Source organism: Parasteatoda tepidariorum, chromosome 3 (assembly GCF_982258835.1).
Source record: "Parasteatoda tepidariorum strain Cologne lab strain chromosome 3, Ptep-v5.0, whole genome shotgun sequence".
Lineage (NCBI taxonomy): Eukaryota > Metazoa > Arthropoda > Arachnida > Araneae > Theridiidae > Parasteatoda > Parasteatoda tepidariorum.
Genome location: NC_141757.1, coordinates 76,516,988 through 76,647,882, shown reverse-complemented (window position 1 = coordinate 76,647,882; position 130,895 = coordinate 76,516,988). Strand labels below are relative to the sequence as shown.

The 130,895-nt window shown below is 28.7% G+C and overlaps 3 protein-coding genes across 4 annotated transcripts; 2 read left to right on the top strand and 1 right to left on the bottom strand.

Moving 5' to 3' along the window:
- Positions 1-9,467: 9,467 nt before the first annotated feature.
- LOC107449424 (MAGUK p55 subfamily member 7) lies at positions 9,468-61,784 on the top strand. Of its 2 annotated transcripts, XM_087159624.1 has the most exons (15): positions 9,468-9,622; positions 27,059-27,165; positions 31,862-31,980; positions 33,906-33,974; positions 34,524-34,601; positions 36,551-36,682; positions 37,460-37,541; positions 37,615-37,700; positions 40,696-40,952; positions 42,674-42,741; positions 43,784-43,870; positions 47,306-47,386; positions 48,305-48,507; positions 50,938-51,072; positions 52,453-61,784. In XM_087159624.1, exons 2-15 carry the CDS (start codon positions 27,123-27,125, stop codon positions 52,633-52,635), a joined length of 1,623 nt encoding a protein of 540 aa, XP_087015750.1. In that variant the 5' UTR covers positions 9,468-9,622; positions 27,059-27,122; the 3' UTR covers positions 52,636-61,784. The 2 variants fall into 2 exon arrangements, with proteins under 2 accessions (XP_087015750.1, XP_087015751.1); XM_087159625.1 differs by lacking the exons at positions 9,468-9,622; positions 27,059-27,165 and adding an exon at positions 29,957-30,172.
- A 4,187-nt stretch (positions 61,785-65,971) lies between these two features.
- Positions 65,972-77,036, top strand: Rbm13 (RNA-binding motif protein 13). Its single transcript, XM_087159622.1, has 8 exons — positions 65,972-66,107; positions 68,634-68,680; positions 68,760-68,869; positions 69,661-69,877; positions 72,905-73,034; positions 73,156-73,266; positions 75,296-75,376; positions 76,836-77,036. The coding sequence occupies exons 1-8, from the start codon at positions 66,093-66,095 to the stop codon at positions 76,974-76,976; spliced, it is 852 nt and encodes a 283-aa protein (XP_087015748.1). The 5' UTR covers positions 65,972-66,092; the 3' UTR covers positions 76,977-77,036.
- Positions 77,037-77,928: 892 nt separating this feature from the next.
- Positions 77,929-124,574, bottom strand: LOC107449426 (uncharacterized). Its single transcript, XM_087159621.1, has 26 exons — positions 123,987-124,574; positions 117,474-117,769; positions 116,476-116,602; positions 115,572-115,786; positions 111,530-111,700; positions 106,756-107,112; positions 105,628-105,782; positions 103,401-103,818; positions 101,139-101,319; positions 99,753-99,922; positions 97,271-97,382; positions 97,108-97,169; positions 95,512-95,619; positions 93,268-93,406; positions 91,875-92,060; positions 91,449-91,543; positions 90,077-90,250; positions 88,012-88,185; positions 87,323-87,529; positions 86,133-86,264; positions 84,279-84,569; positions 82,430-82,712; positions 80,713-80,882; positions 79,626-79,734; positions 78,210-78,375; positions 77,929-78,136 (listed from the first exon to the last, which is right to left on the bottom strand). Exons 1-26 carry the CDS (start codon positions 124,019-124,021, stop codon positions 77,960-77,962), a joined length of 4,710 nt encoding a protein of 1,569 aa, XP_087015747.1. The 5' UTR covers positions 124,022-124,574; the 3' UTR covers positions 77,929-77,959.
- Positions 124,575-130,895: the final 6,321 nt, after the last annotated feature.

The following is a 130,895-nucleotide window of genomic DNA, read 5'->3' as shown; positions in this document are numbered from 1 at the left end:
AATTTTTAAAAAGTTTAATAACTTTTAAAATATTTAAATTATTTGTGCGTTCTAAAACCCAGATTGTCGTGTATTTAGCCGTTCGAGGCTATGTTTACGAACTATCACGCCTACGCAATCGAATTGGGACTTTCCCTCAAAAAGTTTCAGTTTGCATTCCTCATCTGTTAGCGTTGCGTTAAGACGCATCTTTTGTATTCTAAATTCTAAATGTTGTAATTAATTAATAAATAGTGCTTGTTAGATATAAGAGTGTTATTTCCTAAAACCCCACGCTATGGGACAGCACACTGGCGACGAGTTGGTGAATTTTATTTTCCAATAATACAAAAAATCATCGCTTGAAAAAGTTACGTTTCAAAGTGAAACTAATTTGGATTAAGGTTTCAAGTACCTGAAGATAGGTAATATTTTTGCTCTTGAAGACTGCTCCAGGTAGGACAATTTATTTCTTTTTCCAAATGGAGGACCTCATCTCTCAATTAGTTGAACAAAATAAATTGTTAATGTCGGCGCTTCAGCCGAAAGACGAAACCAGAAACAAAAGTAACGTTACTGGTGTGAATTTCGAGAAATTCGATGATTCCCAAGAAACATTTGAATCTTTTTTGGAGCGGTTTGAGGCTTTTTTGGACATACAAAATGTTCCAAATGAAAAACGAGCAAAAACATTAATTTCCAGCTTATCAGCAAAATTGTATAATTTGTTAAAAAATTTGTTGGCTCCCAACAATCCAGCTGAAGCTGATTTTGAAACCTTAAAAAACACTCTTAAAGATCATCTTCACCCAAAACCATTAATTATTCCTAGCAGACATATTTTCCTTAATCGTAAACAACACGAGGGAGAAAGTATTAATGCTTATTTAGCAGAACTTCGTTCATTGGCAATGCCATGCAATTATAAACAAGAACTGCTGAACACTATGCTGCGGGACGTTTTTGTGAGCGGTCTCCGTGATCGTGCCACATTAGACAGACTTTTTGAAGAAGATGATATAGATCTCGAGCGCACTGTAAAAATTGCTTTGGCCATGGAAAAGGCTAGCAAGAGCACCCAAGAAATAATTGGGAAAGCAACAGAAATTAAAGAATTTAAGGCTAACAGGAAAAAAGAACCGAAACAATTCTGGTCTAACAAAACGAAAGAAAAAAATAACTTTGCATGTTATCGGTGTAAGGGATCTAATCATTCCTCAAGGGAATGTAAATACAAATCTGCAACATGCGGCTACTGCCATAAAGTTGGACATCTAACAAAAGCGTGTTTTTCTGCCGCTAGAGCAAAACAATATAAACATGTTAACCAGAAACAAATTGACACTGAACCCGGATGTTCATGTGAAAATACTATATCCGTACCGTTGCACGCATTAAATGACAAAACATTTAGCGAGGAATTACCTAAAAGACCACCAATAATGATTAAAGTAAATATAGAAAATTCTCCAGTTCAAATGGAGGTCGACACTGGAGGAACAGTATCGGTTATGAGCATTAATAGGTTTCGAAAAATCTCTAATAAAAAGATAAAACCTACTAAACTGATTTTCAAAACCTACAAGGGAGATGAGGTTGTACCGCTTGGATATGTTTCTGTTAAAGTTGATTATAATAATATATCATATAACTTAAATTTATATCTAGTTAAAGAGAATTTAGATACTATTTTTGGTAGAGAATGGCTTTATGAAATTCCATTAAATTGGAATACCATTAAAACAATTAATACTGTAAATACTAAAGTTAATTTCGATTTGTCTAAACTTTTAAAAGACTTTAAACATCTCTTTACTGATGAATTAGGGGAAATTAAAAATTATGAATGTAAACTTGAGTTAAGGGAAGATACCAAACCCATTTTTTGCCGACCCCGGCAAGTTCCCTTTGCGCTAAAACAGAGAGTCAATCAGGAAATCGAAAGACTCGAAAGAGAAGGATTAATCGAAAAAATAAACATATCCGATTGGGCCACGCCCATAGTTCCGATTGTCAAACACAACGGATCGATTAGGCTATGTGCTGATTACTCAGTAACGATAAACAAACACTTAAAGGTACAAAAACACCCTCTTCCTCGAACTGAAGATATTTTTGCCTCACTTAGTGATGGCAGGGTATTTTCCAAAGTTGATTTTAGCCAAGCTTATTTGCAAATGAAGGTTGAAAAGGAAAGTCAGAAACTCCTAACCATTAATACAGAAAAAGGTCTTTATACTCCAAAAAGATTAATGTACGGAATTAATGCGGCTCCGGCCATTTGGCAAAAATACATCGAAAGTGTATTCCATGGTCTTGAAGGAGTTGAAGTATTTTTTGATGACGCACGCATAGCAGCTCCCGATAACGAAACTCATTATTTCAGATTACGAAAATTTTTTGAAAGATGTCAAGAACATGGTCTGAAAATCAATAAGGATAAAAGTAAATTCTTTCAAAGTGAAATTGAGTTTTTAGGATATAGGATAAGTTCTAAAGGACTTTCAAAAACATCGGAGAAAATAGCTGCAATTAAAAATGCTAAGGCACCACGGAATGTTCAAGACGTTCAGTCATTTATGGGTCTCGTGAATTTTTATTCAAGGTTTTCTAAGGACTTAGCAACTTTGGCCTATCCTTTATACAACTTAACCAAGAAAACCGTTACTTGGAAATGGGATCGCACTTGTCAGGAAGCTTTCGAAAATGTGAAAAACGAAATTTGCTCTGACAAAATACTAACTCATTATGACCCAAATCTTCCTATCTTGCTATCTTCTGATGCTTCACCTGTAGGATTGGGAGCAGTACTTTCCCATAAATTCCCAGATGGTTCAGAACGACCCATAGCATTTGCCTCCAGAACTCTATCTCCAACGGAGCAACGTTACTCTCAAATTGACAAAGAAGCTTTGGCAATCGTTTGGAGTGTTAAAAAGTTTTACCTCTACTTAAAGGGAAATAGATTCACTTTGATTACTGACCACAAGCCCCTGGTTTCCATCTTTTCATGTAAAAAGGGTCTCCCAGTCCTTTCTGCGACAAGACTTTTGCATTATGCTCTTGTTCTGCAAGCTTATAATTTTGATATCGTTTATCGCAATACAAAGGACCACGGCAATGCTGACTGCTTATCACGTCTACCATTGAAATCTGAAGAACTGGAATTAAAAGATGATATTGCAGTATACCAAATTTCCCAAATTGAAACCTTACCCGTTACTGCCAAAGATTTAGCAAAAGCCACGCAGTTCGATGAACACTTAGGAAAACTTTTAAAAATATTACAATATGGAGGTCAATTAGAGGGGAAGGAAAAATATACCTTACAGGATGGGTGTATTATGTATGGGCAACGAGTGTGTATTCCAGACTGCTACAAAGCAAAAATACTAGACGAGTTGCATCATGGGCATCTTGGTGTAGTAAAAATGAAAGCAATTGCCAGATCTTACGTGTATTGGCAAGACATTGACCAAGACATAGTGAATTCTGCGAAAAACTGTTTGGACTGTGCTAGGTTCAAAACGGACCCAGCAAAAGCAAAAGTTCATCATTGGGAATATCCCAGTGCACCATGGGAAAGAGTGCACATTGATTTCGCAGGACCTATATTTGAGCGGATGTTTCTACTTATTGTTGACGCACATTCAAAATGGCTTGAAGTTTACCCCATGAAGACAGCCAACTCATTCAAGACAACTGAATGTCTCCGAGATTGCTTTTCACGATTTGGACTACCTGTAGTGTTAGTTTCCGACAACGGCACACAGTTTACTTCACAAGAGTTCCAAACATTTATACGAAGCAATGGAATTAAGCATAAGACATGCGCCCCTTTCAAGCCATCCAGCAATGGACAAGCAGAGCGCTACGTGCATACATTAAAACAATCTCTCCGTGCCATGCAGAACTTTGCAGGAAATATCCAGCAAAAGGTTAGCACCTTCCTCATGCAATATCGCAAGGCTCCTAATATGACAACTATGATTAGTCCGGCTATGCTTTTCCTTAAGAGAGACATCAGGACTAGAATAGATCTTGTTCTCCCTGACTTGGTCGGAAGAGTCAATGAGAAGATCAGAAAAAGCACGTATGATTTTCAAGATCGTATTTTTCACGAAGGAGATAAGGTGGCTATTCGAGACTATCGTTCACCCAACGCAAGGTGGAAATTTGGAACTGTTATGAGCAAAGATGGAGCTCTTCACTACACGGTTAATGTACAAGGTACATTGTATAGACGCCACGTAGACCAAATGCGATCAACAGGAGACCAGATCTTGGATAAGACTATTCACGTTCCACGAGTTAGTTTCAGCAGTGAGACCTCACACATCGGCACTACTGATAATTCTCCTGAATCCACTGATCCTGGCGGAGATATCCAAAACCACTCTGGATCCGGCAAATCAACACCAGAAACTCGCCAACCATCTCCAACTAAGAAACCGAGTTCAGCTCTTTTGCCGAGAAGTACGCCATCTTCAACTTCTCAACAAACTCCATTTCAGCCGAGGCGATCACAAAGGATTAGACGGCCCCCTAAGAGACTTGACCTTTAAATCTCCATTTTAAAGGGGGAGGAGATGTCGTGTATTTAGCCGTTCGAGGCTATGTTTACGAACTATCACGCCTACGCAATCGAATTGGGACTTTCCCTCAAAAAGTTTCAGTTTGCATTCCTCATCTGTTAGCGTTGCGTTAAGACGCATCTTTTGTATTCTAAATTCTAAATGTTGTAATTAATTAATAAATAGTGCTTGTTAGATATAAGAGTGTTATTTCCTAAAACCCCACGCTATGGGACAGCACACAGATAAATCTTCAAGGCATATCGAGTGGCCTTAAATAATTTATACCAAAGTAAAGGAAAAGTACCACAAAAATTGCTGCACACACCAAGGCATAGAAAATAATATAAAAAAATTACGCGATTTTCAGGTTTACCTTTTTAATTTAATTTAATAGCTAGTATTAACTACTACTGCAACTGTTAAAAATGGGAAGATGAAAGAGGATATTGTTTTTATTTTATACATAAAAAAAGGCTTTCAATTTTATTTCTAAGTTAATGAATTGGAAGAATTTTTATTCCTTTTTAATTCTAAAAATATTGTTATCCAGATACAAAGAAGCAGATAGACAGATCTTTCAGGTAGAAAGTAGATGTATCGTAATATTGATAAATAGACATATGAATTTGCATAAGGAAGAGCTCGCTTCGCACACAAACACTCACGATTGCCTTTGCGATCACATTTATTCTTTTATGATTAACAGACTCTTCCATCAGAATTAAAAATTATTGAATGAAAAGTCTCCAAAGTTTTTTTATTCTATTAATGCAGATTAATCTCCTGGTTCTCTTAAGACAAATTATTTTTGTTAGAAAATTTCAGTTCCTATAATATTAAGTTTTGAAAGTAAAGCAGAGAGTTTTCGAAAAAATTTTCAAAAACTTGTTAACAGTTTTATAGTTTCCTAGGAACGCTTGGACAACTTCATTATCTGATTACAATAATTATATTAAAATTGATGTCGAATTTTAATTTCAAAGAAAAATTTCGAGTACTGATATGGTTCAAATTTTGTACTATAAACAGTATCATACTGAAACTTGTTAATTATAACTTTAATTTCAGAAACAATTTAAAAACTTCCTTCTTAACTTTGTGCCTATTTATTTGTGACAACAAGCACTTCCCTGAACTTCAATACCGAAGGAAATAATAATAATAATAAATTCTATATTTTTAATACTAAAATTGGAATATTTTTAACCCAAGCAAAGCAATTTTGTAACTATGAGAAATATCGTATTAAACGATTTTTTAAATTAAGAATAAAACAGTGTTCCACAAATTTCTAAAAACGTAAATTGTTTTGGTTAATTCGAAACGAATACATATACAATAACACACTGCGTAGCCAGCAAATCAATGGTACCCCTGGTTCGCAACCGTTTAGCTACGTTAAGATTTACATTAAAAAAATAATAACAAAAGATAAAGCATACTTTCATTTTTCAAAATCTTTTCTTGATTTCTTATAGAATAAGGTGTTTAATAATCCATTTTATTTTTATTAAAATGAAATCGCTGTAGTGTTTCCACATTGCCCAATTTGTCGAAATTATTTACCCTGATACATTGTTATTTTTAACTCAATAAGTTTGTTATCACACATAATTCTGGTGATCAACATCTAGCACCGACCGCCTGTTCAACTTTTTGATCCATTACATTTGAAGTTTGTTCTGCGATAGGGGTTTTTTTCATGGCGCAAAATAAAAACCATAGCTCTGAATTTTAAAAAAAAGAAAATTCTTTGTATTTTTTTAAAGATAAGAAAAACCGTACCTAAAATAGCTGTTGTTTGCTGTTGTTTTTTGTTGCAAGTCATTTAAAATAAATGTCATTATTTTATCATGACAACTGATTTAATAACATTTTGTGAAAGAAAATTTTTAATATCAGTGTAATAGTGCTTTGATGCTTCCAAAATATCAATCCGATTTTTATTTATTTTCGTTTAAATAATACAAAATACTGAATAGCTTAAAATTTATAAAATTAGTTTTTAAACATAAAAGTTGATTTTTTCACAACAACTTTAAGCAGACGCATCTTTCTTCGCACTTTTCCTCTGATCAAGTCATTATCGACGCAAAGACTGGTCACAAAGAAATAAAAAAGGAATGGCGCAAAAGTCCTGAACATATGAAGAAGAAGCAGGTATAAAACCTTAAAACACCAACATTCTGCAAGTTTCATAAAAGCTTTTTTTTTTTTTTTTTTTGTCTTGAAATTTAAACAGACACAAAGACACAACTTTCGTCGCTCTTCTCCTCTGATCAAAGTCGCGCGTTATCGAGGCCAAGAAAGGTCGCAAAAAAAGAGAGAGAAAAAAGCATGGAGCAAGTTTCCTGAGCATGTGAAAAAGAAGCAGACATAAAACCCTGAAATCGCAACATTCTGCAAGTTTTAAAGATCGACGGTCTTTTTGAAACTTGTTTCTCAGAAATGACGGAAGTTATATTTTTTCTCATTTTAACAAATTCTTTTCGCCTTTAAGACTAAAGAATATACGTGTTGAAACTTTTCCCTGATGAAAATATTCCCGCCTAGAATTCCGAATAATACTTACCAACACACAGTTTCAGATCCCCTACTTAAGACAAAATAGCCACCTCATTTCACATTATGGAGATAAGTTTTTAACTTTTTAAAATTGTCTCTCTCTAACCCTAACCTATGACTTCAGACTCCTTTGTTCTTACAGAAGGAGTATCAGATATCCACAGACATATTCTTTATAATTATTTCTTATTATAAATTGCATCAAGCAAAGAATTTCTATAGCTTTAAATAAAGATGCAATTTTTTTAAAAAAAAAAAAAATAGTTACTCTGTTTTGAGACTTATTTTTTGACACTCTTCTCATTAAAACGCCTTTTATTGCATACAAATTTTTCTTAGTTACATAACTTAGACACTATTTAAAAAAAAAATTAATATGAAAGCTCTTAACTTAGTTTGATTTTCCTAATTGTTTTAACTAGCCCTATTGTTTGCTTGACGTAATTGTTTTTATCCTAATCAATTTTACTTTAGTTTGTCATTTTCTAAATAAATTTGACATAAATTAAATGTTAAATAACTAACTATACAGCTTGAGAAAGCTTGAAAATAAATTCTTTCTCCTTTATAGTTAAGTACAGAAGGTATTCTCAATAAGACAGTCCTGCTGTTAATTAAAGTTTGAGGTCTTCATTTGATGCAAATTCAATGTTGAGATTTCGGACGGAAGAAACATAAAGAAGAAAAAACTGGACGAAATGGAAGAGTTTAATATTGACCAATACAATTGTTTAGCGATAACGACAAACCAAGAGCTTAAATTTAAAACAAATAAAATAGATAAAAAATTTTAAAAAAATAGGTAGTAATTTTAAATGATATAAAAATTTTACATTGTTTTTTTTTTTTTTTAATATTCACATATTTTTATTATTTATTATAAGAGTTTTGGTATTATTCAGTATTTTCATGTTATTATTTCATATTATTCATAGAATTTTCATATTATTTAAATAATATGAAAATTATCATACAGAATTTTAAATCCGCATATCCTATTACACTAATTATTTTGAATTATGTCCATTATTTTTCTAAATAGATATGTACACATACATGTCAATTAAAATGTATGCACTTGTTTGTAGATAAATGGGTGCTTATATTATTTTGAGTTAAATATATATTGTGCTTAAATACTTAGTTAATTATTCAAGAAATTATTTAAAAAAATTGTCACTTTGTTAACATTTTTTAAATGGATTAAATTTTCATTGCAATATTTTAAAGCTAAGGAATTTTTAAGTAATTTTCGATAATAATTTGATTTTTAATCAATTTTTATTTAAATTAAATTTCTTACTCTTTTTTTTTTAATTTATTTACTTAACAATAAATAAACTAGTTTTTTTCTTTAAATCTATGATAAAGAGAATCCTATCAAAACGTGAAAAAAAAATAACATTTATGTATAAAAATTTGCAAGATTGTTTTTTAAACTAATTACTCTATAACTAAAAATGCAATTAAAGATGTTCAAGATTGCTTTTCTTGATTTTCAGCTAAATATTAAAATATTTTTAAAGTTTTTTCTACTTAATAAAAATATTTTGAAATTATGTAAAATTAATCACTGATTTGAAAAGGAAAGTTATAGTTTTTTTTATGAAATTTAGTTATCTAAGGGGAATGTAATAATTATTACATTCCCCAAACTTTTTTAAATACTTACACTGTCATAGAAAAGACAAGAGCAGATATCTATAATTGAAAGTTTAGTAATTTAGTTAAAAAATTCTTAAATTTATTTCATAATTTGTAATTTCCCTTCCAATTCCTTTTTTCAAGAGGATTATAATATAGAAGATTATATTATAAGTTTAATTATACATAAAAGTAAAACTAATAAATATAAAAATTGTCCAATTGTAATTGATCTTATTTTACTACATATTTATCTAATATTTTCAGTCACGACATTTTAGAGGCTTTAACAAGCAATAATAGTAACTGCTTAAAAATTACTGTTCACATTGAAGACAAAGCAACTTACTTACCTACGTCTTAGCTAAGGTTCATATAATATGATTCAGGGGCTAATTCAGGGACTTACATTTAGCAACTTACTTACGTATCATTTTAACATCTATGCTTTACAAAACAGGAGAGAAATATTTATACAAATCAAAGATTTATAACAATTAAAACTAACATGCTTAAAAAGCATATAACGCAGAGAGCACTACCGCTCACTCAAATCCAGCACAAAATTCAACTGCAGCCTGCCAGAGCAAGTTTGTAGGGTTACTGCAATAAATCGTATAGAGGCTGCAAAAGCAGTCCTTATACAGTAGCTAACATTCCTAAGCAAAACTGTAATAGTTTTCGATGCAATTTAAAATATTAATCGTCATCGAATTTAGTGGGCGGGGCGTGCATGCGTAATGCATTAAATGATAGAAACAAAAGTTTTCTGCTCCGCTCTATATTGTTATTATTTATTGCTATATTTTGCCTTAACAAATGAATGGATTACATACATAATATAAATAATCATTAAGGTTAGTCATTTATTTCATTTTGATTGATTGTCTTTTTATTTTGATTTATGTTTCAAAATGTATGAAAGACGAGCTTTAGATCCGATCTTTCACATTTTTGAACTTGGTATAGGCTGTAAAATTTGTTTATCTTGTTGACTTTATTATGAATGATTGTATTTTTTTCACTTAACTTATTCTCCAATTTAACATTTTTTGCAATACAATAAACACAGTTTGTTATGCTTAGATGATGTTTAAAAAATTAAATTCAAAGACGATAGATAATATTTAAAGCTAGTTTGTTTAAACAATTATATGATTAAAGATCGATTAACACTTTTATCATCTAAAGAATTCATGAAGTAAATTGTTCAATTTTCTTTTTAAATTCTTGCCCTCGAGTTTTGCAGCTTTTGGTCGCAACTATAAACTGAGACCTTTGAAGCAATTATGTCTTAAGTAAAACTTTGAACAGATTTTATTGCTGATGCATCTTAGTAATGTATGATGCAAAGTATAAAATAATTCTAATGCTCTGTCAATGAATTGATATGTTGAGAAAGTTGAAATATGTTTGTCAGTAAAAGTTGAATGTCTTGAAGGGAAATTTCAGCCTATACCAAATTAAAGGCTAAGTTTTAGTTGCTCTAATGTATTTGCACATGAGAGACGGAAAAAAAATCACATAGGAGTAACTACCCAAAGCATATGAAATAGAAAAAATTTTATGAATGAAATAGAAAAATTTTTATTTTTTCTCTGTTGATAGTGAAGTTATGGGGATATTTCTGTACCATGATCTGTTGTACCAATTAGATTTTGAACTTGCAAATTTTTCTAAAAAAAGACATGTAGATGTTTATCCGGGGGTAGCTATGAGTTATACCTTTCGAGTTGGTTCCTTTCTGTGATGAGATGTACTTTCTGAAATCATCCTAAATTTTTTTTTTCTTTTGTTTCTTAAAATCAGAGATCAAGGGAGATAGTCAGTGTATCTGCATGAAAGCTGACTCTGAGTAAAAAGATTATTTTTCCTAAGCACGGACTATATTTACTTTGTAATAACTCTGAACTGATTTTTCACATTATTGATTTGTTAAAATTTAGTAAACTTCGAAATGCAATATTAATCCAATGCAAATGAATCCAATCGAAATGCAATCCAATGATAATTTTTGTGAAAAGTAGACTTAAACCATTCATCTTCATCTTCAATTGTCTTAAATTAATCTTTTTTGCTTTTCCATTGAATATTTACAAACATCAGAAAAAGTGAGGTGCAAAATATATTTTTTATCTTGTATGCATGGTGTAAAATTCTATTCAGGATACATTCCTTAATGAAAGAGGAATTTCAAAATAATAATATATTATCCTACAATAAAAATTACTCTTTATATATATATTATGAAGTTGGCAAAAATATCAGATTTTTTTTTTAAAAAAAACTTAAATTGTAGCTGTTATAGCCTAATAAACACACTTAAAAGCTGCAGACAAAAATTAGAGTTAATATATGTAATGCAACCCAACACATCTTTATTCAAAAAGTGTGTGGTGGTGTTGACTGCTGATGAGTTATGCTTTTTATTATTTTTATTGTATTTATTATATCCAATTCTATTGTATATATATATATATATATATTTAAATAAACAATCATGGATAACATTTTTAAAAAAATTTCGTTAACTATATCATGTTATTTTTGTGAAATATTTGATTATATTATCATGTAATAAAATAATAGCATCAGTTAGATATAGTTACAAATATGCCGCTTTAATATCAATGGCTATCCATTTTCTAGCTATTTTTATTAAATATTAGCCATTCATAACTGGTGTTTTGCTTTAATTAAAAATATTGCACAGAAATAATATATTGTAATATTCATAATTTTTTTTAACCTTGTTTTAACTGAGTATCATTCACATATTAAGTGCTACTGGCTAACATATGATTCTGTTTTAAATTTGTTAGTTTAAGAACCAACTAGTCTATTAGATGTCAAATTCAGTTGCTTGAGTAGGCTTAGATAAAAGGAAAAAGTTGTATTAACATAATTTTTTAAGATTTAACTCACTACAAGTGTAATTACTATTGTTGAGAACAAAGTATAGTCTATTTGCATAAACATACATGGGCCATTCTCCACTGTAAACACTCTAAACCTCAATTTTTATCTTTTTTGTACATATTTTTTATTTATTCAATAATAAAGTACATAGGTTAAATCATAAAAAATGAGATAAAATAATAGTTTTATCTAAAAATTTTATTATGGAATCAATTCTTGAAATTTAGCATTGAACTTTTTAAATTTTCTTGTTACAATCAACATATTAACATTTATTTCCTTAGCTGAAAAAATATTATAGCATTTATATTTTCTTCTTTTTTTAAATATATCTATATAATGCTCGTATTTAAAAATGAAATAAAAATTAAATTATTGCATTAAAATTATGCATAAAAGAACAATTTATTTTAGCGAAAATTGGATGTCCCGTGCATAACACAAAAACATGATAATTTTTATTTTTCTTATTTATTTTTAGGGCAAAACAGAATCTGCTTCAAATTTACTTTCTTCCTCTTAGTACCAACTTATATTACAAAGGAAGTTCCTCTAAGTTCAATATTAGATAAAATATTAGCACTTGTTTTTATGTCCCGTGCATAACATAGATTTTTCTAAAAATCAGGAAAATCAAAAACTCCACGAGCATTTACAACTGTAGGTGGTTGAATAACTTTAACAACTTCTCTCATGTTGTAAAACACTTTATCTTCCCGTTTTGGCCATTTCCAATATTTTCCAGACTTCATCATGGCAGAAACTTCAATGTCATTTCCTAGCACTTGCGTAACTTCTCCAGCATATAAACTATTATCATATCTCACAACTACCCAATTTCCTGCAATAATTCTTGTGGTGTTAATTGGTGTGGTATTAAAATTTTCTTTTATTGGTGTTAGTGCATTTTTATAAAATTTTAAACCAGAAGAAGGTGAATAAGTAATTCCGTGCATTTTAGAAATTCCTGGTATTACTCTTGCGTTGGCCCACATATCATTATTTCTGTTTATGTCTTTATCCAAAAACAGCATAACTGTAGTTGATGGCATAGCTTTTTTTACAACGTTTGCAAAATCTTCTGCAGACTGCACAATTGGAGCTGTAGATTTTTTTGACCTAACAGCGTTTCGTACCAAACATTTTGCTTTACCACCAATTCCATCCACCACACCTTTGCCATGAGAAGTTGCAAAATATTTCCAGTGGAAAGTCTTATAGAATTTATTGCTAAGGTCTTGCAGCAGCAAGGTCATGAACCTATTTTTAAACTCTGATGAAGGTCCATCTGTCCAGATTACCTCTTCAAGAAATTTATTTTCTTCATCATTTGGTTTGATTTCTTCATAAATTTTCTCAATGAAAGCCTTGACAGTATTTTTTTCTTTCTCGGTAGTGTCTGAACATATTAGGTAAGTATTGCATTTTTCGCGTACGAATACTGCAGCTGTAAATAAAGTTACACTTTTTCGACTCCAAAGTGCACTCTGTATTTCATCTTGATAAGAACAACTGTAGTTCATTGCAAAATCCAGTTGCAAAACTCTTTTTTCTTGTGAACTTTTATCATTTTGGAATTCTTGGAATTTAATTCTTTTTGTGTTAATATGAGCACTTATTGACGAAAAATTGTCGCGTGTACATTCCAAAACTTCTCCAATGCATGTCTGTTTCACTTGGCAATATAATTTTGCTTCTTCATTTTTTTCCCATTTTTTCCAACACACGTTCTGAGAAAGATCTTCATTACATTTCAATTTTTGCCCTATGCAGCAATTTTCACAAAATCCTTGCCAACATGTAGAGTTTATCAAATCATCACAAAGTGTTTCTTGCCAAAATAATTTTGAATTGTAAGAAACTTTTAGTGCTTTAAGCTGAAGAAAGAAGTTTTCACATACCATGCATTTGCACTGATCTTCTGGTGTTTGACGCAGCAGAAAAACATTTTCCGGTCTTAACTTGCAAAATGTGGAAAAGCTGATGGAACAATTTGGGTATTCATCCTTAAAAACGGAATAAGCTTCTTTCAGATAAGTCACCAAATAATATTTTCTTAATTTAATTTTCTCACCATTCTTCCAAACTGTAACTTCATCTTTCATCCCTGGTGCTGTAAAAACAATATCTGGACGGAAAAAAAATTCTTGTACTAAATTATGTGACTCTTCATCACTGATGGTATTTTTCTGAGTAGCATGTATGTTTAAGCCCAAGTTTGTTGCAATTGCAGAAACTACTGCTTTTTTTTTGGTTGGAGATTCTGGTAAAGATTTTAATGATTTTCTCATTGCTTTTCCAAAAGCTTGAGGAGTCTTGTAGGTATTTTCAATTAGGCTGCTTGATGGTGTATTGTTCCTTAACTCTGTTTTCTTTCTTTGGCGATACAGTTGTTTTCTTTTTGTTTCCTTACTTTTATATTTTTCATATTCAATTGTATTATTCTGTCTTTGTTTCTTTTCATTTGCGCGTTTTGCCCTCATGCGTATTCTATTTTTTTCTTTTAGTTCTTCACCATGCTTCTGCCTAAAAAGTTTAGCTCTATCTTTTCCTGTTAATTTTGCTGGAACAGGGGCCATCTGTAGTTCTAAAAATATATATATTTAAAATAAACATGATTTTAGTTCATAATTTTTTACATCATTAAGGAAAAGAAATCAAATAGTATTAAAAACTTCTAAATTCAAATTTTTTAGAATTCTGAATTCAAATTTTTTTTCAAAGAATTTAATTTATTATAATAAATAAATTTTAATTTACAAAGCATTTAATAGAATATAAAGTCAACTTTACATTCTTAAAAAATATAAAGCCAGATTTATTTAAAAAATACAGAATTCAAATATTCTAGCTTCTAAACAATCAAATGTTCTTTAATAAAAATGTTCTAAAATTAGGCTTAACAAATTTAATGTAAATATGCATATAAACTTAAACTTTATACATATAAACTTTATTGCAAATAAACTTAAAATAGAAATAAACAGTAAAAAATATTAACTTACTTTTGCTTGGAATAAAAGAAAAATAATGCTCAATTATCCTTTATAATGATTTATAAAGCTTCTAATCCAGATCACAAAACTATAAATAAGTGTTGCCACTTTCCTGTGAATGAATTAGTGTTGCCACTTCAAAATATACATAATTAAATCAAGTGTATACTTTCGGGTGTAGTGAATTACAGACATGTCCCGTGCATAACATTAGGCATGTCCCGTGCATAACACAGATAAAATAAATTTATAATCTTATCAAATAATGTATTTGGAAAACATGTAGCATAATTGAATAGAAGTAATATTTATTAGTTAAGAAAAAAATATAATGACAATACACAAGTTCTAAATTCACAGAGTTTATGAATAATAAAAGTCAAGATAGAAATTTATCTTTTTTCTGAGTCCCGTGCATAACGACTATATTAAATGTCTTTTCAAGTATTTAAACTTTAATTTTTGATTTCTTTTCAATACAATATTTAAGAAACAGTCTTGTTTTGATTTGAATTGTAAAAAAAAAATTAATAACTTCATTATTTTATTATTTTTATATACTTCACGGGTCTGCAAATGTCCCGTGCATAACAGGAGAATGGCCCACATAAGAAACAACATGTAATCTCTATTAATATATAAAATAATGACTAAAGCATTTTGTGAAAAAAAAGACTATTTATTCAATTATATTAATATCTTGAATTATCATGACATGAAAGTTTTCGTCATCTAGAATTAAAGTTACATACTCAATGAACAAAATGTCCTGTTCATGAGTTAATTTCCATTGGGATATCAGGTATATTGTCTGAGTCTATTTGAATACATATTTGAGAATTTTTAACCATACTAATTATATTGTCCTTTGGGTTAGTCTACATTTTCAAAATTTCCACAACATTGACCATGGAGAAGTATTTCATGAAGTACATTAAGCACAATGTCCTGTCAATGTGCTAGGACTTTTTTGATGTCAAAATTAGGAAATTCTCCACAATATTGTCTGCTGAGAAAATATTTATCCAGCACAGTAAACACAATGTCCTGTCAATATGCTAGGATATTTTTTAATGTCAAAATCAGGAAAGTCTCCACAATATTGTCCGTAGAGAAAGTATCTATGCAGCACATTAAACACAATGTCCTGTCAATGTGCTGAGCATTTTTTAAATGTCAAAATCAGGAAAATCTCCACAATATTGTCCGTAGAGAAAATATTTATCCAGCACAGTAAACACAATGTCCTGTCAATGTGCTAGGATATTTTTTTATGTCAAAATCATGAAAATCTCCACAATATTGTCCATAGAGAAAATTTTTCTGCAGCACATTAAACACATTGTCCTGTCAATGTGCAAGTTTTTTTACTTGTATCAAAACCAGTTAATTGTCAAAATCGGGAAAGGATCGAAATCGCGTGAGTGTCGAAAACGGACAAGAGTCAAAATCGAAATTTTTGGGGAAACTTTTCGACGTTTCTAGAAGAAGGAACTTTTGTTCGGTTTCTCTCTTTCACATTTTTGGAAATCTCTCATCCATTTGTAATGCGCCGTTGAAATTCCCATAAAATTAAAATCATGTTTTACAGGCCTATTCTTCTTGATGTCAAGTACTGCCTGTCCTATAATAACATAGTCCCGGATCTTTAAAGGGAACTTTTCGAATGTAACATTCCTTATAGTTTCCTTATTCACTTGTTCATTATCAGCAGCTTTCTCTTTGTCGGCCGCACTTTGCTTATCAACTTCCTCAACATATTTAGCAGTTTCCTCATCCACTGCTGTTTCTTTATCCGATTTCTCATCGAGAGTCTCTGCAGCTCTGTTGTCTACAACAGTTTTCTGCTCAGCAAGAACTTCCTTCCAGTCTCTTAACTGGAACTTATTAGCAATTTCCTCAACCACTGCTGTTTTATTCAATTTCTTATCCAGAGCCTCTGCAGCTCTGTTTTTTTCTACCATTTTCTGCTCAACAAGAACTTCGTTCCAATCTCTTAACTGAAACTTATTATCAATTTCAGCATTTTTTTTATCTGCAATGTTCTTCTCTACCACTTCCTCAACATATTTAACAGTTCCTTCATCCACTGCAGTTTCCTCATCCAATTGCGCATTCAGAGCCTCTGCAGCTCTGTTTTCCTCAATCGTTTTCTGTTCAGAAAGAACTTCATTCCAGTCCTTCAACTTGAACTTATTATTATCCTTCTTTCCCTTGGAACTAAATAAAAATACAATCTAATTTTTTTACTCTTACCTGTAACTAAAATATATAAATCAAACTGAAAAGATAATTTGAAATATATTTCCAATCTTTTTGTATATTATAAAGCTAATATTCTTAATTTAATTTGTAACTGTTACCTTTAAGGTAAAAAATTTATTGATGCTGTAAATGCTTTTCAACTGAATGGATGATTTGTATTTAGATTTTTAATGTTTTTGTACATTATGAAAGTAATTTTCTAAATATCTCTATAATTTTATGATAATATTCTGTTCTTGAAGTCTTAAATTCAATGCATCATGACTATTAATAGAAAAAAATATCTTTAGAAGAAAAATCATTAGAAAAGTCTAGTTAAAGTTAACACACTGCAATTCTTACTGGGTGAAAAAATTCTGGTACAATTACCGTTCTGTATGGTAATCTCATTTCTGGTAAAAAAAACAACATATTTCTGATAAATAAAACTTAAATATACGGTATTTAAACCATTCATTTGGTATTCTTTCCGTTCATATGGTAATGGTTAACCAGAATTTCTGGATTTCAAAATTATATTTCTAAATTACCACACATTTAGTGAAAAATACAAAAAAATTAATTTAACTAATTAAATTAAATTACTGAAAATTAAATTTAACTAATTTTTTTATGTCATGCTCTAACGTAGCATGATTAAAGTACCAAATTTTAATTTTTTTTTTCCAAAAATTATCTAACCCTATTTATTGTTATTTTTACCAAAATCATCACCAAAGCACTTAGGTAAAAAGTTACTGAGTTTTTGTTGTTCCCATAGAGCCAGAAAACTGATAAATTTTACCACATTTTGATACTTTATACTCCCTACATTTTTTCCTGTGTGGGGATCATCTAATATACCACATTGTTGATAATTTTCTTGACGTAAAGGCATAACTTTCACAATAATATAACTGAATTTATTTATTATCAAATTGTTTTGTTAGTTTTGAGTGGGAAAGCTTATTTATACTTTGCTTCAATTTTTTTTCCTTGTTGAATTAGTCCTTGTTTCATGAATAAATAAAATCTAATCTTTAAGGAAGTTTTTCTATACAATTTTTGCAAAAAAAAATTAAGCTAACAAAATTAAAAAGATCAAGTTTATTGTCAGAAAATATGTGTTTGACTTTTAGTTTTAAAAAAAAAAAAACAAGCAAACAAAAACATTTGAAACAAAATTATAAGTTAAACAGAATCAATCTAAGTTATCTTTTTTAGTCTAATAATAAGTAAAAAAGATTTTAAAAAAAATAATAAAAGAATTATTGTGCTTAAAATGAAAAAAAAAGAAGACACATTACGTTAATAATGAATGTGTAATATGAAAGAAACTGCAGATAGATTTAGTTTTTGTCAATTAAACTGAGTTTCTGTTCATAAATTGAATTTTAAGGCTAGAATAAAGGATTGCACAATTTATTTAGTCTTCTCTGAATCACTTATAATCATAATTGCTTTTAATATTTTTTAATTATTAATATTTTTGAAACATTTTATCAATAGTCATGTATAATAAGCGTTTTTATCAGTTTTTAGTAAAAATATTCTTATGTCCGTCATTATATGAGTTTCTCAAAAAATCAAGCAAAAAGTTATATTGTATTTTATTTGATGACGTTTAACTTTATAAATTTGCATTCAGCAAATATTTTAATACATGCACTTGTAAGGAGTTTTTTTTTTTCCCCTCTAAGAAACGTTTTGCGGTTTTAATGGAATTCTGCAGTGTGCTTAGAATTTTATGAATTCTACAACTTTATCAAACGAAACAAAATGCTTTAAGAAAGAAACATTATTAAGGTAGTTTTTCAATTTTTCTTTTTTAATAATCAAAATAATTTTAAAACAATTCGATATCAGGGTTTATAGGTTAAATTGAATTTGGTTAAAGTTTGTTATTATTGCATCAATATCTAAATAAGGTCACTATCTAAAGTAACTTATGTTCATGGTCAAGGTTGATTTTTATAAAAATATATGCTTATAAAGTATAAGTAGTTTATAGCAATTTACTTTAATAAATCTAAACGGTAAATGTAACAAATTTGGCGACAGCAATGTACATAAAAAATAACTATTACTTAGAGTAATTAAACTTTTTTTTTAAATTTAAGTTAAAATTTTAAACAACCATACATCAATTTTCTCTACTTAAAATTATCAAATGCTCATTACTTACAGCTTTTTTCGAATATATCTCAAAAGTTTAGACATTTTATTTCAGAATAAATTCTTAACTCAAGAAACTCTACCAATTTTCTCAAGAGTTTAACAAGAAATGGTATTCTTTAATTGTTGAAATGAGATTTTGTGCTAACGTGCATTGTTAACTTGGAAACAATGGTATTAATATTGTTCTAATACCGAAATATGATTCAAACAAATTATTATAGGACATAGTTAATTTCTTTTCGTTTGTTTGTTTAAAAGTAAATATGAATTGGGTTTTTATGTATATTGTTGATATTAGTTTTATTAATGTGAAAAACATGCAATATTATATAATATTTTATATTGTTGTCATTATTCAAAAAAAGAAAAATTCACATTTACATCACATAAAATATGCATTTCTTGGAAAGATGATTACTTTTCGTCTATTAAAATATCAATAATGGTATTACTTGAAATTATGTTACATGAACATGGACGCCGGCACACAGCTCTGCACCTACGCCCGCAGAGGGGGGAAATTATGTTACATGTACCAGCACGTATCTTTTAGCGCTATATATAAAATTCATTTTTTTAACACAAAATTAGAATAGTTATTTTATTCTGATAAGACATTACACACTTAAAAAAAAGCATGGTTAAAACTACCACAATATGATAACATTTACCATATTTCTAGCTCTTTAGGAATAATAAAAACCCTGGCAATTTTTACAAAAGCCGTATTTATTTATTTTTTATAACCGTCGTTAAACAGCCAACCCAATTTTATGGGTTTACGAGTACTAATGTTCAACTCCGTAGCCTTGTAATTTTGAACCCAATCCAGAAGACAAGGGAACTCCTGGATCGAGTATTGTGAGAAATTTGCCTTCGTGGTGGACTTCGGAGAGGAAGACCACTAGAACCTCCCACCCACGTCAGGCTAACCCACGGTTAGTCTGACGGCAAGGGCAGGGGGCTGAAAACTAGGCTGAGGGGACTCTAACCCATGATCCGTCTACCACTGAGGATATTTCACGTCAGCACTGTGGTTGGCGCAAGCCGGATGCGGAATTCGAACCCGGTTCGCCTCATTGGAAGGCGAACGCTCTATCCCCTGAGCCCTAGCGGCCGTACCAAAGCTGTTTCGGTAAAATGAAAAAATAATGGTTTTGTAACATATGATGAAATTGGTAAATGAGGTAAAATTTAGCAATTCTATCAGGACACTATGCCATACATGGCATAAAAACAATTTCTTCAGTTAAATTTACTTTTCAGTTTCATATTTCTTGCTAAATGTGTGGTTATAAGAACTATAATTTCGAAAACCAGAATTTCCGGTGAAACCTTTATCATGTGAACGGGAAAATCGATAAAGGAATGGTTTATGTAATGGATATTTTATTTAGTATTACTGGAATTATGGTAGCTTTATTTTATTAGAAATGTATTTATCATACAGTATGATAATTTTACAGGAATTTTTCTTTCTCCACTCAAGAATAATTAATTATAACTCATTAAATAAATTGAAGCGGTAATTGAAACCCAAGAAACTGAAGCGGTTAGATATTACTTGATTAAAAACTTCTTTCGCTTCAAAAATATACAAATTGGACTTAACACTAGACATATTTTAAGCGCTCAAAAATGCGTGCCCATGCATTTTCAAAATCTGCCAGTCATGAATGAGAAGAAACAAGAGCGATTTGAAATATAAAACGTAAAGCTCCCAGCGAAAAATTTAGAAATAAAAGTGAGAAACAGAACTGGAGAAACTAATGTGACCGTGAGGTTCAAATCAGAGTTAAATGCATTTCCACGAGCTATGGTAGGTACTTTATTTACGTCACACTAGAGCTGCACAATGGGCTATTGGTGACGGTATGGGAAACATCTCTGAGGTTGATCCGAAGACATCCCAAGCAACAATTTTACCCTGGCTACAGTTGGGCTCAATATAGGTCCTATAAGAACATGCACCGAGGGACCAATATTGGATGCCTAGATTTTTTAATACTGGTCCTAGAATGGCTTATATAGGGCCTACATTGGCCAATATAGAACCTATATTGGCTAAATAATGGATATCAAATTTCAAGTGAATCTGGAATTCTATATAGGACCGATATTGGTTATAAAGTGGCTGTAAAATATCCGGTAAATCGGAAAATTCTATACAGGGCCAATATCAGAATAATAATGGCTCTTTGAACCCTTATTGGGCCAAGATTCTTCAATATTGGCCCAATGAGGGCCCAAGTTATTTTGCTGCTAGGGATACCATCGCAATTTTGATCCGCTACAGAGGGGATGGCTCCCCTGCTTCACTGGCAAGCATCACTGGCAGCCCGACTACTTGCTCGCTAAGTCGAGCAAGTTTCGGTAGAACAGTTTAACGAGGACCAATACCACGCCCTATCGGTTCCTACTCTGGCTGGTCATAGTATTCGCTCACCCGCTTACTGAGTGCAGCCAGTGATGCTTGACTTCGGTGTTCTACTGGGAACCGTTTCTTTACGATCAGTCCACTGTGGGACTCACGAGCTATAGAGAGGACGGGAGGAACTGGTGTCCGTAACCAAAGAATCAGCTGACATATGACTGGAATAAAATTCCAAGCCATCAAGATGAGCGAGCTAATGTGACTGGGATGGAAATAATTTTGGCATTGTCGAATTTGAATTTACGCCCAAAATTCTAACAATTGATGATTTCTCGTTCTCTTCTTGATAAAGGACTTATCAATCGTATTTCTTAAGTCTAAATTCTGAAGCGCGTCTAGCTTATCCGATGTGGCCAAGGTTGTTTTTGCAAAGAAAGTGGTAAATTTCCCCAGCGATTATCAAAATACGTAAATAAAAAATATTATTTACGTTAATGTAAAGAGAATTAAACATTACGTTGATTTAAAAAGTGTTGGGCTTTTATTTAAATCCCCTACTTTTTGAATAATTATAATAATTTTTATCCATACTGTAGAGTTAAGTAAAATAAAAATAGTTATATGAACATAAAAAATAAGTATTAAATTAAGTTTTTAACAAATTTTTGGCTAATACCTTTCTTTGTACATTTTTTTTTCTGAGTCATAATTTAATTGAAACGCAAATTTCGAATATTCTATAATTTAGCCATTTTCGAAAACATTACTTTTGATTTATTATAGTGTATGCCCTCCTTTCTAAAATTAGTTGCTAATTTCTAAATTTAAAAAAAAAAAAAAAAAAAAAAGAGTTAAGCCTTCTCAGTTAAAATATGTTTAAAATATAATTCTTAAACGAAAATTCTTTTTTATATACCAGCCTCACTGAAATAAATCGCCAATTTCTGAATTATGTTTTTACTGAATCAGAATCTGTAGAACCGTTTTCGCGTATCGTTGCATTGAAGTGTGACATTATCTCTTTTATCATTACTTTAAAACGCACAATATGCACTTTAAAAAAAAAAAAAAAAAGTTAAGCCTTCTCAGTTAAAATAAGCTTAAAATTTAAAATAACTTGAACGAAAATCCTTTTTTAACCAGTATTTTTAGTTCGTAAATAATTTTTTAACAGCCATAAAAAGTTAGTCATCTTTTTCGGCGTTATCTAAAACAAATATCTTTTGGTATTGGAATGCCCTTAGCAGTCCAATGCACTTTCGAATGCGATTTCAATCCCCCGCTAAACTGTGCAATATGCAACATTTCACGGTATTGTGACCGAGCTTCACGCATGTTTGGAATTACTATTATGCTCATCGCTAAAAAATAAAAAACGTTTGACAGAATGTTATATTTGATTTACTATATTCGAAATGCCTTGAAGCGTATCTCCCATCCTACTTGTTTCTAATTTATTCCACCCTCTAAATTTGTATGTTCTTTTTCCGTCTATTCCAGGTTGTTTAGAATACTTTTATAATTAGCATATATGCGTATATTGTTGTTCTTATTATTCTTTTCTCGCCTGTAAAGAATTATCACCTGTTGTTTATTCTTTTATGCTATTTTATGACTGTTGCGAGTTGGTTACAATTATTCATAATTGTTAGGCTAAGTGTTTTCCTTCTCTGCCAAGATATAATGAAAATGGCGGAAAAATATCAGTGTGAAAAACAGTCATAGTTTTACAAAAATTAAAAACGGATGTGTTCAAATTTTTTAATGTTTGTAAGTTTACTCTTTAACTTTAGGATAATATGCTGTACATGCGTAGCCCCTTAACGCACAGATTTTTTTAAAAAAACTGGCCCAAAGAAATCAATTTTTTTTCATGTAAAAAAACACACTTTAGAACACATTAGAAGACAGAAAAAACGCATTTTCAATTCTCAATTCTCGAGTGTGAAAAATTATAGCAGTATAAAATACAACGCCGCTCGAATTATCTCAAGTGTGCACAGTTTGGCCTGTTTAGCGCACAGAGAATTAACTCGAGCGTACAAGTTAAGAGGTTAACATGCTATTTTAATAACTTTTGTGAAGTATTAACAGTTACTGATATGCTCTTATTTAACCGCTACCCCCAAACTCATGAATTTTGTTGCTGAAAAAAAAGAGTTTAACTGTTGTTGACCTGGCGGAGAGTTAACCAACAATAAATTATTTGGCGCATTATTTTAGCCAGCATAGAGGTAACAGACCAGATAAAAATTATTTGACGTTTAATAAATTATTTGACGCTTTATTTTGACGTTTCTTTTAGCCAGCATAGAGGTAACACTTTTTGGAAAGTATATTTATTGCAGCCTTAGTTTTTTTTTACCATGTAAATTTTTAATTTGCTGATATGACAATTGTCCTTACTAGAGCCGTGGTGGCTTAGAGGCCAATGAGGTGAACCAGCTTTGAATCCAAGCGATGATTAGTTGATAAAATATGTTGGGAGGTAGACAAATCATGGGTTAGAGTCCCCTTGCCGTCAGGCTAACTGTGGAAACTTTTCGTAGTTTACCTCTCCATATAAAGCAAATGCGGGTTAGTTCCATAAAAAAGGCTTCCACGAAGACAAATTTTCCCCAATACTTGATTCAGGAGTTCTCTTGTCTTCTGGATTGGGTTCAAAATTACAAGGCTACAGGATTGAAAATTAGTAGTTGTAAACCCTAAATTGGTTCGCCTGTTCAACGACGGTTATAAAATTGTCTTTACTGACTTCTTAATTTCTAAATTAAAAGCGTGTTTATTGTAAACAACCTTTTTTGTTTTAATTGGTTTCTAAACATGCAATATTTTCCTAACCTTGTATTTGTATTAAATTAAGAACTATATTCTTTCCTGAAAAATCTTCTTAAAAAATGTCTGGATACTTGACGTCTGGTGCTTATGTTTGTATTCTTATTTTTAGAATAGATATCTTAAGTCTGCATGCTGTTTCGATTCATAACGTTATGAAACTGCTTACATTACAATTTCTTTTTTCCCCCTTCTGAAAGCGTGGTTTGTTTGGTTTGGCAATTTAACTTGTGTCCGGAAGTGGTTTTGAGAATAAAAATATCTCACTTAAAATGATTTTGATTGCGAATAAGAACCTTCAATTGAAATAATTAACAGCCTACTTTTTTTTGTAATTTTTTTATATATAATTCTTTTTAATATATATATATATATATATATATATATATATATATATATATATATATATATATATATATATATATATATATATATATATATATATATATATATATATATATATATATATATATATATATATATATATATATATATACGGGACCGGAAATTAATGTCGTTTCGGCTCATTAAATATTCGTTAGTCTTGAAAACCGATTAATTTCGATCCGGCATTGAAAGGTTGTTGCTAACGAGGGTGAATTCATAATTGATTAAAAATAAAATATTGATAACAACTATCAAATGCACCAAAACGACATTACTTTCCGGTCCCCCTAATATATAAAATTGAAGCTAAATATAATTCTCTAAGATGTGAAAAAAGCATGCTATTCAATGAAATTAGTTGCAAATATTTTAAAAGAAATTCAACTTTAGAAAATATTTTAAGACTTCAAAATATATAGAACTTGAGCCATTTGCAGTCAGCCTTAAAACACTGATTTTCAGTGAAGAGTTTTATCGTTTTACTGAAGACTAATGGGAAGGAACTGTTGGTGTCCATTTTTCACGAAAATGACACTTGGATCGCCATAGTAGGATTTCTAAGTTTTTGTCAAATGAATAACGTGAGCAATCTGTTCTTCCCCGGAGTTTTACCACTGTGACGATAAGCCCTATTGCAGAAAAACCCTTACTTTCCACGAGCAAAATCGGTTTTTCACCGAATTGGCTTTTATGAACAAAAACCATTCTTCCTCCTTGGTCTTCAAATGTAATTTAGTACTTCTACGGAGAAAAACTGGCAATATTGCTATTTCGTTGCTAGCTTGTTTAAGAGTGGAGTAAAATATCCGTCTGTACCACGAATAAAAAAAAAAGCGATAGTCATAGACAATATTTACTTGCCTAATCATTAATGCCTCCAGGAGAATCACATAATTATGCTACCTGTTATTTCTCTCCCAGGCAAGTAGTATCCTTATTTTAACTCAAGTGGTACTCAAATTTTTTTATGCCCTTTGAATGGTACTTGGAGTGGAATTTTATGGAATTGCTGTTCTAAAGTATATATTTTTGACCAGCGTTATGTTAAAGCATTGGCTTCAGTATTTTCACTCATTTTCAATTTAATTAATACGTTTCTTCAAAGACATGTCTATTTTAAAAATAATGAATGTACTATGTGACCTTTAAATGATTTTGAAATCTTATATAACAGTCAGGAGAATCATTGTACAAAAGGCAATGTTCCTATAAATTACATATTTAAAATAATTTTTATTATTTCAACTTTGTTTACTAAACTGTGATAAAAAGTTATGGCTATAAACAATAATACACGTTCGATCAAATCTTTAAACTATCCCACAAAAAGATTCTTAGACTCTAAGAAAAACATAGTAATTATATTGTCTATCATGCCAGTAAACCTACAAAATATTTGCATTTTTTCTCTGATATTTTGCGCTATAATAATACTTTTTATTAAGTAATATGGGAATAAAAGGAGTGAAAAACATCAGATCTTAAGGAAATGTTTTTCTTTTCTTTTTGATGTTAAATTCATACATTTGAACTACAATCTAATCAATCATTACATTTAAACTCCCCCTGATTTTAAAACATCCAACACAATACAATGATTTGTTTAAAAATATTCTCCTCAATACTTATTCATTTCATGAGAGATTACGATGTGTTTTCTCTGAATTCATTGTAACAATGGCAGCTTTTATTGACCATGATTTAGTTGCTTACTTAATTGGCATGAATTTATTGGCCGCTCTAAGTAATAAAGTCTCCGAAACCAAATGATCTCTCTACACATCCTCATCATGTTACATTCTTAATTTTGAATCGTGGCATGGCTTTAAAACCACGCGCTTCAGCATGTTGTCTCCTTTCGTCATCTGTCAAATAGTTGCGCATTTTTGTCACAGTAAGCTCTGTCATGTTTTACGCAGTGCCTCTTGAGCAATCTACTCCGACGCGATGTAAGGATGATCTAATTTTGGACAATCTTCCCTCACATACTCTTCTCTGCAAGCATCCCGCCTTCAGTTCTGTAGTGCTGCCACTAACGTGTGTATTTTCGCCGCTGTGACAGAGAACACTTTTGTTTTTTAGAACTGTTTTTTACGTCCATTACTAAAGATAATCTATGACTTCAAGAACATCTATTTCTCGACCGCAGATTAAACTCTTTAAGATCTACTTGATTAGAACTGTGAATTGTTAGTATAGTTCTAGCCGCTTAATTTGAGGATTCTTTTTCTTTCTTGAAGTGAAGTTGAATTATAAAGTGTGAAAATCGTGAACGTCACAATGTGGACGTTGTAATTGTGTTTCTTTGTGACATTGCCTGTGCAATCTAAGTAGTGAAACATGAGTTGTTTTTGTTGCAGTTTATGTGGACAGAAGTCTCATAAGACCAAGAACAAACCATCTGCCAGTCCTAATGGTCAGACCATGTCAGGTAGTGTTTACCATAACGGCACAGGATGCGATACAGGTAAGACTTATTTTTTTCTCTTTGATTTTATACACTTGAAGTGTCTCTGGAAATCAAATACTTTCAAGTTCATTATAACAGCATATTTGATAGCAAATATCGTAAAAAAAATTTTTTTTAAAGTTTCACTTTAACGTTAAGTATTTCTGGTTATTCTAATGTGTTTGAAAGCTCTTTTCCTTAAAAATTATTTTTAAATGGGGCTTACGAAACTGACCTTCTTAGAGGCAAGACCTTAACCCTTCTTAGTCTTTGATAGAAACATTTCATACGGATTAGTATTGAGCAGTTAATTAGGATAACAGATACTCTGTTTCTGCAACATGATAATACAATTGAAGTCGAACATCAAAAATTAGGTCAATACTCTAACCAAACTTTAAAGAAATATGCTAATGCTAATCCGTGCCAACAGTTGACGTAACATTCGTTCATTTCATTACGAATTATGCACGTGTTACGTCATGCTGACGCTTTTTATTTCTGTATTTCTTTATTACCTAATTAAAAAAATGGTTCTGTTAAACATGTAATCCCTAAAAATTTTAAATAGACACTGTAGTACAGTAAATGTAGTTCAAAAACCAAACATGCAAAAAAAAATAATAATAATAATTACTTTAAGGTAAATTATTTAGTATGCTCTTAACCAAATTGTTATACACGTGTTGCGTCATGCAAACGATTTCTATCACTGAGTTTTTTTATTGCCTGTTATAATAATATTCCTGTTAAACATGTAACCCCTAACATTAATAAATATGATCTGTAATTCGGTCAATATAGTTAAAAAATCGTCAAAACCCGAACATACAAAAAAAAAGTTCTACACTGAAATAAATTGTTAAGTACCGTCCTAACTAAACTATTAATACCTTCCTCTTAGTAAATAGTAAAAAGTTGCATGATTTCGCTCGTCTTATTTGACAATTGAAGGAAGGAACTTCATTGCAATTCAAACATGTGCACGCCAAATGGAACGAGACTAATGGTTTGGAAGTTACACTCGTATTATTTACAAAAATATTGGTACCTATAACAAAGTAGACATTGTAATGACACGTGATATTAAACATTGTGTAACACGTGAAAATTGTTTCCTGTGCAGCTTTTTTACACTAAATTAAATCCAAGAGATAAAATACAATAAGAGTAAATAGAACTATGTTAGTAGTTCAGAAATTGCAAGACTTTTGTCAATTCCTGCTTAGGACAACTATGAAAGTATAAATTTAGTGACGTGGACCACACGTGCTACCACGTAATGTTCTTTATTGAATTTATCTTACACAGCGAATATAAAATAATTAAATATTTAAATGTGCTCAATAAACTTTTTTTTAAGGATTCAAATAGAACTATAAGTTAGGAATTATCACTGATGTTATTTTTAAAATATGTGAAAAACTGAATTACTTACAGTAAAATTTAAAACAATGACTAACGCTTCACCAATCAGAAAATTCCATTTCATTTTTCGCTCATCCCTATTTAATTAATGAATTAATATTTGAAAAAACTGTACTAACATCAAGTGTCACCCACTACAAGTTCAAAAAAAATTTATTTGAACGTGAGTGGATGAATAAAAAAGTATTTTATCAACGATTGAAAAATTGAACAAGATACAGGAAAGAGTTTAAACTAATTGTAGGAATTGATTAAGTCCAAGGTACAAGTAAAAAATAGTACTTTTTATGCATAAAAACCCTTGTAATCTCTGAACTATTAATTCTATTGACTGTTTAAAATCACTCGATTCAGATTTTTTTTTTTTTTTTTTAAAAAAAGAAAGAAATCATGAAGCCTTACTTGTATATAAAGTAATATTAAGTTTTTTCATCCCGTTTACCATTTTTTTCCCCTCCTCTCCCGGGAAGACAAATTATTTACTACTTACTAACCGGAGGATACTTAACAGTTTTTTGATGGGCAGAACTTCTTTTAAACCCTACTTTTAATGTATATTCAAAGCATTTTTCTTCATATTTTTAACCAACCTAATATAAGGCAAGCAAGCGTGGAATTTTATAATTTATATGATTATCTAAACTTGTTTTCAAATATCAATCTAGGTTTCTCTCGTTAATTAAGATGTGTATTAGTGTTAACGTTGAAATTTAAAAAGCAACGAATTAAATATAATAATCAAAAATAAAATCTCATCTCATTTTTATTGAAAATCATTTGTTTTTAAATTCTGTAATTTTTCGTCTAATGTAGAACGTTAAAAAAATAAACTGACCACCCTAAATAACTTCTGATTTAATGAGCGGAACTTCACTTTCTCTATCTTAATGGTTCAAAGGTGTGGCCTCAAATGTGTTAACTAATTAGTGCAGATTGATATTTTAAGTTACGAAATCAGGTAAAAAATCGTACTTTCAAAGGAAGTACGTTTCTGTGTCTGATTTCGTAACTTAAAATATTGTCTGCACTAATTAATTACCTTATTTTAGGTCACCCCTTTTGAACCTTCAAGATCGAATCCTAGAACGTGAAGATCCAATCATAAGATCAAAAATTATTCAAGGTTTTCCTTTTTTTTTTCCTTTTTTTTTTTGCTTGTAAAAGAGTGATTAATTTAAAGAATTATGATTATTCTTCGAATATACTTGTAAAAAAAAAGGAAAGAAATAAGACACAATTATAATTAAAATTAAAAACTCATCTCAATGTTATCGAAAATAATTATTTTTTAGTAAAATTTTATTCTTCTAATAAATTGTGAGAAGTGAAATTTAAAACATTAGCATTTTTGGCAAGAAAATTTGTAAGCTTAATTTTTTTTTTTAATTATTTAAAATAAAATACAGTGATACAATCAGTGATTTTTCTAACATGCTATCGATTTTGTTCTAGTTTTGTAGTTTCTGAATAGTTGGATGAGTATTCAGGTAATCAGGCGAATATAAATAAATAAATGCTACAATGCTGCTGAGTAGTTTAATCTGAGTCTCAAAATATGAATGCTTGAAAGAAAATGGAACGCTTTTAATGTTGAAAAGTAAAATTATTTGCTAATACACTATAGAAATATATTAATATAGAATGTTTTATGATATTATGGTTGTACCTAAATCAATAAGCTACTTTTTATGTACCGACAAATATAAATATACTGTGACGATGCATAACCAAAAATGATGTATTTAATTCATTATTTGTTAAACTATATTACTTCGAATAGTGATTTATTAATAAGTTGAATAATGATTTTTGCGTCGAAATCCGCGTACTTTTCCGATTGGAATAGTGAAGTTTTTTAATCGTCAGGTTTTGTATTTCCGACGTTTAATCGCGATCTTTATTAACATTTAAACTTTATTAATATTTTAATCTTAACGTTTTTAGGCTATATATCAATTTTTAATTTATGAATAACAATTTGGAGCGGTAATTTTAAACGCCTTCAGCATAAGGCATGAAAATAGTTTTTCACGATGTCAAAAAGGAAAGTGTTGTGTTAAATATCTTTGATTATTTATTGTCTTATTTATTTATTTTTACTTATTTATTCTTATTTTATTTTTATATACCTATATATTTATTTTGTATTCGGCATCAGCAAGCACTTTAACCCATTCAGAAACAGGGAAAAGAGAAAGAAGCTCTTCCACAGGAATCCGAATTGAGATCACGTCTTTGTATTGAGCCGCTGGAGTCAGAAAGATTCGTTTCATATATGATACCGTGGGCCGTTTAGGGAGAATCGCGTGGTCACGTGCTTGTAATTTCGGTCCTGAAGGAGATAATAAATAGTAGTATTTTTTTCGCTTGAACTTCAAATAATTTGGAATGACTATGATTTTTTAAATTTTCCAAAACGTTCATAAATTTTATAAGTTTCTCAACTTTTTTCAATAAAACGAAAAGTTTTCGGGCCGGATATATTTTTAGTGATATTCCAAATGATTTCACATATAATTATAAATTATATTTTAATTAAAATTTTTAACTTGATTATTAATGGATCTAAGCTTTTGCATTGGTATTAATTATAAAAAACCTTATTCTTTACGTAACGTTATGTTTGGCGTTTTGTCATTGAATACATAGGGTGTTCCGTATTGACTGCCCCTAAATATACACTTTTAGAATTCTTATAAAAAAATAATGTAAAAAAACTATGCATATTAAGAATTATAAACTAATATTTAAGAGAAGTAAAACAATAGCGAATTTTAAACTTTTACCAATCATTAATGAGGACAATAAAAGCAAAAGTTCATCTAAAACCAACTTTTCTGAGGATGAAGTCTTAAGGCGTTCTTAACGAAAGACTACCACATTCCAGCCTCAGTTGTCATATAAACTGATTTTTGATTAATTTCCTTTCTTTGCTCTATATGATTTTAATAATCATTGGACATAGTTTGGAAACGGTTTAGTTTTTTCTCTCTTAAATATGAATTTGTATCCCCATTATTTTGCGCTATTTTTTACTCAAATAGTAAACATTTACATCAAGGGCAGCAATTATGCAGCACCCTGTATATTATAATATCTGACTCTCTTTTTTCTTACTTTATTAATTTTCACATATTTATTAAACAAGTGCTTTAATTCACTTTGAATTATATTTTAAGTTTCTTTGAAATGTTTAAAATTTAAATGGTCGATATGATCTTACTTTGTTCAGATAATATTTCATAGCAATTTTACTGAATTTAATCTATTTCTCTGATTATTTCAGCTCTGCAAAATTTACTTGCTTCTTTAGACCAAGTGTGTGAAAAAATTGAAACACCTGTAGAAGATCATTTATTCTTATCACAGCTTCTGCAAAATAGAAACTTTCAGTCACTGTTCACTGTAAGTTATAATCCCTGAATTGTTAACACATACCACTGTTGAAAAAGTACTCTGTAGTACTTAGTTCATAACAATAGTGTTGTCATTTTCCTTATAATTTATATTAATTATTTAAATGCTGAAAATGTTTCATTTTACAAGTATAAATTTCTAAATTTCTTTTTTTTTTTTTTTTTTTTTTTTTTTTTTTTTTTTTTGCTCAAAACATTTAGCACCACGCTTCACCCATTTTAGGGAGAAGTAATATTTTTGTTCCCTTATAGCAGTGTTTCCCAAACTTATGACTTTTGTGTACCATTTCTAAATTTTTCGTAGCCCTGTGTACCATGAATAAAAAAAATTTATTTTTTACTATAAAAAATTGCACTGAAGTTCAAAATCGCAACTAGCTGTTGACACCACTAATTATTAATTGTTAACTCTGCAAAAAACAGCCAATAGAAAAATAGGTAATCGTAAATTTTCATGGCTAGCTTTGTTTTTAAGAAAAAAGTTTTGAAATGTTCGTTTGTTGCAAGATATTTCGCATACGAATGCGTACCTCCGCTAAACTGTTCCCGTACCCCTGGGGGTATGCGTACCACACTTTGGGAAACACTGCCTTATAGTTTACAAACATAGATTGCAGATCTAAATAAGCAAAAAATAAATATATGAATATTAAGTAATGCTGACAATAAAATTGTTAAGGAATTTCATTATTATATGGGGACGATGAGTTTTATCATTTCACTTTGCTAGGAAACCTTTGACCTCACACTCAGTTACTTCTCCACACAACAAACTGAGTCTCACTATGGTCTTTTGAACATTGATGACTTTGAACATTATATCTGTATTTCAGAAGCAGAGATAATAATATGTGCTGTAAGTTAAAAAAAGAGTTGTCATTATCGACCATATCATGCAGATTGAGTACAGTTTAAGAGTCATTTACATTGCCATTGTACTGCAACACAGGGATACTGCTGAGATATGATCATCCTTTTTTGTTACTAGAGAGTATTTTTAAAATTAAGCAAATATAGCTATACTTATATAGGATGCATAGCGTTTTTGAGAAGTGCTTAAAGGTGCTTATTTTTTATTTTTGTTTTTTAAAAGCCCTTAAAGGTGCTTTTTTCACTGGGTGTTTTTAAAAAGCGCTTAATTTTCCCTTTACCATGTTGATTTTAGCTGTGAATTACAAAAAAGGACGCAGTTGACATTTTTCTATTCAACGTTTTCACAATTCATTCAACCCCAATCTATTTCGGCGTATTGTCAGTTTGTAGCGTATGACAGCGCCATTCGTTTTATATGATTCAAAATTTCATGATTTTTAACAATTATCAAAAACAATGCCAAAAGGTTTTTTTTTTTTTTTTGACAAGATGGTTGAAACAAGATAAAACCGTCAATTGTCAAAAACTTTCCAACCCTGTCCAATTTTGATATTTTTTTAGAGTGCTTAAAAATATCTTTTGAGTGCTTGAGAAGTGCTTATTTTTTATTGAATAATTTGGCTACGCATCCTGTTATATCTTGAAAAACATATTAACAAAATAAAATATTTCACATCTGTTCCAAAGAGTATGAAAACAGTTTCTTTTTTGGCATACATTTTTTTAACACTTGCTGTTGCCAGACTGAGGGATTATCGGATATCCAAAATCCCCCTGGTTCTAATGCCATTAAGTTCAAATTTCCAGTGAATTTTTAAAAGCTGGAAAATATGTAATGCCTATAATGGCATCACATCCCCCTTGCATATTAAAATTTTGTGCTTGCATGTAAAAGTAATTGCAATAAATAAAGTAAGATGAATTAAGTACCCTAAATGTTAGTTTTTTTACAAGTGATTAAAAAGTTTCTTTTTCTTCTAAATCAATATGTACATCCTTTGTAACATCTAATTATTATCATTAACTGATATTTGTTTTTAGGTTCACAATAAAATAAATAGCCAAAGTGTTCAACCATCTTACCAAGATGTGAATAGACTTGCCAAAGATGTATGTTTTTTCTTTATTTTCATTAAATAATAGCTCTTTTTTATCAGTGAAATAATTATTTAATTTTTTTAATATTCAGAATATTAAACCTAATTTTGAAAATTGTTCTATTATTTCAATGTTAAGCTATATCGATATTTTCCTCTGTCAACTGTAATGAAATTTTTAAATTTAAGTTCTGTTTTCGTTCTTTTGTTCTGTAAATTATTATTCAAATTTTCTCTTACATCTACTGTCCCAACAGCAGAAACCTCTATATTAAATTGCTACAATATGGAAAAATTCTAAGATTTATCTGAAGTGTCAGTGATTAGATAATTTTTTTCTTCAGGGCAAAAATAAGTCTTCATCACTTGCTGGCGTCCCTATTTAATTTTGCCATATCCACTACTTAAACAAATTCTTATGAAATATTAAATTTGTGTTTTGTTTGAAGATATTAAAGTTTGAAGAAAGGTTCATATTCATGGCTCGTTTTTTGTTGATTAATAACTGCATTATATTTTATCGAAATATTTTGTTTGTAATATTTCTTTTATTTCTTTTCAGGTTAAAGAACTTCTACAACTTTTTAAGTCACCTGATTCTGATGAATTACAATTTATATTGGAGAAACCTCATTTAAAAGTAATGATACTTAAAATCTCATTTAAAAGTAATGCATAGAGAAAGGTTAAATTAGTGCTATCAAGAAACATAGCTAAACAATCTGAAAATATCACAGATTGTGTAACATAAGCAGGCATACTCTAATTTCTGGTAACTTGTAGGGGGGGGGGGACATGTTAATCGATATACTGTCCGCTGATATGCAACTGCGGAGTTGAATTTCAACATGTTGATAGGGCCTTTTTGAAATATTAACTGAAAGAGAGTTATTTATTTATTTTAAAATTCCTATTTATTCGAAAATCATTGCAATTTTAAATGGGTTTTTTTTAAATAATAATTATTTATCCGTTGTTGAATTCTCATTTTATAAGCTCACACTTGACTTGATGTCAAAAGTAACAACAACAAAAAATAAATAAATAAATAGATGGCCACATATAAGTTTTGACATTTATATCAAAACTTTATAAAATATAAGATAGAAGAGAGATAAACCATTGTGAACTGTTATATGATATAAGGCGGTCCTTATATATTGTTAACAAATAAAATTACTTCTCATTTATGACTTAGTATTGTGTTGACATTATGCATTCCTAAATTAAATTTTTTCTCTCGAATACTTTTTTAAGTCCAACTGTCCTTTTATTTCATTATTATTAAATTTCACTAATAAAACGTGCTTACATAAAATTATAATAATTATATATTTTGTAAACAAAATTATCCTTTTTTTCTGACTTAAGAAAAAAAAGCTTTTAATAGAATCAAAGGAAAAGAACACTTTATGTCCATCAAAGCATATTCTTGGAAAAAACGAATATGCGCATAGACAGGAAGTGTTTTTATTCAGTATGGCCCTTTCTCATTGTGTAATAACTCTTGGGTGTACTGATTTTTCATGTTAATGATTTGTCAAATCTTAGTAACACAATAAACAGCAATCCAATCTTAACTTTTATGAAAAAATGGACATAAACTGTTCTTCTTCCTTGATCTTCAATGATGAATGAGAAGCAACCACTGGGGTGTTTACTTTCCGAAAGGTATTGCCACACTTCCTCTCAAACAATGGAGAGCCGTTAGGAGGCTTAAGCCTATTGTTTAGAACTGACTGCAAAAGAGAGGTGGGAACTAAAAACATCTATTCGCTATCATTTGACTAACTTGAATATCTGTGTCCAAAATAGGCCAATTCAAAAATGATGATATTGGTGTAAAAATGCTAAATGATTTTAAAATATACCATGAAGATATGGTAAGTCTTAAAACCAACTTTTATCTCATCTTCATTTCATCTGGATCTATGCAAAACAAAGGCATCAATAAAAATCAAATTTCTTTCTCTATTCTTTTTGTACTGTAAATATTATACTTTTGTTATATTTTTAAAAAATATCAATGTAAATCGTTATTATAGAATTTAATTGTTTTTTATATTGTTAATGAAATATAAATAAAATTTTTTACTCTATTCTTTTTGTGCTGTAAATATTTATAATTTTGTTATCTTTAAATAAACATTCATGTAAATCGTCATTATAGATTATTTAATTATTCTTATATTATAACTATTATTCTAAAAACAATTTATTGTGTCCACTCTTCCAAGCAGTCAATTGTTTCAGTCCAAAGAATGTCCTCTTAACTGAGGTTTCACTGTATATTGTATAAATGAAAAATTATGTTTTACTTAATTCAGTGCTAATAAATTCTGTTTATTATTTCTTATATTTATTTTCTTCCTTATAAAATATATGCTTTTATTCTACTTTTTCAGACAAGGGGTTTGAGTTAAATTCTTTTAAACATACTTTTTTTTTTCTGAACAGCTAAGATATATTATCTGTTTTTTTTTGTTTTTTTTTAATTGAAGTCTTATTACTTTGCATAAATATTTCATTATGTGTTTTTTTTTCTCTTCTACGGTTAAAAATTTTGATGTGATACATATATTCTTTTAGGCTTTGTTTCAAACCCATGACCAGGTGGCAAGAAAAGATTTTCTTCCAGCATTACCAGATGTGCCTTTTGAAGTAGATGAAGATGATGAAAGTGTCAAAGTTGTACAACTAATAAAAAATACTGAACCTCTTGTAAGTTTATATACATATACTATATCAAAATAGCTTTTTTTTCTTATAATTTTACTAAATCTTTTTTCATATTCGTTTTATATATATATACATACAGAACGCAAAATTTCCACTGATTAGCTTAATATTGGCAACTAAATATTTAAGACTGAATTTTATACTTCAGTGAAAATGATTTATCTGCCCCCTCCCCCCCCCCCCCCTCTAAAAAAATTTCAATCTTTTGTTCGAGTAGTATGTTTCTTGATGCTCTGATAGTTGGTGGTATTTTAAAAGTTATCCAAAAATTATTAACATTTTCCATCTTTGTAAAATAATGTGGGACAAATCTTTTGTCAATTTTAGGATATATAAATTCTGTTCTATTTTATTTAATGTCAAATTTTTTAGCAAGTTCAACTTCTTCCTTATCTCCTACTTTTAATCAACTGTTGTTGCAATTTAAGAAATCTGTTCTTTTTTTTATATATAATTAAACTTATTCTTGTATCAATGTGATTGGATGGAAATTGCAAAAATAAATGAATAATCATAAACGAATCTATTGAAAAAGTTTGTAAATGTCCTAAGCTTGTAACATCTGTTAAAGAAAAAATTTTTCAAATACTGTTTTTATACATATTCTATATAAGGATGCTTTCTACTTAAAAATAAATCTTGAATGTCGTTAAATAGAATCAAACTGTGTATTCTTTCTGTGTTAATTTGGGATTTAATTTCTTGTGGTATTTTTTACTTCAAAGTTTAAGTTTTATTTATGATTTTTAAATGTCTTAGGGTGCCACAATAAAAATTGATGAAGCTTCAGATGCTGTTGTTGTTTCTCGTATTGTTAGGGGAAGTGTAGCGGACCGCAGTGGTAAGAGAACTTATTTTCTTTTTTAATTTTCAAATTTACAGTTTTGATTTTTCTCTAATCATTCAATTTTTAGGCCTTATAAATGTTGGAGATGAACTTCGAGAAGTTAATGGTGTTCGTGTCAAAGGGAAAAGTCCATTGGACATTCTGGCAATTTTGGTAAGGATATTACTTGGATTAAGTTATCACTTTTTTTGTTGTAGTGTTTATTTTATTCATATCTTATCTATAACTTTTACCTATTTATGTCTAACTAAACAGCCAATATATTTTATTAAAGTTAAAGAGTAATTTTAAATGTGTACTGAATATGTATAATTAAACTGAGCTAGCTCATTGGCATCTGTAGCTGGATCTAGCAAGCAAAAGCATGTCTTATTTATTAGTTTGGAAATGATATTAAGGATAATATAGGAAAGGAGGTGGAAATGTGGCATTGGTGGCTGAAAATGAATGTATAAAGAAAACATGCAAATGCAATAGTGTAATGAATAAGTAAAGCAGAAAAACAAATAAGTAAAACAGAAAAAAAGAGTAAAAGTTAAGATAAAAATTATATTTAAAAAAAATGGACAATGGCACAAAGTGACCTTAATACTATGGCAAGCTCTAGTATTAGGGTTCTTACTAGCCTTAAAGTTCTTAATAGGGGTAATTTTTTATTTACCAGCAGTTATGAGTTTTCATACGATAACAATCACACTAGCATTTCAAGCTTAATTGGAATTTATACTTGCATATGGATTCAGTTATCTGTGCTACATTTCTCTCTATTGGCATTCTGTATTTGGAACTAAAAACTTTTTTTGCATAATATCTCATATTGTAATTTATTACCGAATTTGGTGCCATTTCTTTTTTTAGGTTACCCTACAAATATCTCTTTAGTTTGCTCAATTATATTGTAAATGAATTTTATATACTGTGTTTTATATGTAATGTTTTATTCTTTACTGCACTAATTTAATTTTCTTTATTTCATGTGTCATCTGCATTCAACAGGAGGTAAGAATATGTTTTTATTTTAAATCTTTATTGATATTTATATTTAATTATTTTCCTTTTCAATGATATTTCATATTTTTGACATTAATTTCATTGTTATGAATTCTGTATTTATCTCTACAGTGGGCTCCTCAAGCTTACATGACTGTATAACTCTTGTTTTACATTCATGTAAGCTTGTAAGATTTCTGTTTGTGGGCTGTTGCTATGTAATTTATGTATTATATGTTTTGAATTGTTCTTATGGATTTTAATAAACATTTACCCATATGCCCTAAATTGGGCAGGTCGAGGTAAATCTTTCGTGAATGTATAACTCTGTTCAACTATTTTTTTGTATTAATTTTAGTAGGTTGATTAATCCTCAAGTGCAGAAATTTTTCATTTGAGTTATGAAAAATATTTATATATGTTGCAAACCCATTTAATGTCTCAAGATTTTGATGTAATAATTCATTTTTAGAAATGTTTGTCCTGTACAGTCAAAAATTGGTGTCCATGGAAGGACATATTCCTTTGTAGTATATTTTTCAATATAATTTTAACCTTGCAAAAACTAAGTATTCAAATTTCATTTATAAGAACATATAAAATAATATCAACCTTTCCAGTAATGTAATACGCCCTTCAAAATAAATAAAAGAATATATCAGATTTTCACTTCTTTTTTAATCCTCCATTAACTTCCAAATAGATCATATTCATTTAACTTTCCTGAATATCATGCCACCTGGTACAGTTTCCAAAAGCTGTTTGCAGTCTCCAAATGAAGTCTGCATGCATATAACAGCACAAATGAGAATTTGAATAACATTATGAAGCAAAAATATATATGTCCTCATATGAGATCCATATGCATGAGAGGATGAAGAAATATAACATTATTAAAGTCTTATTTAACCATATGTATTATTGATATATACTTGTTTAATTTCTCAATGGCAATTGTAATTATATTATTTTTAATTGTCCTATTCTTTTACTTTTTTATTTATTTTTGGTCTGTTGAAGTTTAAAAAAACTTTTCTAACCAGGGAAGAAAAAAACTTTTATTGATCTTTCAACTTCATTTATGAATTAGTTTTTAAAATATTTTTCGGTTTTAATTTATGTTTCAGTGTCCTTTTAATTTTTTTCAGAGTGTTCGGAGAAAGTATGAATTTTTAATATTGATATAAACTGTTAACAATTTTCATATGGGCAGTATAAACTAAAACTAGTACAAAACATGTTTTTTCAGATGACTTAAACTCACCAAATTTGTTTTCCTTTTCTCATCCTATTTACTCATTAATTTATCAACATTCTACTTTATTGATGAAATTTTTTTGCATATGACATATTTTTTAAAAAATTATTTTCAACAAAAGTATAACAAAATTTAAAAGATATTTCTTAAATTTAAATTCATTCAATATCATTTTAGTAAATAAATACTGAAAATAAAAACTGAAATAAAAAACTGAACAAAAAATTTAATATAATTATGACATTTAAAAAACCTGTATATTGTGGTGTGTAACATATAAAATTTTCTACTAAAGTATTGTTTGTTTGTGTCTTAGAGTGTTTTTATGAGCCTGGATTTAGACTTGCTCTTGTCTTTTTTTATTTAATTTGTTTACTTATTCCCAAAAATGTGTTATTTTTGTGAGAGTTTTATGCTCTTTTTATAGTGACGCTGTAGTGATGCTTTTTAAAGTATGAATTAAAATTGTTTACATATCTAGTATTTTAAGATAATTTTTTTATTAAAACCAATAGACAAATGTAGAGTTACTTTTTCTATCTAGACGGCAATTTTAAGAATATCTATACCTACATAACATTTAATATTTACATCATTTTGACTTTGTAATTCATTCTATATGTATTAGTCAATAGACAAATGTAGAGTTACTTTTTCTATCTAGACTGCAATTTTAAGAATATCTATACCTACATAACATTTAAAATTAACATCATTTTGACTTTGTAATTCATTCAAACTATATATTACTCAATACTTTACAAGCCAGTTAAAATAGCAGTAATATTTTGATTCCTAGTATCTTAGAGAAGGGAAAAAAATTTTCTTGTTACCTTTTTAAGTTTAGTTTTTTTAAAGGTTTATATATGTTTGCTTATTCATTTTTATTCTTTTATACAGCAATGCAGAGAAGGAACCATTACTTTTAAGTTAGTTCCTGGAGTACCTCCTGCTATTGCTCCCTCAGATCAAGTCCGTGCTAATTTCTGTTATGATCCAATGCTTGACCAATTAAATCCTAAACCAGAATCGGGACTTGCTTATCGAAGAGGGGATGTTTTGCACATTGTTAGTCGACAAGATCCTGATTGGTGGCAAGCCCATTTAGATGGTGATTCTAGAATTGGAATTATACCTAGTCCTATTATTCAAAAAAGGTAAGAAAGATGAAATATTTTCTATCTAAAGTGGCCTTAAAGTTAACTGCTGCCCACATTTTTGATTTTATAATAAAATTACAATGATGTCGCGTAAGAGTTTTGTAATCTGTAGATTAATAAATCTTTCGGTTAGCCTCACTAGCCCAGAGTGATTTTTCTGTTTTAGTTCTTTTTAGTTTAGTGATGCATTTAAATCATACATAGTAGGTTAAACCCAATTAGAACTCTTGTGCTCCTAAACTCTTCATTCAATCAATTAAAAATTCCTGTGATAAAAATTTTTTCATGTAATCCTGTTTGATTTTAATACTGTCGGATCTCTATTTAACAAAGTCGCTAAATTCCGATAATTAGTTCGTTATATGGAAAATTCGTTGAAGAGAAAATTACCTTATGAAATACTTAAACAACACAAAACAGATTTTAAATTCATAAACCCTAGACTTAAATAAAATAGCAATTGATACACCTTTATCTTGTAAACTAGTATCTACTATTATGTAAGAAATCTGCATGGAAAGCAAGAATAGATCAAAACATTATCCAATGTTACACTGTCATGCTACATACATTTTCAGCTAAAAAGAAAGCTAAATTTATATATAAAATTATAGCTGCATTTATTATTAAAGTAATTTTAAACATATATTACCACATGCGTTCTTAAGTTTAATTGCTACTGATAAAATCCGTTAATTTCGTCTGAATTTTTCGTTTGAAATGCAAACAGAAAAGGAAAGATATTTTCCTGCATTCGCTAAAAGTTAAGTGGCTTCAAAAATAAATTTCCCCCATAAAATGCGGTAACAAGGTTGAAATTTTCTGAAATATTTTGGGAAATAGGGAAAGTGGATCTCAAAGAAAAGTTCGTTAAATAGAAAATTCACTTCGCTATATTCCTAAGAAATTTCCAAAATGTTCATGGTTCCTCGAAAAAAATCGCAAAATGGAATTTCGTTAAGTAGAAGTCCGACTGTATATGTATATATGAGCAGTGATGGCTCAATGCTTAAAGCACTGAACTGTCACAGTAAAGAACTGGGGCTCGAATAGCGCCTTGAAGCTCACACAGCTTTGGTTTGATGGATTCCAGCTTATCAGAAAAGTAAAGGCCGTCTGTGTGCACTGCGTACCAGATTTGCCAGCGGTCTCACAATGGATCAGAAATCACGTTGGTCCCAAAATTGTAGAGCTTTAACCTCTATTACTCCCCTCACTCACAATGGGTTGTTGCAGAAATTACTTTTTTTGTATATAAAAATAATTTTATCCATTATCTTCAACCTTCCCTCTCAATTATTTTGCATGTGTAAGTTTGCTCATAAATAGTTAAATCAATAAATTTATGTAATAAATTTCGATCTATATTTATTCTTTCTTAAGCTCTAAATTAGTGGTTCTCAATTTGTCTATGTAATATATTTATTAAAAACATTGAGTAATGAATCTCTCAACTTGCCAGTGACAAATTTATCAATGTTTAAAAACTTGAAGCTTTTCTTATTATCTCAATATTTTCTTCTTGTCTCAATTTCAAAAAATTTAATTAAAATTACTTTTTTATTCTAAAATACTATCATTACATTTTTGCAAACTATAAAAAAAATTTTTGCTGCACTTACTGATCTCTATTTCATAAATCAAGTCATTTACAAACACTTTACCATATAGAGTATTCTACCTCTAGTTTCTTTTATATAGTTTTTTTTCTTTTTTAGACGGCTCTCAGCTTTTCAGAATGGTAATTTGTACAAAACAAATGGAAAAAACTCAAATGATTACTTTGGTGAGTCTTTTAATGTATATGTATTTAAACTTACATTTTTCTAAAATTTCTGCTGTTCATTTTCTTTTATTTTATTCTTTTATTATAAGGCTTGCAGCATTTCATGCAAGTAGGCTTTAAATGTTTCCTTTTTTGTGTTTTCAGTCTTACAAAATCACTAATTGCAAAACATCTTATCTTAACAAAGAAATGGATTATGTATAAATGTAAATGGATTATGTAGCTAAATAGAGTTTATAGCAGAATTTTATAGATTTTCTAACCTGTTTATTTGTTGAAAGTAAGTTTATGTGAATTAATCCAAATTACTGAATCAATTGTACAAATGTAAATACTAAAAGGATATTAATTTCAAGCACTGATCAATATTATTAGGAAAGATGAAAACATTGACAATAAGATAATGATAAATGTTAAAGATGATGCTCCAATGTAGTATTAAAACTTGTATAAAATTTTAATCTATGAAATATATTAATTTAGTTTATCTACTACTGCTGCTAATATTATTGCTAAAACTCTGTAAGATTTCTTTAGCGATAATTTTTCACATTCAATTTAGATCCATGCAATGCAAACATCAGTAATTTAATTAAAAATTTATAGTACAATAATATTGTTAATAGATAGTAAAAATTGCAAATATAAAGCATAGTAAATATTTTGATTTAAATTTTTAGGAACAAAAGTTCTTTTTAACTTGTTTAAACTATCTTTGTGTCTGAGCCATTAAAAGAAAATGAAAATTTGAAGAAAAAAAATTTTTTTTTACACATACTTCTTTTTTTTTCTTAATTCTATTAATTTTATGACTAAATCATATCCTTTTTTTAATATTTATTTATTAATTTGTTACTTATATTGAAAACTAAACTTTTATGATTTTACATAGCTCTTCATTTTATTTAAAGAAATAAAGATGAAGAAAAATTATTTAAGTTCAAAGCTTGTGAAACTGTAGTTGTGGGAATAATTTCTGGAAAAATTCTATCTATAGGCCTCTTATCTTTTGGTTTAAGTAGCGTTATTTTTTATGTTTTAGATCCGGATTCCAAAGATATTCAAGTATATGAGGAAGTTACTTTACTACATCCAGTTCCTGGAAAATATAGGCCCATTGTATTAATTGGTAAATAAAATAATTCATAAAAATTTTATTTAAAACCTGCTTTAACTAATAAGTACCTATGATATTATACATCTTGTCTTTACCTAGGCCATAAAAAAGTAACTTATGACACCTATAATATTTGTTACTATATAATACTATAATATGAAGTTTATTTTCTTTGTCAATAATTTAATAAGTCACAGAAATTATTATTTCATTAAATTCATTCTAATGATAGATCAGACAATTCTGTCAATTGTACTGATTTGTGACAAAGTTCTTTAAAATTTAAATAAATTCATTTTAAAATTTAGATTAAGTATTAATGTCGACTTTTGAAAAATGTTGAATGGCAAGAAAAATTTCCATTGCATCAAACTTCTTTATCTGAATGAGGAAAAAAGTTAAGTTTTATGAAGTGCGTTTGAACAATTTTCATTTTCTTTGCACTTTCATTCAAATTTGTTATAAAGCAAGTAAAAGAGCCGATTTAGTTTTACTATTTCATAGTTTTGAATAAAATATATCTGGTTCCAGTTTAAGAAAAAATCAGAAGAAGAAAAAAGCATCTAGTACATTGTAGTTACTAAGACACAACTACAATTTTCAGTCTATTCTCCAAAATATCATTATTAATTATCAAAATGTTAGAAGAAAAATTACTTTTTAAAACTAATTCTTAGATTAAAAAGTTTCTGTATAAATTTTTAAAATATTGATTACCATACTTCATCCAAATTTCGTAACAAATTTATTTAACAAATTTATTTATTAAATAAATTTGTTACGAAATTTGCATGAAGTATGGTAATCAATATTTTAAAAGTTTCTGCACAAATTTTTAAAATATTTATTACTTTACTTCATCCAAATTTCGTAACAAATTTATTTAATGTTTATAAAACTTAGACACAAATGAATGACATACTGTTGACAGAAATGTCTGTTCTATCTTTTGTGTGCATTTTGTGAAATACTTATTTTCAGCCCCTAATAACACTATTACAGGGTTCCCACGGTCCTTGAGAGTCCTTGAAAGTCCTTGAAAGTGCTTGAAAAACGTCTTAGGTCCTTGAAAAACTTGATAGGTCCTTGAATTTGTTCAATACTGCCGGCGGCCCTTTTTTTAAAACACCTACGGATCTTTCTCGTTCTTTCTGTTTTGTTCCCGAGCTCTCTCACGTGGTTTTTAACGCCACCGTTTCTAACCGGGCCTAGCGTCTTGGTGTCTGCCAAGCGCGCGGAGCACAGCAGACAATCAATGCGTTCGGGGCGAGACTCCACTTCATCTTCTGTCGCATATGCTTAGATCTTCTTTTTTCTTATCGAAACTGGAATACTCTCGAATTTTGTAACAATATGTACCTTGTAGTTTTCAATAAATTTGCCGTTTTACCATCCGCACTTGTCCTTACGTTTGCGTCATTTCAAAACTTAATTGTAAAGCGTATTCGCAAAGGCACTACTTCGTATTTGTGTTATGTAGTTTAGACTAGTTATGCCTGGGAAGTGCTATTTTAATCCCCAATGGATGGATAATCAAGCTTATAAAGAATGGATTTTATCGATGCCCGAAAAGAAGTTCAGAGCCAAGTGCCGATTGTACATGAAGGAGATCGATATCGCGAAAATGGAAGAATCTGCTCTGAAATCACACATCAAAGAAAGGTAAAACAAAAAAGCAGTCTCATGCCCTGAGTTCTCTTTTTCCAAAGACATCAACATCTAATTCATCTGGTGTAAATACTCCTTCAACATCGTGTGCCCCATGTGAAACAGAAACTTTAGTGGCCGAGGTGACATTGTCTTCTTATCTGGTCAAAAGGAATGAGCTTGATGCTGAAATTCTCTGGAGGCTGAAGTGCATCACTAGTAATTATTCATGTAACTCCTGTGAAGGGATTAGTAAATTGTTCTCCAAAATGTTTGCTGATAGCTGTATAGCGAGACAATTTTTTTGTAGTGCCACAAAGTGAGCCTATTTGGGCTCCTTTTGATTGGCACTATACTTCAAAGGGATTCTTATAAATGAGCTGAAAAATCTTGATTGCTACACTGTACTCTTTGATGAGACGTTAAATCAGTCTCTACAATCTAAGCAGATGGACATTATGGTAAGGAATTGATAATAAAGTTTGCACTAAGTATCTTACCTCCCAATTTATGGGTCATGGAACTGCAGAAAATATTTTGTCCTCTTTTTACAAATGCATGGATGATGGTTAAAAGCTCTCTAAAATACTTCAATTATCCATGGATGGACCCTATGTCAATTGGAAATTCTATTAGAAGTTTCAGTGTGAATTAAAAGAGAAATATTCCCACCAGGTCATATTCATTGGCAATTGTGGATTGCACATAACGAATAATGCTTTTAAACATGGTGAAAATGGGATATGTTCCTTCTAATTTTTATTTTCAGAAAGAATTGTTGCTGCATAACATTTAGAGAAGGTTGTGTAAATTATGGATGAATAATTTCAGAAACGATGTTTAATAGAGGAGAGGAGGGGGTTATGGAATAGTCATGGAATACCTAAGATTTAGCTCTGTCTTTCATGCAGCATTCACATGGAAATACACAGGATTAAAGGATTTCACCATTAACACCTCATTACCATTAGTTATAGATTGCACTGAAAATGATTTTGTGAATTAATATGCAAAACCAGTAGGGTTGTTTTTAAAAAAATATAAATTTTAGTCCATAATACATGTATTCTCTTCTCTCTATATAGGCAAAGCATTTAGGTATTATATTTGAAATTAATTATTGCCACAACAAGCATTGTTGCTTCTAGTAAAATAGAAGAGAATAATTTTTAAAATTGGTCTTAGATTAAGGTCCTTGAAAATTTTGTTGAGGTCCTTGAAAAGTCCTGGAAAGTCCTTGAATTTCAATCTCATCATAGAGTGGGAACCCTGTATTATTTATAGTTTATTTTCCATTTCAATAATTTGATATTTAGAAGTATTGTTAAGTAAAAATGTAGATTTGAGTTATTCTTCTTGAATTTTTTTTTATAAGCATGCTATAATCGTAATAGACTACACAGTGGTTAAGACGCAGCACTGACATTGTATAAGACTGGAGTTTTAACCAGCTTGTCTGAAAATTAAATGCAATCACTACGCAATGCCACCATCATGCCAATGGACTGGAAAGTGGAGGGCCTTAACCTCCATGGTCCTTTTGCCCAACAATTAACTACTGCAGGAATGTTTTACTTAATAGTTTGTTTAAAATGCATGATTTTTCCAAATAAAATCAAAATAGTTGCTGCTATCAATTTTTTTTAATGATTGCTGACACTTTAAATTATTCCTGAAAATTTGTTATTGTAATTCTGTAAAAAAAAAAAAAAAAAATATTTTTGAAATAATGTTTTATTATTAATTTACTTATATATATGTATACTTGAGAATAAAATTTTTTCTTATGATTGTTTTTAGGTGCTCCAGGAGTTGGACGAAATGAATTAAAACAACGACTCATCTCATATGATCCTGTACATTACAAAACAACTATTCCTCGTTAGTAATTTATATTATCCAACTACATTTGCCTGTACATTTGTAAAGTATTGATTCATGCTTTCACACATATTTAAATTCATTCAAATAGCTAGTGTTAAAATTGTAGCTTTTATTGAAACAGTTGGCAAAAGAATATGTTCATGTTTTTATAATTTCTGGGTGTTTTAGTTATTATTTTATGCATACAGTAAAGCATAGATTATCCAGACAGATCAAGGCTGAAGTCTACCCAGTTTAGTTAACAATTAGACAATTTTAAAAAATGAAACCATATCCGTATTAAAAATAACTATTACAACTGAAAATTTAGGAAAAAAACAGCCGTGGTTATGTTTTTTTAAATACCATTCACACTTTTTTAGACTTAGAACTGGTAATTACTGTAAGGCATATTACAAACATTTTTGTATGAATCAAATTTATAATGTTAATCTACTTCTTGAGTATCTGAATTTTTCATTTCTTTGACCAAAACTGATTCAAAATACAAATCAATATGCAGAACAATTCTAATGAAATTTGTTACAAAACTTATTAGAAAAATAGTGTGCTCTCTAACACACTCTTTAAAAGCAAATGAGGCTGGAAACATATCCCTCCAATGGAAATTGGTTGACTTCACTTTCCACTCTAATTGAAACGGTGCAGAACAAATGTGAGTAGAGAGGAGGGAAGGGTCCATTTTCGAAGGACATCAAAGTCCTAAAGTAATTTTTGACTGGTTTTAAAAAATAAAGAAGACAAATTTTCGCTTAAAAAAATTGTTTAAAAATTTTTTTACTCCTTTTTTTTGTTAAACAATTGTTTGAAAAATATGTGGTCTTTGATCTATCTAGTTCATTGAACTGTTTGATTTTTTAATCATCCGGATAAATTGCATTCTACTGTATTTATATAGCTTATCTTTTTAAACAGACACCAGCAGGCCTCCTAAAAGTTGGGAAGAGGAAGGCAAAGAGTATTATTTTGTAACACGGGAAACTATGGAGCAAGGTATTCGTGATGGCAAATTTGTGGAATATGGAGAATATCGGGGAAATTTGTATGGCACTAGTTTAGAATCTGTATTTACAATAGTGCGATCAGGACGTATCTGCATTATGAATCCCCATCCTCAGGTAAATAAAAGTTTTTTATTTACTAATCTAAGTATTTGTGCTTTACACTGAAACCTGAATAAATGGTGTTTGCAAATTTTCGATAAATATTTGAATAATGAGGACATTGATAAGGAAGATTGGATAAATTTATGTAATATAAACATTTTTGAAAATTATCTTTTTAAGGGTATTTGTTTTTACAGACAAATTCAAGGTACTTCAATGGAGAATTGTTGTTCAAGTGTATTTGCTAATATTTTCTTACATTTTTATGAACAAAAATTTTTACAACATAATTTATTAATTGGGTTTAGATTTATTGATGATTTAATTATTTTTGATTGTAATGATTTTGATTTAATTAAAGATATTTATTCTAAGGAACTAAATTTAATTAAGACTAATTCAGATGAAAATTGCGCTTATTTTCTGGATCTTGATATCAAACTTCATAACTAAAAAAATTTCTTTGGATTATACGATAAAAGAAGAGATTTTAAGTAATGTTTTTCTGTTTTATTTTTTCAAGATTTTCAAAAAAGGGGTCAGCACTTGATTAATTTCTAAGTTTTCTTAATGATTTGGCAATTTATATTTTATTTTGATGTGGCTATTCTAACTTTATCTTTATTTATTTTTCTTATTTGTGGGCGTCTCTTTATGTCTTAGTTTGTGTACTTTTAAGTCATTATTAAGACTTACTTTGTGATTGTTTGTCATTTATTTTTCTTTGCATTTACATTTCAATTTTTCTAATTGCTTTTTCTTAATTGATTTTCCATTATGGGACCTCTGGGCACTGTCAGTTTTTGGTTTCACCATTGACAGCTGAAAGGTTCCTGTATGTTAGCAGGCAGTGTGTCCACTGATGAAATGTTAATTTGATTAAATGGTGTTATATTATGTCCCATGAAAATATAAAGAAACTCAATAGAATTTTTTTAAAAATATTTACCTGGTTTGCTTTGTTGGTAAAATATAGATCTGAAATGATATTCTGCATGTAAAACTTGTCAAAGAATTATGTTTGTTCACACAATGACATTCTATCACTGTAACCAAAAATTTTATCTGGAAAAACCTTTTACAGTTGCTTTCAATTATTCTGTGAATAAATTACTCTATAAATAAGTTGCAACAATAAGTTGCAATTACTCTATAAATAAGTTTTTATAAATAAGTTTGAGCAAAATCATGGAAAGTTGTTCCATCTTTGAATTTTTAAAATTTTATCAAATATCTTGTTCAATTATTGTATTAGTTGTATTTTTCAGGCTCTCACACTAACTCAAAATTTATTAAATAAAAGAAAAAACTAGTTTTATGGGCAGAAACAAGTTTGTTTCTAATCTGCAATAATATTACCTTAAGGAATTTGCTGATAGTAAAAGTTAAAAACTGTTTCTCTTAGAAGGAGATATCACTCTTATATATTTGTAGTTCCTGATTTATTTCATTAAAAGTTGAATTCATCGTAACAATATAATCTATAGTACTTGATCATATAAGTAAAACTTAGATACAATTAGATCTCGAGCATTAAAAGTTTGTTAAATCCAAACAGTTTCTAAAAAAATTTTTAAATAAATAAAATTGATATCGGATGCAATTATGCAGCATGATGATGAATAGAACAGTTATAATCTACAAATGAAGCTAAACTTTTTTTCAAAGTTTGATCAGTTGTATAAATTTCTCGAACTTCATCAGTTTCCAAACTTAAACTAACCAACAACAAAAAAAGAAAAAAACTTACATTATTTAAATTCAAAAAAAAAAAAAAAAAAAATTTTAAAATTGATTTTAAATTTTTTATATCGACATATAAATAGTTTTAGAAATATTATTTATTTCTTTTCAAAAATTACCTTGACACCTAATATTTAAATAAATTTTAATCTCTCTGTATATTGACAGCACTGAACATAGTTTTTATGGGAGGTGATTTCAACCACACTAGCAATGGAATTGTTTTTTCCACTTTAACTATGTGGAAAAAAATTTCTAAAATGAATTTCCTGTTTGTGTCTTTCCAAAAGCTTGTGTGATAAAGAAATCAATTTTTTTTAAGAAATTAAGATTTCAAAAACCATGTGGATTTAGCATGAAATCGTTGCAAATCGCAATGCACTGTTCTAAAATCAAATATAGTAGTAACATTGTATAGAAAAGTAGAAATTTTAAAGACGGTTTCCAAAATTTAAATCTTTCAAACCCTCTATCAAAGGGTTATATTTTATTAAGAGTACGTGTGTTAAAAGTGGACTGCATATTTTTAAGGATCGACAAGCTGGTGACTAATTTTTTTTCAAAGAAATATTGTAAAGTTTTTTTAAAAAAGAAAAAAAACTGTTTATTACATTAATGCAATAATTTTTAATTCCATGATAGCTTATACTACTATGCATGATTGATACATTTTGTAATTATGATTGTATTTACTTTCAGGCTCTGAAACTTTTATGTACTGCAGAATTAAAACCCTTTGTTATTTTTATTAAACCTCCGCCTTTTGAATTGCTCAAAGAAACTAGAAATAACGCTCAGTCATCTTTCGATGAAAATTATTCCCGTGGCTTTACAGTAAGTCTGTTTCTGATATTTAAAATTGAAATTTTACATATGCTTTTTAAAACTTTTTGATAAGTTTGCTAACAATATTAAAATGCCTTTGTTGTGATGTTACTATGTGTATCATTATATTATAACAGCAAATTTATGCTTGTACTTTTACCTAAATTTGCTCAAAAGTTAACACTTTTCTTTGTGTGGATTGTAAAATAATGTCTAAACAATTTAAATGGAATAAATAAACAAGTAGTCCTTTTAGTACTATAAGCAGAAGCCATAATAATCAGTGCTGTGACACAGCATTGACTATGGCCTTTATGTCTCAAATTTGAGAAGATAATTGTTTATAGCTCTGAAACCTTCACATGTCTGTCCTACTTGCTTATGACAGTGTTTCTTCATTAATAGTGATTGCTTACTTAATAGTGATTTTTAAGCCATGTAAGAATAATAATTGAAGATTAACTAAAATGCAATTTTGACATTTAAAGTTTTTTATTACTAAGTAAGTTATTAAATCATTATTTGCATTTTAACATCTAAATTGAAATTAGGCTTTTTAACTCAACATTATTTTCAAATCCTAATAGGTTACTTCTAACATATTTTTAAAATGGAAGAAACTTTTTTACTATCCTTTATTAGTAATAGATTCTTGATAATCAAGCCTGATTACAGGTTTTGTGAGCTCTGGGTCAAAACTCATTGCAAACAGAAAGTAATTTTCATATTTTTTGAAAAAGATTCTTTAAACGGTATTGTACCTTTTAATTCTCAAAATATCAATTTCCATAACTATACTAAATTTATAACATCAAAATATTTTATAAATACTCGTTTCTTTTAGGGGGAATTTCAATACGTTTTGGCTTATTATTTATTTAAGTTGTAGTTAGTTTAATTGTAAGAAAATGTGAAATATTTCAAAAGTTTAAATAAATTTGTAACACATTTTTGTTATGAAATTAAAATAAGAAACATTTTACTTTTATTAAAAAAATTTCACTAGACCCTCAGCCTGGTTTACCTGGAACATTCGTCCCTGTCTTCTCTCCTTTAGTTTTCTCCTATAAATAACAACATAATCGAGATGGCATATGGTTATTTGTTCTGTATATTAAAAAAAGTAGAAATAAGTCATTTTAATTATCAAAATGGAGCCTTGTTGGTCAGTTGACCTTTAAGGATTGTTTATACTGACAGCATTATCAAACTTTTCTTGACAAAACATATTCTGCAATTTCAAATTACATTCATGATAAATCTTATATAGTGCATTTCTTGCTTCTCATATAATTTATGTTTTGCTAAAAATATTATTTATTAAATTTAATAAAAATTTTATTATTATTATTTAATATTATTTAATAAAATCATTATTTTTCAACGTAGGATAGAGAATTGCAAGATATAATAGATAATAGCTGGAACATAGAGAGAGTATATGGGCATAGATTCAATGCTACTTTAGTTAATGAAGAAATAAACAAGTCATCTAAAGAACTATTGACAATTGTCAAAAGTGTAGAAACTGAGCCTCATTGGGCTCCTTCAAGTTGGGTTTTAACACCTTAGAGATTGCTTATATACTAACAGTATTATCAAACTTCCATTAACAGAAAATACTACAGAATTCAGTATATATTTATGATATATCTTAACATATTAGCATGTGTAATGACCCCATGTTGTAAATTTCTTTTGATGTCATAGAAATGCTTTATTGCTATAAATATGTATTTAATTATGTGTATGTATATGTGTATTCTGTAAAAAGCTTTGTGAAAATTACCTTTTTTAAAAAAAGGTGTATATTTTTAACTTCTCCATTTAGGGTGCTGTCATATGAAATCAGTTGTAAACTCTTTTAACTTAAGTGTTTTTTAAAATGTTAAATTTTTCATTTGCTTTTTTTTTTTAAAAAAAAATTCATGCATTTACTCAGGATTTTTAGTATTTCTAACGATTATTTCATTGCATGCATTTCTTTATTATATATCTATCCATTTCCTGTTATTCAATTATAAAAACAATATTCTTCTGCATGTTATTATAGCTTTAATACCCACCGAAATACTTGTGTTCATCAAATTCTTTGTACTTAGATTTTTTTTAAAAAATTAAATATTTAAATTCAATTATGTTTTTGCTGACTAGTTTTGTATTTTAAATTACATTGCATATTCTTAATTATGTTTATACTTAATAATTTCTAGATTACTAATTATTTCAGGTTAAAAAAGGTATCACTTAATTCGTTTTAAAAATCTTTTTCTGTAATTTGAAAAGATAATATTACTTAAAAAGCTTTTTTTTTTTTTTTTGATTTTCAAATCTGCATAAATATCTTTTATCAAATTTATCACCATTTTTTGTTATTATTTTAAATCTTTAAAATTAACTACATAAAGCTTTGTGCATAAATGTCTAGCCTTTTTTTTCTAAAAAGGTTTTCTGTTAAAATTTAAATTCATGTTTATTAATACCTTATTACGCTTTACATTTTTTTTTAATGTACAGCCAATGCCAAACTTTTTTCAGAAACTGATATAAATTAAATGATGCATTTATATTGCTTAATATACTCAACAATCATTAATTTGTGTTTATCGGTGCATTAGATGCGTGCAAAACTTAGATAATTTTTGTGTTCTAAATGGATATTAATCAACATTTATATATACTCTTTAAAAAAATTTAAACTTCATTCATCTTTTTTTTTTTTTTTTCAAAAAAAAAGATCATTGTGTTTGTTCTAAAGCTTTAACTGCTGAACATATAGATAACATGCTTGTTACTTATTTAAAACCTAATTATTGCTCTACTTAGAGCAAGTACTTATTTACATGTTGTGTCTGTATTCAACTTAATTTTTATTATGAAGTGGTTGTAAAAAAGTACTTTACTTAGAATTTTTTTTTCTGCGTTAAAGAGCCATTTAGTTATAAATTGGTTAAAATATTTCAAAAATTGATTTGCCAGTTCTTTTAAGTATTTTATGTCTAAGGAAAATATAATAATAAAACTTAAATGAAATGACAAATAGCCCTAAAGCAGCTGAGTAAGTAGTTTAAATAAAATGCTAACTAAGAAAAAGAGGAAAAAACAAAATATTTGAAAAGTATTTCAAATAAAAAGGGGGAGAATAAAACATGCCAACGCTGATGACACATTGTTCCAGGAATTCTATTTTTTCCTTATATTTTCCCCCTTTACATTTGAGTTGTTTTTCTCCATATTCCTTTTTATTTTACTCAATACATAAATTCTTTTGAGTTTTTTATTTAGTTTTTTACTGATAATTTTTTCAGTTAAAACTGTACCTGCCTGATAAAAATTACTTACCAGTATTATCATAATGAACTTGTTTTTAAGTACTATTTTAAATATAAAATTTTCACATTGAGCTTGAAAGTACATCTAAATGAATAGTTCTTATTTTTCCATGCATGTTTGAAATTTATAAAAGCATTCAATACTTATAAATTTGATATTTAGTTTTACACTTCTTTTTACTTTTTTTCATTATTTACTCATTTTTATTATTTTTTCATTAAAATTTATTTCAGTAGAAATATTTGTTCATGAAATAAGCTTGTTACTAACTTATAAATCATTGTTTAAATTTATTATTTAAATGAAACGTATTGACTTACGTATTTAGTTATAGTATATTGTAATCAGCTATAGATTATTATAGTTTTTTACTGAAATTCTTAATAAGTTTAAAAATATATAAAACAATTATTGCTTATTTTTAAAGAGTTAATGCTAAGCATAGTAAATGAATTATGCAACAATGCTTATTAAAATAATCTTATGGTAAAAAATAAAGATCCTGTGCCAATACTAGTGCACTTTCTTCAAACAATTATAATAACTCTTTGCCATGATTAGGAAAGTAATTTGACCCTTGTAAAAAATGTAAACATTGCCAAATATCAACTTGTTTCTTTTATAATCATGTATTAGCATATAGGCGAATTTAATTTTAGGATTATGAAGTAGTGTCGATTTTCTAAAAATTAATTTTGAGAAAAATACATTAAAAGAATCTAAATATTTAAGACATTAATGTATTCATTTACTTTTTATGTCTTTTAGTGCTATATTTACTGCTTATCTTTATAATGTTATATTAAATCATGTAAATTTTTTTTTATGAAATGTATTCAATTTGAATATTATTTTAAATATCATTATTTCAAATAATTTTAAATGTGTTGATCATTTACAGATTAAATTGCCTGTATAAAATAAAATGTTATTTGAAATAAGCTGCTATTATTAAATTGTTATTTTCAGATTTTGAATTCTTAAATTATTTTGTGAATTTTTAAATAAGAAATTTGTATAAAATATATATTCCTTGACAGTATTAATATTTTCCTATAAATAGTACAACTGTTCCATTAGCTTTGCTGAACTGAACTATGGTATCCAATTTCTGTCCTCATATTTTGTGCCACTTTTACCATATTTATAATGCTTCTTTCAACTAACAAGTCAGAGGTTTTTATTATCTCAATTTTGAGGATTTGTTTAAAGTTTGTCATTGCTAAAAACAGAAACTTTTTGTTCTTAGTTCTGATAGCTGCTAGTCTCTGCCTTTATTACTTACATATTAAGCAACTTAATAAAAATTTTATCACTTATATGTAAGCAATAATTTCTGTATAATTTATATGTAATTTTAAATTCATAATAAAATATTAACAATTAACTATATTTGATAAATATACACCATTAAATACTTTTTGTAATTACCATAACATTTTATAACTTTATTTCTCTAAACATGAAAATTTAACTCATGCCAGTTAAAATATTACAATTTATTCATTTAATGAATCTCTGAAAAAAAATTGTTAAAAAGTATTACTGCTTATAAAGTTACTTAAAAGGCTTAGTTGTAATGATTTTGTTCATGTTGTGCTATAGCAGTAATATAAGAATCATATAATAAAATATATTATGATAATATATAAATCTGGTATAGGAATTAGGATGACACAATGGCTAGGGCCCTGAGCTGCCATTGTGAAAGTTTGGGGTTCTATCCCTGGTGATGGTTTTTTAAAGCCTACCCAGCTTCTGATCAATCAGTACTAGCTTGATTGATTTGCAGGAAAGACAGACATTGGGCAATTCTAACCGCATTGCCACTATCAGACCATTGGTCTCAAAAACAATAGTCTTTATATCTTTGACCTGTTTGTCTCACAAACTCGTTGTTTTGAGAGTGTTTTACTTTGTTAAGTTGAAGAGGAGCCACATTTTGGTGTAAAAAATTTAAGCCAAATAGTCATTGGGTTAAAATAAAACATAATTTTAAAGTAATTAAAAATAGTAATTATATATATATATATATATATATTATAACCAAAACAAATTGTATTATTTATAAAGACAATGAATTCAAACAGTGATAAAATTGTCTATGGATCTTTTAGTCCCTGACATTTTAGTCGCACTGTTTCAGACCCATTGCGTTTCAGTCCTGGTGCCATTTTAGTTCTATTACTAATTTGATTTGTCTATTTTGACGCAGACATTCCTTCCCATTTCTTACTTTTTTTTATTACAAATGTTATGTTGCGATAACCCTAAATATCAATTTTTTAGTTTATTAAATTATTTATTTAATATTTACAATGACAAAAGATCAGGAATTTAGAATGGTTATAAAGTATTTAAAAATTATTGAGCGTGGAATTAAAAGCCCAAATTAACAAGATTAATCACAATTTTCTAATCCACATTAATTTTCTTCAACAATTTTAAGTTTCAATGAAAACTATCATATTTTTTTTTCCTTTAAATAAATAATTATGTAATAACGTGTTATGATTGGTAAACAAAGAAATAAGGATTTTTGTGCTTACTACCTCCAAGCGTTGCATTCTGGAAACTTTTCACATAATTCCTACCTTAAAAAATTAAATATTTGAATAGAAGAGCCTAAGTGTTAGTAGCCAAAAATTAATAAAATAGAAATTAAGATCATTACAAGTAATGTTTTGCATATTTGGTAGAATTTTTAATATTTCAATATCTAAGAGAGAAAAACAGAAATGGCAAGAGAATCCATGTTAATGAAACCAAAACTTGCTGCTTTGATATTTTTTTACATTTATTTGAATACAGTGTAGTGCTGGTAATCCTAGCTAGTTGAGATTTTTGCCAACGAGGATCAGAAAAATAAGTTTAGGTGCAATTTTCTATTGTAAAAAATATTCATTCAGCTGTATGTGTTAATCAGCCTATTATCACTATCAGGCATTAGTAAAAAGCTTTGATTATAATTAAAAGTAGGATATGTTCAAAATCAATATTTCTTCGGTAGGTTTTATCTTTTGTGATCTTTTTTTTTTAAACTTTAGTTTGTTGCAGTGTAACCACATCTGTCTCTTTTGCCATCAAACTTTACACTCAGTTCAATTTAAACTGTGCTATATCCTAATAATAAAGATGATATTGGTTGATATACTTGCTTATTATGTTATGCATTTACCCTTTTTTAACTCTTAAACTGTGCATTTGAAGAATTATATAATATTATATTTTGATAATATTTTGCATCAGATATTCACATTTATAAATTATGCTTTCAAGCTATGCATTTCCTTTCATATATTGCATTACAACCTCCACTTTTATGATACAGAATTATGAACAGTTAAATTATCAGTTTCTATCAATCATGTATATTTTTGATCAGGCAAAGATTCGTACATTTCTTCTTCCGAAAGATGCATTAGCAGCATCTCAGATTAAATAGAACTTAGATTATCAGCACATCACTGCAATTGTAACTTTTCCTTAAAGAATACTACAATGCAAAATTTATAAAAAGTATTTTGTTGTACGCAACAATTAAGGTGTAAGTGTAGGTATTATACTGTAAGAGAAAGAGTTAACATATGTTACATTTAAAATATTTATATACTGACTTTTATTTAAGTTAGAATTTTTTTACTTTGGGCTTAAGTATTTTAATGGTTTATAAGTTAAAAAAATTTAATTATCTCTTATTTTTCTCACTTCTATTATTCTGAAAAAAGTAAGTGAGTTTGAATTGTTTCCTTAAGTTTAAAATATATTTTAGCTATGTAAGAAACTTGTGCAATATTAAAAAATTATACATATATTCAGCGTTTTAGATTTTATCAATGGCTTCTATATTTGAATGTATTTACCAATATGTGTGTATTACTTACGTCTTCCATTGTCTGTGTGATATTGTATAAAATATTGTGGAAATATTGTACCACTTGTATTGAATGTCTTTTATGTACTAAAAATATTATCATTTTTCTGTGTGGTACTATTGTGACATGAATTGCAAATTTTTGGAATTTTCAATATTTCTTTTTTAGAAATCTAGTAAATTTGTTTGTATATTATGTTTGTTCAGACAGTTTTAGCAATTGAGTTTTATACTTTAATCAAAAAAATTTAAACAATTTGGAAAAATATTTTTTTATAAAATAATCTAAAACAAAATGTTTGTTATATTTTTAATTAAAAAAAATGCTATGATTTGTTCTTTATTAGATGCCTTGTAGTTGCAAAATATGTTAATATTTATTTTCAAAACGTAGTTATTTATCTAAATTGTAAATCATTATTATAATTCGACTAGTCTTTTTTTCTTCTTTAGAGCTTTTACTTTGTATATAGTCAAAAGTTGTTATTCCATTGCCTTTAAAGTTTCTACATTGTTTAAAATACGTGTAACTAAACAGTGTGAATAGTAATTTATATCCTTGAGACAGTTATTACACTTGAGGAATATCGTGGCGTTCTGAAAATATATTTCGAACAATTTATTTGGCATGTATTTACTCATAAAAATTAAGTAGGGGCATTGCCAATAAAGATTATACAAATATGAAGTATTTATCGATTGTGAGCAACAAGTATGCTTGATTTAAGTAATGACATTAACGCTTTATGCTACCTAAAAATATTAAAACTATTTGTCTATTATAAATTGGAAACAATTTTGTTAAATAAAAATGAAAAAATTAAAGCATTAGCAGAACACAGTTAAGTGCACATATGAGATACTCAAAATGTAAATTTTTTTTATTTTCCATAGCAAAAAAACTTTAAAGAATACCCTTAATTTTAATAATTCAATTCTAAATTTTTTAATAACTTAAAATAAAATTGTTCCTTAGCTTAGCATAACTGAGATACATTCTAGACTTTTGGTTTTGTCAAATATTTTTAGGAACTTCATAATTTAAATTTTTAAAAATTTAAAGCTACTAAATTATTTCTTCAAGGCTGCAATAACACATAAGTTACTATTTAATATGATTTGTTATACATTATTATGTGATCACTATTGTTTTAAATTTTGCTAGTAGTAACTTTTTCACCTACCTTATGTATCATAATTAATATTTTAACTTTTTATTACATGGCTAACATCTCTTTATAACAAGTATCAAAATAAAATTTACATTTATACTAGTTAGATCAACCTCTGAATATTTTCTTTCTAATATAATCTATCAAAAAACTTAAAACTGGTGCATAAGTAGTATATTTGTTACATGACATAGTTTGTTTTTTAAAATTTAGAATTATATTGAATAATTTTATTAAAGTGAAATTTTAAAAAGAATTCTTGTCTCATTCTTCTGTTTCTTTTCATTCTAGTATTTCCCTCTTGTAATCAATTTTGTAACAATGAGCTTTTTCAGTAACTTCTTTTCTTATTAGTTACTTCATGAAAACTAATGTTTTTTTCTAATGCCCACCCGATTGACACTCGTGATTCAGCTATCAGTCGGGCAGATTTGTTAGTCACCTTCAAGGGCCCCATATAGAGTGGGTTAACGTTGCTCCTACACTAAAAACAGATAGTACATAGAATGAAAGAACATCCATGCCCTGTCTGAGATTCAAACCCGGGACCTTTCTGATGTGAGGTCAGCTCCCTGACCACTACACAGTCCAGTCAGCACTTCATGAAAAATAAGTTCCCTTAATTAATACTGATAGTATCTAATTTGCTTTTCTCGGCACAAGTTAAGTTTTATTAATGAATGCTAAGGGATTTTAAAATTTGCTTCTGAAGCGATTCAATGCTTTTTGTACCTAAACCCACTTATGCATAAATTTGTTTTTTGGATGAAGATGAGTTAAAGGATGAAAATAATAATCGGTGTGTAAATATTTATTTCATAGGGGTAAGGTGCTAACTATTCCTCGTTTTTCCCTTTACTTTTCAACTTAAAATTTTGACATTTCAAAATGTTTCATTTGGAGAGTAATTAAGAAAATGGCAATCTTAAAAGCTTATATTTTATGCTTAAAAACCAGTTCGTTTTTTTAACAGAGGTAATGTAAATATTCATGTTTTTGATGGGTATAAACCCATCATAAGTTGAGCTGAAATTAATGGATAAATAGATCAAAAAATACAATAATATAGATCGCAAAAGTAGTGTAACTTCATATTTTTAAAACAAGTTTCTTTTTTTTATTTTGCTTAATTGCATCAAATTTATTAATATAAAAGTTGAAAAATGAAGTTGAGAAATCACAATAATTGCATTAAAATTTTGTGGGAAATAACACTGAATACCTATATATTTTTCTTACAGATAAATTAGCAAAAAGCTAACTAATCAAAATTAATTTAGAAGGACAAACTGTCCTAAGACTTAGAATAATATATATTTAATGATTTGTAAATGAATCCCTAACTTCTGACAGAAAAATATCTCAATTGACTTGAATATTTAAAATGTAAAATAGAAATACTTTGCAAGTTATTTCATGTGAATTAAAAAATAACTTTGAAATATTTAAAAACGAAATATATTTAACATAAATAAAAAGCACTATAAATTAATCAGACATTATAATTTCAAATATGTTTTCTATGGTTGATTTAAAAAAATTTTTGTGATGCCAAAACTGTACTTTGTAAAATTACATGCATACCTGCCAACTCTTCTGCATTTTGTAGAAGATTTTATATTTAGTATGGTAACAAAATTTCTACATTCACACTTGATTCCGATTTTAACAAATTTAATTTTAATTCATTTTAACTACCATTACATTTAAATAATTTAAAGATACTTATTACAGGCCTGGTAGTTATGTTATTGTGTAGTTAATGAAATATGAATTGAATATCTGCATATAATGTTACTTCAATGGCTTTTTACTACTAAGAAAACACTTTGAAAACCATAAAAGTTGGCAGGTGTGCAATAGCTTATTTATTGCACTTCTTGTTTTGTCAATGTGAAATCTAAAACAGTTTCAATCATTTCTTATTGTTGCCAGATATCTTAAAAACTTCAAATAACAACTTACCTAACAGTTAAATAAAATAATTACTGTTTTTTTTTTTTTTAAAAAAAGGTTTTTTTTATAATATATATTTATGTATTCTTATGAGTTTGTTGCTTTATCACCATAATAAAAAAAAGTTATTTACATAAGAATGTTCCAAAATTACAAATTTTCAAGCTCTGTAAATTTTGTTTTACAAAAACTTCTCAATTTCTAAAAGATGCATATAGTTTGTGTATTTGTTTTCCACAACTTTATATTTTCATAATCAAACAATTATAAGTCTGTTTCATGTAACTGTTATTTGTGAAAAATAATGTGATTTGTTGAGTGTATCAAATATTTTTATTATGTGTGTTTTTGTGTAACATATATTAAATAGATATAAGACTAAAAAATCTTTCCATTCTTTTACTCAATTCACGCACTCATTTAATGCAACTGTTGACTATGAACTAAAATTTGTAAATTTGTTGCTTTTTATTTCAAATATACATTATAAATCTATAATGGTATAACAGGGATGGCGAACCAATGGCACGCGTGCCATTTATGGCACGAGACACAATATTTTGGGCACGCCACCGATCACAATTGTTATTACACAAATGTTATTACACTATGAAACATATGTAACAATTAAATTAAAATTCACAAAAACAAACAATAAAATAAACAATTATTTATAAAAAAATTAACAATTAATGCTAAAAAAACAATTAATAACCAAGCTAAAAATAAATAACTAGCCAAAACAAAATAACAGTCCTGCTTAAACTAACATCTTACAACTTAATATAAGTTATTTGTCATCTAATCTGCAACAACAGAAATTGCACTGATGTTACTTTAAGTTGTCTTCAGACATGGCAAAATGCATTTTTTTTTAAATATGTAAATAAAGAGTTTTGAGTTGATTGTATTTAGTATTCTCAATAATCACGAAGTCAAAATTATTTGAAGGCACGTCTATGACCTCATTAAACAATTATTTTTAAAAAGTTGGCACGTTGGTGTATAAAGGTTCGCCACCCCTGTGGTATAACATTCAAAAGCAAAATATAATATTTATTTAACAAATAAGTTTACTGAAAGGAATACAGTTTTCTGGATAATGTAACTTCATACTGCCTGATAAAATTGTTTTTTTTTTTGTAACAATAAAAAAAAAAAAAAAACATTATCACCAAAGTGATTATTTGATGACAGGGCAAAAGGTTTAACCCCAATATTGAATTAGAATTTTAAATGCTTGGTTTTCATTATATATTTTAATTGCTTATGTGCCCTGAACATATTAAATTAAAACCAAAACTGAATTGAAGTTGAAAATAATGAATAATTCTTCTTAATATTATACTGATGACAGTTGAAAATATTCAGATCTTTATTGTTTATCTAGGATCATGTTATGTGATTTTTTTATCATATTTTTGATGCAATTATATTCTACAAAAGTTATCTGAATAGTCGAGTGGATACCATATTATCTATGTTCATCTGAAAATGAATACGAATTTCAAATTTTTCAATTCAAAATTCAAATTTAAAACACCTTTCAAATTTAATTTTATTTTACGCTAAATTTTTTCTTCACAAAAGAAAACTAATATCCATGTTTATTTTTATTCTACTTTATTGTAGTATTCTATGTTCCATACCATCTTCTGTACAATATATCTAGTGTCCACGACTCATCTCACAACTGTTCTATATTTTTCAAAAACTTTTTAAAGCAAAACACAAAAGGTAATTGCGTATTAAGCTCAATTTCATTAACTGTATTTAAATAATTAAAAAAAAATCGATATAATAATGTAATACTCGTTATAATAAATGTAATACATAATAAATATAACGTATAATTTACTTAAGTCAAAATTTTGCTTTACTTGAAACTCTATATTATTATTCTTATTTAATTCATTTTGGTGGTCTTAAATTAAAATTAGAAAATTTTTAATTATAGAGTCAGTGTACTTTTTAATATTTTATCTAAAGATATAATATTTGAAAAAAACTAAATAAGTATAATTTTTGAATTTTTTTTAAATTTATTTTGCAAAAAAATTTGGAATTTAAAAGTAAAATTAGATATTTTTATATTTAAAATTTAATAGAAATTATTTAAATTTGAATTTAAAAATATTAATAACGTATTTACATTATATAAATAAATTTGTAAAAATCTGAAGTTATAAATTATTTTGCAAAAAAAAATACTGATTGAAAATTTTTTTTCCTTTGCATTTCTTTTTTTTTCTTTTATATTTTTTCTTTAACTCTTGCATTTGGGTAAAAATTTTATAAACTTACGTTTTCCATACAAAGGTATTTTAGCAGAGAAATTGCGTGCATTAGACACAAAATGTAGTCAAAATAATAACGCATTAAAACAATTTTTACTGATATGTCAACTAATTTTTATTGACCTTTGTGAATTGATGGATTTAACTAAGAAAAAAATTTATCGATTTAATGCGTTAAAAGTTTGTGTAAATGTTTAAAAAAAATCATTTGTCCCTGCCCCTATGATGTCCATTTGTAGGTCGCACTGCCTGTCATTAAGCTTAATAAATTATTGAGGATGCTGACATCTCTGAGGAGGATTCGAAAATATGTTATCCCAATTTTGATCCTCTGCTGAGAAAATCTCGTTTGTGAGGGTACTTCCACAATTTGGACATAGAACTGAAGTAGGAAGAAATTTTCTCCTGCTCCATGTACCCGTGACACTTCTCAGCAACCAACCACAAGGTATTCGATTCCACTAATTTTACGAGCTCGCTTATCGCATGTATTCGTTGGATCTTAGCGGAGTTCATGATCGAACCCCTTGCCCCTCCAAACCGGAACTCGATTCTCTAACTATGGGCTACCATGTCCCTGATAAGTTATTAAAAGCAGTAATTTATGAATCGAATATGCGATCAAAATGGGCTACAAGTGGTGTAAAGCAGAACTCTTTACCTATGACAACTCTTTGCATGCTTTCACCATTATAGTGTGTGGAGAGTCATAGAAGAGGAAAGTACGCGAGTTTTTGTCTTGATTTTCAAATAGATAAAAATCTTTTAAGTTAGGAAACTATATGGAACTGAAAATTACATTAAACATAGTTCTAAAAGAAAGCGCCATGGCAATTTAAAAAAAATTAACAATTGAAAATGCAAAATATTAAGAAAAGGAAAAATATCGCAGTACATTCCTGTACAACTGAAAAGAGGATGAGAGGGATGGGTCAAAGGCATGAAACCTGTCTTCTCCCCAGATGGCGTATTCGAGCGTTGCAATCGCTTATAACAGAAGTAAAAACATGTGCAGCATCTTAATTAGAAAATTTATGGTCTTCAGATAAACACAGGCCCTTTGGTCTCCGAGATCCCCGATGCATATGCACCTTATTCCAAACCGGACCTGCAATGGGACCGAGGGGTGTGATATCGATCCTCGTCCAACAGTTCTACCATTAATTACTCGAATTTTGCGCTTTGGTCATTCGGCTACCAAAGCGAAGAAGCCATCCACTTTGCAGAGGATCATAATTATGATGGGATGTCTTCAATTCATCCTCAGGGATCCTAGGGGATCCTCCTCAGGGATCAGGGATCCCTTCCTAGACGCTGCTAATTGCCCGTTGTGCAGCTCTAGCGCAACGTGAAGAGTTACTACTATTTAAGTTTGACGCTCTGTTTATTGCTTCAACTTTTAATCAAATCGGAAATATGTGCCCGGTTTAAAAGCCGGAAAGGTGCATGATAACTCTAGACTCGCGAAACTTTTTGCCGCCCAGTTTGTGGGGATGATTTAGTTTTCGAATACCACGTTTTAAGGGGGTCGTTAACATTGCATGTATACCGATCACTGTCGTGAGAAAATAAACCAGATTCGTGAGTTTTTCCGTTAAAATAGATTATAACAAAATGCTCTTCATTTTTCCAGTATGGTGATCAGAGATGTATGAATCGTACCCATTGAGAAAGGCTCTCTGGGCCGAGATTCTTCGTACTAAATGCACCGTTGAGGTTCTCCTGAAAGAATCTGGTTTCACATACAAAGAAAATGCTGTATAAGCAAGTTTTTCACTCATAGAGAACTCGCCCATTAAATTTACGCTCGTAAACGACGGGAGATTGCTTTTAGTGAGAATTACCCTTGAAAAGAAATGTAAGAACCGAAAGGAATTTGGCTTGTATTCGCGATCGCAACACTCGAATACGCCATCTGGGGAGAGACCGGTTTCATGCCTTTAGCCCTTCTCCCTTCCTTCTCCTCCTTTTTTCAGTTGTATAGGAATGTACTACGATATTTTCCCTTTTCTTAATATTTTTCCTTTTTATGTAATAAAAATATTTCTTAAAATTTCTATGATACTTTTCTTTAGAACTATGTTTAATGTAGTTTTCAGTTCCATATAGTTTCTCAAGTTAAAAGATTTTAATCTATATGAAAATCCAGAGAGAAACTAACGTACTTCCTTCCTCTATGACTTTCCACACGCTAATGGGGAAAGCATGTGAAGTGTTGCCATAGGAAAAGAGTTCTGCTCTACGCCACCTGCAGCCCATTTCGATCGCCAATCAACGATTTGAGCATTACTAATGGCAACAAGCATATGTTTATTTTCTTTTTCCCGTGCTAAGTGTGTTGATGTTGAAAACGTGTTTCGCTAATTTAATTTTATATACTATTAAAATTATTTAAACATGCAGAATGATGATGTAAGTATAATTAAACATTTTACTTTGTTTCTAGATCATTTTTGAGGTAAAATAAAATATTCTAATACACTATCATATAATTTTCATTTGTGATACGTTTGTGCTTTGATTGAAAATAAATTAGTTTTATTTGTTAAATCTAAGAAATCAGCGATGTTATAACAATTTCCAGGTCTAAAGTTTTTGTTTAATATAAACTGGTCTATGCAGAACTTTATATATTGCAAACTATATAAATATAATAAACTTTGCAGGGGTCTGTCTAGGTTTTTTTTAAAAGTACCTATTTTGTGAAAATGTTGACATAATTTGTGAAAAATTAAAAATTATATTAAAAAGTCAACACTAAAACATGGTAAAAATATAGATTTATCGTTTCTTAAGGGAGACAAAAATAAAATTTTAAGAAAAAGTATTTTGTGAAAATACCGTTTTTCCTAAAGTTGAATTTGTGAAACTACCGTTTTACCTAAAATTGAATTTGTGAAGGTACCGCTAAACGGTAGTAAATTCGGCCTGGACAGACCCCTGCTTTGAAAGATATTATTAAACAAGAATATTAGAAGTATGCGGTGAAAATGTACTGAGAAAAAATATTACTTCATTACAATTCCTTTCTAAATAAGTATAGTTATGTAATTAATTGACTCAGTGTTTTACTGAAAATTTCTTAAAAATCTTGGAAAAATTATTTTCCTCTACAATAAACTATCTTGTTTATTTTCCATAGGTTAGATTATTAACGAATCTTGCACACATAAGCATTAAGAATTTGCTTGAGAAAATTGTTACAAGAAAGTGTTAGATTACTTACTTCCTTGTGACACTTTTACACCTCTCAACTGTGCTCTTCATCTTTATTCCAGAAAACTGTAAACAAATACGATTTTTAACTGGTTTTTTAAATCCACGTAAATTTGCTGTAATATTTATTTAGTTCTCTACACTTTCCGTGAGTTATTTAATGTATTTTTCAGTTTTCATCGTATTAATCAACTTTTTCACCTTATATTATGGCCAGGGCCGGTGTAGCCTGGTTGATTGGGCACTGGGCCCATGTCCAAGAGGTCGTGGGTTCAATCCCTTCTGGCCAAAGCCTTCCTGTGTAGTAAATGGTGACTCATGCTCGTTAAATCTGTTGATTTGTTGAGTCACAAAGTTCTCCATGTTTCCATAACAAATCATACCTCTGAGCCCAGAAGCAGAAAGTGCCTAAAACTGTGACCTATGTCGCAGAACAAATGAAGTCCTGCTGAACAAGAATTTGTATCTTGAATAAGTGTCAGCGTTTACCTGCGAACCCCCCCCCCTGCCTCTGTTAGTCTTGCAGAACATCCCCCAACCCTAATCTCACACATGCTTCTGTAGACCATAATGACACGGAGGCTTACAGGAAATTAATGAATTAGCTTTTGGCTATAACATTTTCATAAAATGGGTGTAATCAGTTTTTAGCAGACAGCAGAAGAAATCGATCACCATTTTTATCAAAAGAGCTTCTAAAGCAAGCCGTAAATTCAGAGATTTCCAAATTCATAAAGTTTATGACTTTTATATTTTCCATTCCCATTTCAGAAGCAATTTATCTGAGTCAATCGTGAATCTTGGGGATTCACGATTGACAAAATTGTTTCTAAAAGTCCAAATGCTTTCGAGATGAAGAAGTTGTTGGAACAACAGACCAGGGAATGTTTGTGTTTGCAAATGGAGGACCATCTGGGCACTTGTCCCTTTGAGAGATTATTAAGGCAGTCCTTATTTTAATGTTTGGACCTTCATATAATATTTGATGAATTATTAATATTAAATAATAATCATGTAATATTAATAATTCATCATCGTCATAAACAAAATTTTGTACTTCAAAAGTGATTGAAAAAGTAACAAATCAAGAATGTTTGCCTTGGTTTAAAAAATAATGTAGTGTATCTGTGTATGATCCTGTATTTTTATAAATGAAAATATAGTATTTTAACGTAAAGTTGACTTTTTTTTTGTTGCTGTGAAATGCTTGCAGAACATTTGTATAAATTAATAAGTCCTGTTACAGAACAATTGAAAATATTCTGCTTTTGGGCCTCTGGGGATACTGATCCAGGAGTTTCTAGATTGGTTCAAAATTAGAATGTTATGGAGTTGACCATTAGTAGTCATAAACCCATAAACAAAAATAATAAATTATTGTATTATAATTGATTAAATTTAGCCGGTCAATAATCCATTTGAAGTGAAGATTTCGGAACTGATGCATGTATTATTTGGGGAATGTTTCTGTGCCAAGGTCTATGCAAAAATAATTGCCAATTTGACAACTTTTAGGGAATGGCGGATAAAACATTAGTAATTGAAAACCCAAAATTGGGTCGGCTGCTCAACGACGGTTATGAAATAAAAGATCAAAATCTAAAGTTATTTAAGTGTTTGATAAAAGAAAAAAAAATTGTAATTTATTTAAGATTTTGAAAAAAATGTTTTTTGCATTTGCTTTTATTTAAGATGTTTGTTTAGTTTTTATTTTTATTTCAGGTTATTTGGAGTATTATCAATAAAACATTTTGTTCGCATAAGATAAAGTAAGTTAAACTATTTTTGCTTAAAATTTATTAATGTATAATACTTATGTTACCAAAAAAAAATATTTTCCTTTTCCAGTACCAAAACTCAACAGTTTTGTAGAAATGAATATAACTTAACTGGATTGTGTAATAGAAATTCCTGCCCATTAGCTAATAGCAACTATGCCACAATTAGAGAAGAAAAAGGTGACAATTATGTTTGTTTATTCACTTTTATTTATTTATTTTTTGTACATTTCTCTTTTTTCTTTATTTCATAGTATAATTTCATATCTTATTGTTTTATACTATTGTCACATTAAATTTTTATACAAATTATAAAAAATTTTGTAAGCTTATGTAATATTTTTTTTATGTGCATTCTTATAAGCATAGTTAAATTTATTTCATTCTTATTGTTTTTGCTTCTTTTTTTTTTAAAAAGAAAATTAGTAAGCTACTCCTCCTGCTTGTTCATCTTAATTTTTTGAAATTGATATATTCTACAAAGACAAAAACATTTTGTTAATTGTCCTATTGTTTTTAAAAAGATTTCAATATTAAAGTTATGATTTTTATCTGGAACATCTAATCTTCTAATTTTTTTTCCTACTAACTTTAAACATTAACGCAAATAGGAGCCTTTAAAATTAAATTCTTGAGATAAATAAATTTTTTAACAACAAGGCATAAATAGTTAATATTAAAAATATAAAAAAAACTGAAAAAGAAAGTCTATGATAAAATTACTAATGACACAGTCTAGAAAGAAACTGCATCTATTTAAGAATTCTTTACTGAAATTTAAACTGAAAAAAAAAAAAAGGCTTTTACAAAAATCCAAGCTTTAAACTATATACTTAGCATTATTACATTTTATTACATCTTACAAAGTATCATAGGAAAATGTTATTAATATTCTGTTCATTGCATTTAATATTTCTGTTAATCATTTTTCAGTTTTAACAATACAGATTTATAAGTTTTTGCTTATTTAGGAACTTGTTTTCTGTATATCAAAACAATTGAGAGAGCTGCTTTTCCTGCAAAACTGTGGGAAAAAGTTAAGTTGTCTAAAAACTATGAAAAAGCCCTTGGACAAATAGATGAAAATTTGATTTATTGGCCTCATTTTATTCGTCACAAATGCAAGCAGAGATTCACAAAAGTAATACAATATTTGATTCGCATGAGAAGATTAAAAGTGGGAAGACAGTAAGTGTTTGTTTTTTTTAAATTTTTTTTTTTTTTTACTATTTATGCTAGTATGACTGTACTAAAATTCATTTAAACATTATTTCTGTTTTTTTTATATATATATATGTTTAGAGAAAAAAAATTCTTGCTCAGTAAGATTTAAAATATAAATTGTTTAAAAGCTTCTTGTAGCATGATTATTAATTTTATTGTAAGAACTTTAATATTTTGTGACAATAAAATGTTAAAATTCATTTTAAGCAATTGGGTGCAAAATACTTTTTGAAATTAAGGCTGAAATGTATTACTACTTTATAAAAAATTCAAATTAGTTTATGTTGCTCAATAAATTTATACACAAATTTAAATTGTATCTTATTTTAACACAATTTTTTATTATCTTATTTTTGAAAAGCAATTGAGTGCCTGGAAACTAATTAATGTTTTTGCATGTTGTGTTGCTCAGTTACCAGGCAACTATCATTATTACTAGAAAAACTATCATTAAACGACGAGAAAGTTACAATGGAATCATCACTAATAGAATGCTTCAAAATAGTCATAGCTCAATTTGAAATTCGCATGTCGTAATAGCTGAAATCTAGCAGAATTTGAGAAACCTTAGAGAAATGGCTGAAAATACAATCTCTAAACCACATGGATTTACAAAACAATAACTAAATCATCATGAATAAACCATTTTTATATACAGTGAAACCTCCTGTTATGGACGCCTCTCAATACAGATATATTTTTAATTCTCTGTGAATTTTCTATGAATAAACAATTATGTGCATTCTTCGCAAAGTGGACACTCCCATTGCCGTACGCGGACAGTCATTTTTGCCCTGAAACATTACTATCTATCTCTTCAAACTGGACTTTTTCTAAACTTGAAAACAAAAACTTCACTAAATTAAAAAAAAAACATACTTTTTCTAAATTTGAAAAAAAGAAAAAACTGTTTCTGCTTTAAATTGAATGGAAAAAAAAGCAACTTTTCACCATTTTTTAAGCATGTAAATTTTTTGCCTTATTCATAACTAAAAATATAGTTAAGCTATTTCACTACAAAATAATCCATCTTTCTCCTGTCACCTTACATTATTTTTGCAAAGAAAGGAGAGAAAATGATACTGCTCTTGTGAAATAATTCGAACAGTGAGGTCTTTTCATCTAAACCACACAGGTTATGAGACCCCTTAATTTGAAATGATGTCTTAAATGCTTCTTCCCCACTTAAAATTTCTTTCATATTCTTATCAATTTGAAGACTGTATTTCACAGCTGGGGTAAAAAAAGAAATATAATCTTTGAGCTGTTCATATAAGTGAAACATTTATTCAGACACTTGATAGATGATCAGTTGTAAATAATCAACTCCGTAGGTCTTCATGCCCTACGGGTATGCGTTGCTTTTTCTCTGTGCATCGTGGGAGGTTTACTTATAGTATAACCATATAGTAGGAATATTAACCGTGTTTCCTATTAAGTAATAGGTAGGTGTTAGGGGATGTAAACCTAATAATTGGAACCGACTGAGGACTAAAAGCTCCTATTTGGTATTATATGACTAACTTGAATATCTATCTAACTAACAAGAAAATTACATTCACTTATCTGTAGCTACATCTAGAATTATGTATTTATATTAAACTTTTCCATATTTTTTTTGCGTGGAAAAAATATTTTTTAAAGTTTATATAAATATCCTTGTAGATAGTTATTGTAGATAATTTAATTATTTCTATATCCTTGAAAGTATTCTAAAAAACTTTACAATGTTTAACTTCGTTATTAGGGTACCCTTCTCATAAACGGACAATTTTTTCAGTCCGAAGAATGTCCGCTGAATTGAGGTTTCACTATATCATCAGGTCACATATTTAAATTCAATGGACAAACTAGGAATTTAAAATAAAAAAATTTCTTCACGTTGAGACAATATTAAAATATTAATTTAAATGCTCAGGTCTTTCGCAATTTTTTATGAATTATTTTCAAGTGAAGTTTAAAAATAATATTTTTTTTTTATATTAAATTTTTTTAAAAATTTTATTGAATATTTCAGCAGTTATTGTAAGAAAACATACGACAAAAAATTAGTTATTAATAAAAATGTCTGTATCGCCATAATTATTTAAGCTAGGCTTTTTATATTTAATTTAAGCTAGTCTAATTATTTAAGCTAGGCCAAATTTTATGCAATTATTGCATGTAGTAACCAAAGTAATGGAGTCAAGTTGCAAGTTAATTGCTATTTTTTCTGACATTAGTTCTTCAAAGAAATAAAAAAAATTTGATGGTAATTTATTGCTAGTCCATCAAACCTCGGATAACTATAAACTTTATTGATAAGTATCAGAAATTGTATAACCTAAATACCTTTAAAGTTTTAAAATCTAAGAATTTTTTAAGAAATTAAATGGAAAAAATATCAAAAACTTAGCATCTTATTAATTTTTGTTGGGTAGTTTATAAATGAAAAACTTTAATCAATAGGAAAAAATATATATATAAGTGCACATACCTTAATTATAAATTTTTTATGTAAAGAAGTTCTTAAAAAATATTATTTCAGTGCTTAAAAAATGCTTATTTTTTGTTAACAAATTTAAAATTTATTAACAAAATTGTGTTAAAATTTTCGCAAAATTTTCTTAGTTCTACAGAAATTAAATGCTGATTTTGACACATTTCTTGTAGAAAAGAAAAATTCTAAGTTAGTCTGTACTGATCACCAGTGGTACTTATGAAAATCTGTGTAAAATTATTTTAGCCAAGCAGTGTATCTTTATTCTTATTATAAAATTTCTTAGACTGAAAAGAACTGTATTTTTAAAGAAGAAATATACCCCACAGTTAGTTTTTTATTGCATATGAAATTTAAAATTTGCAATAAATTAAATATATTTATTTGATATTAAATTTAGAATTTACCAATAGACATTCATTATTGGTAAATGTTAACTTACTGACCTGTTTTAACATATGATACTTTGTTTTTTACTCAAATACTAATCTATATCTGTAACTCATGTGCAGAAAGGAATTGGTCCCCACCCAAAGAAAAATTGAGCGTCGTGAAAGAAGAAGAGAGGAAAAGGCTCTTGTTGCTGCTCGCTTGGATAATGCGATTGAACAGCAGCTTGTTGACCGTCTAAAAACTGGTTTGGTATGAAATTCGGTTTAAAGAATTTTATTTTCTTAATCATCATTACTTAATGAAATATTTATTGAAATTGTTTGTCATGCCTGTGTTTTTTTTCTCCTTCTAATTAATATGCTTATTTTAGTATGGAGATATCTACAATTTCCCCCAGAAAGCTTTTGAAAAGGCTCTTGAAGATGAAGAAATAGAAAGTGAAATTGATGAAGAAGAGGAAGTATCAGATTTAGAATTAGAGGTACGTTATTATTGAAGTTCATTATTTATTTATTTTACCCTCCTTTTTTATGTTAAGTGCATTTGTACTTTTTTATGTGAGATATGAAAAAACTTTCAAATTTTGAATAATCTATTAGATTTTGCACCTAACCTAAAACATTTAGGCACAAGAAAGTTCTCTTTTGGTAATATTTTAATTTTCTCAAAAATTTCTTAGTTCTACGGAAATTAAATGCTGATTTTGACACATTTCTTGTAGAATAGAAAAATTCTAAGTTAGTCTGTACTGATCACCAGTGGTACTTATGAAAATTTGTGTAAAATTATTTTAGCCAGGCAGTGTATCTTTATTTGGGGGATAAGTTTTTTTTCCCCCTTCTTTTTTGTGAAATTCACTTTTTTTCTCAATTTAATAAAAAGAAAAATTCTACCTTTTTAAGAAAAGTTTCTTTGTTTTGAATTCCCGAAAAAATATTCTTTTTTCAAGCTTTTTCCTAACTATACAAGTATAATTCAAATTACAGTTATGCCATTTAATATCCATGTTTGCAATTTGTATTCACTTGATTTAAAATCTCAGTGAGCAATTTGTTCTCATTCGATTAAAATTTATCTATTGTGATCTGTATTCACATGATTTAAAATTACGCATCCTGATCTCTATTTACGCAAGTTTAACTTAAACAACACAATTCATATTCACTTAGTTTAAAAATCTCGCATCAGAATTTTTTTCTTCACACGATTTAAAACCGTATATTGAGATTAAATTTACATAATTTTTAAAAAAAATCTTCTAGCAATAGTTTTTATTAAGACGTTTCTACTTTTCTATGAATATATACTTCTTACACCCATTTTTTTTTCACTCTAATTTCAAGTATTTTTTCAATTATTTAAAATGTGTTTTGCATGTAACGTTTTTTGATTTCTATTTTCAGTTATTTTTGGGTTTTTACCGAACCCATTATTGACTATCAACGAAAAACCAGTTTGTATGGAAAAATAATTAAGTCTTATACTACGATTAGTTTGGTGTTTACGTATTTAAAGAAATCCCTAAAAAAAAAATGGGAAAAAAACAGGTCAAGAATGAAAAATTGATATTATCTTAAGAGGATTCATTGTGTAAATTTTGTATGTGTCGATTATATTGTCAAAACTGATTAAATCACAATAATAGACTTATATATGTATAATGGGAAAACTAAAAAATTTCTAGTAAAGATTTTAAAAACATAACAATGTGTAGGGATGGTAGTTATTGACAATGTCAACCTTCATCTATGAAACCATAGAAATCGAGTGAACATGTCTTATATACTAGTGAATTGGAATTATATGTTTGTAGTGGTAGATACACTACAAATGCTTCAAGAGATACAAAGAGATATTCTAAAATTTGCCATATTTTGTAATTTAAGTGTAAGAACAAGATTCTTTATTAAAGATTCTTAAACATAAATTATTTTCCTTTTTTTTTTTCAATTTGAATGGTGAATTATTGAGTTTTCAAACATTATTTTAAAAACTTAGAACTCAATATAAAAGTTCGACTTAACGATAAATGAAGTGATGCATCATCGAGCGCGGACAGTGCTTGGGAGGGTGACCATTTGGATTTTTAATTTTCTTCCATTCATTGGTGATTTTTATTTGTTGTATACACTTATTTTAAAGTAAGTTCGCTTATTTTAAAGTCAATTTAATAATATTAGAATGAAGTTAATTCACTTATTTTGAAATGAATTTAATAATATTAGAATTAGGTAATTAAAGGAAGCAATACTTCTTAAGTGGGCGGGGCTACACTATATATGAAGTTGCACTAATATTTTTAAATCTCCGCTTAGCAAAACAAACGTATAGAATTCAATCAAAATAAAGTACTCCTCATTAAAGACCAGTGTTATAATTTTCCCAGCATGTTGTTAATGTTATGACTTGATCACTTTTAGCAGCAAACAAATAAAATGTTTTAATAAATAAATGTTAAATAACTCAAAATATTTAATATTTTATGATGTTCTAAATTTATTTATTTTTAGGAGGAAGAAGAAGAAGGTGTGGGTGAGAGGCAGTATGTAGCTGCGGAAGATTTTGAAGAAAGTGATCTGTCTGATATAGAAGTAAATGATTAGATTACTTTCATACATGTTTTGCATAACACTATGACATATTCAGTTGCAAAATGTGCTCAGTGTCATCCAGTTTCTTTTGTAAAAAGTGGAAATGTTTTTTTTTTTTTTCCAATTTCTATTTAAAAAATAATAGGTGCTTAATGAATTTTTTTGCTAAATAGCTCATACAACAAATGCTTATTTATATATTCCACTATATTTGCAGTCATATTTCCAAGTTACTTAATTAAAATTCATAAGTTACAAAAGATAGATGTAAATTTCAGGTGTAGAGTTCAATTACATTTTTCCAGGCGTTATAAATAGCATTCAAATAAGTAATTAAGTTAAAATTAGTTATGTTTTTCTATGTTTTTTTAAAAATTAGTTTTGATTTATGTGAAATATATTAAAAGGTGATCTAAAAAGAATAAATACTGTCAAATATCTCTAGAAATACTCCTGGGCTCAGAAATCTAAAATGCATGAGTATGTGTGTGTGTGAATAATTTTCAAAAGATGATACCAAACTTGTCCCTCTCCCCAGGCTTGCCTCCTGTATAGGGATAAGTGTCAAATTGGTTTTTCAAAATATTAAAAATGGTGATTATTAGTTTTTTGATCCAACTTTATTGAAGTATCATAATGTTTAACAATTTGTACTCCATTTTCATGTTACAGTTACTATGCCATCTGTGTATCAAAGATAAGTGGAAAGACTTATAAATCAAATTTAGACCTAGAAATCAGATTATTAAGAAAAACTTTTGAAATGGCAAGAAAATCTTTCTATATAAATTTACTTATTGATTATTTTTTTAAAGTCGCATTTTTACATTCTAATTAAATTTAAAATATTTTAAGATTTAGAAATATATTTTCAATAAAATAGGTTTTTGAAGATTGTGTTTTAAACCTTTTATTACTACTATTTTATTTATTTAATTATTTTTTTTGCAAAATAATTTATATTTAATAACATATTTTTATATAGATAAATATCTATATAAAAATATGCTTTAAATTTTTGTTCTGTTTTTAAAATACATTCCGAAAAATCTAAATTTCCATCCATAATCAATTCTTAATCTTATAGTTTTTAAAATGTCATTTAATAAGAGCTATAATTCATTACACTTTAAGTACGAGTATAATGTCACTTATTAGAATTTATTAGTGTAGCAATATGTTTATAACAGGTTTGAAAATTATGAAAATCAATAAAAAATTTAAACAACCTTATAAAATTCTTTGTACATTGAAATTGGACGACTGATTTCTTTTAAAAAAATAATTTCATTTAGTTCAATCATTTTTCATGTCAATTGATTGAAGTTGTGATTTTAAATAATAAATCCTGGTATAAGTCCATTATTTTTCATCTATAATTTTAATTAATGTCTATGGTATTATTTATGCATTAGTGCTTTTCTGTTATTTATTTAAATTTTTATTTCCTGATGAATAGGATTTTGGAGAAGCAATGGATGAAGAGGAACCAAGTTCTGAAGAAGAACCCAGAAAAACAAAAGCTAAAGTGCTTCGTAAGAAAGCATATGTTGAAGTTGAATATGAGCAAGCGAGACCTAAAGAGAAAGTTACACACTAACACTACTGTTGTAATTATTAAATATGAAGAATAAATTATGTACATGTTTTTATCTTAAAATGTTTCATTTCTTTCAAGAGTTCACTTTAATATAAAAATCAAACCAAACTTTGAATGTGTTTGTTTCGATAAACATATAAGCGTTACATTTCTCTGTGTATCAAAAAATGTTTGTATAGTAGTCTAAAATAGCTTGCACAATTTTTAAAAAAGTGCCAACTAATTAGATCAGGGTGCGTAGCGTTTTTGAAAAGTGCTTATTTTCGATTTTAGTTTTTTAAAAGCCCTTAAAGGTGCTTTTTTCCATGGATGTTTTTAAAAAGTGCTTAATTTTCCCTTTTCCGAAATGTGATATTTTTCTTTACCATGTTGATTTTCGTCACAAATTATGCAAAAAGGCATTGTCCTATTCAAGGTTTTCACAACTTATTCTACCCCAATCTATTTTGGTGTACCGTCGGTCTGTATTGTATGAAAATGCCATTTGTTTTACATGTTTGATGAAATACTTGCGGGACCGCACTTGCGTATACTGAGCTGGATTCTTGCACTCTCGTGTGCAACTGTGCTGTATTTTGCTAGATATTCTCCATTTCAGACTGATTACGGGGACCAACTAAGCATTGTCAATTTTTTCTTCTCTATTAGCGATAGAAAATTTCCTTTCGCTGGTTAATTTCGTCGCTGGCAAGCAAATAAAACCAGTCAAAACCATCAATAAATGTCAAAAAACTTGCCAACCCTGTCTAATTATAATATTTTTTCAAAGTGCTTAAAATATTTTTTGAGTGCTTGAAAAGTGCTTAAAAGGTGCTTATTTTTTGTTGAAAAATTTGACTATGCACCCTGTAGATTTAAAAAATATATATAGATTATAAAAAAAGGAAAATATTTTATTTATAACATCAGTGAAAATGTACAACACAACATTTACTATGTTTTTTTTTTCTTCGTCTTTTGTATCTATCATAGTCTCACTTAGATTAATTATTGCTTATGGTGAATCCTAATACGTTATTGACACTTGATTCAAATTGCGGATATGTTCTAAATGCAAAAGCACACTGTACTTTACAAACATCATCTTCAAGGATTCGTTCCCTTGTGTATGTAGATGCAAGTTGAAAACAATTTGATATCTTCATAGATTGGCAAACCATCTGAAATAACAAAAGGAATTATTAGTCTCAGAAATTTTGCTTCATTTCGATAATTTGTGGATGCGTTTCTTACCCCTTCTTTAGTACAAGAACAAGTGATACAAGGAGAAATTCGATGCGTGTGACCTGTAGGAATACTGACGATATCATTTGATTGGACTTCATAATTACAAGAGTTTGTTTCTTTCCAGAGTCTTAAATTTATGGATGGAAGACTTTTGCATGACATTCTTGGATTTCTAAGAAACAATGAGACATTAAGTATACATTAGGTTAATAAATAATAATGATATATTAAAACTGGTGTCTTAATGTTAAAGAATGGAAAATTGCTGTGTTCTTATTTTCTGCATTTTGACAAATTTTATTAATGTACAAATAGTTAAAAAAAATATAAAAACTGAAAATGCAATTGGAAAATAAACACGGCATCATTTTAAAGTAACATGTTGAAATCTATACGCTTGCAGATAATCCCAAATATTTCTGATTTATACTTAAAATGAAATTGTTGATATGTCAATTTTTTTGGTACATTCATATTTTCATTAATATACATTCATAAGTGAACCGGGTTCGAATCCCAGTGATGGCTGATCGATACGAATTTCGCACCTACCTCAGTGGTGACGTAAAATATCCTCAGTGGTAGACAGATCATGGGTTAGAGTCCCCTTGTCATTGGGCTAACTATGGGACGTTTTCTTGGTTTTGCTCTCCATGTCATGCGAATGCTGGTTCGTTCTATTAAAAAAGTCCTCCACGCAGGTAAATTCTCCCAATATTTGATCCAGGAGTTCCCTTGTCTTCTGGATTGGGTTCAAAGTTACAAGACTACGGAGTTGAGCATTGGAACCCCAAAATTGGGTCGGCTATTCAACGACGGTTATTAAATATACATTCATAAGGATATTTGGATGTGGAAAATTTATTTTCAATACTAAAGTGCTTGGCAGAGTTTGTAAAATTTTGAGATTTTTGGTGTCCTGCTCGATCTCTGAAATTTTGTAGATGTGCATGTGTTTTGTAGACTAAAATGAATACCAGGGGCTTATAAAAAGTTCAGGATTTGAGCTATGCCTTCATGTAATTTTAATAATTAATAAAATATAACAATTTTAATCCACTTCGTTTTGTTATTTGGAAAGTTATTTTCCCAAATGAAAAAAAAAATTGTCATAAAACTAAATATTTTGTTTTCTACAAAAACTTCAGTATACTTGGCCCATTATAATACTTGTGGTTAACTGTTGGACATTTTAACTCTAAAATAACAGAGAACTCAAAACTTATTATTTAAAATGGCAGAATATGGTAAATATAGTGCTCCAAACATTGGAATTTGTAGATGTTAGAAATATAAAAAGGACTATTTGGTGTTCTCTAATGTTAATAATTTCTGAATAAATTTATTACTACTACAATAATACTTACAGATTAAGATCATGCTTATGGGAAAAATAACATAATAAATATCTTATTTACTTACAAAAAGTCATCAGGAAGCTCAAAACCCATCATCTGGACTGTATCAATGGAATCAGCATTATCACAAATTACTTTGGATATTTTAGTTTGGCGGATTTCAGCTAACTGATCTAGAAATGAAATTAACATGCTTTAGTTTATTGGTAAAGTTATTTTATTCCGTATTTGAATTTTTTCCCCTTATGTGTTTCTAGTTTGTGAAATCTAATAGTAATCTTGTTCAATTTACTAGAGAAATAATTTTTTGTTTATTACATGTATTAAACAATGACTAATAGAATCTATTCAAGGTGCCCACTAATTACATTAGAATAGTCATATTATTTAGGATTAAAATTTCACAAGTGATTAAAACAAAAATATTTTAGTCAATCAAAACCAATGTTAAAATGGATCAACAGATTTCGCTCAAGTAAGTGGATTAGATTCAAATGATAGACTCAATTCTTTTAAAGTATCAGATCAAAGTCTGCAATTTTAATTAGATTTACATGAAAGTCAAGTCATTAAAATTCATTTTTAAGTCCATCAATTACTGTAAACTCTTCAAGAAATCAAGTTATTTGCATACTTCTGCTGATCAGAATTGATTGAATTTTGTGAAAACTAAAATCACGTTAGATAAATAAAAACAAATTAAAGAATGTAGTGCCATTATTGGTGATATTCGCATATTATTTAGCTTTATTAACGTACATCGCAAAGTTAACTTTTCTTCACTTAGATGTCCGCTTATGTGCCTTTTTTGTGCTTTTTCACGTTTTTTAGTTTTATTCACATCTTGCACCCTTCGTTTGGATGTCTATTTATGTGGCATTATTTGATCTCGTTTCAAATTGTTTAGCTTTATTCATAAACAAAAAGTCAACTCTTTCATCACTTGGATGTGGCATTTGTGTTCTCTTCATGTTGTTTAAATTCATTCAAAGATAAAATACTAAGTTGACTCTTTGTTCATTCAGACTCAGATTGATTGTTAAAAATTTCCTTTTTCTTCTTTTTATTATGTGAGACTTAAGATTCTGTACCCACTGTTAGTGAACAATATTGAAATTCGATTTCATAACTATTAAATATATATTCCTTACCATCAGTAAACCTCAGAAAGGGATCTTGTGTTTCATACCAAAAGCGATCACATTTCTTTAAGTTGTTAAACTGCATTGATATGATGCATCCAAATGTCGGACCCACAAGAGCTCCATACATCGGAGTTTCTGACACTCCACCAGTGAATAAATCTATGTCATCTACATTTCTGGAAAAATTAATAATCTTTTTTTTAATTATTAAATTGTCATTATGAATTTTATTTATTAGATTTTTTATGCAAAAAAGTTTTAAAAAATTGTTAATAATATAAATAAATAATGTGGTTTTATTTAATTATTTCTATAGTGAAAAAAAAGAAAGATATAAACCATAGTCTTTAATCGCTGATCGAATCGCAATAAAGCAAAAATGAGATTATAATTTTCTTTAAATTCAGTCAAGTGTTAAGTCGATTTTTTATTCTACAATATAAAGCAAGACTTCAAATGCAATTTCCATTCATAAATATTTGCTGTTTTTTAAATTTTTTTATTGAATAATTATTATTATTTGCTTTTACAAAATGCAAAATATTAGAAATAAATATACATTACGTAAAAATTGGAAGTTCTATCAATTACTTTTTATTATTATTATTTATTCATTTCAATGAATTTATGCAGCTACGTATATGACTTGGATAGTTAGATTCTAGAATAATTATAGACTGAAAATGATCCATACTTTAATCGCAAAATAAGAAAGATATATTTCAAGAGTTAAGTAAATGAACGGGATAATTAATTTTTAAAATTGTTGCCTCTTTTTTCAAACTCTGATAGACCCACCGTATGAGCTTGAATGACAAGGAGATTAGAGATTTAAAGGTAATGTGACAATATGAAAGACAAGTCACTCATTTCAAGAATCTTTCTTGTTCCATAACTCTTTCATAACTTTACACTTATATTTATTTTTTTTTCTCTTTAAAAGTCAACGAAAGGTCATGCAATCAGCCGAATTCAACATACAGTTTATATAAAAGTATATATCCAAATATTCAATAGTTTATCCGAAATTCAAAGCCGGTATGTATCATTTTTTCAACTTATACATTTGATATTTTTTGCAGCATATTTCATTTTCCAAAATCTTTCAAATATAAACTTAGAATAACTTTTTTTTTTGTCGAAGTAAGTGATAAATAAAAGATTTTTTTTTACAGTTATTATTTTTAGTTAACCTTTACGATATTCTATTATTATTTCTAGAATTAGTTTTGATACACCCATCTTCGGCAACATATCTAATTTTCCGACATCTTTTAAACACGAACTTTTGATTACTTTTTTTTCTCTTTTTTTAAAAGTAAATTGGTAAATGAAAGTTTTATTTCGCTTCATTATATTTAATTAAGCTATACAGTATTCTATTACTATTTCTGAAATTAGTTTTAATTCGTACTTTAGTACTTTTTCGTCTTATGCGACCTCCGTTATCTCGTATTCAAAAAGTTCCAAGTTTTCTCAACTTTTACTTAAAAATATATGGTAATTAAATATTTTCATCATAATTCATTTTCCTGCAAAATTTTGGATCGAACTGGCTTTATTCTCTCTTCTGTTTTAAGTTTTTTTCGCCATCAAAACTGAAGTTACGGTATCTAAATACAAGGCTGTAAGAAGTAAGAGTAACCTTTAGAATAAAAACTAGCGAACTCTTAATTTATTATTTTTTATCAATAACTGTAACATTTTTTCATTCAAAACTTACTCATAAACGCTTTTCAGTCTTTGAACAATGTGTTGAGGAATGTCTTCTAATAAATCTTCAAAAGTTGTTGCTCTAGTTTTATTACAAAGCACCCGGTATGCGTTGTAACCTTGTAATCCATGATCTCTGCCTCTCTGAAGATTGAGAGACACGAGGTCCATACCTGAAAATGGCACTTTTCGGTCTTCAAACAAGTGATTCGTGACTTCGGATGTAATGGAATGATCAAAAACTTCCACGCTAGTGCTCAGAAGACCTCGAAGAATTTCATCAATAGCATTTCCTGTAAATATTTAAAACACAAATGAAATCGCTATGTGATTTCTGTTTTGTTATAGTGCTTTCGAATTTGATAGCTTTTATGATTTTATTTCATTTTCGAATTAACTCTTAATTCAGTTAGTAAACTTTATAATTAAGACAAAAAGCAATCATAAACAATTATTTTATAATGTGCGTTTTTAAATTTACTATGCCACACGTTTAGAATATGTTAAGCCAAATATTTCTCAAAACTTATGACCTACAATGCATATTTTTTATAACGTATATTTGTAAACTGATGTGAGCCGTTTGAATCTTAAATTGTTAGGAGAAAGCTGACGGATTGTATCTTTTTTAAGACCAATATTAATCGTTATATTCAAAATCGCCACTGGGAGATTTGACGATGTTTGGTTACCCTAAAGCGTAAAGCTTATTAGTTCCTCTTTAAATCAAAGTTCATACCTAATATCGACTAGATTTTCATGTATGATATACATACAAAGTGTACCGAAATGGTCTTTAATACATACTTTCCGGGTGAATGCATGCTAAAAATAGCATATACATAAAGGGTCTCAAATTAATACATAATATCTTAAATAAAAAACGTTCTTTTTCTCCTTTATGTAAACAAAAAAATTGCATAGCAATCACAATCGATTCTTTCAACCATGATTCTCTTCATGCACAGCCAAAATGTCACGAGCAGCTTGTGACATTTGGGCTGTGCATGGAGAGAATCATGGTTGAAAGAGCAGCTTGTATGACCTCAGAGCTTTGATTAAAAGCAAAAAGAAAGTGTCGAAAATTCTCATTTTTCACAACTTGACATTCCATTTTAATGATCAGAAAATAAACTCAAACGAAACATCTATTATTCTGGTAGAAAAGCATCGTCTTTCAAACGATCTAAAACAATATGCTAAAAACATTTTATCATTCAAGAAATGTGAAAATTCAAAATTAATGACGGAAACTCAGTTTCAAACCCAATAATACATAATCGAATGTTGCGTTTACATCCGAAGAAAAAAAACAGAACGAAGGAAAATATCGGAGCTTGGTTGAATAGTGTAAACTTTACACTAAACAACAAAATAAATAAATAACTTTAAATGACTTTTGTTCTAATGATAATAGGATTTGCACGCATTAAAACCCAATCTGAATCATCAAGGAGTCGAAAGTTTTATCTTTGTGTAGAAGACCGTGCCTCAAAAGAAGCCTTAAATGCCAGACCAGTCAGAACACGGGAAATTAAGGCATCCAAGATGGATTGATGACCAAATGGAAGACTTTTGAGTTTTCAAAATCAGGTATTGGAAAACGTGAATGGAGCAAAGATTTGGGCAGGGAAAGGCTTCTTGAAGAAGACCATGACCCACTTTGGGCTGTTGAACCATTGAAGAGGAGGAAAAAAGCAACAAACCCTTACAAATATTGTCATGCTCTTCTTGTAACGAGAATTGAAATCCTTTTACTAGGGTGAAATACAGTTAGTACGCATTATTTGCGAATTATTGATCTTTTTTTTACTTTTCATTATTTTAAATGCTAAGAGTTAATATAAAAATGTATTTACTTTCATACAAGGGTTCAGGGTTGAAGAATACCGTTCTCAACTGCAAAGGTACCTTTCCAGAGTTCCCTTCATATTTAGATCCGATTCTCGGAAAGGCTGGCTTCAGAAGGGTATGCCCAAATCTATAAGCAGCTGCAGCAAACTCGTTGAATATAGATGCGTCGCATGTTGGGTCATACTTGTATGGACTCGAGAATAATTCTGATTCTTTCATGAGTTTCTCACCCAAGACTCGTGGTGCGAATTCCGTGAAAGTAATATGCTGCAACATGGCCGAAACGATGCGTCGAGCTGAAAATTGAAATTAACAAATTTAGTTAAGTTATAAAACACACGTAAACCATTTTCAGACAGAAAAAAATTGCATTTAGTTCTATTTTTATCAGCTTTGTTTGAAGTAATAGAAATTGCAAGTGAGGGGAATTATTAATCAACTAATGTCAACCTTCATCTACCAAAAGGTACCTTAAGATAAAATAGAGTTAACATGTCTTATATTTGTAGTGTAGTATATTTGTATTTAATATTTGTAGTGGTAGTTACGCCACATTACTGCCCGTCCAGAATTTTATCTGTGATAGAATTCGATGAACAGATACCAGTAGTTGATTCATGCTATTTATTTATTTATATCAATTTTGCTCATTAAATTTGTTTCTTCATTTTATGTTTATAGCATTTCGCTCTTTATTATTATTTTTCTTAATTTTGTTTTTTTTTTTGTTTTTATAGCATTTCGCTAATTTATTTATTTATTTACTATTTTTTTTATAGCATTTCGCTCATAATTTTTATTTTTCCTTCATTTTTTGTTGATAGCATTTCGCTCATTATTATTATTTTTCTTAATTTTGTTTTTTTGTTTTTATAGCATTTCGCTAATTTATTTATTTATTTATTATTTTTTTATAGCATTTCGCTCACAATTTTTATTTTTATTTTATTTTTTGTTCATAGCATTTCGCTTATATTTTTTTTCTTCAATATTGTTTATTGACCGGAAGACTTTATTTACTTCAGCGGATTTTTTTTTCTTTGAGCACTTTATATTAAGCAATTTTTTTCTCTTTTCATAAATAAACGAAAACTACCAAAAATCTAAATAAAAAATAAATAAAACAAATTAATAATGTCGCTGACAACCCTCCAAAGTTAAAATATTTTTAAATAATGAGAAATTACGTTTATTAGTATACGAGAACAAAAACAACTACAAAAATGTTAAGTTAAGACGAAAGCAGCATCGTCATGCTAGTTATAAAAAAAACTGCCCTCCCACAAGGGGAATTTAAGAGAATGAACCAAAATTGTATTACCTTATTGTGTTCCTTATTCTTTAGTATTTCTACCAAAATTTGATATAAAATATGGTCAAATTGAAATTGATTTGCATTGAAACTCGCTAAAACTTCATTTATGATTGTTCAACAAGCACTTGTCTGTTTACATTTTCGTACAATATAAGATCATAAAATCTCTAATTTTAAGTTTAGGAAAATACAACTTGCCTATAATAAATCAACGAGATTTCAAAATCTAATATTTGTTTGAGTTTGTATTATAAATTTAAATAAGGACTTTGGGCAAAGACTTAAGCAGGCTAGTGCATAGTTATTTCGGAGGTTTTTTTTTTTAATAGCTATATCATACCGTGTTGGTTTCGAAATAAAAAGGTTATAATTAACACCTAGATGTAAAAATTAAATGTTACACTTAATATAGAAGTTTTACTCAATGCTTAGGAATTAAAAATGGCTTGAATAATTTTTGTTTTAAAAAAGTGTATTCATAGTAAACAAATGTAATTTGTATAACTGTATATTGTGCATGCAAAAATAAAAAAGAGTAATTTACCCTGTTGATATATTGTTTCGTCCCTCCAATGAGGATTAATTCTTTCCAATTCCGCTGCTATACGGTTATGTTCTCTCATCCATATAGTGTGCATTGATGTTAATCCAGGTTGTTCACTTGCCCTAATATCACCTGAAAAATAGTGATCAAAATTTTATATTGTCCGATTGCACATAATTAAAAAAAAAATTAGAAACGTCCACAAAATACTTAAATTTTCATTCTTTCCGAAAATCTCTTAAGCTACTTATCAGAGCCAAAAATAATTTTTCTTTGTTAACAGAAGTGCTGTCCTTCGATTCATACAAAGCACAAAGCATCATAGTAACGGAGGTTATGGTTCCAGAAATTCGTGACTAAAATTCTCATCGCAGTGCCGTCTTTACTTCTCATAAACAACTTACAACTTAACACCCATTGATCTGAAGCCTAGTTGAGTTTCAAGTCATCATTGAGGATTGAACCCTAGTCTGCCACAATAACAGCATCTTGATTTTAACCACTGATCACGGCTCCTTATAAGTGAAAAAGTTGTTGATAATAATTTCCGTTTTGTATCAAAATCTCTAGTACCCGCAAACTCATTCAGAATTCCGTGGCATTTTATATAGATTGATAATTGAGGAGACATTTATGTTCGTCAAGAATCAGTTGAACTACAAATCGGCAAATTGAATCATCGCTCTTATTTTTTGCAATATATTTCAATTTAATATGGGATCTAATGAATGAGGAAAATTTAAATCTAATAAGTGATTCATCGGTGCAATTTAAGAATTAGCTTGCAATCATTTTGTTAGTTAAATTTCAAATGTTTGATTTGTGGAATTCAACTGTGCCAATTCAACTCGAATACGTTTCAGCGGCGTGTTTTCTATTTGCGTTATTTTTTCCTCCTCCTTATTGTCACATCGTTTTGTGATAAAGTTGTGGTCCTAACGGTAAATAGATTTTAATTTTCAAATAGAAATCGTAAAGATTAAATAACAAAAGACCAAAAAATATTTCTGTTTATTTTACAGGAAAAAAAGAGAGAAAAAAGAAAAACAAATCTCAGCCAAAAAAAAAGAGTATTTATTCAGTAAAAAGAGAATAATAGAATATGATAGAAACTATTTAGGAAGAGAATTCAGAATAAGAACAACAAATTAATGAAGGGGATTTTTATGATTTATGAGTTAATATCTTACCGGACTCAAAGCAAACGCCAGATGGAGCTCTGCATTCCACATTAGTCACATCCAACGGTAATAAATCTTTGCCACCAAAGGGGTGTTTGGTGGAATTGAGTCGTCCACCTTGTGATGTTCTCAGCATTCTTGCTTCACATGCATCCGACCCATACATGTTAGAGGCATCTAAGTAGGATGTTAATTGGTTCATCTGTTCACGGCGACCTAAAAAAAATTATAAGAGTATATGTATTATAAAATTAAAACGAAACTGCAATCAACTTCCCAACAAAAAAATCATATGTTGCCTAGCACTGTAATACAGTGTGCAGAAAAAAAGAGTGAACACTTCACTAACTTTTGATACAATTATCGGATTTTCACGTACCAGGACACAAATTTAATAGTTCGACGGACTCTCCTTAATTAGCTAATCTTAATATTCTAATTAATTAAAATTACACAATTGCTGAGTAGTAGCTTTTAAATAATACTGCAATTAGAGTACTTCTTGTTTGAGTAATAAAAGGGATTGTAACACACGAATTTAAAAAAAAAAAGATATAAATAAGTTCACTGGTAATATGAATGAAGCATGAATTTAAAAATATAATTCTTAAAAATACAATACTAATTCCTCATAAGTTTCTTTTAGGAAACATTGCAATGAAAGCGTTTCCCGTCGAAGTAGTAAAAGAGATTGTTACCAAGGGTCAGTTGTCCAGCCAGAGATCTTGCAAAAGAGATGCAATTTTTTGAAGAATTCTTGTGCACTGATGGAAAGAATGGATCATCTGGGGGAATGGGAATTGGCCAGCATTCAGGATGAACTGTTTTAGCCGAATCACATGATTTGCAGTCCAGGGGACGTCGACCGAGTGCTGAACAAAACAATTTATTTTTTATATGAATATTTAATTTAAAACAATTCAAATTATAAAGTAGAATTATTATTTATTATTATTAGCTATATTAACGTTTTGACGTAAAACACATATTTCTGAAGGAATAGAAATCAATTCAGGGTGTGAGTGAATAAAAGAGGTATTCAAAGCTATACAATTTTAGACATGACTGACTTGAAACATTTTTTTTTACTTTATCACGTGCTCAATTTATTGAGTTGCACACTAGTTACTTAGACTGAAGGTGAAAACAGTGCCCCTTGCCCTTGAAGCGGGGAGGGGCAACGCAAGGGTAGAAGGGGCAACGGGCTCTATCATAGGGGCATCTATGATAGAGCCCGTTGGCAGCTAGAATAATGGTAAGCGTGAGAGAAAGATCAAAATCTATAACAGATTTCAGTTTATGCTGTTGTCTTACTTCTATCTATGTTATGCTCACACTAGTGTTCTAGTTTTTATCGGAACAATTTTTAATAATATTTAAAGTGGTAGTAAAAGAGCAATAAGTGCTAGCAATATATTTTTTCCTCCAGCACTTAGCACATTATGGTATGAGCACTAAGTCTTTTTTTATATGTGTTTAAGTTTAATGAAACTATTGAATAAAACTATTTAATTTTTTTAAAATCGCATTTATTGAAATGTAAAACGTACTTTAATGTTTTTATTTTAATACCAGGAGAAAGAATCTTCTAACTAAAATGGAAAACTTAGCAATTGTGTATTAAGCTGAGTCAAAAGTAACTTTCTGCTCTTCATCTTGTACTTAGAATAATTTTTTTTTAAATTTGGAAGACCTAAATTTTCAGTTTAAATAAGGACAAAGCAAATTTTATAATTTAGAAACTAACTATAAAAATTTAAGAAAAAAATAATGAACTGATTTTTCCGTTAAAAATTATTTTTAAAGCTTGTTTCTTTATAATAACTAACGTTGCATTATAAATCCTAATTTTCGTTACACATTATATTTATTTGAATAAGCTTCAACTGAGTACTTTTCTCTATTGTGGTTCCTTCCTAGAATGAAATTTAATTTATTTTAAATCAAATTCTATGTGTTCTTGGACGTTTTCTCATATTTAGAGATAGATTTATCATTCAATGTAATTTGCTTATTCTGATGCATTTCTTTTAACAAACACAACAGAAATTTTCAACTCTAAATTCTTTCCAACTCACGACTCTTTCTAATTCTAATATTATTATTTATCAAGCCTTTACATTTACGCTACCAGTGTTTTATGCGTAACAAAAAATTAACATTTTCAAATAATTTTTTAACTGTTTTTTTTTATTTAATTTTTTTTTAATTTAATTTAGGAAAGAATGTTCTATCTTATGACGATCTTATCAGAAAAAGACAGAAAATCCACAGTTGTAGATAATTGATACCATGTCCAACATTTTTATTTGTTTAAAAAATTTCAATAAGCCATTTTTATAGGTGTGTTAAAATTGTGCGAATCTCTTATTTCTTGAATCTTTTATTTCTCGATTATCTTATTTCTTCTATTATGTTCGCAACTATTATGCATTGTATAGTTGTTTTAAGTGTATCACTTATTTACAAATGATAGTTTTGAGCTAAGTTTACTAACCAGGAATGTGACATAGGCTATTTTGAGCTGAATATATGACGTCTATTTTTATTCAATTATCTTTATTTTAATTCGATAATTTTTTAATGAATTAATATAGTTTTACTTCCAAACAATGATCCATTTTATGAAACTACTGGTGAAAAAAGTAAAACAAATAAATGAATAGTAAAGCTAAAACGCAATGAACTATTACATAAAAATGTTAATATTATTATACAATAATATACAATAATAACAACAGAAAACGAAAATGATTCTCTTACCTTCATGCATAGGGGTTAAGGTTAAATCGTGGTCTACAAATTGTCCCCATTGCATTAGAGCCAAAGTATATCTTGCATGCGGTGCAGCTATGGCGTAATGAACTATAGTAGACACAAGCCGAGGAGATGGTAGATCTCTTCCAGATGCTCCAACTGAACGCGGAGCACTTATACCTGCAATTTATGACAAATAAATAACAAAGAACAACATATTGTTGAGATTAGAATTTTATAAATTTATTACGTGTGATGCGGGATTAAATACTCTCTTCAAAAATGCTGTATTCGTTAATATAACCTAAAATAAAGCTTAGAAAATGCTCTTTTAGCGATTTATTTTTAGGGATGGTAAATTTTATTTGTACTTCTTTCCAAAAGAGCAAATTCAATTCAATTTTTAAATTTTACATAATTTGAAATCTACTGCTGTTAAAAAATTGTTTATAACTCTCGAGAAAACGTCAAAAAATATAAATAAAAGCAAAAGATATAAATAAAAAAAAATCATTCTACAAATGTACTATTTAAATTAGTTTCCGGCGCAGAACAGCATACTTTCTTTGACGCTTAAAGATATTTTAATGCTTAGTTTTTCACGCAATGTTTTCATCTTTTATGCATACAGTCTATTAATTCTTTCATGGTAAAACCGTGGTGGAGCAGGGGATAGAGCGCTTGCCTCTCAATGAGGTGACCCACGTTCGAGATCATTACTTGGCTGAAAACCTGATTGAGAACTGGCGACTTTTCGGTTGAATGAAAATTTATAAAGACAGTAGATGGATCTTCAGGATTTGCTGGAACTGCTCCGAGGAAGAGCTTTCTCCTGAACATATCCTTCTAAAGAAATTGTGGCTCAGGGGATAGAGCGCTTGCCTCCTATTGAGGTGACCCGGGTTCGAATCCCAGAGATGGTTGATAGATACCAATTCTACTCTCAACTCGTACAAACCACAGTGCAGATGATTTATATCCTCAATGGTAGACAGGTCATGAGTTAGAATTCCCTTGCCGTTTGGCTAACAGTGGCAGGTTGTCGTGGCTTTCCTATCCATGTAACTCAAATGCGTTAGTTCCATCAAAAAGTTCTTGTACCAATGCATCCGATTGTCTTCTGCGTTGGGTTCGAAATTACAAGGCTACGAAGTTGAACATTGATAGTCGTAAACTCAACATTGGTTCGGCTTTTCAACACCGTTTATAAAATTAAATAAATTCATTCATGATAATGCTATAGCCCTCTTTATCAACTACATTTTTAGAGAGTTCAACTTTCGGTTATAACTATATAAGTAGTATTAGTCTTTCTGGTTATTAGTGCGTACAAATCGAAATTAGTTTTAAAAAAAAAAAATAATTGAAAATATCTCACCGTCATGATATCGTGGAGGCAACAGACGTTGGAAGGTGACCAGAGATTTTCCCCACTGTGGGTTTTGAATGTTATTACACCATCCAGAAGCTGATCTAAAAACAAATGTTTGAAATTAGCTATTAATGTTTAATTTTTAAATTATCGAAATGGTCTCGAAACAAACAACAAGACAACAAACACTTAATCATGGTTATTTCTTTATTAGATTATCACCATTTTTTTCTTATTTTTCAATTATATTAGCAAATAAGAGTTAAAAAGCAAATATTTGCTTACCATTTCATACCAATCGTTGTTAAATATTATTTTTACCACTTCTTTGAACCATAAGAAATGATGACTATAATAAAAATGCTAAAGCGACATTTTTTTAATAAATAATTTAGAAAGAATGGAAATTTAGGGATAACACTGAAATTTCACCTGAAAGGTGTGGTGTGATCACAAGGCAAAGACGAATGCTCCTCTTCAAATCGACATCGGCCCTCTAGATTCTCCGGCAAATTCTCTCGAATTCCAAGCTGAATGTAATCTTCCACATCTTGTGACGATAAAGCCAGCATCATATTAGCCACTTCTAAATCACTTGGCTTCTTTTCGGGATCTTTCCTGTAAAATACCACTGTTCTATACCACTTTAAAATTCCATTTTCTGTTTTCATACATCAAGTAGCATTTAATAACATTAAAAAAACTAAATATCTCTACTCTATCACCTTAAAGTAACAATGAATCAAAATTTTTGAATTATAACTTAAATTATTTTTGCAATTGTTTTCCAACCCTTTGATGCAGATGGGACAGAGGTGCTTCTTAGCAATTTTTCGGGAGCTCTAATTACAACCAAAAATATATTTTTGTATTTTTTAACTATAACAGTCTTATAGCTACTTAAAGAAATCTGTCATGTAAAAGGTATGAAAAATGTGTTTAATAAAAATTGTGCTTCAAAAGGTAAAACTTTATGCATTAAACTGCTATTTGCGGTTTTAATCACAGTTTAAAAAGGTACCGTAGTGAAAAACAAAATCATAATTTTTCATTTTAAGTTTATTTTTATAAATTTCTAAATAACCAAAAAAAAAATTGAAAATATAATATATTTAAAAAAAAATTATGCATTATTTTGAAATATCTGTGCTTTATACATTTAGCACAAAACGTAACAATGTAAAAATCCGAAATTAAATTTAGTTAATTTTTATTAAGTTATGTAGAAGAATTCTGTTTGACGAAATTTTTCATTTTTTTTAATATTATTTAATGGTGTTTTATTTTTCGTTTAAGATGCTAAATTAATGCTACTCTGTACTGCGACAATAAATCCAAATAATATTGAGAAACTATTTGCTTAGAATCTACAAAAATAAAAAAAATAAAAAACCTAGGAGTATGTTATAGAATGGAAACTAGAAGCAGCTTTTTACATTCCTGTAAAATTTTAGTAACGCCGTATCGATCAGACTCCCGGGATTTGTATACAATTGCTTCTAACCTTTGGAATTAATTCCGAATGAGAATTATTTTAAGTAAATGATATAAAAATTTGATTACAGGAAGCATTTTAAGTACATGCCGGAATTGCTAATTTAACATAATTTTGCATAATTTTCACTTCGCTTTACATTTGATTGGATGCGATTAAGTATTTGATATTTAAATGCATCATATAGTAGAGAACAATTTCGAAATATAAATGTTGAAATATGCAATAATAGTTTTACTGTAATGTCCCTTCAAGGCAGTTGTGCATGTACAAAAAAAGTTTCAATTTAATAAAGTTTCAATTAACGATTAACTAAAAATCTGGTCTTACAATTGCACGTCATGTATGAGTTGAAGAGAAGCTAATTCCAACACCAAAGATTTATTTGCGATGAACATGGCCTGTCTCTTTGGTCTTAAAAACACGTGATGTACTGCTTCAGCACTTGTATGAGGAGCCACTCCTATATCTGCAATAGTAAATGTTATTAGAGTTTTACGAACGCGTTGACCCTTGATCATGTAAGCAACATGCACTGTAAAGAATTCTAGAACAAATTTCTGTATAAAGTACTGGCACTTTGGATGCATCTCTCGTACAATCTATTTTACCGTTAAATCCATTTTTACCGCAAAATATTATACCATAACTTTAGCAGTAATATTTATTTAATTAGAGTGATTTGGTAATTTTACGGTAATTACAGTAAAAATTACGATATTTGAGATTTTATTTTGTTCCGTAAAATGTTACGGTAAAAATGGGTTTTAAGGTAAAAATCACCCTGAGTACAGGTACTTTTCGCTGTAATTTGATGATAATTTTTATAAATATAGAATTTATCAATACTCTTAAGTTCCTTTCTTGATTTGAGGGTAGCTTTTTTTATTTTAAGATAACAAGATTACGCTGCTTTTCAACTAACTACATTTTATATTCAGGTTTGGTTGCAGCTCTAATATGCTAATAGACAAATTTCTTTTGAGAAATTGTCATCAATGGGTTTCTGACAAAAGCCGAAGGTAAATTTATCTCATTCTATGGTTTATAAATCTGTTTTAATTCGAAGAAGGAAGATATGGAAATTTAAATAGTTATATATAAATAATGCGCCACTATTGCCACTGTTACCATGAATGAGTCTTGATACAGGCATTGAATTAAGAAAGAGAGAGACGAGAGAGAGAAAAAAGGAATTAAAGAATCAGAGACTCATTGGAAAGACGAATCAATTCGTAAATAAATAAATAAAAAGTTTAACTTATATATTTCAGCTAAGCCGGGCACAGGTTGTACGAGCCTAAGACGAAATTTATTGCGAGCTCATTCCTCAGTAAACAAACAATCTTATTTTCGTATTTAATAACCTTTATTCAAATTTGCAATTTTGAAGTTTTCTAGCACTTATTTTCCTTATTTTCTTTTCAATTTTACCTGAGAATCTCTGAAATTCTCTACAATTTTCTTTAAAAAAATTTATTAAACGATGCAACATTTTTATAAGGAGTTTCGACCTTGCCCCCAGCAAAGAAAATAAAAAGGAGAAGTGCAGCGAATACGTAACTAACGCAGGGAACTGCTTGGTGCGGCATGCTATACCAGAAAAACAACTTATAGGGCGGGCAACATACTTATATATAGCAAAGCATTATATTTCCATCCATCCAGTGTATAATATAGGATCCAGCGCATGTGCATAAGAAGCACAGTGACAATCAGGAGGTACGTGACCCTTGAACAGGTTGTTGGTAATTACAGTCTCTCTATAGTTGTTGATATTTACAAATTTTCAGTGGATGATTGCGTAAGCTGTCTCCCGCCAACCACTATTTTATTCTTTCTTTCTGACTCAAAATATGTTGTCAGATTTAATCAACATAGATGATATAAGTGTATTCTCAAAGAAATATTTTAATTAATAGTACAATATTGCTGATAAATAGTGCAAAAATGCCGTAAAAACTAACAATAAATAAAAATAAAAAGCTTTTCATCTCTTCACCAACTTTTCCTCTATTACAGTAGCTGTTAGGTAGAGAGCAGGGTGAAAATCAGTTTCGAAAACTTCTGTTACGGTGCCCCTAAATGTAGTTTTTTCTTTTTTACACGAGGAACACACCAAGACTTGGAAACCAGTTTACATTATGTCTATCGGAGCTAGCCTTCTTACTCCATGTATATTCATTGCCCTCGTTCCTGGACCTGAGATAGTTGACCCTGTCTCCCCCCTTCACTTGATTAAACTCATGTGGTAATCACCCATGTGGTAAACACCCATGTAGTGGCCCTTGATTACACCATGAATTGGTGGTTCAAGCACACAACTTTTTTTACTTTTATAATTTCTTAATTAGTTTGTAATTCTTAGTTCAACAGCTATATGACGTCTTAATTTATTCATTTACATAATAAATGAAATAAAAATGAAATTCCCTAAATAACTTTTATGCGAACTAAAATATAATCTCAATACATTGAGATTATGTTTTGTATGAATATAAATTCGATCTTTCAACTAATAACTATTATGAAAGAAAATAATTAAAAAAATAAATAAATTAAAGACTTGCTTACTTCTACTGAAAACTTCTTGCTCAGCAGCAATTCTTTTTATAGCCTGCCTCATGGCCTCTTTTAGAGAAGTCAAAAGCGTTTCTTTTGGAACTTCATAGCCTGGAGATTCTAAAAATTGTAACAATGATTAAAAAAAAGATAATCAACCTTAAGTTCACTTCATATTATTAACAATGCATAGGAAAAACAGATAATTGTAAAATTATTAGATAAACTTTCTTTGCTTCGTGACTATTGATTATTATATAAGAAGAAAAAAAAACGCACTGACAAGTACTAAATATAAACTACGATGAATTTCCGAGAAAGAAAATAAATATTACATATCAAGAAACAATGCCAAATTCAATTACGAAGTCAGATCTAATTAGGTTTTATAGTTGTAGTTAATTTAAAATGGTTGCTAATTTCACATCGAATCAGAGTTGTGAAACTATAAAAAACTTTAAAATTAGACCTGCACCGTAAATCTTCAATTATTATGTATTCATTCTAAGACACTAAACTTGTTTCTGGAAATTAAGTTCTCATCTATATGACAATTAGAATTAAAATTTAAATATATGGAATAATTTTATGGACATTTATACACATCGATGAAGATGAATTTATGGTCTGTGGGTGTTTCTCCTTTATTGGGTCTCTTGGTCCAACACCTATTGCGCCATTTTGGATGACGGCGTACTTCCTATGTAGAGACAGTTCTATGAGCTGAATTCACGTTGCTTACAATAAACATTGCTTTTGCCATGCTTCGATTTACGACGGATTTCTTACGGTGGTAATGGGGGTGATCGAATAGACTGGCCTATTCAGAGCCCAAACATGGATTCTATCGAAAATCATTAGAATAAGCTGGATCTCCGAGTTATGAGGTACAGAGCAATCAAAAATCAGTGAAGGAACTTAAAAGCCTTCTAAAAACTAGAGTTTGTGTGAGAATATTTTAAGCGAACATAAAGTTTTGCTAAGGTGGATGCGCTCAGAGTAAAACGAAGCATAGTAATATGACTTTTATTGGCGAAGAGTGAACATAATGCGGACATTTATCATCGAATGTTAAATGTTTAGTGAGAACATTGTCTAGGATAAACGACAGTAAACAAATGGTGTAAAAGTTTTTGTAAAGGATGTTGTATCTGCCGAGAGTCATTGCAAGCAAACACCATAATCTCCTCTGCATCTATCGCTGCTGTTCATAAAAGGTAATCGATGAGTTACGACTCATAACATCTGTGTGCACTTTGTACGATTTCACCTTCTCCTAGTAAAATTCCTACTACTTCACGTTATTTCATTCTCGAAGCATCCTTTTTAGACCAACTTTGCATTCACACTAAATGCTTTCACGTGAATTATTTGAACAGTCATGCATAGTGTGCGGTACACACTTTAACCTTCATAACCCTAATTGGTGGAGTGGCTTGATTTCTATTATATAACTAATGCTATCATACTTGCTCAGTTTTCGTTTGCGCCTTACATTTTCGAATTCTGGGCATTAATGAGATTTATGATTTCTTAGCAGTAACACTTTTTTAGTAAAGTTATTCTTTCAATGTTGCTAAAGATTATATAACTAATAAATAATTTTACTTGTTTTCCATTTCGTTAAATCCAATGCTGGAGCAGTGTTGTTGCAATCTTGATAGGCGTTCCTGTTAATAAATTCAATTTTCAATGAGGAGTGAAATTATATTTAATAGAAATACGATGTCTAAGTACAATAGTAACATTTGAAAATAAAACTTATCATTACAGATATTCATCAGGCATTAGCATTGGAGAAGGTTGGAGTAATCGGACAAGTTTTCCCGCATTATCACATAAAATTCGAGCCAAGCTAGTTTTTCGAATTTCTTGAAGCTGATCTGCAATAATAGTAAATAGTTATCAAAATTAAAAGGAACTCACACACTTAATAACTTTTCAGAACAAAATTTAAATAACAACTTAGTAATAAAATGTGGAAAAGCAGTAAAATATTATAATTTACTACTTATTACCTAGAACAGAGTTCAAAAACTAGATATGTCAACATGAAGTACTTGTCTAAATAAAACGGGCACTTGAGACATAAAAAATTATTTTGGTAACTTTTTTTCCTTGAAAATCTAATATTTTGAATCGAATTATCTATTTACATGACTCCAGTTGTTTACTAAGGATATTTAAGTTAATTACTTGAAATATTTAATTGTTTCAATTTTTTTAAAGATATATTTTCTGGATTAGCATGCACGTTTATTTTTCAATTGCTTCAAATTTTTATTCCTCAAAGCGTTGGAAAAATCAGAGTCAATTAATTTAATGAAATAATAGCCAACTAACTCTCCCATTTTTTTTAAAATTCGTTTTCTAGAAATAAAATATTTGAAGTAACATATTAAAGAACAAAAATTAATCGCGTTCTTTTTGTTATCTAATCAGCAACTGCTGGGTACTAAAGTGCTGGCCAGGCAGTCGTCAGCCAATTCAGTAATTTAGTTGTTAGCTGCTGCTAATGTTAGAGCTCTAGGCTAAAACACATGGTTTTACTGGAAAATCAGACTATCAATTACTATCCAAAAAGTAATTGTAAGAAATTAAATAAGTAGGCAATGTCAAAGAAGCAATTCTTCATACACTTAAGATTAGAAAACAGATGAAAGTCTTGCCGTTTTCTCACGATACGACCCGCGGAAACTCCTGTGACCACTAACTGTAGGCCAGCTATTTATTTTAGTATATATGGAGATAGCAGCAAAATTATGCTGGCTCAGCATTTTAGCAGCTAGCTACAATCAATTTTATAGACGTGCTAATTTTTTTTATAAAGAAATCAATGACTTTCCAATTCTTGGGGGGGAAATTATATAAGAGACAAAAAAAAAAAAATATTGAATATGACTAATGTAATTTCAATTATTTATATACTCATTAGAAAATCATCACAAAACTGAACTTTTTCTCTTACAAAGTATTAAGATAATGTTAGATCAAGATCAACCCTTATGTATGAAATTTTCAAATTAAATGGTTTTACAGCAGATTTACTGAACTCAGACCCATAAATATTTTTCTACATTTCTAATTCAATTTTTTTTAGATAATATATCATGGAATCAATATTTTTTTCTTCACCCTAAGACAATAATATATTCAACATTACATGTTTTTAGCTTTATTTGTTTTAATTTGTAAAGTTTCAGCAATATCAGAGAATTGAGAACATATGGTACTAGTATCTATTTAATACAAACAAGAATACATAATGATTCAATATAGCGAATACAAACTTCGAGTAGAAATAGGGCACATCATAAGGTTGTAAAATTACACAAAAACCAATTCTTGAATTGTCAACAAATGCAGCTAGAGTCGCTTCTCTATTAGGAACTTCTTGTTGAGAGGACACTATACCACGAAAGAAACTTTTCATCTCGAATTCTCTTTCGCCTCCATAAGTAATTTAAAATTTAAAGTATAGTAAAAGTGAGTTCAGGCAAAATTAGAGTAAGTCATGAAGATTCAAACACGGAAAAGAAATTTTCAAAATATTAAAATGAACATAAATTATGAGAGGATAACTTAGGAATACGCAATAAGAAAGTTCTCTTCCAAAAATGTGTTTACATTTTGATTTTTTGAAGGAAAAAAAAACGCAGCTATTGAAACTTCATGGCTTTCTCTCAGTTTGTCTTAACTCTTTTTTTTTCCATTTAAATTTCAAATTATTTATGATGGTGAAAAGAATTTTCGATGAAAAATTTCTCCCACGGTATAGCGTCCTTTTTAGTGTCTTCAAACTGATACTTATATTTATTCAAATTTATCTCTATCTTAATTTTATAATTTCTAAGAATTATTTTAAAAGATTATATTCAGATAAGGTCAGAAATAGCTATCTTAATGTAATTTATGATTACATTGACTTAGTTGGCGAATTATTCACCACATCATTAAATCACTTCTATTTCTGAGCCCATTTGAATGCAAATTAGACAATACTTATCAAAAAACATAAAATTAAGATAGTTTAGATAAATACAATTACAAGTTCAAAGGCACAAGAATAGGAATTTTATAATAGAGAAGCCCTCCTAGCTGCGTACGATGACGTTCCCCGGCATGGGTTGCCATGAATTTTAAATCTTTATTATGTGCCCTATCTTTCCCTTAAGTTTATAACTGCTGTATTGAAACACCTTGTATTGCTAAAGTAAAAAGTATGTTTTTAAAATTTGACTCAGTTTAATTACCTTTAGTGAAAGAGTTAGGTGGAATATCATTTTCGTACCAAAATCTATCTGCCCTTTTCAAGTGTTGAAATTGCCTGCTTAAAATGCAGGCAAATGTCGGGCCAACCACTCCACCGACGATTGGTTTTTCTGATAAACCTCCAGTGAATAAATCAACATCACGGACATCTCTGAAAAATTGTATTTTTCTTATAAAATAATTGAAGCATTGCATATCAGTAACTTAATTATTGTCTATATATATAAATAAAAGTTGATTACAAAAAATTTTGGCTAAGAAATTTCGAATCGTTTTGAATCGTAACTACTATAAAATTCGCTGCCAACTTCAATAAGGTGCCAATTTAGACCATATTATCGTACAATGAAATCTATCTAAAACTTCATTGTTCAATTAAACTGTTAAACTTTAGCTTGAATGTAACGATGACTCAGTTTAACTCCTGATAAAAGTTACAGCAAATTTACACGGTACTATGTTTCCAAAGGTATCATTACTATGATTTAATAGTAGATCAATTTTTAGAGAACATAAAGTATAATTAACTATAAAATAAAATAATAATAGCGTCCTCTTTAATTGCAGGGTACTGAAAGGATTTTAAAATTTATGTCTAATTTTTACCATATTTATATGACAATGCGATACTAGGCAGAATTTAAAAGGATTAAAAAATAAAAGGATGAGCAATCATTGAAACACTGTTTAAAGACTGGTTTTCATTTAACCAGTGTCTTGTCTTTAATATAACACAACTATTTGGTTATTTTTTCTTCAGTTTCTAATATTTAAAAAATTTTGGAACTGGTTGCTTTTAAACTAAGTGTTGCTTAATTTATTGTTAATATAGCTTGCATTCAACAGTATCAGGCGAATACCTGTAAAAGTAATAAAGTAGCAAGTCATATGATTAATATAAAATTGAAATAGTGTATAGTTTATGTTATATTCGACTGGCTTTGGGGTCAGCAGTGTATAAAATTATTAAAAAGTTTTATATCAAAATTATTTTACATGAGCTCTAAAGTACATTAGCCTTTATATTAATTACATTACACTAAGTTTTGAAAGTTTTGCAAAGTCTGCATTCTACAGAAATACTTCAACAGCTTTAAAATTACAAATATTAGTTGCATCACTTATTTATATTTTTCTAAAAAAAATTAATATTATTATTCTTAAATTACGCTGATTTTTTGTAAAGCAAATATAAAAGTAAACACGTTTTTAATTCGTCGTCCAGATGTCGAATGCTTAGTTATAGGGTAACACTGATCTAGAGGCAAGAAAAAAAAAACTATTGTAAACTAATAAACAAACGTTGTTCTTAAAGATAGCAGTAAACCATGCTATTTTCAAAAAACTTAACTTTGAAAAATGCTTACGCGTATGCTTTCGCAATATTTTCAGCTGCTTCAGCTGTCATTATCTGACTAAGAGTAGTAAAGTTTTGGATAGAAGGTGATAATCTACAAGCTTTCCGCCATTCTATATAACCTGGTATGCCGTGATCTCGACCTTGCTGAATGATCCAAGCTGCTAAATCCATTTCATCGTTCTTTCTGTCTGAGGAATAAAAAAGAAAATTAAATTGATAAATCAAACCAGATTCTGTCGTGAAAATTTTAAATTTGTGAGGCCGAATACTTTCGGAGACCGAATTAGGAATTTATAATTTAAAATCATTTATTTTGATTATTTTAATTTTGATTATTATTTTATTTTTGTATAGTATATACTAAATGATATACATGCATTGAACTTAAATATATATTCAATGAATTATATTTAAATTCAATGCATGTTTGAAACTTATGAAATGAATATTATTGCAGGAAATGGTACTTATCCATTTCACCGGCTATTCAAATAAATACAGCTATTTAATTAATTTATATTTATTTAAATTTTTTAAAGTTTTTTTTTAAGTTAAAAAAATTTTGAACATGCTGTTTTGTTAATGCCGATGGTTATGCTGCCCTGGTACCCATAAAACTTCTAATTTTGTTTAATTGTAAAGGGATGGAAAATAGTAAAAAAAACGATGAAAAACAATTTTTTTTAAGGCACATAACTTTTTGAGAAATAATATTTTTTTAAGTTTGTTCGCTCAATAGTGTATGCAAATGTTTAAACTTACGGAATATATTATGCACTGGACACATTAATTTAGAGCTGATATCGCACCGCTTGATGCATAATTTGTTGATTTTTTTGAATTTGGCTATAAAATTAAAATAATAATTTGATCAGGTTGAAAATATTTATGCAAAATTTCAAGTAAATGGCGCAAGCAGATTTTAAGATATCAAATTCGAAAATAACGGAAGTAATTAGGAAACATGTTTTAAAATATATGACTAAATATATATAAATAGTCAATAGTGTGTCAGTTTATAGGTAAATCGCTTTTTAAAATTATAATAACTTTGATTTTAGTTAGAGATATAAAAATAAATTTTCTTATTTTACTTTTTTTATCAACGTTCATAAAATTACAAAATGAATAGAATGAAATTATAAATCCTGATTACCAAAAATCATGACAACGTATGTTATCACGACATGTTGTTATTTATTGTTTTTACAATTTTAATTTGTCTATTCACTCTCATTAATGAAATAATTATATTAACAAATAATATCGAATATTTATTACGTCCTCTTTTCAATATTTTTCATAATTAAAAAGATATTCGGTTAAAATAAAAAAATACATTTTCGGATATCCTAGAAAGCTGGCTGTAGAATTTGTGGATAGCATTTCTAAATTGCATAAATACACCTTTTAATTCAAGGTCTGAATTGAGCCTCCACCTGTAGCTCCATGGTGTGCTAATTGACTATTTTTTAAGTAATATATAATAAAGAAGTAACATTCTCGGTAAAGCCTCGGTCTACTAAACATAATATATTTTGGAACAAGTTAAAAATGATAAAATCTGAATTGTGTAGAAAAATAAACCATTATCGAATTGGGAAATAACTTCACGGGGAAATAACTTCAGTCAACATGAGCTAGCTTCTGTAACTTATTCATGTAGAGTTTCTGCCTTTGGTGTTGTTCGGGATATACAGAACAAAACAATCACATAAAAATGAGGCCAACTTTCTGTTTTGTTTGTTTCATGTTGAGCTTTAGCGTATTTATTTGAAGTTTCAACTTGCTCACGCGGACTGAGATCATTCGTGTCACTTGGCCATTTACTTTTCAAATATAATCTGCACAACAGAAGCGAACAATTTAAACTCTATATTATTATTTATATTATAAATCGTCATTTTTATTAAATCGTAAAGGAGGCATACTGCAATTATGTATGGAATGATGCACATCCAGTAAAATGGATCGTGTTTCCGATTCCCTTTCACGTAATTTTTTATTTTAGTGAAAAAATCAACAAGGAGGAAACCTAGGCGAATATTAAACGCTCTATCACTGAGATGCTAACTGGGTGACCATGCCAACTGGGCTACCTGAAGAGAATTTATAAGACGTAAAAGTTCCATACATTATAATTAGTAAACTCCTTAACTAAACAAAAATGTCGATATAAAATTTTTTTTGAAACAGTGTACTTAATTTAGTACCTTATATTTCCCGCTCTTGTTGAGAAACAATAATTAAATAATACATATGAACTGACCTCCTTCTGTTTCCTCTACAAGATTATTATTCATTTCTTTTGTTATGAACTCATCCATGGATTGTGCTTTCTGGTTTACCATGCCCAACAAGAATTGATCAAAAGCCTCGTCAACATAAAGTGGCACGGGAAAAAAGTGGGTTTCACCAATTTGCATAGAACCAACAGTGTCGTGTTTCGCTTTTGTCTTGTCTCGATTTGTACCAGTTGATTGAACGTAGCGAAAGAAATGAGATGGCATCATGGAATAGAATGAAGCACCAACAGCAGCAGCGAAGGCATTAGATGTTCCAGGATTGAGATTAATGTCGTAACCTTGGTAGAATGTCGCTTCCTTCTGACCTTCAAGATCAAATTGGCGGAGGACTTGTCTTCCAAGAAGGACTGGGAGCAATTCAGAATAAGTAATGTGCTGAAGCTGTTGCAAAAATTTTGATTGATTAATCTCCGTCAAAAAAAAAAAATAAGAATATAGAACAATTTTAATTCATTACAAAGTGATGCATATAATTACTAGGTCATAATTGCTTTAAGGGTTCAAATATTCGACATAAGGTTAAAGGATTTTTGAAGATTATTCTTTGGAAAAGTTTACTGTCAATAATTTAAGACGAACATGATGGGTCCAAATGATCTGAAAGATTTGGTCTCTATACCAGACCAAAAAGGAGGCTACTCTCCTTCATCGTCAGCCTTGTCGGATAGAGCTATAAGTTGTTTTCATGCTGCTCAAATTTCAAACGTCTATATCAATGCGAAGATTAAAAACAGCGTTTAAGCACACCTCGCATTGAAAAATGACGACCACATTTTCTGAAGAGAAGATTTCAAAGTTCTTTTTACTGGCTGCCAATTTTTTGGATTTTCATCGCATTAAACAGTGTTTATGTCGCTTGGAACTAAATTTATTTTATTCTTTTCTATGGTCTAATGAAACTTAAAAGAAAATTACTACAAGCTTTTAAAAAATTATAAAATTTAAGAGAAAAAAGAAGTAATAACTGTTTTAGGATCACATATTACATTGAGGAACAAATTTCTTGTAGTATTTATACATGTATTTGATCTTAGCTAATTTGGATGTGGATGGGGGTATCAAATCTGAAATTAATTTTGTTACAGATAGCTACAGATTTTTTCAAAATAATATTTTTAGTTAAGTTCATTTACTGTCTGAATATAAAAATTCATGAAGAACGTATAGGCTTATCTATACACATTGACACTTATTTGCTCCTTTAAAAATAACACACAAGGCAAAAAAAATATGACCTCAAAGTAACATATCATAAACATAAATGTAATATATCACTTTTTTCCTACCACTCCCTACGCAGCCAAGAAGTGGGAGCACCTTCTATCCACTCGAGTGTATTAAAAAAAATCCTGATTAAGAATATACGGAATATGCAGTATGTCCCAAATAAAACTCAAAAAAGCAAAACGTGGACAAGAGAAGCGGACTGTTTATTGAACACAAATCGCAAGAAATGCTGAATTTTTGTATTTTGTCAATTGGCAAATTAACAAGATTACCGAAAACATTAATCAACATTTGTGGGAGAACATTTTTGATCCATTGTTCAATTTTCACCTTTAGTTCGTCGTTAGATGTCGGGCAATCTAATTACCTAACATGAATATCCCTTAAATATCTCCTTAGAAAATAGTCTTGAGGTGACAAGTCCGGGCTTTGGGAATGGTCACAGTGCGTGGTAAATCAGGCAGTTCCCAAAAACACTCAGAGGAAAGACATGATTAACTCATAAGTATGAACAGTGGCTCTATCCTGTTGAAACCAATGTCACCTATCTGATATCATAAATATTGCACAAGCAATTGCTTTTCTTTCGATGGCGATATTTCCTCTTTTTTCGGAAGTTGTGTTATATTTGGGAATACTGTGTTATTAATAGCTGCAGCTTCTAGAGAGAAACTTATTTTATACTTGAAATCGGCTATGCGAAAATATATAAGATCCTTTCAAAAATATTAAGCAACAGAAGAAGAAAAAGGTTCCCCAGTGTACTTTAAAGTTTATCAATAATACTAACTGTTTTCATACTCTTGATTACAATTTACATTCAATAGTCTTCAATGATACAACTAAGAAAGAATGCAACTAAAAACAATCCTTAATCAATATTACTCCAAAGCAAAGAAAAATAATTTTAACGGTCATACTGATATAACAAAACAGAAAATAAAAATAGTAATTGCGATTTACCTCAGCTCCAACAATCTTTCTTGTTTCTTCAAAAAGCTGTTCATCTGTCCATTGCGCATTAAGTTCCGCCAGTTTCCCTGCAATTCTGTTGTGCTCCCGAACCCAAATAGTGTGCATGACCATCAATCCAATATTTTCATTAACACGGACATCACCTACAAAATATTGTCATATTTCATAAGTAATTGGAGTTCGACTGATATATTTTTATGAATTGGATTCACATCCAATTCATAAAAATATATCAGTAGAACTCCAATTACTTTTTTTTTACTAGTTTATGTCAGCAGGTATAGTTCGTTCACCAGGAGTTGGCACTTGGCTTCGCCTTCATGACGTGGTATGTGAAGATACTATTTCTCTGTTTATAGGAGATGGTTGTGAGCAATCCTGAACAAGGTTGTTATTTGGCAATCATATGGCAAAAATGTTTATTTCGCAATCTTTACGTGCATTTTTTTAAACATTAAATATTTCTTAAATTTAATGACATTTATCTCTTTTGAGTGAATAGTTTGTCCTTTTTGAGACATTTTGCTGGGAAAACAGCAGTTTTTAAATTTAAAATATATTTAATTATCTAGAGAAACGAAAGGTATAATAGCAGATGATAAAGCGAAGTAAGTGACTGAAAAACAATTCACTGTTTGTATTTGGCACGCATCAGGGGTTGTCTCAATTTCAAGAGCGGAGATGTTTCTCTTCTTACTCCCGCTTTGAAATGAACTCTGCGTCAGAGGAGGTGGAGCCAAGTGCCAACTCCTGGTGAACGAACTATATACTAGTACCTATAATTTAGATTTCTAATTTTCCGGACCATTTTGAAGAAGAAAAAATGAAATTATAGATGACTCCCGAGATATAATGATATTCCCGAGGTTATTTAATGTGAGAAGTTATTAACGAACTCTGAAGTAGCAGAATATATTGCAAAAAATGCATGGACAATATTATTTTTGTAGTTGTTAAATTACTAGATCCTATTCAAGTTCCGTTTTCTTTTTCACTTATAAAACTAAAACTTTTATTGTTTATTATTTAATTACCTGAACAATCAATTATATGAATCAGATATGATTAGTCCAGATAATTGGATATCTACTATATCAAGAAAATTTCCATTCTTACCAGCTAAAAAACACTTGCGAGTTGAAGTTGATCTACAATCATGTGGATTAGCTGTGTCTGGAGGCAATAGCTGTAAATGACCCTGAATCTTTAAAAGCCCATTTTGATTCGCTTTCAGGCGTTTGACTTCTTCTTCTGAAGAACCATAAATAACAGAACCATCAATAAAAGAAGTCACCTGATTAATTTGCTCTCGTGTACCTAGGGTACATCCTGCTCTTGGCACATTTGAAGATCTCACATAATTTACACATAACTGTGGCCTTCTAGAGGATTTGTTATCTATGATAGGAAAGCATTCTGGATGTAGAAATTCTGAGGGTACGTCGCAACATCGCAATCGGTGTCCTCTGTAACCTATAATATATAAATAAATAAATAGATTTATATCTACAAATGAATATCACGTGGGGATATATTATGTTATTACATGTGAATATATTATAGCATTTGTTTTTTATGTTAACTTCAAAAATCGAATTTTGTTAAAAAGTCGATTAAATATTTAACACTTTTTTAAGGGAACACTGTGCGGTGTTTTGAGGAAATTTCTTCATAAATAACTCCGTTACTTAGAAAATATCTTTAAAATTCAGTATCGTGAAAATTAAAGAATTTCATCAAACTTTTCTCAGTTGCTAAGCAACGAAGAGGATTCTGAGAGAAAAAATGTCCCGTTGGATTATATAACAAAATTTCTTCCTAAATATAGTGAAAAGTTCTCCTGTTAGTACTCTAAACACGTTAAATCGCTTTAAAGTAATTTTTTCTCATAAGCAATTGGATACCTGTAAGTTACGTTATCGTAGGTAAATCGTGGCAATTGCTGATGAAACTTCCAAATGTTAAAAGTGTTTTTTCGGTAGAACAGCAATCAAACATATATTAACTAAAGAATTAGTTAGCAATATTTTCATGTATAAATTGTTGAATTAATAACTGCTTCAATGGCAGGTAACTTAAGCAGAGTCAAACACATAGTGGTTTTTGGAGACAAGATAAGATTAATTTTGAAGTGAACTCGGTCTTTAAAAAAATTTTCTTTTGTGTGTAATTTTTTATACATCATTTGGAAGGTCCCAACACTCCTTTAAAAATGTTTAACGCTCACTAGAGAGCGAAAGCGCCTATGTTGGGGACCTGTGGTTTAGTCAACCAGAGAGAACCATTGAACCATAGTTCGTAGAGATTACAATAACGAAATTAACATCGTTGATATTTGTTTTCCGAGTCCTATTTAAAAAATAACCCCAATTAGAAACCGTTTTTAATCTGTGGTAAATTAATCGAAAGTGAAAGAGAGAGCCTATTTATGAATAAACTGCTTCATGTTTAATTAAAATGAAATGTTTTCATTTTCCGAAAATAACTACAAAATCTAACTACTTTATTATTTTACACACTAGTATTCATAGTTTAAAAACTCAGTTTAAAATACTAGCACTTGGAGAATAGTTAAAAACTCTAAGCATCTACTATTTCCTAAAAGCTACTTTAAATTTCTGCCCGACATCTGTTTCTCTAGATTAGCTGTTTATATTTAAACACAAGGATTACATTTTTAAATTAAGTCGATTATTTAGTTATTTAGGGAAAAAAAACAATATAAGAGGAAAAGTGAACATATAAATATAAAGGCGAATGTATAAATATGTATCATAAAGGTCGGTAAAAGAAACCGGCATTTTTTTAAATCACAAAGAAAAATAATTAGATACGCAGTATTCAAATGCAAATTTGTAGGTTCTGTGAATTGATTATCTACGACTTTGATTCAGTGAATTGATTAAAAAAAATTTTTCATTTTATGCAGCGCTTTTGTGTTAATCATATTCATATACCACGCATTGAAAGAAAAGAAATAATCGTTTATTTTAAATATGTAATTGTGAGAATGTAAAGTAGTGTAGATGAAATAATCCTTCTTTGAACTCAATTGTTATCATTCATCTTAAAATTATAAAAAAGTTAAAAGTGTACTCTCAAGTTTTCTTTTCTAATATTTAATTAGTTCTACTCATATTTTAATTATATTTATTGATCTAAGCTATTATTATTTTCGAAGCATTTTTATATCCGCTTTGTTTCGTAATAGTAAATTCCTTGAAATAAATTTCTTGGTCACGTTAAATTTTCGTACCAGTTTTCTCTGAAAAAGAAAGTAAATGTCGCAAAATTAGTTTGTATTGAGAACTACCTGAAATTAAATACCAAATTAAACTTTTTCATTTTTAATTTTCAGTCGCTTTCTTTTATCGTATTTTAAAATGATTTATCAAATAAATATAAAATTGTAAAATAAATAAAAAATATCAACAAAATTTTCTAAATATTTTTCAAAGTTTTAATTTAATTGTTCGATTTCAACTATTTTCTTGTTATTCTCTGACTCAGAATGTTTTAGTACATCAGGAGATGTTTCAAATCATGAACGTTCAGCTAATAGTGATGTATCTGCATTTTTAGAAACTGATTTCAAGCAATGTTTAACTGAAAATAAGTATTAAAAACTTCTGTGCTGTAAAAAACGCACGATAACGATGATCAAAAGTTACATTAATAAAATAGACTATTAAAGTAATTTATTTCCTTTACATGGAGTTCATAAGCTTATATGGGCTGTAACTGAAATCGCATTAACAAGAAAAAAATAAAAATTTTGCCCTTATACGAATCTTCAATCCCGCAGTGGCCTGATCGTTAAGACACGGCTCCCAGCAGATCACCAAAGTCAAGCATCACTGACTGCGGTCAGTGTGCGGGTGGGTGACCACTTGGATTAGTCTGCGTATGGAACCGAGGGTGTGCGGTATTGGTCCTCGTTAAACTGTTCTACCGTAAAGTGCTCGACTTCGCGTGCAGGTTGTCGAGCTACCGAAGCGGGGGTGCCATCCCCTCCGCAGAGGATCAAAATTGTGATGGCATGTCTTCTGATCATCCTCAGGGATGTTTCCCAGGCCGTCACCAATAGCCCATTGTGCAGCTCTAGTGCGACGTAAATCAACTACAACTATTACTACTACGAATCTTCAAAATAACGAAAAATTAGAGCTTAAAGGTTTTAAGCGCGTTGGCGAATTTGTCAAGTAGCGCAATTCGTGTCAATCCTGTAGCCCACTCATTAATTCGTTTTTGGATTCTATGGTGAATCGTACACTCGCTGTTCCACAGTAAGATGAACGTTGGTCGTTCTTAGGGGTTACCTTCATTGACTTCAAAGAGTTATCAAAGGTACATGAATTTTATTTAACAATTTTAATTGTATTCAGTGTCATTTTCTTGGTGCGGAAATGCCACCTCTGTCGGCGTCATGAAACCTGGTAGATGAATAAAATTTAACATCAATAAAAATTACCTATACTGATTTGTAAAAACAAATTAATTAAAAAAAAAAGAAGTTTGTTTCCTTAAGATGGTTAGTTATTTTCTAAAATAACTTTTTTTTCTAATTTAACTTTCGACTCTAAAAATAAATCATTGATAGCATCGTCTTTAGTGCACTCTAAATGCAACATGACGAAGAGATCGTCAGAAAGAGCTTTCTGAGATCCACTGACAAATATGCTGACGTCTTTGAATCTACTTATTTGCTTTGTTAATAATTATTTTGATATTTTTTTAGTGTTTTACTTGACCTTTTCCAGATTTGGTGCAGAGGTTTGCGAGGTCGCTGAGGGAGGTTTTGATGGTCTCTCCTTAACATAAATTCTATGGAAAAAATTATGTAGTAAAAGTGGTCGCAAATAGAGGACGTCGCTACACAGAGGTGTTCGTTCCTGGAGCTTTCACTGTATTTCGTAACCCTTTATTTCGTTTTTCGATATAGTATACTTTTTATGCTCATTTAATAATAATTTTTGACTTGTAACGTACGCAACGTATTTTTCGTTTTTGTTTTTCGTCAGATGTTAAGTGGAACCATAATACCGTGGTATTTAAGTTTAAGAACGATTGATTAAATAGCACGATAATATGGTTCAACCTTATTAAAATTCAAGCAAGTATGAACAATATTTAAACACTATCCAAAATTTTTAACAATTTTACTATTTTCAAAAATCGTAGAAATGTATAATTTTAGAAGAATTATTTAGAGATATTTTTCTACAAGTTAATAAAAAAATATTATTTCATATTTTCAGCAAAAAAATAAATATTTTTAAAAATAAATACTAAACAAAAATTTGTGTAAGAAAAGGAAGCTAATATGTATATTATGTAAAATGTATATCAGATGTTCTGTTATTGCATTTTCTAATGCTAAAAACTGTATAATTACTGTTGTTGTTGACATATGCCTGCGATTGTTCTTGTTTTCCAGTGGCGCCATCTATGGCCAAGAATTCGACTTCTGCCACACCCATACATCACGCCTGTTTATAGAGCGAACCCATTCATTCATCCACAGATCGTAATTTTGACCTGAATCAGAGAACGATCAATCTCCAATCCAGTACCCCCAGAAATATTGATTTGTTATGGGAACATGGAGGACTTTGCGACTCGACATATTTAACGTGCATCAGTCTCCATTTACTACATGGGGAGTCTTCGGCCGGCGGGATTCGAGCCCACAAACTCCACTAATTATCAAAAGTAAATAATGGAGTGATGAAGTTTGATACAGTTTAAGGTCATTAGAATGAAATCCATACATACCTTACCAAACGCTTTAATATATAAATATAAACAAAATTATAAGCTTTTTAATAAATTCACCCAATGTTTGTTTCACAATATTATTAAATTATTGTTAATTTGGTCATAAAATTACCTGCACTTTGTGATGTGTGAAAAATGTCGTGAAAAATGAATTCGGCAAAAATGGCCAGGAAAACTGTTAAATGAGGATGGGGTCTCTCGGAATCTGAGTGCACTAAACGACTCACTTCAAGAGCGCTGGGAAGAGCTTGTCTGGAAATTGATTCTCGTGGATTATTCACATCTGAAATATATTAGTAATGACATTCTAGAAATTGTGAATCACTAATAAAGAAAAGGAAATTCTATTAGAAAGCAATTCGTTTAAACGCTTTACGTCTAAAATATAACATAAATCTTGAATATTTATAAAAGAATTTAAAAAAAAAAGAACATAAGAAAACGCTAGTGAAATCTGTCAGAACAATTGTGATTGGTTGGATCACAAGTGACAGAAAGTTAGAGAAAAAACATCAAAACTAGTTTGATCGCCTGATGAAACTTGAAGGTGTTTCTAATACTCTGTTCTCTCCGGTGCACTGTGGGCCAGAAGACTATGATCTTTGGCCAAAAGTCAAAAATTAATTTTTCAACTAAAATATTGGTAGGCAGTTTTAATATATCCCAAATTAAGTATTCATAATCATTCCGAACATTATAATTTACTTTTTGAACCGACAAGAGAACAATGTAATGAAAAATATGTTAAAAAAATTGTTTCAAATGCAACTTTTAAATTTTTATTTCAGAAATATATATAGGAATTTCACCTTACTGTTACATTTTTATCAGAGTAATTAGTGTTAAATTATAGTACAATTTTTAAATTTGTCGGATTAGTTAATACTCTTGACAAAATTATAGTTTACAGATATCTTATCATTTGACATTTTACAATGTTTGAATGACTTTCGAAAATTAGTTCCAAAAAGTTCCACGAGGTAATTAGCTAAACTTTTTTTTTGTTGTCTTCTTTGATGTTTCTTCTTTCGAAAAAATCTGCCCCATTTTGCTCGTATTGCAAAGATGGACTAAATAAACCAAAAAACAAAAATTATGTTTTTTTTCTTCATGTTTTCGCGTTATTTTGTAATATTACTTCAGAAATATAATTTGCTTTTCATTTTTAATATAAAATTATGAAAATTATTATATTTTCATTACTATATTTAATTATTTAAACGTACTATATTATTTTTTTATTTTTGCTCGCCATATTTCAGCCGAAAATATTTTTTTTTTTTTTTGGAGGGGGGGTTATTTTTAGTGTATTTCGAAATTTTAACTATGAATTTAATTTACCAGCACATAAAAACCCCTAAATACAAATTTTAAAACAAATTTTATCGAAATACAAATTTTGGCCACGAAACATTGGATGCTGGCCCACTGTGCGGTGATCAAAGAGGTTTTGATGTAGTCGATCTTACCTTTCTCTATTGTAATTTGTAGATTTCGATAGCGTCTTACCCCAAGAGTTACGTAATAGTTTGTGAACACTAATGTGTACAATTTTTTAATTGCATTTTTACAAGGATTTTAAAAATACATTAAACCCGGGCCTTACAGAACATCTTGTATAAATCATTAATAACAGAATTAAGTTAGGAGTGAACCTAGCACTATATGACTATATTAGTGGTAATATTATTGAATACTTTAATATTTTGTTAGTTAATTAAACAAAAGCTTTATGCTCTTGAAGAATACATATTAAATATATTAGAAAACATCATAGATAAAATATGTTATATGATATTTTATTAGAGCAGAATATAAATCGCTAATTTGCAATGTTACATGGTTAGACCATCAAAATGGCAACTTAGATTTTATGAGAGATAATCATGGAACATTTCTTTCGCATACGTTGATGTTAAAAGCAGGTGGTACATACTTTCTATTTATTTATTATTTAATTGCGTGTGACCTATGAGCTAGAATTTATCTCGTTTTACTTATTATCGTTTTATTTTCTAAAAGCTGTCAAGTTTATGTTGCTATGGCGAAGAAAAAGAACTCTGACGTTATGATGAACAACTTATGTAAATAAAAACGTTTTTTAATGAAATTGGAGCAGAATATTTATTTTATAAAAATAAAAGAATTTCAAATTTTTTGGATGAGTGTCGCAAGATTTATGGTGACAAATGACGCAATATTAAGAATTTAAAATGTTATATGCAGTATTGACAATAAATAAAAACTTTAAAATTCATTGCTGTCTCTCTCGATTCCAAATTTAAGATAGGTTTTTACTTATTCCTCCTCATACAATGCGAATAAGTGTTCCTAGTTTCATTGGATAAGTTCTTTATAAATGCATGATGTTCTATTTCAGAACTATCGTTAGTTGCGATCAAAGTTACGAAGTTATAGATTTGAATATTTCTGTAACTCGTAATATAACACAAACAGGAGCTAGAACTTGAGTATTATGATAATCATACATTATGTATTTATGATTAGAAAAGTTCTTATAGGCATTTTGCATAAACTTAGGATTTCTAAAAATTTTAATTACATCTGTAATGACATACTTATCAAGCTTAATCGCGCCGTGCTTTTTTATAGTAAAATAATTGTGTTGTTTAATATGATACCTGCAAGTGACGTAGCAATGGTATCTCGATCCTGATTGGTTGTTGAAAAGTGGCATTTGTTCACGTTAGCAACTGTTTTTTCCATTCGATCTCGAGTAAGCCAAGCTCACCCAGTATCAATTTTCTTAAGTGACATATTCTATATTCTTTCACAAAGATTTCAATTCTTTCACTATATATTTCTTACTTAACACAAAGACAAGCACGAAGCCATGTAGGACATAAAGAAACTAATTATGCATAGAAGTAGCCAGGTACAATATATATAGATATCATGGTTACAATAAAATGCATAAACAAATAAAAATCTAAGTTAAAAAGACGTACACGAAAAAAATTATCTTTCAACAAATTCGATGCGCGATACTCTATTGTATTTAATTATCTTCACGATAATTAACATTCTAATTTATGTGGAAAAACTCTACTCGACTTTAATATGCCATTTTGCTTATAAGCGATCAGCTGGAGCTGTCGTCATAGGTCACATGTGTTGGTATCCGTAATCTTCTTCTTGAAGTGCAAGAGTCAATTGAAATAATAGAAAACAATGTAAAGTTTAATAAACAGCTTTCCCATATTAATACTAAATCTCATCCCAATCTCATTTCCATTCAAGCTGAAAAAAAATTTTTTTAGCGTAAGAAATCGGTTGTAGCACTTTTGCGTATTACAGTGAGCAAAATAAATAAGTGAACACCCAGCATAATTTTTGATAGATGAATAGATTCACGTAATAGAACATAAACCTAATGATTTAAGAATCTAACCATAATTATGCCAATCAATTAGTGCAGACCATAATTTAAATTACAAAATCAGACAAAGAAACGTACTTTCTCGTAATAAACATAATTTTTTATGATGGGGATTTCCTTAAAGCTCAAATTATGGAGATTATCCGCAAACTAAAAAATATGACCCCAATAGATTGTTCCTTTGCTCTGAAATTTTAATTTCATTCTGGAACTAATGAAGTAAATTAAAAGATTATTTTTCTTAATTTATAATTTAATTTACTGCTGGTCAAAGAATTTTAATTGTTAGGTATAAAATTTTTACTCCAGTAAGTTCTTAAGAAAGAAAAATTTAAAAATACAACTTTCTGAGATAGTGAAATATTCTCTCTAACTCCCCTCCCACTCTTTTATTACAAACAATTTCAGGATTGTGGCTAGCCCCCATACTTTCAGGGACAAGAATTCGAATCTGGCGAAAAAAGGCATGCTTCTTTAGAGAAAGTGCGTTTTTGTGCTTAATTTTGTAGCTTAAAATGTCGTCTGCATAAATTACTTATAATATTTTTAAGGATATGGACTCTAACCACTAAAATTGCTTCCTAATACTTGAAATCCCGATCATTAGATGAAAAGTTAGTTACTGTATTCGCTTATTTTTCTGTATTAAAACCAGCTTAAAGATACTATACTCACGATACTATGCAACTTAAAATTTATCAACTGCATTCTGGGATATTATAAATCATAAAATAAAGTAATCAACTGTACTTACTATTTGAATAATCAGGGGCAAGATAACGAATGTACCCAGTATTTGCATTTCCCCAACGAGGATTCTGAACGTTGTTGCAGTATCCACTATAAGCTCGATACTTTTTGGGACGACAAGGAAAATCAACCATAAATGGGCAGTCTTTTTCCAGAGCTGTTCCCCTTATGTCAACGGTTGGAAGGGCATGAAGAACTTGATCTTTACTCAACTTATACCTGAAAATTATCAAGAATAATTTGTTTTCTCTAAAAGAAATGAAAATTGTTTTCCAAAAATTCGAAATAATTTTTTTTACCACACTTTCAAGAAGTTCCAGATAAATCCTTAGTCACTCAACTTTATATTTCATTCGAAAATTTAATATAGTGCTTTAAAAATTCGTACTACTTATTGTGAATGAAAGATCGAGTAGAATTTTTGGTGCAGTTAAGGAGAATGAAGTACGGAGAATCAAATACAACTTTAAGCTATAGAACAAATAATGTATAGAGCCAGATGTAGTTAAGGTAATTAAAATCCTACAGTTTTATCCTGCATCCTGCAGTTCATCTTGCAGATATAGATTGGACATATTTTTAGATATGATAACAATAACCCGATATAAAAAAAAATTCTTCGCCTTACACTAAGCAAAGAATTTATACCGAACGAAATTAATAATCTAAGTTTGAGAAGAAACTAACTTTAGTGTAATTCTGCAATATTTGTGAAACAAAAATCAATGAAAATACTCGAGAAAATTAGCATCAAAATGTATAAAAACTCCAGGTATCTGTTTACAAAATATTTTCTTTTCAATTAAAAAGCATAAACAAGAGGCAGGATACATTAACATGGAATTTTTTATTTCAACCGATGTAAATTCACATGCAATGAGTAAAAATATTTTTTAAAAAATTCTTACTGTTGAAGTAAAAGCTTTGATGCTTCTTCTGACACAAGTGCCATTCTGGAAACGTTTTTGGCAGCAACTTTTGTTTTTGCTGATGCTGCTGCAAACCATGATGGACTACCAGGATCAAGCACAATACCTACAGAGGATATATATTTTTTTACAACGGTTTTAAAACAGTATAGAGACAAAGCAATTCTGTAATTTTTTTTTAACTTTAAACATGTAACAGTCCTGTAGGCAGTCCTCCGTAAGAAGACTGTTGACTTTCACACAACTTATTTCTATATGGGATGTCATTTAGTAAAAGAATCATCGTTGGTGCGAAGCTTTTCTGACTCCTACGGTAGTTTCTTATACCTTCTTTTAGTTTCAGTTTCTAAGAAATCTCCATTTCAATTAATTAACCGGTATCAGGATTTGGCTTTCAATCATCTTATTACGATGGAAGGACTGCATAAAATTCTTAATGATAACTTTAAAATAATATCGTTGTGAATGCAATCTTTATATCAGAATAGATCATACACAATAGTAGAATGTTTAAATGAAAACTACAATTAGTTCCTTTCCTTTCGTTATTTGGTTTACCAAATGACCTGTACAACGGCAAATACGATATATTAAAGGCTGTGGTTACGGTTTATTCAGAATAATGCGAATAATAAGCAGGTGCTATTTTTGTTTGTTTAAAATTAATTAAAAAATAATCATGAAATTTTAGCTTTGAAAATTTTAAACTTTAGAAAACATAAACTGAAGAGTATATTTTTTAAAATGGCATTTTGAAAATAAAATTATCCTGTGCAAGCTCACGTGCATTAGTATTACTGAATTGTATTGCTGATAAACTTAGCTTATCGAACGGATTTTATACAAACTTCGTATGGCAAAACATGAGACAACATGTGGTTATGACCCCTTTCAGTTCTTTTTAAAATAAATTTTTCAAATTGTCTGTCATAATTGGAACACTCGATATTTCATAGTATTAAAGTCGAGAAGCTTACCATTTCTGAATATACGCTGTTCCAAAGAGTTAAGCCTCTTGTCTATCTCAACTACAGCTTTACCAACAATTTCTCCAAGCTCCAGAGATGAAATGCGTGGTAATCTCGTAACTTTTGGTGTTGGTATTGGTGTTTTGTCACTAGAGGTGCTTTGGAAATTGACTTGTCTTTCATGACGTCTATGACTAGATACAGTGCGAGGAACTATGGCGTCAAAAGTTTCTATACTACTTAATGCATGACTTACACTGATTAGATAAAACAAGTTGCATATGATGACAATAAAAACGTTGAACCTAGAAAGAATAGAGTGTTCAGTTTTGAATTAATATTAATACATTTACTTAATCTTTGTCTTGTGACGTTGTTGTGACAAAAAGGAGCACAACTATGCATTGATTATAATTATGTTGCAATATTTAGCATTGTCAGACATTAATTAGTTTCTTTGACTATTTAAATTAAATTTAAATTATACTGGTTGGAAAACTTGAAAAAAAAAGTAACAGTCAAACATCTAATTGAAAAAAAAGCTTAAAACAACCTCTTATTTAAATTAACAATTAAGAGAAAATACGGATGAAATGTCTAATAGTTTCTTTAAAAGAAACTATTTGACATTTTACACTCACGAGAGTTTCACTTACGATGGCAGAACAGTTGATTGGATGGAATTTAAATACAAAACAAAACGTCATTGAATTATTCCGACTTGAACGTTAAATGAGTTGAAGAAAGAGGGGATAAAATGATAGGGAACTAATAATTATTTCTTATTCAAAATAGGTCCCGCAGTGGACTGATCGTTAAGACACGGTTCCCAGCAGATCACCGAAGTCAAGCATCACTGGCTACGGTCAGTGTGCGGGTGGGTGACCAGTTTGCGCAGGGATCGAGGGTGTGCGGTATTGGTCCTCGTTAAACTGTTCTACCGTAAAGTGCTCGACTTCGCGTGCAGGTCCTCGGGCTACCGAAGCGGGGGTGCCATCCCCTCTGTAAAGGATCAAAATTGTGATGGCATGTCTTTGGATCATCCTCAGGGATGTTTCCCAGACCATCGCCAATAGCCCATTGTGCAGCTCTAGTGCGAAGTAAATGAACAACAACATTATTCAAAATAGTTTCGTCAAAATAATCGATAAAGTAATTATTTTTTGGAAGAAATTGGAATTGTTAGATTCGATAGCCCATTTTAATATAGACAACATATCATTGATATATTCCAACTTGGACTTAAATGCGTTGAAGAAGAAAGAGGAGGTAAAATGATAACTAAATTGAATAAATGAAAGAGTAATTTATTTGATGGAGTTAGAATCGTCAAATTCGATGGCCCATTTTAAAAGAACAAAAACAATATCAATTTCGACTAAGATATTAATAAGTTGAAGAAAAAAGAGGAAAAGGAGTAAAATAATAGAAACTAATAAATATTTCATATTCAAAATAGTTAACCAAAATAGTCAAAATAATCGTTGATAGAATTATTTTCTTAGGTGAAATCAGAATCGTTATATTATATAGCCCATTTAAATATCACCAAAACATCATTAAAATATTTCGACTTGGACATTAACGAGAAAAAGAAGAAAGAGTAAGAAGGAATAAAATGATAGGAACTAGTAAATATTTCATTTACAAAATAGTTTATCCATATAGAAATTAGATGAGAAAATCATTTATTTTTTGGAGTTAGAATCGTTAAATTCGATGGCCCATTTAAATATTGACAAAATATCATTGAAATATTCTGACTTGGACATAAATGAGTTTAAGAAGAAAAAGTAAAAATAGATAAAATGAGAGGAAGTAATTAATACTTCATTTACAAAATAGTTTAAACAAACTAATAGATGAGAGAATAATTTATATATTAGAATTAGAATTGTTAAATTCTATGGCCTTTTAAATATAAACAAAATATTACTGAAATATTCCGACTTGAAGAAGAAGGAGGAACAAAATTATTATAGGAAGTAATAAATATTTCATAATTCAAGTAATCGCCAAAATAATCGATGAAAGAATTATTTTTGGATGAAATCATAATCGTTATATTCGTTAGCCAATTTAGATCTAGACAAAATATCATCAAATATTCCAACTTGAATATTAACGAAATGAAGAAAAAAAGAGAAAGAGTGAGAAAATGATAGGAACTAATTAATATTTCATGATCAAATTAGTTTCCCCAAAATAATCGATGGCAGAATTATTTTTTGGATGAAATCAGAATCCTTAAATTCGATTGTCCGTTAATACATATACAAACTGTGATTGAAGTATTCCAACTTGGCATTAATAGGTTAAAGACAGGGTTGACATGACACATCAAAAACTTGTCGAAAAGCGTCAAAAACTGTCATAAAATGCCGAAATCTGACCAAACTGTCAAAAACCTGAAAGAATTTATTTTTTTTTGTCATTGGGGACGTTTTATAAGATAGTAAATCAACATTATATACTACTATAATCAGTGATCGTCAATAATTATTTGATCTCAACTTAATTTTTTTTCTTTTTATTCTTAATATTTGTTATTACTTATATGCAGAGGTGCGGAATATGTCCAATCGCGTGAACAAGGTTTTGATTAAAATTCAGGCAACCCTGGGGAAACGTTCAGTCCAAAAAATTCTTACAAAATTTTTTATAGTTAAAAAATGTGCCTCTTGTTAAAAAATATTACGTGTCAAATTGCGTATTTATTAATGGAATTCCTCAAATTTATGATGGACCCTTGAATTTAATTTAATAAATTATTAATATTTCCATATATTTTGATTTATAATATTTTTAATACATACGCTCGTTTATTCGAGAATTGTGAAAAAATCAAAGCAATTCTTTTCTTGTTTTTGTTATCAAAATTTTTTAGCAATATATAAATTTTACTTACCAAAAATATTTTTAAAAAGTTATCGTACTAAAAAAAAAAAAAAATGCTAAATTTTCGGTGAAATTTTGATTAATGAAAAACTTAGTTTTGAGGAAATATTAGGCTCTGATAATTTTCTGCACTCTTTTTTTGAACAAGAATGTTTGTCATGTTTTCTTTCGTATAAGATGATTGTGTTTCTAGTTTCATTTTCAAAAGTTAAAAAAATTAACGGATTGGATAAAATGCTATTTTGCGCATTTTTATTTATAATTATTTAATATTACATAATTATCAATTAATTATTTAATATTACATAATATTATATAATTATTTAATATTGACAGCAATTGCCAAAACAAAAAGAGAGTTTAATGTCAAAATAATTGATTGATCACTTATAATTTTATATGTAAGTTTATTTATAAATTCCCCAGACTTATAATAGCTAATAATTATCCTCACGACAAAATTTTGGGTTTTTGACGATTTTCAACTATATCTAAAGGGATTTTGGACATGACAGAGAAAACCATGGTTAAAACCAGATAAAAAAATCAATCGTCAAAAACTTGTGAATCCTGGTTAAGGACGAAAAAGAAATGAAGAAAGTTGGAATGTAATAAATATAACTACTAAACTTTTCCGCACAAGAAATTTTCGCAGAAATAATAGATGACAGAAAGATTTATTTTATTAAAATCAGAACCATTACTTTCAATTTCTTACATATAAAGCATAGAAATAACCAATGAAATAAACGGTAAAGTAATTGAAAAATAATGATTTACGCGTGAGATAGTAATATAAATTTTATCTTAGAATGAAATGATTTAAACACTACGTTTTCACACCATTTGCAACACGCAATGTTTCTTCACCTAAAAACTGTCAGCAAACATTTTGCTTTTGAATTTATAATTCCAACTCCACATATGTAATTTACAACGCAGAAATTTTCAGTTTACAATCTCAACCAAAATCTTATGACTTATATTTTTTTTTTAGGTTGTAGAAATGATGGTCGTTGATCCATGCAAAAACATTAAGTTATTCCGTAGATCCTATGTTAACCTTTAATCTGTAATTATTACAATGATCTTAAAATATGTCAGAGAAACCGAAGGTTACGCGCTGACCCGCATCGCTATTTTGAGTGACCCATTGGACAATTAAAGCCTGGAAATCGCCTCTTAAAAACTGCATAATTTAACTTGAAGTAAATAAAATATTTGTGATAAGTCTTATGTCATAAAATATACAGCTCAGTTTGCATCAATTATTATAGATTAGATTTTTAATGTTGCAAGAAATAAATACAGAAATGAAATAGCAAATAATTGTTAAATACTAGTAGTAATTGATTTGTTATTATATAATTGGTAGTAAATATTTTATTAACAGTTACTGTTCGTATTTAAAAAGAATGACTTTTAAATTTACACATGGCATATTTTATGTGTAAATTTATTTGTAAACTTTTAAATTATTATACTATAAATAGTATTAATTAATAACACTATAAAGTTATAGTATAATTAATTAATACTATAAATTGTAAATTTATTAGTATTCTTACATATTTTATAAGCAAGCAGCTTATTGTCATAATTGATGTAACATAAGCTAAAAATATTAATTAAATAATTAAAACATCTAAATCTATTAATCTGAAGTTTCAGAAAATTTAATTTGAAAGAAGAGTAATTTTCATTTTAATAACAACAACCATTTATCAATAAATAAATCTTATAATAACTAACGACAAATAAATAAATTGTATGAAACATACAAAAACAATTTAATTTGAATAGAATGTTTTAAAAATATTACTTGATTTTCATCTTAAGCGTATAGCTTTACAAATAAGTGTGAAAAATAAGAAAAGAAATTGTAGCAACCTTTTTTTTTTCCTTATACATATAAAAAAACGGAATGAAATCTTTTTGACTTTGGAGTATGAAAATTTGAATTGAATTTTCGGGCGGATTATTTTTCTTGTTGTAATTAAACAAATTCATATATTTAATTTTCGATTCATGATTTGAAATTTTTTTCTTTCAGATAGATTATAATATCACTAATTCAGTTCAGAATGAGAAAAGCATGTTTTCTGCAACAATACCGGTTTCCGTAATGTTACTCAATGCAGAAAAATAATATGGAGTTGAAAATTCTGAAATAGTTTCCCTATAACTCAATAGATTGAGAAAAAATTTATTAAAAAAAAAACACTCGATTTCGTCCATTTTTTGGGACGAATAGGAACAAAAGTTTAAATAAATATTATACATTATATTCTAAATAACATATCACCATATGTGATTCAGAATGTAATGCACTTATTTAAAGAAAACAAATGAATTGTGAGAAAATTAAACAAATGAAGTTATTTTAAGACATAATTTTGCAATTATTCGAAAAAAAAAATTTCATAAAAAAGCAAGTATCTAAATATGTTACAAATAAAACTAAAAGAAATGATTATCTATAATTTAATTTGTTTAATTACGAAAATTGATAGCATACACTCCTTCAAATATTAGATTGTATCTTAATTAAAAAATATACCTATCACAGATTATTTTAGATTGTATCTTAATTAAAAAATATACCTATCACAGGTATGACAAATCAATGAGTGGAAGAATCAAACGTTTATTTCTATGAATTTAAAGAAAAAATATCGAACTAAATTAAGTGTAGAATTATATTTTAAAGATAGTTTATTTAAACAACCACAAATATTAAAAAAGGATAAAGTAAAATGTAAGAGTATGTTCCATAACTGGGGATATTTCATACAAGTAGCTAAACTTGAAATTTTAAAATTAAAATATTATCGAAACACTTTGTTAGAGAACAAAGTTAGAAACTTCAAGTCAAAAGAAATTATGAAATAATCTAGCTTAAAGAACAATAAAAATTCATAAAGTTGACTAATGAAAAATGCAAGAAAGAGAAATAATGAAACAAATAAAATATACTGACATATTATAAGTGAGAAATTTTACAATGATTACGTAATTAATTTTAATTATTATATATAATTATGAAATATTATAATTACAAGTTAAGCATATTGGAAAATTGCTTATAACTTTCATAGCTTAAAGAAAATTTAATTTGAAACATAAAATTATTATTTGAGAAAAAATATACATATCATTTTACATAATGCTTGAATTAAGGAAATAAATGCAAAATATTTGTAAATTACTTTACTGAAAAAGTATACAATATTAATGTCTGAAAGTAATAATTAAAAACCGATAGCTTGCTATTATTTGACTAGAGTAATTTTCAAACGAATTTATAAATTACTAGGAACAAACAAGATCAATTTATTATTTCATAAAAATGTATTATTTAACAAAATAATAATATGATATACATAAAGATAATACAAAAATCTCCACCTCATGTCTCAATGAAAAAAAAAAAAAAAAAATTCAGTCTCATTTAAATAAAAAGGAATAGCAAGTAAAAATTGATAGTTTATTTATATTTTTTTGTAGTTTACTGAGTTTATAAATTATTAACAATTAATTATTATCAAGATTATATTAAATAAGATTAAAAGACTAAACTTATTATTAGAAATAAAAATTTCAGAAAATACTATTATGACATACCTATCATAACGGTGATGCAAAAATCCCCACCTCATTTCTCAATAAATAATCCTTAAATGCTCATCGATATCTGCTGGACTTTCTGATAAATTACTGATAATTCCACACTTCATTCCTCTTGCTCTGAAGAAACATGTTCCATTCATGGAACAAAAAAATATTCTAACAACTTTTCTTTCAGGAAGAGAGGAAGAAAAAAAAGGGAAGAAAAAACAAAACAAATAAAGCTCTTTCTTTGGGCAGACGATATCTTTGATGAAAAAGAAAGAAAGAAAAAAACACCTGCACAATACCGCTGACCAGAAGGTGGCGTTGTAAATAGACAGTTCACTAACCCACTGACCCAATGATGACTGCTTACAAATCATTTCATAAAGAGAGTTTTCCATTTCTTCAGTTGACTCGCTTTTGAAAGAAAGGTACTTAAATTAAAAGAGGGCTGACACTTTGAAGCGCGTGAGAAAACAATAAAGTACATCCGTCAATAGAGGCAAATGAGTTATTTGCCAAGGAAAAGTCTCTGCATTATAAATTAATTTTAAATAGTCTTTTTCCAAACTCGCCGTGGATTGTGACACCCTGTTTCTGTACATGTTGAGTACACGTTTATTTCACAACAAATGTTTTATTTTAATATGTATGCTTATTTATTTATTGCTCTAAAATGTGTTTCAAGATCTTAACCAAAATGATGCGACTTAACGATATAATAAAATTGTTTACCAATTAAATTCGCTGATATTTAACATAAAATAAAGAGTTTTCTATTTGTTTCCGTTTTCATTGATTGCAGTAAATTGAATTTGGATTCATAAGGAAAAATGTTCATTATTTCTATTTTAAAAAAAAGAAGAAAAAAAGAAATATATCTTGAACTTTCTTGCGTTTTTTATTTATATAAAATGTGTACTATCATTAAATTACAAATTAGTTCTAAGACACTTAATTTATTATGAAATATAGAACATTTCAATTTAATATTCCAAACTATTAAAGATCTTTTGGTTCATATAAAGGTTCACAAATTTCATTTATATGCAGTGCGTTTAAAAGAATATGTACTATGCATTTAAAAGAAAATGTAAACTGTGCTTTTCAAAGTAATTTTTTTTAAGCAAGATTTGAGTTCTGTAAGCTAATTATCTTTTGCAGTTATTCCCTATTTGAGAAGTAATAATGAGGCAATAATGAATGTTTTTAAACCTTTTAGGATTAACAGTACATGGTTGAATTTACAGTTGTTTTTTAGTATAAAAAATATGACAGCAGGAATCTATGAGAAAATAACAATGACAGTAGGTGTGTGTCACAGATTTCGCAGCAGTTTTCCAAGAACGTAAGACAATAAAAGAATTCTTAAATTGTATAATACATAGTTGTAGGGACATATAGTAAAAGTTATTGACATTCGAATTTTAACAGGTTTTTGACTCTTCAATTCAAAATTGTTTCAAATTATTAATAATGAAAAAAAAGTAGTTGATCTTATATACTGCCCGATCCAGGTAACAGGTAAAAATTTAATTTTCTTACTCGGCTGATTGCGGGCACCTGATAAAAATTATATATAGTATATCCTTGCCGGTTGCGGGTGTCATGTCGAGTATTATAGTAGTTATTCAAAACTATATAGAAATCATGTTATTTTCTATCGAATAAATATTTTACAAGATATAATTTTTAGTAAATTTACTGTGCAATTATATAAATGTAAGCATGAGTATTTATTTTTATAATTTTTAAGTTTAAGAAAAAAAAAAAAAAAAAGATTTAAAAATGTAGTTTGAAGAAATTTGGAAAAAATTGGTCGACTGTTAGACGTAAGGTTTAGCTATGTAAGCCTATGGTGCCTTTTACTTATTTTGAATTACCATTTATTTAGTTTTAATTTTACAGAGCCTATTTTTTGATTTTTTTCTTTAAATTAAATTTAAATTTTTAACAACATTTATTATTATAGTTACAGTTAAACGAATTAGATAATTTTTAAAGTAATTTAATAAAATGGTGGTATATTGATTGATGACTTTAAACGCAATTTATGTGCAATAGGAGTTACTTAATTAAAAGTTTTGAACTTTATTGATAGTTGGATTGAAAATTTTTCAGTTGAACTAGCTCGTATTTCGGTTCAAAAATTGCGCGAATAAGCTTTTACAAGAAAATTTTTTTTAAATGTTTTCAAATTATGCTTCTAGTTAAGTTTCGTAAAAATAAAAAAAAAATTCGAAAACTTTATGGGTGTGTTTTCCTTATTAATGAAATTTGTTGAATTGATTAATACATTTATCTGTAATTTCAAAATAATTTTTCGTTTAAGCAAACATGAATTATCTTTCCATCAATAGACATCAATAGTTTTTGAATGAAAAGTCCAGTCTTGCTTTCACTGAGAAAAATATACTCATAATTTTTCGAATCTCGAAAAAGTTTTAAATCGGATTCTGTAAGCTTACATCTAGGCTCTGTCGTTTAGTGAAAAAAAAAAGTCCTCTTTTTTTGTTTCTGTTTTTGGGAATAAGAGTTTCCGGTTTAGTTCTCAAAAACAGAACATTTAGCGAGCGTTTATTATTGTTATGATATTGAGATCCATTGATAAAAATCGTGGTAGAGAATAAAAAAAAAATATTGAGAAAGGTCCTTATTTGAGTTAATAAATTTTGTCAAAAATCAGCTGATGGACTCAGATTTCTACTTAAATAAGCATAATTTTAGAGCACAATTAAAGTTTTTTTTGTATTTTCTATTAATGACCTTTAGTGTCAGAGACAGAAAAAAATTTTCTTTTATTTTCCTTAAATCAATTAAAAAATATTATGAAATCAATGCAAGTTAAAAATATGTTTTTTTTATCTATAAAACATTATGTTGTAATATAATTAATTCATTTTTCTTATGTGTGAAATAAAGCTTAACAGTTCAAAATAAATTATCGGTTTTCACTCTGAATTAGTTACTGCTAGAGATACAATATTTTTTTTTTCATTCATAAAACATCATTTTGTAATATTAATTCATTTTCTGCTCATTTATTTTTTCTATGTGCAAAATAAGGTTTAACAGTTCAAAATAAATTATGGATTTTCACTCCGAGTAAGATATGTTACTGCTGGAGATACAATAAATTTTGTTTTCATTGTGATCAATTGTTTTTTCAATTTTATTTGTTAATAAATCAGTATTAGAGTTATACACTCTTGTAAAATGTATTATACCTAAAACAGTAATTTCATCATTTTGTAATATTATTAATTCCTTTTCTGTTCATTTATTTTTTCTATGTGCAGAATAAGGTTCAACAGTTCGAAATAAATTATGGATTTTCAATCTGAACAAGATATGTTACTGCTGGAGATACAATTAATTTTGTTTTTATTGTGATCAATTGTTTTTTCAATTTTATTTGCTAAAAAATCAGTATTAGAGTTATACACTCTTGTAAAATGCATTATACCTAAAACAGTACTTTTAGCTTAAATGATTTATAAATTAATAAACTTCATGGGTTTCAAAAACAAATATTGTTTTTGAAAAAAAAAAGCAGGAGCGAAATTATGAGAAAGTTTATAACCAAAAAGAAATTTGTGTAGTTTAGAAACCAAATAATTATCGATTGCAAACAAAACATTAACCTGGTGAAGTAACAAAGAAAACTTATGCGAGTTAAACCTGGAAGCACTATTTCACCGAAAAGAAATAATAAAGGCCTGAATGACTTCATCCTGAATTTGAAAATAGTACCAGAGTAAAAATAAAAAGGACTATTTCTCACTCTCACATCATAAATTATTTTTAATAAAAAAATCAAAACTATAATTAAATTTAACCAATATAAAGGAAACAGAAAGTTTCGCAAGTGAAATCGAATCGCATGCATGGTTGAAGATCGAATTTTATCACCTCATCAGATGATCCATAAAGGAAAGTACTGATGAGATAAAACTGTTTTATTTTGGTCATTAATAAAAACAACTGTTATATTTTGTTCTCAAATATAATATAAAGTTAAAAGGTTATCACCCTAAAGATCAAAATAGAACAATTGTAAAAACTAATATTTTACTTCTTCACGGCATTCTAATTCTGCCCGTTAATCGTTTTCTTTCGATTTCTCTTCTTCGCTTTCTTTCTTTTATCTGCCTTTTTCAGCAAGAATTCTTTTCAGATAAAAATGTATATGAATTCGTTCAGTAAACTGAAGATTCTCAGATTAGGAACTGTTTGTTTCTATTGAATCTTTATGAAAGAGTATTTATGTTTTTGTTTCGGAAGTTTACAGAAGGACAAGGTAATTGGTCTTAAAATAAACTCTACTCGTCTAAAGAAAGAAGTAAATAAAACAGCTCAACTGAAAAAATACATACATATATATATATATATATATATATATATATATATATATATATATATATATATATATATATATATATATATATATATATATATATATATATATATATATATATATATATATATATATATATATATATATATATATATATATATATATGTATATATATATATATATATATATATATATATATATATATATATATATATATATATATATATATATATATATATATGTATATATATATATATATATATATATATATATATATATATAGATTTTGAATAGAAGTTACGGCGAACTAATTTAATAAACCATTAAAAACAGCATCATTTATGAGCATTAATAATATAATTTAATGCAAAACATAATTTTAAATATCTTTACGTTAAGTAAATATCTGTCAAATATTTTTGGAATTAATAATATGATCGAAAACTTTCAGAATTGCAAAACATTCAGATTTTTACTACATTTCATGGCAAATTTTTAATTAAAATTTGAGTGAAATCATTTGAAAAATTTCTGAGTTATGAAATTTAAAAAAAAGTCGTATTCTTAAATTTTTATTATTTGAGAATTAATCAAAAATACTCATTACTTGAGAATTAATTAAAGTTTGGATTTTGTAATTTAAAATTACTTTGATTAAATTGCTGTTTTCCTGTCAGTTCAAAATTTGTACTTACAATTATTATATTGAATGATTAAAAATAAATAAATATTTTTTTAATCATGAAATAATCATTGGATGAACACAATGAATCTATATCTTTGGATATAATTTAGATCACTATTTAGTAGATAGAGATAATATAAGGATAAGGAAAAATCTTTATATTATTACGCAAAAAAAACTGGAATAAACAATTAGTCAAAACTTCAAAGCTTTGCTGACTAAACTATTGGGAGCATATTTTCCAGATTGCAGCGGTCCTCCCCCTGAATATTTTAAGGATCATATTCGTCGTAAATTTAGAGAAATTACGCTTTTGTGTCAGACTTCATAATTTAAAATATTGTCTACTCAAATCAATTAGTATATTTAAAGTTAGACACTCGAACCACTAGAATTGCATTTAAGTATGTAAAATTCCGATCATATTCGTCCGATCATTTTGCTCTCTGTGAATATTTTAAGTATCATATTCGTCATGAATTTAGAGAAATTACGCTTTTGTGTCAGACTTCATAATTTAAAATATTGTCTGCTCAAATCAATTAGCATATTTAAGGTTAGACACTCGAACCACTAGAATTGCATTTAAGTATGTAAAATTCCGATCATATTCGTCCGATCATTTTGTTCTCTGTGAATATTTTAAGGATCATATTCGTCATAAATTTAGAGAAATTACGCTTTTGTGTCAGACTTCATAATTTAAAATATTGTCTGCTCAAATCAATCAGTATATTTAAAGTTAGACACTCGAACCATTAGAATTACATTTAAGTATGTAAAATTCCGATCATATTCGTCCGATCATTTTGTTCTCTGTGAATATTTTAAGGATCATATTCGTCATGAATTTAGAGAAATTACGCTTTTGTGTCAGACTTCATAATTTAAAATATTGTCTGCTCAAATCAATCAGTATATTTAAAGTTAGACACTCGAACCACTAGAATTGCATTTAAGTATGTAAAATTCCGATCATATTCGTCCGATCATTTTGTTCTCTGTGAATATTTTAAGGATCATATTCGTCATGAATTTAGAGAAATTACGCTTTTATGTCAGACTTCATAATTTAAAATATTGTCTGCTCAAATCAATTAGCATATTTAAGGTTAGACACTCGAACCACTAGAATTGCATTTAAGTATGTAAAATTCCGACCATATTCGTCCGATCATTTTGTTCTCTGTGAATATTTTAAGGATCATATTCGTCATAAATTTAGAGAAATTACGCTTTTGTGTCAGACTTCATGATTTAAAATATTGTCTGCTCAAATCAATTAGTATATTTAAAGTTAGACACTTGAACATTAGAATTACATTGAAGTATGTAAAAATCCCATCACTAAATCAATTTTTTTTCCTTTCAATTTGTGTCTTGTATGTAGTTAACTGAGAAAATTCTTTTAATCGAGAACCTTTGACTCCTGCATGATATTTATTATTTGTTAATTCTTTTATTTGCCGTATAATACACAAATCAGTAATGTAAAACACAAATAATTTAAATTGCAAAACGAGTTTTTTTAATTTTTTAATTCGACTATTATTTAGACTAAGAGTGTGTTAGCAAAAAATTAAAACTAACCCTATATTTTAATTTGAAATAGTAAAACATAATGTCAGACAAAAATATTAAAATTTTGGCTAACACTTTTTTGTAATATTCATTATTTCCTTTTTGGTATTTCTGAAAACAAAATATCAGTTGTTCTATTTCAAAGAAAGCTTTAAAACAGGACATTAAAAACTACTTTTTCGGTGTTTCATTTTAGTACAATTTTATGACCTTTGCACGGTGAACAATAAAACGGCAAATATCGTTCAAGGCCATATTAAAATCATTCAAGAAGCATATTTACGCAACATTCAACGGC

What these genes read in the sequence shown, in the direction of transcription:
- LOC107449424 (XM_087159624.1), top strand. Translation starts at nt 27,123, where the DNA reads ATGTCAGGTAGTGTTTACCATAACGGCACAGGATGCGATACAG. An exon ending in ACTTTCAGTCACTGTTCACT is followed by an intron (nt 31,981 to 33,905) that starts GTAAGTTATAAT and finishes ATTTGTTTTTAG; the next exon opens with GTTCACAATAAAATAAATAG. An exon ending in TGAATAGACTTGCCAAAGAT is followed by an intron (nt 33,975 to 34,523) that starts GTATGTTTTTTC and finishes ATTTCTTTTCAG; the next exon opens with GTTAAAGAACTTCTACAACT.
- Rbm13 (XM_087159622.1), top strand. An exon ending in ACCGTCTAAAAACTGGTTTG is followed by an intron (nt 73,035 to 73,155) that starts GTATGAAATTCG and finishes TGCTTATTTTAG; the next exon opens with TATGGAGATATCTACAATTT. An exon ending in GTGATCTGTCTGATATAGAA is followed by an intron (nt 75,377 to 76,835) that starts GTAAATGATTAG and finishes CCTGATGAATAG; the next exon opens with GATTTTGGAGAAGCAATGGA.
- LOC107449426 (XM_087159621.1), bottom strand. Translation starts at nt 124,021, where the DNA reads ATGAGGTGGGGATTTTTGCATCACCGTTATGATAG. An exon ending in AATATTGCGAAAGCATACGC is followed by an intron (nt 99,923 to 101,138) that starts GTAAGCATTTTT and finishes ACAATTTTTCAG; the next exon opens with AGATGTCCGTGATGTTGATT. An exon ending in CTAATGCCTGATGAATATCT is followed by an intron (nt 97,170 to 97,270) that starts GTAATGATAAGT and finishes ATTTATTAACAG; the next exon opens with GAACGCCTATCAAGATTGCA.